At 41.7% G+C, this 115,988-nt stretch overlaps 4 protein-coding genes across 19 annotated transcripts; 2 read left to right on the forward strand and 2 right to left on the reverse strand.

Annotated features, from left to right (window-relative positions):
- The first annotated feature begins 13,138 nt into the window (after positions 1-13,138).
- On the forward strand, positions 13,139-21,018 carry LOC133974594 (alpha-synuclein-like). Of its 2 annotated transcripts, none has more exons than XM_062412223.1 (6): positions 13,139-13,432; positions 13,774-13,896; positions 14,512-14,541; positions 16,132-16,274; positions 20,052-20,123; positions 20,234-21,018. In XM_062412223.1, the coding sequence occupies exons 2-6, from the start codon at positions 13,776-13,778 to the stop codon at positions 20,249-20,251; spliced, it is 384 nt and encodes a 127-aa protein (XP_062268207.1). In that variant the 5' UTR covers positions 13,139-13,432; positions 13,774-13,775; the 3' UTR covers positions 20,252-21,018. The 2 variants fall into 2 exon arrangements, with proteins under 2 accessions (XP_062268207.1, XP_062268206.1); XM_062412222.1 differs by lacking the exon at positions 13,139-13,432 and adding an exon at positions 13,493-13,651.
- Positions 21,019-23,918: 2,900 nt separating this feature from the next.
- On the reverse strand, positions 23,919-32,522 carry nop14 (NOP14 nucleolar protein homolog (yeast)). Its single transcript, XM_062413110.1, has 19 exons — positions 32,355-32,522; positions 31,606-31,788; positions 30,882-31,016; positions 30,499-30,640; positions 29,960-30,105; positions 29,685-29,822; positions 29,461-29,583; positions 29,224-29,355; positions 28,747-29,098; positions 28,394-28,524; positions 28,220-28,305; positions 27,979-28,114; positions 27,532-27,633; positions 27,011-27,164; positions 26,757-26,916; positions 25,031-25,178; positions 24,700-24,818; positions 24,454-24,609; positions 23,919-24,361 (listed from the first exon to the last, which is right to left on the reverse strand). The coding sequence occupies exons 2-19, from the start codon at positions 31,786-31,788 to the stop codon at positions 24,265-24,267; spliced, it is 2,640 nt and encodes an 879-aa protein (XP_062269094.1). The 5' UTR covers positions 32,355-32,522; the 3' UTR covers positions 23,919-24,264.
- Positions 32,523-36,840: 4,318 nt separating this feature from the next.
- add1 (adducin 1 (alpha)) lies at positions 36,841-61,563 on the reverse strand. 12 transcript variants are annotated; one of them, XR_009924687.1, is made up of 19 exons: positions 61,412-61,563; positions 54,409-54,612; positions 53,989-54,151; positions 53,561-53,712; positions 53,108-53,188; positions 52,778-52,927; positions 52,540-52,683; positions 52,296-52,394; positions 51,683-51,856; positions 51,063-51,413; positions 47,596-47,691; positions 47,376-47,468; positions 45,330-45,416; positions 44,333-44,489; positions 43,543-43,911; positions 42,299-42,394; positions 41,386-41,419; positions 39,560-39,613; positions 38,965-39,103 (listed from the first exon to the last, which is right to left on the reverse strand). XR_009924687.1 is itself a non-coding variant. In XM_062412384.1 (18 exons), coding segments are annotated over exons 2-18 (2,442 nt in total). In that variant the 5' UTR covers positions 54,604-54,612; positions 61,412-61,563; the 3' UTR covers positions 38,962-39,102. The 12 variants fall into 12 exon arrangements, 10 of the variants coding, with proteins under 10 accessions (XP_062268364.1, XP_062268366.1, XP_062268365.1 ...); XR_009924688.1 differs by having other exon boundaries at positions 41,382-41,419; XM_062412384.1 differs by lacking the exon at positions 39,560-39,613 and having other exon boundaries at positions 38,962-39,103.
- A 7,300-nt stretch (positions 61,564-68,863) lies between these two features.
- Positions 68,864-110,218, forward strand: sema4d (sema domain, immunoglobulin domain (Ig), transmembrane domain (TM) and short cytoplasmic domain, (semaphorin) 4D). 4 transcript variants are annotated; one of them, XM_062412656.1, is made up of 21 exons: positions 68,869-69,003; positions 77,626-77,739; positions 85,136-85,194; positions 96,005-96,138; positions 97,235-97,380; positions 97,465-97,527; positions 97,610-97,708; positions 97,827-97,920; positions 98,113-98,229; positions 99,928-100,079; positions 100,832-101,007; positions 101,150-101,306; positions 101,479-101,701; positions 102,411-102,523; positions 102,973-103,145; positions 103,398-103,444; positions 104,300-104,665; positions 106,448-106,666; positions 108,060-108,272; positions 108,492-108,583; positions 109,381-110,218. In XM_062412656.1, the coding sequence occupies exons 4-21, from the start codon at positions 96,042-96,044 to the stop codon at positions 109,414-109,416; spliced, it is 2,583 nt and encodes an 860-aa protein (XP_062268640.1). In that variant the 5' UTR covers positions 68,869-69,003; positions 77,626-77,739; positions 85,136-85,194; positions 96,005-96,041; the 3' UTR covers positions 109,417-110,218. The 4 variants fall into 4 exon arrangements, with proteins under 4 accessions (XP_062268642.1, XP_062268640.1, XP_062268643.1 ...); XM_062412657.1 differs by having other exon boundaries at positions 68,872-69,003; positions 109,406-110,218; XM_062412658.1 differs by lacking the exon at positions 106,448-106,666 and having other exon boundaries at positions 68,864-69,003.
- The last annotated feature ends 5,770 nt before the right edge of the window (positions 110,219-115,988 follow it).

Genomic DNA, 115,988 nt, shown 5'->3' on the forward strand with positions numbered 1-115,988 from the left:
ACATATTATATCTTTAATCGATATTTGACAAATAACAGTGATGTGTTTTTCTAATCTGATAAAAGCTTGAATGCAATTCCCCCGTATCAAACACCAAAATACAGATTTTGGAGCGTTCACCAGATCTGCGGTGGTGAGAGACACAAAACACGACACAACACTTAGAACACAGTGGCGCGAGAGCTGTGGCGCAATCACATTCCACAGCGTGAGCGAGCTTTTAAAATACAAGTTCCCTCCCTATCCTTCACAAACACAAACAGGCCTATGGTATCCAGCTCATTCATGAAATCCACGTCTTTGGAGTTCCTGGTCGAAAGTGCAAGTCTACCAGCTCTGACCCAAAGCCAAGGGACGGCCTTTTTTTTCTCTTTCCTCTGCCTCAGCTTTTGAAAACCATTCACACACCCTCCACCCAAACACTATCTCCATGGTGACACACATAATGTATATAGACCAGCGTTTAAGGTGTGCTTCTGTGTGTGTTCGACTCTACCTAGGCGGCCTTTGAACCGTGACAGGGTTCGAACGACACCGTCAGCAGATAAGGGGTTTCCCTTCATGGCCTCTGGTCGCCCAGGCAACATTCTTGAGTACAAACATTAGCCCGCACTGGAGCTTGCATTCCAGAGGAATCTCCCAGGAACTCCGAAAGGCTTTCCTGGCGTGTTGTTGTTGTTGCTATAGTAGTGGCTGCCAGCCAGCAAGTATGCACAGGTGAATGCAGGTCCACCTACTGTACCTACGTCTCACTGACACCTTCCAACAACACTGGGGAAATGGAAATAGAACACCGGCTTTATATATAGACAATGACACACCTGAAAGACGTCACGACTGATATGTGCCTGTTGGCTTTCCCAGGTACCAACATTGCAACCTGACATGTTTTGATTGTAGATATAAACAATGCACCAAAACAGTGACTGACGGTTCTGGCTTGATTAAAAAAATGTTTTGCATCAACATAGCGCAAAGCCTGAGAAGAGATTTCTGACCTGAGCTCTAAAGACATCAGTATGTGTGTGTGCGTGTGTGTGTTTGTTTGTGTGTGTGTATCATTTTTGTTACCTCTTTAGGACCATTTCAGCATAAACACTGACCTTGTCAGGACCAGTAGACCTCATGTGGACCCAAGCTCAGTCCTAATGAGGCAAAACATCCTTTCTGAGCTCCTGGTTACGGTAAGAGGTAAAATATCAATTGTGGTTAGATTAAGGTTCGCTATGAATTGGTCATGGTTAAGGTTAGGGGTACGGTTTTGGTTTGGATGTCAATGCAAATGTGTGCCTGTGTTTCTATGTGTGTGTGTGTGTGTGTGTGTGTGTGTGTGTGTGCGTGCGTGTGTGTGTACGAGCACATGCACATCTATGATTTGTCATGGTCACTAGGGAGGCAAGAGGCTTGCAGTCGTTTTGTGCAAACACAAACCAGGGCCATCTGCATGCCTGGATCCCCTCCAACAGCAACACTAGCACACACACACACACACACACACACACACACACACACACACACACACACACACTTTACATGATATCATGAACCGGGTGTCAGTGGCTGTAGCACCTCATCCTTCGATGTAAATGTAAACGTTCTGGGACCAGAGCAGATGTTCAGCGTGCTGTACTGGCCTAGAGGAGTTTCTGGCCCCAATTAAAAAAACTCTGATGTAACGCTCAACAATTAAAAGTGTAGATAAAATCATCACAGTTGTAATGAAGTAAGAGCTCCTGCAGTGTTTGTGATGATTTGATATCACACAGATTGTGAATATGATATGTTTTACCTCAGGTCCTGGTTTCACTGTTGCTGTGTAATGTTGAGAAAACAAGTGAAACGTGTTGTTATGAAACAGTGACTGATGCTGTGTAGCAGCAGGCCAAAGTGAAAATGCCTCTTTCCCTGCCAGAGATTTGTTTTGGAATCACAAATGCAACGCACAGTGCCACACAGGCCTTCCTTGAGCACTGCACGGAATCCGGTTCCACAGGAAAATGTGTGTATTGTGTTGGATTGAGTGTTTGAGCACGTGTTCTTCTGTGTGTGAAGGTACACCCAACATGCTCACAGGTCTAAAAAGGTTTAATTTGGTTTCAATCATAACTGTGATTGCGTGTCTTGTCAATTTCGCGGCGAGAAACAGAAAGAAAAACAAAGACAAATGACCTGCGACAGGTTTCCGAGGTGCGTAATGGACGTCTGATGAATGCACTGTCATGGTAAAAAATTGTGATCGAGTCTCGTGAAGCTCTTGGCAGTCGACTCGGCATGAGGGTAATTTTGCTGGCAAACACAAGGAAAAGTGGATGGACTCTTCACGTGTGAGCTGCTTTGGAAATTTCAAGAAATTTTCAGAGTTGGACTCGTCCCAAACACTAACTTGACTTTGGAATCTTCCTCCTCCTTTGTCTTTTTCCCGAAATGTTTTAAAGGAGACATCCTTAACTAATTAAGACCTGGAGGTTGAGCTCTCGACCCGAGTTGCCGGGAGACACCAACAACAGCAGTGGATTCCCAGCTGTATATACTGTACAGTGAACCATCCATCAAACCGGTCGCCTTCCCTCTCGAACTGCACGCCGTCTCTTTGAAGCTATGATTGCACACTCGGAAAGAAAAACATATTTGATAGTCGCTGTGTGCGAGTGAATACTCAAGACGGTCTGCCGCGTCCTCTTATCAGCCATCCAGGCACCTCACGGATTATTAGTTACAGAGAGTCCAGATTGCGCTGGAGCCTCTTGAGCATGTGGCAGAGTTGTTTGTTTGCTCTTTTTTTCATTTCACTTGAAGTAAAACCCAGAGGAAAAATGTGTTTCTCACTGAGAGGAAATCCAGAATTGTGCCTCCTTCTTAATGTAACACTGAGGCAAAAGATTTACTCATTTCTAATGGTTTCATCCATGAACTTCCATGAGTGAAACAACAGATCACTTTTTTGGTCACTGACACAGTGGCGACCCAAACATGGCTTGTGTGCACTTTACAGAACTGACGATCACAGAGTTGGACCTCCAATTGTCATCTCCTGAAATATCTATTGGCTGCTAAGTTCTCTCGACTTTAGAATTTACTTTATTGGATGTATTTGTACTGTTTGGATGTGATGCAGAAGTTACGCAGAAGACACAACCTCCTTCCTATGCTCCCGTTTTCATTTCAAGTTTGAAAATACACTGAAGTTCCCTTCCTTTGCACTCTGAAGCCAAGTTGGCGACCATTGAGGGTGAAAAGCGGCTAACGTTTCTAAATGGGCTGCTCCGGTTTGACAGTTTTTCACCATTATGAGTTGACCAGCGGGGCATTTGTTTGTATATTGCATCTGCTACCTCGGATTTTGGTCTCTACCATCTAATAGGGATATATTGCAACTACTTGCAAATTGTTCCTTTTTGTCTACCGTTAGCAGTGTACAGTGGGTTTGATATGCTATCAACACTCTTTTTAAACAAGTTTTGATATTTTTGGGAAACTTGAGGCAAACCGTAACACAATATTAACAAAGGCTATTATCCCCTTACAAGGTCGATATGACTAATACGTGGCTGGTGTTTGCAGACAGTGTCATAGATACACATATCAAACATGAATAAAAATAAATAACATGACCTTTGATTCTTTGTTGTGTATCTGCTCATATCTTCTCAATGTGTCCAATAATCACTTTACTTTTAGTTCTGTATGATTTCATTCAACTCAACTATAAAATACTTGAAATACACACATAGCTCAGCACCATCGAACACATCAGATTACATTAAACAGCCTTGAGACACATTTTTCCAAGTGGGTTTTTCAGATGAGGTTTCCCAGGTTGTCTTAGTTTTGGCCTTGAATTTCAATAAATGCACTAAATTGCTACCAGCATGAGACCCACATATGATATGACCCCTGAAAAGCTTTCACTTAATGTGGTGTGTTATTAAATGACAATTTAGATGATGCCCTCAAACAGTCAGTACATCGTAACTCAGTCCGCCACAGTAACTCTTCATGTTAATTTTTTTACTTTCCTTTTTTTATTTGTCTGTTGTCAACATATTTGTCTCAGTCTGTTAATACTGTTTCATGTATACTTCCAATGGCACCATTTTGAGAAGGATAAAGAAGAAGTCATATATTTGGTTTGTCTGTAAACATCACTTTCTTGTGAGGGTAATGTTACTCACATGGTCGCCTGTCATTCTTTATTCAACTGGTTTTGTGAAGCCAAGGTAAAGTAATGAAAATATTTATGTAATTTTTATCTATACTTTTTTATATTATTAAGTGGCACCATTCTGAAAAGGATAAAGAATAAGTTAGATTTATGGATGTTAGTAAATGTTTCATATTCTACAAAATAACTTTCTAGAAAGAGTAACACTAATTACATCACAAACGTATCATCACCCGCTGACCTGAGTAATCATCCGTCTGTACTAACCGGAGATTTTTGAGATGTTGTGAAAGAGTTTTCTTTACGATAGCTTACTCAGCTTGGGGCCTTCCCCACTTTCTCTCTCTTTTCCATGTTTCATTTGTTTCATCACGTCATGCAATTTTTCATGCCTTTTGGTCCCACCGCCTTAATCTATCTAATCAATCGCCAAATTCTGTCCCCCTGCAGCAAACATGTATACGTATGGAAACCTTGGCGAGGGGACATTACATGTTGAACTGCTGCCAGCTCCAGCGGACTCAATGACCATACCACCTGCCCAGACTGCTTAGAATCTCTGTGCGACTGTGGACAACGATCTGTTGTGTCAGGCCAATCACAGCTGCCCAATTCACTCATCTTTCCCGAGATCTGTTGAAAAGATTTTGCGTGATTATCAACTTATTCCCGCGCCGGTTTCACATAAGCTGAATGTTTCCAGGCTTTACCTGTGCACTTTCCCCCTGCCGTCTTAATTAATGGCTGCTCCGTAGAAAATAGGTTTAGAAGGTAACATTTTTCTTTAGTTGCATTTGTTGCTCTTATTTGTTATGAGTTAACTTGATCGAATTTAATCCCAAATGTGAGCCCAAATAGGCCAGATCGCTGTTGAGCCTGTGCATACAGAGGCACTCTACAGACAAGAAACACTCACCATTAGTCTGGTATCTTATGGTGCCATCTAGTGACAGGTTTTCTCTGCAGACAGGAAGCTTCCATCACAAGGGAGGTAATACATCATAAAATACTCTCTACCTCATACCTGTTTAACTACTTTTCGTTTGACCTCAAAAGGAAAAGTGGTTCAAAGCCATAAAAAACAGAACTCAAATGTGTGAGACCTTAAGAACCTCCAGGTGGGAACAGGTCCGACTTGTCCAGGGCAACTCACAAAATAAAGGCCGGAAAAATATACACTATCTGTAGAGTAGCTGCATGTCGATTTTCACCTGTAAAACCAGAATGTGTGAAACTGTGGTTGAGTGAGAGAGAACAAAGCTTAAGGGATCTTCACAGGTAAGTATAACTCTCGGATCAGCAGGTATCACCCCACTGATGCTATGACGTTAGTCATCGTCACAGGGGTCACTCCCTAAAAACGATCATATAGTGGGTTAAATCCATCAAACCATCCCTTGTATAATGTATGAGTCATTATTATGAAAAGAGATGACTAATGGAGAATATCAAGGCAAGGAAAATGGAGGTAAAAAAGACATAAAATAAACAAATTATATTGTACTAGTTATATTAGATTCGATTTGTGTTAGCAGGTACGATATAGCGTAAAATTGCTGTGTCATTTTGTGGTTTGAATGAGATAAATGAAATACTTACTGGCTCCTACTGGACACAGCAGAAGAAAACATGCAGGACAAGAATATATCAGTTCCATAAATGTGGCTTATTTATTTAATCAAGATCCATTTATTATTTTCCAAGAAAGAGGGCAAATGAATAAAAAAAGAAAATTATGAAAAACACCCTATCTCACAATGTTAAAGAAAGCAATACAATTTAAAATGGGTTTCCCTGACCCAGGCCACGTCCTTTTATTGAGTTTTGTGTAAATCAATCCAGTAGTTATTTTCATAATCTTGGCTACAAACAAATGAACAGGGGTGAAAACATTACCTCCTTGGTAGAGTAATAAGGGAGTAACAACTAGGTACATTACAGGAAAGGACAACAAAGTTCTACTCAAGGCATTTTTTGTTTATACTTACAGAACAGACGTTTGTGGAAAACAGTGTTAAAAACCTTGTTCCTAATATAATTAAAAGAGGAGAAGAGTATGGAGGATGAAATATGCATTTAAAAACATTAATTATTTTTTGACATATTTGTTGTTTAACTGCTTTCAAAAATGGGGGAACAAAGAATGATTGATATTTCCCAGAGTAGAAAGAAGTATCAGCAGTCAAATTTAAATGTTACAATATTAAGTTATTAAGAGCTATTATTTAAAAAAGATAATAAAGTATAATAACTTCAACCTCATTTAAGGCCAGGTGAATTAGGTTTGCTGGGGAATATGATGTTAAACATGTTCTCAGGCACTATATTGTACAATGTTTAATGAGATGCAAAACCACCACGGCCTATATTTCATGACGTTTGTCAAAACCTGAACTGAGCAATCCTCCTCTGCATGGTAACCACAACACAACATTCTGGGGTGCACTTCGACAACTCTGACACTAAACAAATGGCAGATCAACCGCTGAGACAATACAGATGATCCCCTCTTCACCTTTCTCCCAGCTGCACCCACCTTCAATGTTAACATCTACCAACGCCCAAGGAGTGACTAATTCACAGTCATCGCTCCTGCACGCACTGCCAAGTGTCTGATGAGTCAAAGCGTGGACAACGTCCAGGCGAATGCAGGGAGAGTGAGTCTGTGAGCCATTACAGGGGAGGATGCATCACCTAAAGAAAACAGAAAATGTGTTGTTAAGACAGAAAAGAAAGGTGGGGAGAGAAATGTTTCATTAGAGAACAGAAACGTTTTCTATTTGATTTCAACAATTGAAAGTAATTTAAGGAATTAAACAGAGACAGTTTATCCATCTATCTATCTATCTATCTATCTATCTATCTATCTATCTATCTATCTATCTATCTATCTATCTATCTATCTATCTATCTATCTATCTATCTATCTATCTATCTATCTATCGATCTATCTATCTATCTATCTATCTATCTATCTATCTATCTATCTATCGATCTATCTATCTATCTATCTATCTATCTATCTATCTATCTACCTACCTATCTATCTATTTATAGATATATGTATATATATCTGTATATAGATATGTGTATCTATATATATAATTCTCCATCTATCTACCTACCTCCCTATCTACCTTTCTACATGCCTGCTTGCCTTCCTAACTTCCGACCTATCTACCTACCTGCCCATCTTCAGTTTTCGTAGACTAGTCCATATGTATGATGTACGGATGTGTGTTGATAATATTGACACCAAGTCCTCCGGGGAAAAAGAAAAGAAATGGGAGCCTGTTAAATAGTCAAAGTGAGACACGTTTCTTAAGCAATGCTCTGATCTCGTCTGAAACGTGCTCTGACAGCTCCCTTTACTTCTCCAACATACACAGATCAGCTGACAGTGTGACTGTCAAGACAAGTCAAAGACAGTCAGTGTCACAGCTTTGAGAAAGTGAGTGATCGATGGCTTATAATATCTCATGTTCTTCTCTCATAGAGGGGAATGGGTTCAAACAGCTATGGCAAACATCCAACAGTAGATGTCACTATATAACATGAAATAAATGCAGATGAAACGCTTGAACTTGCAATTACAGTTTTTCTCCATTGCTTTGGCTCATTTCACAAAACAGAATTGACATTCTCAGAGCTCTAAGTGCAATTGGCAAAATAGCCTATATGGTTCAGCACAACTACATAGATCACCTTCAAAAGGTCATATCGCACCCAAAACAGTTAACTCAAGCTTCAAAACCTAGTCATTTTCTCATATAAATAGTCAGTGCCCCCAAAATTAAAAGTTCCTTTGGCATTGTGTAAACACTCAAAATGTTTAGATGTTTTGTCAGTATGGCAGTGGCCCAAATATCCCTCATGTGTACATTTCCATCTTGGCTCAGTCCTTTGACACTGAATGGTTACAGTAGAGGTTTTCTTTCCAGAATACTATGTGTATCAAACAGAAAAAAAGATTGATTCAAGGTTTCACATAAAATACTTTATTGCACTCATACTGCCATGGAAATTGTTACAGTAATTGTCATACATCGTGGTTACAGTAACAGAAAATGTGTACAGCACAATATACTGTCAAACAATAAGCACATCAAAACTAGAATTAGGTATAGCCTACACTAACAACACATACAGAAAGTAAAGCAAAGCTGAGGGTCCACTAGTTTTCATCCTCACTCTCCTGCTCATCCTCGCGCTCATGTCTGTCTGGCCACAGATTTTCATCAACATCACATCTGATGTTCTTCCTTGCTATGCAACGGGGGGAGAATCTGCGTGCATGCCGCAAGCATCCCTGACACTGCTCTGCTGTGACATCACCACGAGCAGCATCCATTGCCTGGAGAAGGGACCTCTGCTTTTGAGCCCGATGCTCATAGACCCTCCACCTCCATGCAGAAAAACACTGCACCTGAAAGTTGCACCTGAAAATTAAGCCGATGATCCAAGAGATCCATATTACAGTAGATACCATGATGTTTTTCATGGTATTAAGTGCCTGAAAGATTTTGAAAGTGGAGTGAACTATTGTCCAGGTGATGACCCTAACCCTAACCCTAACCCTGTACACAAGGAAATTATGCCATCATGTTCTGCAGAGAACAACCACTTGACTGAGAAGCAACAGTCAGTTAAGACCAGCAAGATATATTCAATTGGTAATTGGGCTAACTGAAGGCAATTGTTCCGAACCGTTTGCAAAGGTGTGCTAAATCATTTGAAATTTGTGCAAGCTGTAGGCAATTGTACTTGTCATGTGCAAGGATGTGCTAATACAATTGCAATTTGATTAAAGGAATGAGATATTCCAATCTGCTGTGAACAAGTGCCCAATGGTTTGGAGGTTTGCACGTGTTGTTTTCAGAATGTCATTTGTGTTTCATGAAATGAGCCAAACCAATGGAGAAAAACTGTAACAAAGAGTGGAAAAGATCATAGGTTAGAGCTTGCATGACATTGAGTCATAATTGTTCCCGTCATTAGTAGCTGTAGTGTCATTATTCATATTCCAGTTAAATTGGTTTATCATGTCCTGTATTATCAGTATTGTTTTCAGGTTTTATTCCCTCGGTCTCTTTGCAACTTTAGATCTCAGTCAGTCCGTCTTTAATGAGGCCGAAAAACAAAAATCAAAGTTTCACTGAAAAGTTTGATGCTTTTATTTCATCAGCTCTGCTCTGGTTTGGATCTCCATGCCCACTCCCACACACATAAACCCATGCACGCACGTGCACACAAGATTAGCAGACATGCCAATTACTGTGTGGCCACTGGTGATGTGCAGCAGGGCAGAGCTGCACAGCCACAACTGAGGTTTCGATTTGTTTTATCCATATGAGCCTCTGTTTTTATTCCTCGCTGGTAACTGCAGCACCAGACTGTGTCATCCTCTTCTCATGCACACGCATGTGTTCACTTATGAGTGCAGAAACAAAGGATTGCGAATGACAACAGATGTAAGAAAGATGGCAAAGCCGCCTTTTAACTGTTTCTCTGACTCACGTTACATTATCTCCCTCAACAATGACTCATCGAGGGCAACGAGTTAGAAAGAATTCAACAGAGAAGAACGAAAGAATAAATTAAATGGGCCATTTTCTGCTGTTTTTTTTTTTTTTAATAAAACTAAAGTCGACTTTTCAATTAGTAAAAATTGGATTGCTAGTCCTGGTAGGGTCGTCACAACATGTTATGGCTTCTTATGGCTTGATCATAACTGATGATAAAAAAGCATCGAAGCAACAGGCTGTGCAGGGAAAATGACAAGAAGAGTCCGGATCAGCTACTTTCACATGTCTTTGACGGTTGTTCATCGATTCTCAGAGACAAAAAAACAATAATTCTTCATCACCAAAATGATGTATGGTGTTACAACAACTCTGAGAGAATGAGTCTTCCATAACGATCCATAGGAGCGCAGTCGACTGTGAGAGAAATGATATTGCTTTACTGGCACCGCAGCACGCCTGACCTAAAAAACATTGGACTGCAGTGTCAGAGTCTTCCTTAGATTCAATGGAATAAGGTGAGGAAACTCAATAAATATATTAAATGATACTGAGTCATTGTTCTAAGTGACGTGTTCGAGGACACGTCTGACAGTTGTTATGTATGAGTTCAACCAAAGGTTAAGTTCTGATCTGTCTGGTTGAATAATTCAGATGAGTGATTCCTAATGAGGGCTTCTTGTATCTTCACTGCCTGGTGCATAGAAAGACTTTGTATAATCTGTGTATAAGAAGATTAAGATTTAATTTAGCAAAAAATAAATTGTATGCCCATAAACTGTGTCTGTTTTAAAAACCTGTTGCAAGTAAGAGTCCATTCAAAATAGTTGTCATTACCTACTTTGGGAGCAGTCCACCATCCTTGTACAGAAGCCCAGAAGAGACATTAATACTGGATACAAAGCAGGACATAAGTTACTGGAAGACCATCATAGGTTCTCCTACATGTCGGTAATCAACTGGTTGTAATGCAACTCCACCACTAGATAGCACTATATCCTACAGAGTGAACCTTTAAAATGGGCAGCTTTGGCTACTCCAAGTGGTCTAAATTAATGTAAATCATGCCAATGACAACGATGGTTGCTCATCTATATGAATATGGAAGATAAACTGTCCATCAAATAGTATCCAGTTAATATATGGTCACTTGTATCCATTTGCTCTCTTTCAATTAGTTTAATCTGTATATTTGTATCTTTCTTTCTTCTCTGTGTTTTATTTTACGATTAAATTAAAGACAGAAAGACAAGATATCATTCTAAAAGACTCACACAAACAATATAGCACATATTTAAAGGATTTCAGTGTGACGCCACCGCCTCACACTGAGCCTGGATATCACCAGCACAGACGGTAATGAGCCTGCATGTCCATGAAAACTCTGCTGTCCCCCTGAAGATGATGCACTCTAATAAAAAGTCTCTATTAAGGTCATGACTGTGTAATTTGTGCTTGTTGTGTTTGTTAATCGCAGGTTAGGTTTCGGTCTCTGGTGATCCGATGGCCTCCCACAGAAAGCAGCTGAGCCTGCGTTCCTGACCTCACAGAGGAAGAGGTAGCGAGTCTCTGAAGACTGGGGACGAATACCATGACAAGCAACAATGGAGAGAAATCACTGTGAGTGTCTGTGAGGAGGATGGTGTGGATGGTGATTCAGAGGCAGAAAACATAGCAACAGACATCTGCGGGGACTCTGAGTGGGGGGGACAAGCAGAAACGTAGAGAGCAGTGGCGGAGGAGATACTTTGAGGCCATCTGGTTTCCCAAAGAGGAGGTGACAACTCCAGCACTAAGGCTCAATGAGTAACACTCAGAGTGACTTCTCAGTACTTTTCACCAGCATTTATCATCGGGGGGGGGGGGGGGGGCTATTTAACTTCTCACATTTATGAAATAGTATTTCTGGCCTTTTTCAGGTATTTTCAGCATATTTATTAATGAATAATCCATGTGCTGTAGACAATCTGAACCAAAATCCAAAATTATCATTTATAGCAGCAGTTTTTATGTTAAAACGGATGATTCATTGGTGATTAGGACTGGTACCACTTTAGAATAATCTACATTTAAAGTCTTTCAGCTGTTAGTAAAATCATTCAGTAAATCATTCAGTATTGCTTTCATTTGAATCCCGTGAGCACTGGTGGTGAAGCGATGGAGTATCGGCGTCTACAGCTGCATTCATGACGATGAATAATCCAAACAATAATCAAAAAGCTGTCAGTGTGAATAATGAGTGTATAAAATCTGATTCACCATGAGTCACTTCTAACATGGCCTTTTAATTTACTATACAAAAACACAAAAAGGAAAAAAAAAGCCGGCTGTGCATCTGTAGTTAACGTCTCGCTCACATGTGGGAGCTCCGAACAGTCCAGTGGTGTTGTGTTGTGTAATTACTCTGCCACTAATTAGCAGTTCGGCAGCAGATGCATTCAGCCCACGATGATTGTAAAGATCCTGCTGCACCTACACACTGTGGGCGACCCACCATATACACAGAGAGAGAGAGAGCGAGAGAGAGAGAGAGAGAGAGAGAGAGAGAGAGAGACGTGTGTGTACGTGTGTGTATGTTTGTGTGTATAATTTCTGTTACCTCTTCAGGACCTTTTTTTAGCATCAACACTCACCCTGTCAGGACCAGTAGACCTCAAAGAGGACCTGGTCCTAATGAGGCATAACTTCATTTCTGAGCTGCTGGTGAAGGTCATGGACACATGCTGAGAGTCTAAACAGTCACACCGTGGGGACTTGTCTTTCTTATGGGGACTTAAAGCAAGTCCTCTGTGACATAAATCATTACATCTCAGGTGAAGACATGTTATAAGGTTAGGTCTAGATTTAGATTAAGGCTATAGGTTTAGGTAAAGGGTTTAAGATGAAGCACCCCAAATGAGTGCTACGGGTTAAGGTTCAGGTTAAGGTTAAGGTTAGGGTTAGGGTTAGGGTTAGGGTAAGACCAGTAGTAATTTGGTTAAGGTGAGAGTAAGTCTCCAGGAAATTAGGGCAAGTCAATGCAAGGTCTTGTGAAGTCATTGAGACAATGCAGTGTGTGTGTGAGTGTGTGTGTGTGTGTGTGTGTATGTGTGTGTGTGTGTTTGTGTGTGTATGTGAGTGTGCATGTCTTTCTATAGTTACAAGGGCCAATTTTGGTTCACAACTATAATTGTGGGGACATTGTGACGTTGTGAGGGCATTTTAGCCTGTCCTCACAAATTCAATGGGCTGTTTCAGACTTGGTTTCAGGGTTAGGGTTAGAATTAGGTTTACGTTGGGGTTAGGGTTAGGCGTTTAGTTGTGATGGTTAAGGTTAAGGTAAGGGGCTTGGGAATGCATTATGTAACTATAGAGAGACGTGCATGTGTGTGCGTGTGCGTGTGCGTGTGCATGCCCGTGCGTGTGATTGTGTTGCAGACACGCACACACAGAGGCAGCAGAGCATCTCTTCTTCTTCTCGCGCATCATCAGCATCACGGAGTATCATCGCTCCTTCTCCATCGCAGAGGCGTGGGAGGCGTCTGTCAAACCTGTGGAGCGTCTTTCTGTCTGTCTGCCTGTCTCCGTCTCTGTTTGTGTCTCCCTCTGTCTCCCTCTGTGTGTGTTCAGAGGACATCACACACACGCAAGCACTCTCGGTAGTAGTTTGGTGACAATAAACCGGTTGTGCAGCTCCTCAGGGTGAGAATCTCCGCGTCATCCCGGCGCACTCTCAGTCTGCGGACTCAGAGGAAGTTGAAGCAAACAGGTGCGTGGTTCCTTCTTTTTCTTTCCATTTCTCATAATTTCCTCCTTTTTTTACATCTCTTCATTTCACAGGATCAGCGGCGGCGGGGTTTTATTTCCCTGGTCGCGATAGGTGCGCTTCTTTTTATAACCTGGACCTGATAGTAAATCCATTCACTGGCTGCGGGCTGTACGCACAGTTCCTACAGGTGGATGATCCGAGCAGGGTTTTTACAAACATGTCAGGGCGGTGCCATGCTTTATTTCTGCCATTGCTTTTAGCACCGTGAGAGCGTTTTCTATTTCTACTCAGTGCCTCCGTGTGACCGCGTGTGTGTGCGTGTGCGTGTGTGTGTCGAGCAGCCATGGACGCGTTCATGAAGGGTATCTCCAAAGCCAGGGACGGGGTCGTGCTGGCGGCGGAGAAGACCAAGCAGGGAGTGACCGGAGCGGCTGAGATGACGAAAGACGGGGTCATGTTCGTCGGTGGGTGCTGGATGTGTATTTTGGATTTTCATTTTTATTTGATTAGACAGACAGCTTTAAAGATGCTGTAATAATATAATATAATATAATATAATATAATATAATATAATATAAAGTAATGTAATGTAATGTAATGTATCTTTCTATCTATCTATCTGTCTATCTTTCTATGTATCTATCTTCTATCTATCTATCTATCTATCTATCTATCTATCTATCTATCTATCTATCTATCTTTCTGTCTATCTTTCTGTCTGTCTGTCTGTCTGTCTGTCTGTCTGTCTCCCTGTCTGTCTGTCTGTCTATCGATCTGTCGATTAATCCATCGATCTATCCACCTATACATCCATCTGTCCACCCTTTCATCTGTCCATCTATCCACCAATGCATCATACATCCACCCATCATCCATCCACTGTATCCGTCTATCCATCCACTTATACATCCATCTCTCCATCTATCCAACTATCTATCTATCCATCTGTACTCTGATTATTATCATTACATATTGACGTTGAGTCTGAATGTATCTTGGGGTTTTCAGCAGCTACTGTTGTATTTTGGAAGCCTATTCATATTTTTGGACTAATGAGCTTCGTCCATCTTTTCTTTCAGGTACCAAAACAAAGGATGGCGTCACAACAGGTATCAGCATACACACATTAATGCACACCTAAGTAACATTGGTTCACCAGATCCAGATTTTTATTTGGATCAGCGGCACATTGTGGGAAAACGGCTAATTTGCTAAATAAATGTACAAAAAAGTACAACTAAATTTGAATGGAAACTCTCATGCCCCACCTCTTTTTAATGGCGATCGGTCGAGTTGTTTTTGCGTCATCCTGCTAACTATCAAATGTACAAACAAATAAACACAGAGGAAAACATAACCAGCTTGGGGGAGGTAAAAACCAACATGTATTTACACGTACAAGCTCATCTTGTTACCGTCCAAGAAATACTTGGACAGTCATATAGGCAAAAAGAGTATAATCCATGATCCAACCTCACTGGGTCCTCTGGTTTGTAGTAAGAGAGTTGTATATCGTAACACTGCAGGTGAGTAAGAGTCATATTTCACCGTCCAACTCAACACGAGCGGTCTAATCCCCGTGGGCCAGGCAGGGCTCGCCATTCTTCACACATAACAAGCAGAGAAACCAAGGACAGTGCTGTATCGTGGTATCCTATTCATCACTGCAGGTGCATTCAATGTTTTGGAAACTTGAGTTGTATAACACAGGATGTCTTATTAAAACCTCAAAATAATGGAGAAAAGATATCATCTTTTCCCTCAGTGGGACAAATTATCATGTCCCCCAAATCAGAAGTTGTATATATCTACTGCCAGATGACAAATGTTGAAGTATTGTATCAGAGGCTTGAAATTATCGTATTTTGAAATAATTGTGTAATAACACATGAACAATACATAAATTCTTATTCTTTTAAACAAATTATTCTTTTATAAAACAAATGTTAAGAATTGGCTGGGAAGACAACATGTGAGAATAAACTGATTATTACAACTCCTAACACTGAGAATTTTGGTCCCTGACATGGAGGTTAGTAATCCCTGTTGGAGAAAAAACCATCACAAGACATCACAGCACAGCAGCTTTTAGCAGAGGCAGAATGTGATAAAGCACTTGTAAAGGAATCAGAGGAATGCTATGAATCTGAATGCTGATTTGAATTCAAGAATCTAATTACCACAATAGACAAATGTAAAACCTGAAATGCGAGACCACACTGTGCATTGGTCATTAGATAATTAAAGGTGGGGTGAAACTGTAGGAGGGTTCTGAAAGTAAAACACCTCCAGGCTGTTTGGGGCTTTCCAGGCAACTCGATGACATTAGAGCTGATGAGCCTGTTTATCGACTCAAACAGGCAAAACAACAACAAACTGTGTTTTGATATTTCAGATGTATTTTCAAGGGAGGATCTTAAAAAAAGAAGAAATACAGATGATTACAGTGTTGAACCCTGACAATCTCCAATGGGTTTACACTGACCGTCATAATTTAAAACCCTGTATGAATTTGAGTGTAAAAGAAACACAGAGCAGTAAATAGTCATTTCTATAACCTGTTAAAAAATGCATCGCTGACAAGTCACTAAAGGGCAGCACCACTCAAATGACATTGTCTTCCCTGTGGAAACCTGCTCGTCCCCACGGGTATTGAGACTCAGAATTACCATCCCTCTCTTCTTCTGTTCTTCGTTCAGTCGCAGGTAAAACTGTGTCGGGGGTGTCTCAGGTGGGTGGAGCCATGGTTACCGGGGTTACGGCTGTGGCCCACAAAACTGTGGAGGGAGCAGGCAACATCGTCGCTGCCACAGGATTGGTCAAGAAGGACCCGGCCAAACAGGTAAGAAAGATACCCATGATTCAAAGTCAAATATTATTCATTTTTATTAAGAAGTTTAGATACATATTTGATGTTTCGTGTCAATTAGGAAATTGTGACAGTGACCCTTACTGTTCTTCTGTGGACAATAACAGTTTTGATCAGTGCATTATATTGTTACCCTTTGCTAACATCGTGTCGGCCTACTTCATAATGAACGTTATTGCTTTGTGTAATCTAAACCACAAGGTCGTGCTGCATTCAAGCAGCAGTTATACCTCGTGAAATACAAACAAAAAGTTTAAAGTATCAGCCATTCTATCAAAGCGAGATGCTAGCCTGATCCCCGAATTTGCACAATTTGTGAAGAGCACAATGATGGGTGAGCTGACACGGGTGTTAGCTTTTAACCTAAATAAATAACATAAACATCCAGTAGCATCCACTGGGAATCAGTGCTTACATTCCCAAGTAAGGTTTACTCGTTTCTAAGCTATTTGTGTAGCTAGTGAGCATACTTTGCCAACCTCCATTTTTCAAGTGAAATATACAAATTTATCAGCAAATTGTGTCTCCCCCGTTGATGAAGCTAGACAACATGACGGCCCACCAAAATTGGAGCCAGGAGGTTTTGAACTCTGTCTCCTCCATATTAGCAAATTTGACACAGAACAAACTAAAAAGTCAAAGGAGATGTCAGAGAGATTTTAAGTAGTTTTTTTCTATGCTGATGTTTTCATTTTTTGGGTAAATTTGGTTTTGAATAGTTGTTCATGATATGAGACGACGCCAACCCTTAACGGTTGCCATGGTAATGACCACCCAACGGCTCGATGACTTTTACTACAAATATATATGTTCATAAAAATATTTTGTTCAGATTAACAAATATCGATATATGTAGGCGAATACACAAGGGCTGCTGTATCATTATGCTTAATATTAGTTTCTTCCCATAAAGTGTCAAGATTTCAAATTCCCAATTGACTCACAAAATGGACACATTCAGAGGCATCTTTACAAAGGGCAGTTCACAGCACATCAATCCATTTCATGCCGCTGGCTGCCGGCTGTAACTCTTCACTGTATCAAAATGGCCTCCTGACCTTGAGTCATTTGTCATCACTTCTCGTTTCTGATGTGTGTCTTTCTTCTCTGAAATGAAAGCCATTATATATTGTTAGCTTTTCCTGCACTGTTCATCAGTCAGTCTCGCCTTTGTTTGTCCAAAGGTGGAAAGGAACGCATTTCACCATCGCAAACAATTTACTGGTGCAACACACACGCACACATGCGCACACACACACACACATACATACACACACATTCCCATCAGGGTCTGTTCACGGTCAGGATCTTCAGTTTTCACTATTCTGGAAATTTGGGGCTTATGCAGCTAGAATCCCTAATTTAAAGATTACAGATTAGTTACCTGATAAAATGTAGGGAATCATTAGATTTAATATTGTATCTTTAGCATCACATTAGAATAAATGTTTATAGTATTGTACATATTAAATAACATGTTGAGTGGGTTTTCACATTAAAACAGTAGAAACACATGGTTTTTCCACATTTAATTTGAAATAATATTGAACATGTATTTGAACATGAATTCACAAAGGGTACATTTTTTAAAACTACTAGTTCAACTTATCTGTGATTATTCTCGGCCATCCAGGTTATAATATCATTAGGAGTTAAACAATTGGACATAGATAACAGGACTTGCTTTTGTTTCTGGAGGAAGTTTCATCTCTCATCCAAGAGGCTTCAACAAAATTATTATTATTATAAATATATTATATTATAACAAAAGAGTAGAAGTTCTCAGTTGTAGCATTGTGGAGCAATTATTTTACAAGTAGGTCTATTTTGTTTGTATCTCATGAGCCTACTTGGGGGCTCAGATGGTGCGATACACACTGTTCATACTCTTTTGGTGGCAGTAAAGCAAGTTTTTCGATATTCACAATAATCTGCCCAATGCTTTCTGAGTAAGGAAATGCATTCATGCCTACAAGATAAATCCTGGTGGGTCGCCTTTATTCATGACTGGCAGAGAGATCCTCAACCGAAAATGCTACAGTTGCATTTACTGTATGAACTGGGTACGTGAACTATTCATCATACATACAAGACAAAAACGCAGCAATCACTGTTTTTTCTTTTGTCGAAACCACACTGTGATGCATCCGGATTAATAAAGTGTAATTTGATTTCTGGAATAACCGTCGCCTCTCATATGGTCCCTGTGAGTCGCAGGAAATAAGTCAATCAAACGTTTCCTTTCGGCAGCGTGAACCTCGTTGTCTAATGTTTGTTGTGGTGCTCCATCTCCCGTCCCTTAATTAGAGGTGAAACACGGGGGAATCCATAACAGCAAATTTAGACATCAACCAGCCGCAGCAGCAGCAGCAGCAGCAAACACACACGCACACAACACACACACACGCACGCACGCACGCACGCACACACGCACGCACACACAGCTCTGTTTTAATTGGCTGTGATCAGGGGAAAATACCCCGAGACACCAAAGAAATGATATTTCCGCAAACATCGACTCTCGTTGTTGTGATTTTCTCGACTACTGATCGCAGTTCCACTGAGATTTTAAACAGAGAGGGAGCTCCACCTGTGGATGTGATCAGCCTCATCGTGAGGAATCCTGACAGGCCCAACTGGCCAACACAACAAACAGATGGACAAACAGACACACAGCTGACCGACTGATAGGAAGATGATGGGCTTGACTGATTGAGGAATGAAAATCCTGGCGTTCCCAGCGAGAGATTGACGTGCAGACAGCGGCGGATTGACCTCATTTAACCGCCGTCTCCAGGCGGCCCGGTCATTAAACGTCATTAATATTGATTTGATTTGAAAAATTGATGCCAGGTTGAGAGAGAGCCCATCAAAAGATCGTCTGACGCACACACATAAACGGTGGATGGTCGGACGCTGAGCCTTGATTAATCCCCTCATCTGGTTGTTTCACTAATTCATCAGCTGCTGGTGACTCACACTCAACGACACAAAGGCCAGAAAGGTAGAAGAGAAACACAAAGTGGCCTCATAGAAAACACGTCTTATTGCCCAGGTCTTTTCAGAGACAATGAAAGAGGCCTCTGTAACTCACGTCCCCGGGAGGTGATTCCTGCTTAGGAGTTGCTCTAAAACAACACAGTCGAAGAAAGAGGCTCTGATTGATTTTGCTCTGAGATATTGTGGTTTACACAGATCTTAATGTTGGATTTGTCTTTGAAAATGGCCGAACAAATCTCAAACTTCTGGCCAAAGGTGAATCGGCCCGCGGTCAATAGAAATGGCGGCGTTTATTGGCGTCTCTCTGGCTCTGCTGAGAGAACAGATGGAGGCGGCGAATGCGACAGCAGGAGGAGAAGGTGCAACAACTGGTTTCAGGTTGTGTCGGCCGCCGCAGGCACACGTCAGTGCTCTGTGACCGCTCGCCGTTAAGGAAGGGCACTTCAATGGCACGGTGTAATCAAGGCATCCTTTGTGCTAGACCCGGGAGACGTCACCTCTCCACCGCCCTTCATTAGCGCCTCGTTTCTTCCACCGCAGCCCCCTCACTCAAAATGACCAATAATCATAATGAATGAAGAGAGCTGGGTGGATCCTGTGCATTGTTTAGATTACGTCTTCTTCTGTCACTCCGACATGTGTTGTCCTTGTGCACGCCCTTCTGAATGTTTTCTCTCAAGTGGGACAAAAGAAAGCATCCAAACCAGTCCCACGTTACAGATGCTGTGCACACGTTTTGTCTTTTTCCAGAGTGATGAGGCCTCAGCAGCACAGAACGTGGCAGAGTCACCGGTGGACACCGACCCTGCTGACGCCACAGAGGTGAGATGGTGATCTCAAGCTGCAGGAACAGTTGATTGACTGAGCCGATTGTCAAATAGCTAATGCAACAGTGAATTCATAGTCCACCTCTTGTTCCTCTTGTCTCTCAGGAGGACTCTGATGACTAAACTGACTGAGGGCTTCACAATCAAAGATCGATAATCAACACATTCCATGTCGCTCTGCCAAGTCCCGTCGTGCCTCGTTTTGGTCCTTTATGGAGTCTGTGCCCAATGTCTGTGTGTGTGTGTGTGTGTGTGTGTGTGTGTGTGTGTGTGTGTGTTTTGTTACGTATGTCTGTACAGCAGTAAATGTGTAAGTGTTGTTGAGAACGTGAAATGTTGTGTCAGTGTTTGTGCGTGTGTATGTGAGTGTGTAAGTGTGTGTGGGTGTGTGTGTGGGTGTGTGCCTTTTCGCACATCAGTCCTGAGACGGAGCTCGAGTGGGTGTCGCCTGTGACCAGCTGTCATTAACAGTGAATCCCTCCCACTGAGAAGGCCACCTGGTCAGCGTGTGTGTGTCTGTGTGTGTGTGTCTGTGTGTATCTGTTTTCCGTCAACTGTGTGGTCAATAACTCAAACACGGAAATATACCACGACGTACCACTTCAAGCACCTAAGTGTCTCTATATGAATCAATGACTTGCAGTGATGTGGTTGAGATGAAAGCATAATGATATCCTCTATTTTTGCCTGTCACTGTTTTTTGCGGTGGACTTTAAAGTGCTGAGCTATTTGTGCATTCACGTGTTTTAGTTTATTGCTGCTATAACAGATATATCTCATACTGAATGGACTTTCTAAAACCAAGCGCATGTAAACTATTGTTTCCGCTTCATCGCTGTGATATGAATTTATTTGGGTTTTAAATGTGGAATAAAATACGTGGAATAGTGTTTGTTTTTGTCGTGTATCATGTGTGTTAACATGTTTTGAATCCATCGCCATGAAGAGCAATGACGACAAACGTGTATTTATCGACCAAAGGATGTTAATTGAATGAGGTCAAACAAAATGATCATGGATGAGGCTTTATCACATTATAATAGCAACAACAAAAACATTAGCTCGCATGGAAATGGCAAATAGGACTAAAGTCGCCCTGAGGCAATGGAAACTGTTCTCATCCCTCACACCCATGCCACTCAGCCATGTTGTAAACTCTTACACATTGATATATAATGACATGTTTCTGCTGAGTCGAGTGAGGAGAAGAAGTCTGTGAATTATTTCTAGAAGTAAAATCACATGTGGCAAAAAGCCAGAAAAGATAGAGGAGATGATTTATCTCCAAAGAGCCATAATTATTGGTTTAAAGTACGGCGGCCCCTGAGGACAAACCAACGGTTAAGCAAAAGCACAAACACAGAAACATCACTCCTTTTTTTAAATGCTGCAAACTGTGAAACAAATAAGAACAGGATTGGTGCTGTGAACGTGCATCCACTTCCTGTTTTTTCCCTTAACCATCGTCTGTGTTTGATGCATTTCCCCCTAATTATTGTGTTTTGAATACTTCCTGTGTTTTACAGTTTGCAGCACATTTGTGTCTGCAAAGGAAATTATATTTTCACCCCCGGTGGTTTGTTTGTATGATTGATGTGTGTGTCTGCAAAGACATGGAAACAATTACTTTGATAATTGTAACACTGGAGACAATAACTTCCTCATTATTTAGCCTATTAGAAACCCATTGGTTTAATTTGTCATTTTCAGGGTGATGTGTGATTTTGGTTTCCTTAATGTCTGTTAATCGATATCATTACATAACTCACTGCATATAAATATACAAAGCAACATTCACATAATCTTTTCAGAGTAGTTTATAGAAATTAGGATATTTACTGTTAACCCTGTGGCCCCGTCGGCCATTTCAGAGACTGCTGCCATGACAACTTTATATATTTCTAAAAGAATTGATTTCTAAAAAAGTATATGTTAATAATCACCACAAACTAAGCACCAATAATCTGAGAGCGGTAAGAATTTCATCGATATATCAATGTATGTACATTTCTGTGTAACCACACTGGTGTTAGTTCAGACTTCAGAGGGTTAATGCTTCAAGTAACTTTCAAACCTTTTCAACACATTCAATCCTCTTTACACAGGACATTCAAATCTCTTTGGTATTTATAGAGACTCTTCACTATGATTTCATGATAATTAGAAGAGGTTATTGATGTCACGGAAGAAGCATGTGTTAATGTGTTTTCCCTTCATACACTGTGTCAAACACGGCAAGCAACTCCCCCTAGAATCAACATAAGTTAATGAAGTTGATATCAACACAGTGACGCCTGGACTCAGTCATCTGATCATCCTGGTTATCTCATGAGACGGTGGAACAACAGAACCGCCAGTCAATCCCCTGACAACAGCAACAATAACATGTGTAAATGTGTGTGTGTGTAAGCGTGTATGTGTGCGCCAGTGGTGAAACAATCATCTGGGACACAACAGAAGTGTTTGTGGACCAATCACAAGCTGCTGTTTTCAGGATTTCATTATGTTACAATGTTTCATACGAGGAAAGGTTTTTAGTATTTGTTGTAAAGGGGAATAATAATCCTGTCTGTAGCCACTAAACCAACCAGTGTTATATCAGAATAAAGCACGTTGGCCTTGGCTGAGCGCTGCACCCAGCTGCAGGCTCCACCGCGTGGAACAAGGAAGACCGAGGCAGACATGTTGTTACCAAGGTCGGGCCTCGCAGGCGGCTCCGATTCTTTTCCTCCGGGAGACAGTTCTGAACAGCACAGCCACTAAATGTGTCTTCTTGAGAAACGTCTGCCTTTTCTTTTAGTCCCACAGCAGCTCTCTGGTTTGTTGTTTACTGACGTCCCACAGTTGGTTTGTTTTACCTCCAACAAGACGGTTTGTTTTCTGTCCATGTGTTGGTTTGTTGGTTGATTTTTCAGCTACAAAACTACAAAATGGAATCCACAAAACTCAGTCGTACGAAAGGACATGGGTGAAGAAAAAAACAATAAATCGGTTCAGGGGGATTATTCGTTTTTTTGATCTGTTTAGAGGACCGATATCTTTTGTAGATTTACGTTTCATCCCGAGTAAGTCCCATAGATCGTTCACCACTGAAAACCAGACCAACCAAACTTTAACCAGCTCTTCCTGTCAGACAAGTAAGACTATAGGTGTGACTAGTGGGAACCAGTCAACCTTTGAGGGACTGCTTCCTGTTTGAATTCTTTGCATCACATGATCAGCAGGTGTGATCATGTGTTTCTCACTAGCATCATCCGGAAGATGAACAGCTTAAGATCGTTTGAGTCATAAACCACATTTTTTACACAATTTTACACATTCCTGCAATTGTGTGTCTGTGTGTGTTGTTTCTCATTTAAAGTAAGAAAACTCTTCTCTTTAGGAGGACACACTGAACAAAAACACTTCTGTGTAACAGAACTACCAGTCTCACATATTGAACATGTAAGAGGGACAAATGAGTATTTGAACTTAATTGTTCCTTATGTACAGAAGTGATGAGGTTTGCATTATTGATTCCTCCTCTACCACGGTATTCAACAGTTACAGTACATATATTTGTATTCCCTGGGAGAGGGATCCCTCACTTGCGACTCCCAGGTTTTTTCCCCTGTTAGAAAGTGTTTCTTAGTTGAGGGTGAAGGACAGAGGATGTCGCACCTTGTGCAGATTGTTGATTTTGATTTGTGGAATTTGGCTTTACGGATACAATTTAAACTGGCTTAGAGTGCCTAGCCTTACTCAGCTTGAAGATAACCCCTTGTTTACTGATACCAAGCACACAACACCATTAAAGTTACATTTGGGTTTATTTTTCCGGTGTAAGAAATTCTAGCGATGGGTTCTCGTGCAAATAAAGAGAATAGAAACTAAATAACTGCAGCTTTGTTGAGTGATACTTCCAAAAACATCAAACATCACATGAAATGTCTTCTTCACAACTCTGTGAGCAATCCTGATTTCTCAAACAGTATAAAATGTGTGTGACAATCAGGTGAATTTGTCCTTATGATTAAAAAGAAAAATGGATCTAAACTGTTCAGAGTTCCTGAAATTCAAACCTTGCACACAGGTTGTTATTAACAGGAGGCGTCCATGTGAACAGGAACTGACAGTGGAGACTGAAATTCTACACTTCACTTCTTCTTCCTCCTCTTCAGGGCCTTCCACTCTCCCTCCTGAGTGGCCAAGCTGCCAAAGAGTTCCCTCACCTTCCTCTTCCTCTCTGCGTCTCTGGAATAAAACAATGTGGAAAAAGGTTAAGAGGCTTTCACAAGAAACATTTGTGTTTCACTTTCACATGGCGGTTTCAGTTTTATCCGCACCTGGACATGACTTCGTTGAGCTTCTCCTTGGCCAGGAAACGTGAGTCCTTCCTGATCTCCCTCAAAGCTCCTTTGAACTCCTTCTTGTACTTGTGTATCAGTCGCTCCTTCTCTCGCTCCTCTTTGGTGCCGCCACGTTTCTTTCCATAGTCCAGCCTGACAAATTTTTCAAATGCAAGAAAGATATGTAAATCAGATGCTCTACCGAACATTTGTGTGTTTTATCCTTGCTTCATTGCTGCTTACACTTCAACAATCTTGGGCGTGAGCAGCTTCAGAGGAATTGGTTTCTTCTTGTCAAACACTAGTCGACTGTTGGTCACAGGGGCAGTGCTGACGGCCTCCAGGATCAGACTGTGGAGCTCCTGCAACAAATATTATCAAATTAAATTTAAATAAATTTCTTTAAGGCGTTCTTGGGATATCATGTTCACAAAAATGCAATGGGACAGGCGGAACAAACCCAAAATATAATACCTCCGGCCACTGTCGCCGAAGCAGAGGTATCGGACTATCCACATGCAATGAGCGAATCTTAGAAACTGAAAGAGAGTGAGAGAGAAACTTTGACACCAACCTGTAGAGGCTCTGGTAACGTTTGGGTTGAGAGGTGTTTGGCAAGCAGCGTTCGGATTGGCTGGAAGATGTTAGGAAATGACACGAGGTCTTTGTAGAGGAGGCAGCAGCGCTTCACCAAGTCCAGGCAGGTTGACAAACACATCAACCTGTGGAGAGACGCACAAACATGAACTGCTGCTCCCTGTTACTGCATGACTCCAAATACATGTACTCATCTTTACACATTTAGACAGCACAGCACTCTGTCCCCTGCTGCATCACCCGGGCGGTAATTAACCACAGCTTCTACACTCTTCACACACCCCTGCTGTGTCTGTGTGTGTGTGTGTGTGTGTGTGTGTGTGTGTGTGTGTGTGTGTGTGTGTGTGTGTGTGTGTTTGTGTGTGGGTGTGTGGGTGTGTGGGTGTGTGTTGGCGTGCGGCCTGAAGGAACGCACAGAATTAGAAAATGACTGGGCACCAGGTGTGAGGAGCAGGAGTCACATGTAGCGCTGTGTATGAGACAGCACAGGATTATTTACTGAACAATAAATCAGTAACAGTAAATATCTGATATTTAACAGATACAGTAAAACCCAGTCAGAATCATCATGAATTTAAATACTGTGCGATAAGGGCTGATTTCAAATAAAGACATTAGATAATTCAGGGGGCTTTTAGTCGATGATCAAGGACAGACATTTTTTCTAATTTTAAATCTTTTAGCCGATATGAGGTATATAAACAGTTAAATTGGCGATGTTAATATAATCTTTGTGACTCCTAATTTATTCATTTATATTTAGAAAAATATAAAATAAAGAAAAATAAAGAAATTTCCTAGCATATTTTTTCTGTTTTATGTATGCTATGGTAATAATAGTCAGTGAGTAAATTAACAAATAAAATGTACATTTTCCCAAGCTGTGCAGAGCCCTGCTCTCCTGCAGCCCGTTTGGAAGCTGAGTTTTGTGCCCACACACCAGCTGCTGTGTGAAACTGGGCTTGCGACACATCACAACCACACGAGTGATACGTTATCAGCTCCGAGCCACACAATCTGTACAGGTACAGGGTAGGAGGGGCGTGTGTATTCTTGTGCTTAAGGTCTTAGTTGTGTAAATTAATAAATCGGACTTCTTCTCTTCCTACTTGTTTCGCTGTTTCATTCTTCATGGTCACTGAACACGAGAGGATCCGACAAATGATTTTCTCACACCTCATCTCGTCCTACTTTGCCTATAATTGTTGTCAGGCAAGTGTTTACTCATCTTATTCCCTATCATCATTTTTTTTTTACATAGATGGATCTGAGATCTGATGTTTTTGGATGTCAGCTGTATATATAGATACAGACTTCAAACTTAGGAATCACTTAGGATCAGTGAACTGGTAATAATAGTTCTGACAAGTCTGGTTAAAAGATCATAAACCTTTTGTCTCTACTGGAGGAGATGAGGGTCAAAAAATCTGTTGAAGCTAATCTGAAACTAGAGCAGCTTGCAACAGTAGATGTTGCTGAGCTTCAATGCCGGGTAAAACTAGGAAGTGGGAAACGTATTCTACCAAGCATTAGTTAAGATACATGTCATATTTATGGAGGATAAATTAACTGTTTCAATTTTATGGTTACAAAGGGGGGAATGTGTGAGTCTAGGCTTACATTTTTCCTGGATCAAAAAAACAAGATATAATATATCAATTAAAGATTTTATCACTGCAGATGTTTCATGCCCACACTCCGACCTGTGTTGGTCTCTGTCCTGGTCAGTTGTGAGCTCCAGGTGCTGGGCGGCGGACAGCGGCAGGCTCTTCTTGCTCCAGTTCTTGCAGGACTCAGAGTCTGACAACACCAGCAGATCGCTGTTCTTCCCCGATGTTCTAAAAGGTGGCACCATTGTGTAACCTGCAACACAACAGAGTCCGTCAGGGCTGTTTTATGTTGTTTCATGCTGGCATCGAAGCATACATGAAACATACATGTTGAAATGTGCATCTACCTAGAGAGGTCTTGTCCTGCACTGCCAGGTGAAGTGTTCCAGCCAGGAAGTTGATGAGCTCAGGGAGGAAGCGCTTTGAGAAAGAGACGTACTCCACTGCCAGACAGCACAGCACCAAACCTGAGGTCACGTCCTGTAACGTTCTGACTGGACACTGAGGACAGAAACACACAGAGGTGTGATGATGGCAAAGTGAAATACTGAAAACCAAACAGCCAGAGAAGGTTGTGTTATGATTAAATTCACTATCATGAAAACAATGTTGTGTTTCACCTGCGGCTCTGGGAATTAAAAAAATGTATAATTAAAACTAAACATCTGAGGCGTATAAATGAAAACAAAAACTAAATAGAATAAAGGATAGGGTAATAATATTAGGATTAGGGCTGGACTCTAACAGAATTAGACATGGTGAAATCCCACAAGAAATTACAATCACACAAATAGGCCTGAACAATCAAAGAGAACAAAATCCTCGCTAACAACACAGACAATAACATCACACTGAAGGTGCCGTATACCTTGGTGAGAGCCTGGCTAATGTAAAGCAGAGCTGGAGTCGTTACTGGGTGCCTGAAGTCTGAGGTAGGGAACAGCAGGGCCGTCACCTTCAGGTAGATCAGCTTCACACACATAGGAAAGGAATAAGCAACAGTTACCTTTCATGTGATATAAGGAAAGCAAGCAGTGGAATTTCCATTGGGGTGAGGAAACCCTCTTCAACTATGATGCAACTGTACCAACATCTCTCAAAACAAAAAAACTAACCCTAACCCATATACAGTGGATAATCTCAAAAAAGAAAAATCCCAGATACATTTTGTTATCAGGAATTATAGAAAATTCATGAGGATTCTCACATTTGAGAGACAGAAAAAAACAAATACTTACCACTATAATTGATCAAAATCTAATTATAATACTTAATCATTTATACAGTTTATTGGATTCACAGTAACCATCCCTACCATGTCTAGGTCTGGGAAGGCAATATGCCCTTTGACCTCAAGCACCTCCTCCATGCTGTGAGCAGCATCTCCGAGGACTCTCTGCATCGCCTTACAGGCAGCGTCCGGGAACATCTGACACAGGCCGTACAGCTCTCTGCAGAGAAGAAAAGAAAAAAACAAGGAAAGGAGGTGAAGAAACACAGTTGAATTTAACATTTCTTTTCAGGTGTGAGATAGAAAAGACATTTTGTGGACTCACGGTATGAGTTTATCTACGGTGGTGAGTTCAGGTGGACTCAGAGACGCCAGTTCTCCGATGTGCTCCAGCAGAAAGCCGACCAGTTTCTGAGACAAACGCAGATCACAATTTAAAGTCATACGACAGCGAAAGTACCACATCATTTGCATAAATGAAGCTCATTTCAAGGTGTACCTGCAGCTTGAGCTTGTTGCCTACAGCCAAGCTAGGGTGGTTGCACTTCTGAGTCCTGGCCACAATGAGGCGCTGGTTGTCAGGGGTGTGGCCATGGAGCAAATCTTTGAGATCACTGTAGCTCTCTGGAGCTGAAGGAAAACAAACACATACTCATAAAATGCTTTGCTGAGGGAGAATGGTGAGAAAATGAAAACTAATCTCCGCTTCATTGATGATATTTATCTCGCAAACAGTCTTTATTTCAGATTAAAACTCTGAAGTAACTCCATTACAAAAGACGTGTTAAGAAATGTATCTGAAAAAGAAACCATCTTCTTTCTTTTTTTAAATCTACTTATGTGTGTATTTACCGGTAAATGTGTATGGCAGCTCTGCTTTAGCTGCCTCCTGCTGGCCCTTCATCTCCTCCTCGCTCAGACTCTTCTTCGGTTCGGCACCGGTCTCTTCATCATCCTGTTCTCTCCCCTCATCCTCGCTTTCTTGCTCAGAGTCCAGGTCCGAGTGGCCATCTTCTTCTTCGCTGCTGCCGTCCTCCACCTCTCCCTCCTTGTCTTCATCTTCATCGTCACCTTCATCTTCACCTTCATCTCCATCATCCTCTTGCTCCTCTTCCTCTGATTCATCCACCTCAGCACTCACTCCCTCTTCTTCATCTTCCTCTTCATTTTCCCCAGACTGCTCTCCAATGTTCCATTTTCCATCCTAGGAACACGAAAGATCAATGACATGGAACACACTGTATTCAAGTAAAAATAATTAAAAAAATGGGAAAAAGTATTCAAGTGACAAACTAACACAAAACATCCCCACGTTGTGTTGTCTCGTACCTGATAAGCCAGGGTCTTCTTGTCGTCTTTGTCCAGGATGAAGCCGTCGTTGAGGTCATCAGCAGACATGTGGCTCCGACTCTGCACACTGTCCCCAGCTTCTTCTCCCATCATCCTCCTCAGACGGTCAGCCTGAAGGAAGCAGAGCAAAAGAACTCTAGTATCACACACAGAATTAAAAATAACTTATGTTTGATGCGATCATGACAAGAAGATAAAGATTCTCTGACAATGTACCTCTAGTTTCTGCAGCTTGTCCCTCCCCTCCCTGGCGATCTCCTCTGGAGTTTTCAGCTTCTCTGAGGGCATAGCCTTCATCTCGAAGCCGAGCTCTCTGACCATCATGTCATACGGGTCCAGCTGGAACCCACAGCGGAAGCAGGAGGAGAACAAGGACATATCAGGCTCTGCCAGTTATAAAAACACAGCAACATTCCACTAATTGATTGGTGTGTCCCTACCTTGGGCATCTCCTCCGGTTTGTCAGCTTGTTCTGCTTTGGGGGTATTTTTCACCATCAGCGAATGGATGTTCTTCCAGTCCAGATCCAGCTTCTCTGTGAGCTCCTGCGCCTCCTCTCGCTGCACCTGCCGCTCGCGCTGAGAAAGAACCCAAAAGTGAATCACCTGGACCAAACCACCGTTTCCTCCACAAAATCACTACAATCACGGTCAGTGAGGATCCAAATCCAGGAGACAAAAAAGTCTCCATCAACGGGTATACGTTAGCAGCTCACCTTCTCCTGCTTGGACTTTTGGATGAGATCTTCGATGAGTTCCTGCCTGGATTTGGACCTATGGCCTCCCTCCTCTTCATGCTGATCCCCTGATGTTTTCTTTCGAAGGAGACCCCCTCCTCCGAAGTGAGCCGCTGTCAGCTCAGCTAGATGAGGAACAGAAATGCTGTCACTATAATGGACCAGATCTATAATATGTCCTATGAATAATTCTGCTCAATATTTGGAATAATTGTACACCCAAGCAAAAAGCCACCAGGTTTGCGAAATTATGTTTTGATTATATAAAGTTGGTAAATTTGTAAATTCAAGGTTACTGTTCTCTATTTTATTACCCTGCTCCCATAAATGTGAGTGGATTTAGGTAAAGACATCGATATCTTTAAACCATGATAAGCTGATGAATCCCAAAGACAAGAAAGCAGTGTTTTTAAAAATGAAAGAAACAATCTGAAGTGGCCACATCAACACACATCCATCAAATTAAACATCTGCATGCAAAAACATTAATGTGGTATTTAGATTTGAACAATTCTCACCTGACAGAAGTCCTTTCTCTTCTGTTTCATCATCGCTGTTCACCATGTCATTGAATTTCTCCATTTCAGCCAGGGACTGACCATAATGAGTCAACTCTTCTTCCTCGTTCAGGTTGTACATATCCTTCTTGTCATGGACACGCTGAGAGACAATGCAAAACTTATAATACAAGCTGAGAACTGATCAGAGATTTTAGTGACAGACTAAAATGAACAACCTAATGTCTCAGATACAAACATTCCCATTTGTTTACTCTTATTTCATAATTTTTACTGAAGTTTGAGTAATATCAAAGCAGGTTAAATAGAGCATCAGACAGTGATTATGATTTCTGTTTCCATGTCAGGACTTGATGTCGGTTATGCATAATCACAACACTGACCTGTCTTTCCATCGCAAACCTCTGCAGGATTTTGTCTTCTGGTGCAATCTTGTTGTCATACTCTCCAAGTCGTTTGTCAATGAATTTGCTGGACTTGTTCTTCAGTTTGTATTCCTTCAGGAGGGTTTCTTTCCTCTGCAGATCAAACATCAACAACACTGCTTGTGATTCTGGTACAACCACGATGTCACACAAACCCACAGTCACAGAGATCCAACATGATTCAAAAACATTGATTATTTATCAGTTACAGTTATATTTCCTTTGAGTGTAACAAGAGTTACGTTAAGGCTGCTGAACTGATCAATCAAGACCTTTCAACACATCTCATATTTACATACGGTACATAAGTAGTTCTAAAATCACAAGATGAATAATAGAGGAAATATTTAGTCGTGTGTGCAGATTCTTCTGTGTCCTCACTTAAACTTGGTTCATGGTTCTCTCTGTCCTTACAAAGCTGCAAGAAATCTCTCTCCCAGCATGATTCTGTGAGCATGAGGCTTCACAGCACAGATAGTGTTAGGTAAGTGCGGAGCTGAGACCCATGGCTGACAGATATAGTGCAACAGTAGAAGAGCTAATCTCTTATTTTAGTTTCTCTGACTTCATCAGACTTTACAATCTTCTTTATGTTATTCATGGGCCCATTTTTCTTTGCTATGCCTTATTGCCCAGATTTGCCTCAAGGTTGGTAATGACCAAATATGGCATTTTCTCTTACCTTAGTATTGGCTTTGGATCGAGACACACCAGGCAGACCCACATCGTGCTTGGTTTTTCTCCCAAGAACATCAAATTTCTTCCTGTTAATTTTCACTTCAAATGGGTTGTTTTTTATCTCAATGGAGGTCTTGGTCTTTCGAACCTTGTCAGCAAGGCTCCTCTTCTTAGGCACCTTCCCCATCTGTGACAGAACAACGGACTGATGAGCCAACCTCACTATCATAAGAGTGTCACTGTACAATGTATAACTTGTTATTATACGAGGACTCATCTGTGACGGGAGAGGGGACTCCTCTTATATCAGACAGGTTGCTCAATTGGGCTTTCATTCAGTGTCCAACCTTAAATCACTCCTTGTGTATAATGATTGTAGTATATACACCCAGTTGGCAGATTAATGAAAACATATAGATTCAGCTTATACGGTCTAATACAACAGTCCGTGGAAGTAGCATTTATTGAACGGACAAATCCTAAAATTATCAAAAACAAAGAACCAAATGTAATAACACTTGAGCTACTTCACAGCTAACTACCTTCACCGAACAGTGTGTGAACAAGCTAATATTAGCTTAGTTAGCATTGTTTAAAACATGTGACTCGAATGTCATTATCAAAAGGTAAATAACCAAATATATATGAAAAGTAGAGCACAGATGTGAAGAAGGGGAGCTACCCTCCAGCTAACTCCCTTCAGCACACAGACAACAGTGTAAACAAGCTAACATTAGCGCTCAGGCTGTTTACCTTCTAACGACGTTCAGGGGTCCAATTATTCAATCCAGAAATAAAACATGAGACACTGAGACTCTGTTTGAATGTAACTCATTCACTAGATTTTCTATCTTTCACAATCCACGTTGGGTCTCTGAGTAACATTTCCAGCGTGCACAGCCTGAGTTCAAAGTTGAAAACCAAAAAGAGCACTTCCGGTGTCATGTGGCCTGCAGCGCCTCTAGCGGTCATCCTCCATTATAAAGATTGATAAATAGATGAGACCTGGTATTTAACTTGTACCATAAATAGGATAAAAGAAAAAAAAAACTTTTATTAACTACATTGTATAGTGTCTGTGTTTTTGTATTATTTAATCATTGTTATTATTAGTGCTTATCATACACCGACAGAAATATATTGAATTAAATGTGTCCCACACTGTGATGCTTGTAAGGCGTCAGAAGCCAAGGTTGGAAACTACTGGGTTATTCTCTAACAATAGGTTTTTAAAGCATGTTAAATCATCCAGTATCTAAAATCAAAAAATATAAAAGTAACTTTTAAGTAAGGCTGTCAAATATATGTAGTAAAGTAGAAAATACAATGGTTTACAATTTCTGTGAAATGTGTATTAAAAACAAGATAAAATGACACAGACACACAATCATTTGTCCATCTTCTTGATGTGCTTAGTTTCTCATGAGTGGTCGTTCTTCAACAAGTTCGGCGGTTCAATTCCCACTCTTCCCCATCTGCATGCTTACGTGTCCTTGGCAAGATACTGACCACCTTAAATTGGCAGGATTAACCCTCCTAGCAATTTAATTGCACAATATCTTACACTATATAATTAAAAAATAAATAATTAAATTAACAACTTAAATTAAATTAATCCTGCGCAGTCAGTTCAGAAGGGATTTCTGACTTGTACCATAAATAACATAAGTTTTTTTATTAGCTACATTTTTTAATGTCTGTGTGATAGATAGATAGATACATGGATACTTTATTAATCACGTGGGAAATTCAGTGTTGGGGGGGAAATTATGAAACTATTATTATTTAATCATCAATATTATTGCCTATTTTTGTATATGGATAAAAAAAAAAAATTCACATGCTGATGACTGAGCAGCAATCTAATAATGTCTGTACTTTTTTCAATTTCTCCACTTCTTATTCTTATTATTTATAATAACAATGTGTCAGTCAGAGGGACTTAATCTCTACTGAACTCAGTCCATGGAGTTACAATGGAACTCAGATTTTCTCAGCCATAGGATGAAGCTCTGATATAAAACCTTTGAGGACTCCGCATGAGCATAACTCTCACAAAGACTCATACATAATTGTGTAAAACTAAACTGAATGCTATCAAGTATTTCAAATCAAACTTTTTACAACAGCTTTCGATCAAAACTCAGACCAGGACATGATGAGAGGAATCATTTCATTTTATTATTTATACGTGCAGATATTCAAAAAAACATGAATGGAGCCAAAGTGCTTTTCAATCATAATGAGTAGAACAACACCAATAGTAAAAAAACATGATATGTACAATCTTAGAGGTAAACATTATAAAAAAGATAAATTGTTAAACATAAACAGCAAGATTGACTGAGATTCATAGACAGTCACAAGGTAAAATTGCATAAAAGTGGAGTAAAATCTAAAAAAGGAGCAAGAGTCAGTGGAGAGGAGCACAGCTGCAGATGTGCTTTAAGGGGAGGAGGCTCAAACTGCTCCCTATGACTTGTAATGTGAATTTCTCCATGAAGGAGCAAATCGGGAAGGATGGCCACTTCCTGGAGAGACCCCATCAATAGTCTTAGCTGAAGCTCTCCTAGGGCTCCTCTTCCTCTTTTTTCCCTGTAAACAAAAAATAAATACTTTAAACATTCTATCTGACGTCAGCGGATAACACCTCAGTGTTGTATCATGTATAGTAACAACGTGAACATGTATGATTTGTATGAGAGCAGTGAACTTACATAATTGTCCCTTGCTGACCAGTCAGGGTAGAGCTGGCTGTGGATCCGACTCAGCCTCCTATATTCTTCATAATATTTCTCCTGCTGCTTTTTAGAGAGCGCCTTCCACTGTGGACACACAACATGTTAGTTAACAGTGCATACAGCACAGCAACACAAAACCACGCTTAAATGCAGGCTGACAAGTGCACAAACACAATATGAACAGATCCAGAGGTTTAAGAAGTGTTGTCTTAGGCGCTGCTAGGTGAGGTGAAGTTTGTGTTACTCAGAGTCTCAAAGACACTTACCATCTGTCCAATGATGGTGTTGACGGCCGCAGAGTTTTTGAGCTTGGCCATAATTTTCGGCCTCTGCTCCTGCCTATACAGCATGAAGGCGTTGGGCGGCTTCTTGATGTACTGCGTGTCGTCCTCCTCCTCGATCACAAGCTTTCTCTTTCTGTGGGGAAACAGAGCAAAACAGACAGACGGCATGAATTACCACTGTGTAAAACTATGAGGAAAGAAACTAACATGTTAACTGGGACATAGGTCCACAAGTCAATATAAATAAATGAAATATAAGACCACTTGGAACAAGACTTACTGTGTACTGCGGGCGTTCACTGGAGGAGGAACTCTGTCTCCTGGAGCCCCGTAAATCACCTTTTTATCACTACAGAAACACAGTCAGACACATTAGATGACAGATAAAAGTGGGGTTGAAGATAAAAACAGAGCCTTGTAGGTGTGTCCATGTGTGTGTGTGTGTGTGTGTGTGTGTGTGTTTGTGTGTATGTACTTACAATACTCCAATAGGTCTCAGCCTCACCTCCAGGTGTTTAGTGCGAGTCTCTGTTTGCTGATTGTCAAACTGAAGACGTGAAAACACAAAAACAAGAGGTCAGACAAACTTAATCGTCTGTGTCATCAGTCAAAAACACAACTTGCACATATTTAAACCAGACCCTTGTATAATCATTTCATCTTAACATTGTCAATGTGACTCCCCTCAGTTAAAACACGAACACAAGGCATTCCTTTTGGTCACTGGCATTTGTTTGCAGACAAGCATGTCGTGAAAAAAGTGAGTAAAATATATACATAAACACATTACTCAGGTACAACTCGAGCATTGCATAGTAAGTACAAGCTTAACTTCACATATGACACATAGAAAGAATACAGGTTAGTTAACTTAAAGATAATCAGCCTTTAAACAATATTTGAAACATAAATAGGTTTTCACCTTGAAATTGTGTAAAAACCACAAGCACATTACCCAGCTAACGTATTATACCTTTAGCATTTTAGCTCGCGAGCATAATATTCCATTAGCATTTTAGCCTGCTAGCATATTAGACGATTAGCATATTCGAACGTTAGCATATTAGCCCGCTAGCATACTCTCACATTTGCCCGCAGCTAATTAGAGAATTAGCATACCAGCCCGTTAGAATATTAGTCTTATTTTTTTTTCAATTTATATTGAACTAAATGTCATAAATTAACTTAAAAATGTTATAACTGACCCTAATGGAAGCTTCTTACTATAATTTAATTAAAGAACGACGTTTTAGTGCACGTTAGATGATGTTTTTGGGGGGAGTCCCAGTAGATGTCTACAAAAGAAATCATCCCTAATATAAGTTGAGCTTCTCTTCCTAAGAGATTTGGCTGCTGGGAGCTGTCATTTCTGTGTTAAAGTATATTTCTGACCCAGGTATTGATCCACTTCTTGTGAATCTATCTCTAACCCGCAGTTAGGACCTTACCTGTGTCTGGCAGTGCACGGGGTCCGGCTGCAGGAGGCTCTGCTGCTGGTAAATCAGTGGAGCGACCAGGTCATCGCATAGATCCTGCAGCAGCTGCTCCCAGGTGAGGCCTGTCGCCACCAGGGGGGTGTATTCAGCAGGGGTCTCCTCCAGGGGGTAAAACCAGTCATCTACCGGGACGGCCTGAGGTGTCGGGTCGCTCAGGTCGCCACAGATCGCCCTTGCAATCTCCCAGGTCATGTCCAGTTCATCGTTAATCTCCATATTCTCCACAAACCCGTAAACATGAGCGTCAAAATCCATTATTTTCAGCTTCGTCTCTGAGATTTAAGTGAAGAGTTAGATCGTCTATCCATAAGTTTCTCCGTATGTTTCTGCCTGAGCTCCACAGGTGACGTGACCCAACTGATGCTAAATGCCACTTTATAGTCCAGCCAACGTTCTAATTGGCTTTGATCTCTCTTTTCAAAAAACTACACCAAGCTGTTTTTTTTTTCAAACAGCATCACACATATGTATTATAACACCTATAGGTACTTTTACTGAAGTCGTAGTCAAATTGACGATCGAGGTACAATATATAAATAAATATTCCTTATGTGTTTATAAAAAGAACACAATATAAAAACATACTAAACTGCGTTATATAACAAATAACTGTTACACAAACAAGATTACATATTTACCCAAAACTGATGTTTTTTTCCCACAAGATTAATCTCACACAGTCAAGAACATAGACTTAATAGAATCACAACACAGCAACGATAATGAAGTGTTTTTTATTCATGGTTGTAAAACAGACAGAACCAAAAGAGAAGTGGAAGTTTTAAGTCTGTAGATGTTTAATGATGAGACATTTAAATTGGAAGTAATTCCGTCAGAACACAAATCAGCATATCTGAGGGGTAAAATAAAATAAACGTGTGGTTTACTCAGATGAAAACTATGAATACAAGGACTTTACTCTAATCATCAGCACACGAAAGCTCAAATTAAATAGAAATCAGTTAAAAGGGGTCATTAGTCAGGACAGTTCACGCTCTAAAGGCTCTACACATGCAGTCCTTCCGGAGCTCTCAGCTTATATGTAGCTCTGTAGGTATAACACCTGCAGTGACCAAACACTGAGGTCTATAATCACCACAGAGTAGGTGAAGTTTCCTGTCAGTGTTGTCTTTCAATTCACCATGAGTTAGACTGACTCATGACTAACCATTCTCTAACACAGGATGAATACACAGGGTTATGAAGCAATGCACAGAGGTGGCCTCGGTATTAATGCCCTGTAACCTCAAGTACAACTCAACTGCAGTCACACTAATGATTATCTGTGAGAAAATAAAAATGTGAGCTGCTTGTGTGCCAGTGTGCGTTTACTGCAACTGGAAACACACAGGTTATCAGTGACAAAGTGGGTTTGCTCAGAGTCGAGCTGCACACAGGAAAGTCCAGTTTTGAAGTAGGATTAATCATGCAGCTTCGTAAACGGCGACATTGTCATTTCTATGCTCCCCCACATCTGTATCTACGTCTGTGATGGAGTGTGATTATCTGTGCGACAGTGGTTTATGAATGAGCAGGCTCACAGTGCTCTCTCGCAGCAAGTCGTTATGGCTCAATCTACTTTCTGAGAAAAAGGGCGAGAGGATTAAAATAAAGAAAAACAGAAGGATGGACTCGAGAACAAACTAACACGTATTCTCACACAATACAAAGCATATCTGTCTTTTTCTGCCTTTCACAGAAACAGAGTGAAATCAGGGGGTCAATTGAAAACAAAGAACCATTTATAGCAATAAAAAAAACTAAGATTTTCTTTACACATTCCTTCATACTAAAGACTTAAAAGCCAGAAGCAAATACATCAACCCCTGTGAATAATCGACAAGCACAGCGCTCTCTTACACCTACAGGCATCATTCACACTGCAGATATGGGTTTATAATGAAGTTGGTTATTGAAATAATCCACATCATCTACAGACCTATATAAGATGCCTCTTCTGTGCTGAAACGTTTTTGAAAAAAGATTTTTACTTATTCGACAAACATCTGATGTGACTCAGCTGGAATGCAGATCAAATATTGGATTATGAAGACGTTAATATGGATTATGTGTGATTTCATTTTCCATGGCTAAATGATCCACAGAAAATATCTCAACTGAGTTTCCTGCTAACACGTGATTAAAATGAATGCACAGCTTCAGAGGTTAAATTAGCACAATGCAATTTGGAGTTCTCTCCTTCAGCATTAACCTCCAGTTACATGAGAGGGTACAAGCTTCTCTTTCAGTGTATTTTAAAGACACTTAGACATTTTTGATACAATCCCAATACATTCTAGTGGTTACAACAGTTTAGTAATTCTCAGCTTTTCTTAAAAAAAAAAAAAAATAAAAAAAATATGAGGGTGATAAAACCCTGAAACCTCACATCAAGTCTGTGGGCCTGTAGTAAGAGACATGCGTGAAAGGCCAGACTGAAGACTGAATGCATTTCTCACACCTAATAGCTTCTAATAATTAAAAACCTTTATGCAATCATTTTTACACTGTATACAAAATTGGCACGCGCTAACGAGGAAAAATAGGTTAATAAGCCAGCGACAAAAATGATATCGAAACAGCAAAAAGCGTAACTGTGTGTAACTGTGGCTTACTGGAAGGGTGATACCATGGTGGACAAAAAGCAGAAATGAGAAGCGGTCAGCCTTGAGGACTGCGCCAACGCTCCCCAATCTAGGACTCTGTCTTTTTTTTGTTTTTCTTTAGGAAGGAAGGAGTGCGGAACTTCTTTTTCTTTTTGGAGGGTGATTTGCTGGGAGACTCGTCGCCCTCCTGGTCGCCGGCATCCGCGGCTTCCTCGCCCTCGGCTGCGTCCGCGTCTGCGGTGGCAGGGGCGGAGGCGAGGTCTTCGGCAGGAAGCGCTGGGGCGTCGGAGGGGTCGTCGGGCGTCAAATCTGGAAGGGTCTGTCTCAGGGTGGCTGCATCGCTCTCGTCTTTATAGGTTTGGTCAGGCAAGGAGTCTGGTGGAGGGGAAGATGGAGAGATATTGATTTTAGAGAACAAAGAGATGGAACTGTGCTGCTGAGCTTACACAAAGGCGAGGCTAACACACTCTGATCACTGGATCAGCTAGAACCTCCACAGGATTTTCTACCTAACAAGAGTCAACTTGTTTACACAATATGGCTTCTTTAGTTCAGAGCATCTATGAGACTTTTATTCAGAAATCATTTAAAGAGATCGGTTCTGAGCTACACAAAGATATAATTAAGTGCTCTTCAGTTTAAAAGAGTCTTAGACCACGAGGTTTGAACGTTTCCGGACGCAACCATTCTACCTAAAGGACAATTCTAAAAACACACTCGACTATATTCATCAACCTGACACTTCAAGCACCTTCAACTCAAAAGCCCAACCAAGATTCATCATTTCTATAACAAAGCAAACATTATTCTTTCATCGCATTTTGGTTTTACCTTCATTTTACCAGGGAAATCTTAATGAGTGCAGTTGCTTTGCTCATTTGCACCCTGTGTACAAACAAACACAAGTGAACAATATTCAAAAACTGATGTTTTCTGTGATTGTAATTTTTTAAACGCCACAAAAGTGAGTTCACAGTTCAAAGAGGTGATAAAAGGTAAATTAAGTCAAAGCTGGCAAAGCCGAAAGGGAGCAATAACTTAATTTAATTTGGACATGTCTTAATTTTTCTGTCTTTCCACAAACAAATATACAAAAGCAAAAGTTTAAACTTAAGTCGTTTTTATTAACAAAATAGCCCAAACAGTATGGATTTTTGGGGGCCGACGCAGATACCACTATTTAAATATACAGTACATAAATGCACGTCTTTACTTTAACATAAACTGAGATACTTATATGTTTTTAAACAACTAAATTGGTCGGGCTACATTTAACAATATGGATTTTGTATATTTAATGGCACACTTCACAAATCTGGAGGGTTTGTACCAGCTTTGATTTAATGAGGCTTTTCTAGTCATTATCGACATCTAGCTATTAAAGTAATTGTCTCATCCTTTCAAACAAACCTCCAGTGCCAAAGCAGTGAGTTAAAGAAGCAACAGGTGCTAATCCAGCATGTCTGGATAGGTAGATCTCCAGGAATCAGTTGCTCACACAGCATTCAAACCACTGCTGAAGGCTCACACCGTGCTCTCATGTGCAACACAACTACAGCTCAGATCACTTCTGATCTCGCTCACAAGACCTGAGACAACGCCACACACCAGTCTTCATTTGACATCTCTCATGTATGTCGAGCAGAGATGAGGCCAAAAAAACTTACACAGATAAAATGGAGGCTGAACCTCACACAGCCAAGCATCAGGCCTCAACCGCCTACAAAGCTAAAACACCAACAGTGAGTCTGAGCAAAGCCAATGAAAAGCCACACTGACATAAAGCACTGATGTACCTGGTAAAGGACACCTCTGAAAGATAAACATTCAAAAACACACTTTACAAAACGTTACCTGTAATTTTCCACGAGACAGAAATATACATACAGTCATAGAACATTGACAGAATGTGCAAGTGTGCTAAAGAGGTTGGTTAATCTGACAGTGAATCGTTGGCGGGAAGAAAAGAGAGGTTATCTAACATAAAAAGTTTGGTAGGTTGTGAGGTTTACTTCAGAAACATCCTCCATTTATAGTTTAAATCAGCAGGAAGGCATTCCATCCATAAAGTGTATATAAAGATGGACGACGGCAGTTGGCTGTTCAACTGCTCATTGTTCCAGTAAGTTTGGTTTAATCGGTATTTGATGCTATAAAAACGGGATGAAATGTCATGATTGACAGCTGAGACCGACTCGTGATTAGTCAAGATCCTTTATCTCAGGACCACGATACCATAGCTTAACTCCACAATCACTACTACGCAGACTGCAGCGGTGCAAGAGGATAATGAACGTATCCCGGTTCGATATTTTGGCAGGATGTGAAGACGTCATCCATCTTTAGGTAAAAGTTTATGATCAGGCCTCAAAATAACGAATCAGTATCCCTTCTTCTTGCAATTCATTTAAATTAACATTAAAACTGAGTATGAGAAATGGAGGCGCTCTGAAATAACCCCCATCAACAGGTCAGACAATCGAGATAAGACCGACTGAACAGTCACAAACCCTGGCAAAGGGGTTAGTTGAGACCAGAGAACAGATCTGCTACTGAAGCCATGCAAAGAAAAAAAGAGGGGTAAATGTTCAAACACAGGCGCGAGGGGTGACAGGTTGTTAGGAGGGTGGCGAGGAGGTGGAACTGTACGTACTTACTATGGCAATAGGTACTCTTTTGTATTTCCATCTCCTGATTGTAATCGCAGCCACAAAGAAGAAAAAGCACAAGTAGAAACAAATGTCTATGCAGGTCAAAACACAGGCACTGTGTTAAAATTTAAAAAAGGAAAAATGAAATAAAAAAAAGAATGGTTGGGAACCATTCTTAGTAGACCCCAAAAGATGGAGAATGGAGGTGAAGGGGTAAAAGAGATATTGTACACAGAGAGACATGTTATAAAACAACATTTGCATATTCGATTACACCTGTGTTCAAATCCACCCAACCCTTTCCTCCCTCTGACGATAACTTTGCTTTTTGCAGACTGCAGCTCGTATAAGGAATATTGATGTATACTGATACCAATTATTCTTTCAATTAATGTATCTTCCAGGATGTTTTTGAGGCCAGTCTGAGTATCGTCATTGACTATACCGCTGACATAGGTGTAATCCAATAGTAATAAAGACCAAGAGGAAAAAAAAGTAAAAGAACAAAAACAGACAGAAATGTCTGCACTGGGGTCCATTTAAGCAGCAAAATATACTAGTTTTTCATATATATATATATATATATATAATTTATTATTTTCACTTGCAGCTTATATCTTCAATATTTCCTGACATTGAGACTGGAGCTTTGTTATGATTATTTCCCCCTGAAGTGATCCATCTGTTAACGTATAAGTCTGATTAAATTCCCAAAACCTCTTGGCCTGTTATTACAGAACACACAGCACAGCATCTGTAGTAGTATTATTAAAGACCACCACAACAACAACAGACCCTAAGACAGACAGGCAGGTGTATAGGCATTCCCTGCGTCAACCCTAGAAAGAATCAAACCATCCAGCCATGCTGAACCACACAGGACCAGGCCGGGCAAGTTGGATACATCAGGTCAACGTACCTTCATCTGCTCTGACTGGGGTGCTGGGGGGTGTGGAGGTGGTTTTCTGGCCTTTAGGCTCCTCCACAGGTTCAGCTAGTGGCTCTGGGTCTGCTTCTGGAAGGAAATCAGAAGAAATAAAATAGTAAGAATCTATAAGCTCAAATGAATAGGGAATAGGAAATCAACAGGCAACATGATCTGGGTAGTTGCCCTCGACAAGGAGGTCATGTTTTCATCTGTCTTTGTTCGTTTGCCAGTTAGAAGGATTACGCAAAATCGACTGAACCGATTTCCATTAAAGAGGAGGGTTTGGGAATGACACAAAGAAGAATTCATAAATATAACGTGTGGATCTGGATCAGATACATTTTTTCACTTTGAACAAGTGAGATTCATGGATCTTGATTATGATTGTGGGCAATATAATGTGGATCCAAATGTGGTTTCACAAGGGGACTGTTTGGCCTTTGCAGAGGTATGCGCCATACATTTATTTATAGTTTTTCTGGATACAATTGTATATTTCTGATACTGGCTAAATGTATGATACATCTTTGACAAAAGACAAAGAAAAGGGAAGACAGCACACAGGACCGAACCAGTAAGAAGCGATAATCCGGAGAACACTGCAAACTCCAGTAAAACCAAACCCAAGTAAAACCAACCATTAAATATCCCAAAAGCAAAACTATCGTTAATTTCAATGGAAATGAGTGAGAGGCACAATAGGGGGAGTAAACACCAAGAGAGATATTTTCAGGACAGGTTAGCAGGAAAAGCAGGACCACACCATTATTCAAGTCCACACTTGGAATGCTCTGATTGGATGATTGTGCTTAGATACAGCTTTGATAAATGTAAGCAAAACAATTGAGCATCTTGAAAGAGAGGAGGATTTCAAATCTCAAAAATGAGCACCTCCTCTCTCTTCAGCTACTCCTCCAATCAAACTGCAGAAAGGTATCTGATCTGCCAGAGCTCTGATACCTTTGACAAGACATCAAAAAGAGGGATCGGGAGAAAAATAATCAAGCAGAGGCTTTAAGAGATTGAACTGTGGGTAGGGAGGGCGCTTGCAGATGTTAAAAAAAAATAAAAATGGCAACAAACTCCAAACCCCACGAAAAAGGAAAGGACACAGCAGGCGGGGGATGCCCAGACTCCCAGTGCAGCGGCATGTGGTGAGGTGGACCAGGACTGAGCAGGGGAGGAGGGAAGCAGAAGGCCAGAGTTTAGGCAGGACTCCGCTTCGTCTGGTGTACCTGGAGCCTGATCCGCCTTAGCTGCCTCTACCACTGACGGCTCCTTGCTGAGGGCTCGCAGCACAGCGCAGTGGAACTCCTTATGTGGGGAATCTGGAGCCGAAAAAACATCATCTGCTAGCGTCCCTGCGGAAGAAGTGCCATCCCGTGTCACCCCAGCCCCGCTGGAGAGGCCGAGGGAAAAAGAAGTCTGCTCAGAGGCCGGGGTAGCAGCTACAGGTGCCGTAGGCGGGGCTTTCTCTAAGCTGAGCGAGCAAGTTCCCGACTGTAGAGGTTTGGAGACGGAGGCTTGACCTCTCTGGGGTGTCTCAGCTTCAGGACAGGATGCGCCGTAGGCTGATCCCTCCCTACTAGCGTCTTGTCCCTGCACTGTGAATCCATAAGTATTTGTGTGGAGAGATAACATCACAGTTTGGCCAATTTCAAGGTTAATAGATTTTTGCATCATTCTCAAGGATTTACTCCCCTTCATATCAAATAATGGCCCATGAAGATACAGTGAACCAGAAAGTATCACAGCTCAAATGACCCCTGTATCAATGCTTGCAATGTAGATTTAGCAAAGTGATATGGTTTTTCTCTGTGTAATTTACCCTCATCTGCCCCAATATAAATTAGAAACAGACCGATATATAGATACCCAATAGCAACTGATGCAATTTTTTCTTAAACAAATGTGTGACGTCATTTATCTTTGCCTAAAACAACTCAAGAGTCATGTCGTTACAGAGAGGACGTATAACAAGTGCATATGTTCCGTATTGACTTTCTTTCATGCTGTCAGGTTTACCTTCAGGCCCTTTCTGATTCTGTTCCACTTCCCTGCGGTACTCGTCCATCTCACGGTCGGTGAGTTTGGTGAAGGGGTTGGGACCCTGCTTGCTGACGATGACCCTGGGCTGGTACTCCTTTTCGATGATGGCCTTGGACGCCGTCACAAGCTCCCCCTTCAGGTGACACAGAGGAAAGTTGGGAAAAAGATGAGACATCGACTTGGGATGGATTACAGTTACTCTAAGTCACATATGGAAGAATTGTATATTTTTATAAGAAAGTTGCAGTGTAAAACGCTTTCTCTCAAAGTTTTCACAAGTCTGAAACAACGTGATTATCAAGATTAGAGGTCCCCACACACAGCTACTACACAGCATTAGCAGAAGTACCAGCATGATAACTAAATAGAGCAAACAGGCCATTGCAAAATTCAAGAAGCACATGCTATGATTTACTATTACTGGTTAATTCTTGTTTTATTACAGAACAGTAGCTGTTTTCCCTTTTTTCATTCCTCACAATAACACCTTCACAAAAACTCCAGTAAGGACCGATTTGAATAAGGGTTTTTGTACATTAGCAAAATTATTGTAAAGGCATAACTGCATTAAACTAACAAAAAGCAATAATTGTGCTTTTTAAAACAAAATATTTAATTAATCAAATTCTACACAATTTTTTAATTGTGTGTAAAACAAACAGAAAAACTTATTTACAGCATCTAACACCTGCTCAGCTCAACTTTTTTTTATTATCATGAAAATCCAATACAGCTCACAATAGATTCATAGCTGCCACAAAAATGAAAAAAAAAAACTAAATTTAACAATCCAATATATAAACAGTCTAGGTCACAACATTATTGAAACATAGGAGGATTATAAATTGCCTCATCCTAGAACTATCATCCACTTCATCTCAGATATCAAGTGTCTGCTGGCTCAGAGGAATGGATGACTGCAGGATGGTGTGAAGTACGGGTGAGTGGCATTTGTGGCTGGAGCATTAAGTACCTTTCTAATTGATTTAGCAGGACTATAGGACCCCTCGGACACATCAAGGCCATCAATAGTATCAGTACAGTCAGACAGAGGGGCGTCCTGCAATGGTAAACCCAGTAAGGTGGGGGGGAAGGGGAACAACCCAGCTCTTAATCACCAGCACAGTCACATTAGCAGTCTGTCAGGCAGGCTTGTGTCTGCAGACGTTCACGAACATACCACCATTCACACACACTCAGAGAGGTGGAAAGACTTCGCTCAACAAAATCGTACTATACTATAAGTACTATAAGCTTAAGTGTTTCTTAAGATGAAATTAGACAAATATGATCTATGTCACATATAAATAGCAACTGGAGCCTTGATGATATGGATTATTAAAATATCATTGTTATTGCATAATCCTGTTTGGAAAACTGTTGATTTGATTGGTCAACCTGACTCTTCAAAATCTATCATAGAACTTAACTTAATAATGTCCTGAAGAAGACATACTACTTCCCACCTCTGCATACACACATAGCAGCATACAGGTTTATATGTACATAAACACTGGAAGGTACATGCAAAGAGCGATGGTTCTGGAAAAGCGATGGGGCTGTAAAAAGCAAAGCAGCATTGGGATAAACAGCCACGAGCATGCGTTGTAAAGAATCTATTCACAAGAGGGGAGAGGGTTTTGCAGCATGTGGTTCATATAGTCTGATCCTTAACCAAACATCAGATCGTCCAGGATTCCTTGGGTCTTGGCTCTGACAAACCAGTATGGTGTAAAACTAAATTAAAACACTTTATAGAAACTAGTGCAATGTCCTTACGAAGCCTGGATGTCTGCTATTGCTAATTATTCCTTCTCATTAATGAGTCCTCCTCAAACAGTTCTACAATATACGGTCACCTTTCATTGTTTGTGTGCAGAGCTTTTTTTAACAGTCTATGATGCGGAGTGGAGTTAGAAAACTCCGTGTTCATCTGACCTAGTTTATCTGCAATGAAGATATTATAGTCAATGCTTTTGATAAAATTAAACTGAATAAGCTTTGTATCTTTTCACGTGTGCTGTTTATAAGTAGGTTTGATTAAATTATTCAGTGTTATTTTGTTTATTAAGCAATAGACAACCTTTCGATGTATAAGGTCTATAATTCCACTCGGTATACAAAATTACAGCATCGAAACTAACATTGTGCTTTTACTTTGAAGACAAATTGCCAAACAGGAAGTGATGCAATGAATGTTACCATGACACACATGTGCTGTCTGTCTGTGTCTCTGTCCAGTACGGTGAAATAAATAAAATCTAATTATCAAAATAATCTGGCAGCGGTTTTGACTCGTGACTGTACCGGCACACTTAATTTGCCCTTGTTCTGCTTTTCATGGCGTTTGTGCCAATTGGAAAACACTTACCTCCGCAACCAAGGTAGAGTAACTCATGCAAAGCAAACTGAAACTCAAACTGACTAAGCAGTCTTTCTGTGTTTTGCAATTGAACCTCTCAAAAAAGAAAAAGGATCCATGCACAGGAAACCAAACAGTAATGGGAGTTTTCTTGAACATTTCAAGATACCAAAATGCCTGCAAGTGCTGAGTATAAGTAACAGCCTAAACCCTGAATGATGCAACCCTGATGTATGAAAATGGAGACAACCTGAAACCTCTCCCACATGTTACTCACCTGCCACATTGACAATCTCTGTGGTTAGAAAATAATATCAGAGTTACAAAGTCACTCCATGCTCCACAACATGGAGGAAGAGTTCTTTTAGTAGTCATAAAGAAGATTCTCCTCGACAAAACTGATGTCGGATCAGATTCAATAATATTTTGAACAGCTTACTGTAGAGGGCATCTTAACATAAATTCACAGATTGCAGCGTTTTGGTTTCAGGTGTGACACCAGACCTGGAGAGACTGATTTGGAGTTTTAGGTGTTTTTGTAGCTCAACACAGGAGACAAAAATCTCAATCATTTCATTAGAATCAGACATAAATTTCTCTCCAGGTCAGGATAGTTGTGGCAGTGCTGGTTTTATTGTGGTGCCTTCACAGACTGACCTGGGTGAAGGTGCGATCCCCGACGCTGCTGGCACAGAGAACCTGAGACTGGGGTCCTGCGGTCTTAATGTCCTGCAGGTTCTGCTCCCGGATCTAAACAAGGCAACAACATTTCAAGTTATAAAGGAACAAGAGGAACGGGTGCAGCATCATTCTAATGCAATGCTAATAACTGTAAAAGCATCAATGAGTAAATAAAAATGTAAAAAGGCTGTGATACCTTATTCCGCATTTCCAGGACGTCCTTTGGGTTGGTGTTCAACGGGATAAACTGATTGGCTGCGGCACCCTGGCGGAGGCCGTCTTCCTTTGACCACTGTGAACACCAAATAACGTGTTTTAAAAAAACAACTAAAACCAAATCTAGTGACTGACATGAAAACCCAAGCCAGAAAATAGATTCAGACAAAATATTATGCAGGCTTCACAATACAAGAATCATGCTGAACTGAAATGGACAAAGTTGGATAACTTTAAAAAAAAACCCACTGAAGGTAAAAAGTGAACCAATGATGATGAAGGAACACGAAAGACAATAAGTTTCATTTGTACCTTAGTTTACTTAGCGGTGGGCAGGTCTACATAATTTCCCACAAATCATATCCTCTCTAATGCTTATTCATCAACCTATGATATTAGATTATTGGACTGGCGGGATGATACAATCTAATTGAGTATAGTTTGATCGATTTGTGAACAAAGATCAAATGAAATGGAGCCTAAATGATATTAAATAGGAGTTTTTACTGTAGAGCTGAAACGTAAAAAAAGTAAAATAAAAGTAATTTATCAAGAAAACGATCAATCAAGGTTCACAGAGTTTTGAAAAGATGAAATTGCATATAGTGAGACGTGTAATCAAAGTTCAGACTGAGAACGTTAACAAGAGAAACAGTGACAGTGACTTACATGCATGTCATAAAATGTATGAATTATGAGTATAATTATGATACAGAAATTGTCGCTGCTATTGCAGGACTATTACTATTTTCTGATCATTTGTTTTTTCCAGGTTTCATAGCACCATACTGATGCTGCTAAACTCTTAATCTTTGTCAGTGTGTTTCTCCCAGCAGGACCTCAAGGTCCTCAGTATGGAAGTGTTCATTTTACTATTTTGGGACAATTTCACAAACTCACAAACTGAGTAGGACAGGCAGCTTTACAAAGGTAACATTTACGGGGGGAAACTATTAATAATTTAGGGTAAGAAAGAAAATTTTCTTCCATAGGGGTCATTATGTGTTAAGCATCCTACCGATGGTTCTACACTCCTTAGGTTATACTGCTTTTGGGATGGTCAGTGTCGGTAAAATGATGAAAGCATTTTTGCACGACAACCTTTTGTCATCATCATTGATGTAATGTTAGAGTTTAAAATATAAACAAAGAAGGAGCACACAGAAAGAGACAACTGAAAACATCACACAAATGACAAAATGGTGAAAGGGTTGGCGGGGGGGGGGGGGGCAGGTGGTAAGAGGTGAGGGAGGGTGAGGGGCGGCTGGGTGACTTAGACGATGAGGCTGGCTTACGAAGCGAGAGTGGCAGTGAGGGGTGAGCTGGCATCACCAAAGTCATTTCCCAGGCTGATATACGACAACAAGGATGACAGAGAGAGAGACACACCCGAGCACACTCGCCCATGTTGGGTCAGAAATAATAACAGCTACTGTCACAGAGCTACAATGTAAGACAAGAGTGCATCTGTCCGGGAGAGGTTTAAACCTTTTGTTGTCATGTTAAATATGCTCTTGTAAAATACCCCATTGGCTTCTTTTAAACCTGGTAATGCTCAGCATGACCGAGGGAAATAAGAAAGAAATCTGCCCCCATTTCTTGCATTAAACTGAATGAGCAGCAGCGCATGAGTATATGAACAAAATCTCCATGCAAAACGTTTTACTTGACCTTTATAAGCTAAGCATGTAATTTGCAGTGGAATGCGTAAGCTCATGACTTCATTCCTGTGTTTACTATAAGCTTGGCTGGTTAGCTGCTGAAACCAGGGGGCTGGATGAGGAAGGGATTCCTTGATGGAAGTAGCTGGGTTGGGTTGGTTGGGAATGGGATGAACATGTAAACATGATATACTCACTGAGCAAGAGTCTCACAACACAACATTTCCTACTTTCCCAACAGGAGATAATTGATTCAAAAGTCAGGTCAAATTTCATGGCTTATTGTTCGTCATTGTTTTTCTCTATTCAGACAAAATCCACTCATGCAGGCTTTGAAGTTGAACTTTTTTCAAAATCAATAATGAAATCAGAAATAAGAGGAAGCAAACATAATAGAGCAAACAGAAACAACTGGAAGCAGTTGCAGAAGTTTAGCTGGGCTCAGACTACAGGAGTTGTAAAAATCCGGTTGTGACACAAACGTCTTTGAAGATATTGTTCTCTAGAGTCTTTTACAAACCCACACAGCAACATTAGAAAATAATGGAACATCAACCGCTATTAAGATTATTGCTTACTGCATCGACGCACCACCTCACATCTCATGTGAACTCATATAAACAAATGGAGGGAGGCATGGAGCCTCAACTTGCTCCAATGTTAATAAACAAGAGGAGAAGGCGAAAAATTCTAAATGAAAAGTAGTTGGAAAGACGCAGACAATCGGGTTATCTATTCTTCTGGTTAGAGTTTTACTGTCAACAATGTCACGCTAGCTGGCATTATCATCTGAATGTTTCCCATCACTTGGCAGCACCGGTCTTTCTCTTTAGCTGTTTTGGTCCTAATTTTAAATCCGAAATATCAAACATATTAACCATGTAACCCATCACCTTACAGGATAATCTTGACCTGACAAGGTACCGACTAAGGTTTTAGGCATATTAGAGATAACCCGAGTGTCCTGTAGTCTGAGCTCAATTTAAGACCAATTTTAAATCACAAAAGCAGGATGCATTAATCTTTTGCAAGGGAAGTTTTTGCTTGGTTTTGTGGCCACAATAATTATTTTCTTATCCAAAAATGCAATTTTCTGGATGTGAAACACATGCCTCCTCCCTCCTTAATACATATAATATTAATCTTCTGAGATGTTTAATAAATCTCACTGACCTTACTTTTGTTAATCTGTTCTCCTGACCAATTTTGAGCAACAATACTTTGCCATCATCAAGATGCAGAGACAAGAAAGTAAAAGTGTTTTACAGAACGAGCAACAATGTGGTTTGCGGCAACACATCACAGCTTCTTTCCACATTCAACCGCCCACTCGAGGACTCATGCCACACCCCTGCTGCTCGCTCCTTTGGGGAAAAACATCAACACCAACAATGAACATCACTACAACACATGCAGTGGGGCATGCTGTGGGGAGCTGGCCTTGCATCATGAGGCATTAGGAAACCAGGAGGGAGAAAAGAGTAAAGAAAGTCAGTAGATAATCAAAGCTGTTCTACACAGCAACTATAAGAGCAGAGGTAACTGTATTAGAAAGGTGGGTTAATAGGATGTGAAATCACAGGTTAAAAGAGCCTAAAAGAAGTGAAAGTTAAATTTTGTGAGCACATAAAAAAGGCTCAAGAGAAGATGTTAAAAAAAAATACAGCTTTGTACTGTAATTTAAGTCCTCCCTGTCCCCAGGACCTCAGGATGCCAACCAACTACCCGTATCCATCAACAAGGTAGCTCTAATATCTATACTAGGAACAATAAGGTAGGCACAGACCAAGCAGTTGGTTATACAGCTTGGCACGCAGACACCGGACGAGAGAGACTGCAGCAAGGGTTTGACGTGATCGTGTGTTATGTTCGTCCACACCTTAGGCTTCGACTTGGGGCTGCTGGCGTCCGGCCCATCCTCGCAGGGCTCATCGGGCCGGCCACCGGCATTGAGCCAGCGGGTCTTGTCACGCTGGCCGCGCTGGAAGCTGTGTTTCAGCGGGGAGCGAGCGCCTGAGTCGCTGTCCTCCCCGTATGAGTAACCACCATGGACAGAGGAAGTGTTCTCCACGTCACTGTACTTTTTACCTCTGTCCCGCAGTGCCGGGCAGCGGTAAGGATAGCCCGTCCTGTAGCCCTGGACAACAGGAAGACAGAACCGAACAGCAGAGGTTTAGAATTGGGTCAATACATAATAGACTGGAATCATTTCAAAGCCTGCAAATATCTGTGTTATTAATGTAAGTCCCAACCACGTGAAGGAGGGGAAGTGGGTGCGAGTTAATCGAGAGGCCAGGGCTCCCGGAAGTTTAAGGATTAGATACTTTCCCTCCAAATGTCCTGGAGTGGCCTAATATGCATCAGTTTTTGTTATAGTACGCCCCTTTTCCTTTTTTTTGTACTAACCAAATTGTCGAGCATTCTCATAAACGCCTCAAACTCCTGCTCCCCGACTTGCCACTTGGGGTTTGAAGGGGACCCGTCGCCGACCGGCTCAGGGACCTTTGAACGTGACTTATATTTCCCCGGGTCCAGCATCACCAGATTGTCTGGCCCTCCAGCGCTGGCCAGTGTTCGCACCTGGAAAAATGTATTGAGGAATACAGACAGACAAAGAAACCACAGACAGTTCCAGAAAACAGAAGGGAAAAATGTTTTGACATACATAGACACACCAACATAACGCACACACATACAGACATTGATGAAGAAAGTGAAACATATATAAAGATGTGGAGAGACAAGAGACAAAGACAGTTGTGGTGATAAATGCAAACAAACAACAGTACCATGACACCACATGAAAATACATGGTGGTCTTTGTGATACTATAATAGAAAGAAGCACAGTAGAAACCCGTCTTTTCAAAACGTAAATAAGGAAATATAGAAACAGCATTTTGTGATTTTAAAATATGATAACGGACTTTTATGGTGAGAGTTTCAGAATGAACAGCACCAAATCAGTCCCAATAGCTTTTTGATTAAATTAGATTTATAGAGCTCAGTGTGTGTCGTACCTGGATTTCACAGGCAGCGACCAAGTTGTGCATGTAAAAGAAAGCTTCCTCTACTGTTTCACCCACGGTCACCAATCCGTGGTTCCTCAGGACGAGCACCTGGGACACAGGAAAGATCCAAACTATTACTACTGGTCTAAAATAGGAAGTTACTTTATGAGACTTAAATGCATGGAAGCAATATTTTTCAGCAATGGAAGCAACATTTTTCTTATTTTCATTCACATATAAACAGAGCTGTTACCTTGCTCGTAGGGCCTAGGTTTCTCTGTATAAGCTCACTCTCTTCCTTATCCACCAGTATACCGTGGTAGTCATGGTAGGCCACCTCGCCCAAAGACAGCGCCTCAGGTGAGAGGGGCAACAGGCCGCATTTCATGGCTGACACCTGCAACCAAAGAAATAAACAACGCCACACAACATAAGATTACAATGTACCTATGTCTGTTTAAACAGCATATTATTACGGTGTAGTCCCTTACCGCAGCACCTGCAGCTGTGTGTATATGAACGATACATTTCACATCGGGCCGTGAGGTATAGATGGAAGAGTGGAGAGTGAAGCCGGCCTGGTTGACTCCAAGGTTAGTGCTTCCCCGATCGACTACCTCCCCTTGAATGTTTATCTTCACCTGGAAGGCAGGGGGGTGTCAGACAATAAAGCATAAATAATAGCTTTGAGTTTAGCTTTAAATCACACAACATAGTTTATTAATTCACCACATATTTTATGTTAATGTGTAATTTAAGGAGAAATAGGTTTTCATTTTCTGAAGAAAGACAGAGTTCTATTAGATTAGACAGATCCTCACCAGACTGGAGGCAGTGACTTCACTGAACAGGAGCCCAAAAGGGACAATAAGGAAACGCTCCTCATCTGAATTCACCCTGACCTACAAGACAGGAAGAAAGTCGAGTTAGATTAGTGCTTCACACGGAAACTGGCTCAAATTAAGAGGAATCAAATCAATGAATTAATTATTGATGTTTACGAAATAAAGTACAAAGTATACCTATACTAGTGCTTGGCTGAATACTTGGTTAAAGAGTCTAGAAAATGTTTGTCTTGTCATATGAACAAAGTTTATAAAGTTTTATTAAATGCATTTAAATTTGAAAAACAGATGTTGCTGTCAGCAAGCTTTTTTCTTTTGTGCGTGTGTATATGAATGCAGTTTCACACGGGATAATCAGAGTTGATTAAACCATGTGGCCCTCTGGCATGTATCAGTTGTCACGGTAAGTTGTGTTATCAAGAATCTCACTGTGAGGTGGTTGTAGATGAGCTCGGACCAGCTAAACAGGTCAGCAAGCCGATAAAAGGCGGCCAGCTTGCAGCGAAGTAGCTTCTCTCCTTTCTCATAGGAGATAGAGTCTGAGCCTCGCAGATCGTTCACGGGAGTCACCATACCCAAACCTGAGAGGAGGAGATGAAACAGACAGAAAGACTGTGTTAGACACTGAAAAACAAAAATAACGCTGAGACAAGACATTAACTTAGCAAAAATTGATAAAATATAGCTTGCTGTATAAGTTCAAGTTAGAGAGAATACTGATTACTGGACAGCAGGAAAGAAAGGACTCTTTGTCCAGTCACCAACTCTGTCACATGCTGCATCACTCACTATGAGTATAGACATATTGTGGCTGATGTCAAAAAGACACACACACACTCATTCTCTTCTGTGCTTACTCATGTTGAGCGCTGCCATGCCTCCTTGAGGTGCAGCGGGATACATGGAAGGCATGCTGGTGGTCATGAAGTCTGCGATCTGCTGCAGAGCCAAAAGGCTAGTTGGCGTCTTCCCCTTTTTCAGCTGGTCCTGGATCATTGTCTCCAGCTCCTCGCAGAATGCCTGTCGGTCATAAACACAGACACGGATACAGAAAAAGAAAAATGTGTAAGGGTAAAACAACAAACAGAGGGCACAGTGACCCAAAAAAGAACAGAAACAGAGAGGAAATAATTTAACAGTGTTTTAGTTTATGTCTTGCAAGTACACCCAATCTAGGACTGTGTTGTGTGTTAAACGGCCTGATACATGATACGGACTACTGCTACTCAATCTGAATATGTATAAACACATTAATTTCATATTTCTGTTCCACTGACTGGGCTCTGCAGTATCATGGAGACCCTCTTCCTCTGCTCCATCATGTTAAAGTCCTGCCGGAGGTCGGGCGCCATGTTCCTCTCCCTCTGGTACTCCGGGCTGCTCTCGTCCACCCGGTCAAAGTACCGCTCCTTGTGGGGGGCAGTGGTGGGAGGGGGGGCCGTCACCACTCCAGCACCTGAATCGCCGTTCATCCTGGCCTCCTGCAGAGGGAAAAGGAATTTGTTATACCTATGATCACTTTCTAACAAATATATATATACCCAAACATCTATTTCCCTAAAGCTACACGAATACGAATGTTTATTGCATTAAATGCAATGAAATAAAATGTCTATCCAAGCCATCCGTCCATGTTGATGTCTTTAAACGTCTAGATTTGCGGAACCATCTGCTCAAAACCTGAAGATATTTGCTTTAGAAAAATATAAGTAAATTCAAGCATCCTATGTTCAAATAGTAGAAGCTAAACAGTATATATTTATGTATGTGAAATTATAACTTTGGATTTCAATGAGCAACTTTGACCTGGGGTATTCTTCAGACTTTCAAATGATAAATTCTCATCTGTAGCCTTTGCTCATACAATACCACACTTTCGGTTCAACTGTTGCCCTACACAAGCTAACTGACAACTACAGGAGGAGATTATGAGCCATAAAGCAAAGTGAGTGACAGATTTCTTAAAGATCTGTGTCCATCCGATTGGCTGGCTGGGTGCATGTGAGGATAAATAGCTTCCACCTGTCAGTCACAGCACAGACGACACAAGAAGCTTTGACTCTGGAGGAAATGGGCAGGCTTCTGAGCACAGGGAAATGTTGGTGTGTGCAAGCATGCATGGGTAATGGAGGGGGGCTCTTGCTGAAACCGATGCAGCCCATTAGTCCGCATCAATACAAATGTTCAGCCAAAACTGCCATGACAACAGCAGACCAAACCCAAAGCATCCAGTATCACACTGAGACCTCACAAACCCTCCCTCTGTTCCTGCCAACTTTCACTGGTGTTCTGAGACTTTCCACAAAAATCAAATCTATCTGTGCTGATTCATTAAGAGTAGACATGGATAGTTTTTTTGCTAGATTGGCACCTTGGAGAGAACTCACACATAAAAGACATAACAATAATATGGAGAACTAGACAAACACTATCACATTTAAAGTGTAAAGGATGACTGGTTAAACGCAGATTGAAAGGATGTATGCTATTCATCTCATGTCATTATGGGCTGTTTTGCTATAAAAAAAAAAAATCACGTGGCACATAAATAGGACCTACAAATGGCTCTCTACATAAGTAATTTAAAAAACAAACTATAGATTTTGTTTGTTGATATGGTATTTTCCTCCTTGTATTACAGTTGCATTCTCCTAGCTCTAATTGCGGAAGGAAAGCTCTGTTTTTTTGTTTCTCTTGTGTGATTAGGACATCAGTTATTGCTAGATCAATGAGAACATTACCGATTAGGTCTGTTGCCAAATTCACTCCTTAAAAAGCACGACAAAGTCAAATTTTCCTGTTTATACAACTGTGCCTAAAAAAATCAGGAGCTTTGTCATCTCAAAACAATGAGATATACATTGAAATATAAAAATAAAAACACACTGAAAGGATGTTTCCTTTAAGTTCGGTTCGTCTGGCAAAGTACGTGACAACACTGCTGTTTGCAGTTTTAGAGTGGCTGGCCTTTGTCATCCTGGTTTACAAGAGAAAAGTCCTAATGCCTCAAGACTGACCGTCAGTTCTCATTCCCGTAGGTTTGACTCACTTATGCCTTGTTTGCTGCCTGTTGTAGGTGTTGGTTTTTAATGGTAACAGCACGAGAGGAAACAAACATGACTGCAGAAAAGAAGCGATGCAAAGACAAACGACAAAACCGTGAGGGATTAAACAATTGTAGTTCAATTCTGATGCCCGTAATGGTTACTGATTAAAGAATACTGGCTGTATGACCAAAATGATCAGGTAAAAGAAACCAATCTAGCACTGGCAATAGCAATGGCCGCAGATGGACAAAGTTTTCTCCGTCAGTGCAGAACACTTCCGACTTAGCAGTACCCCCCTCCTGCTCTCCTCAGAAATGTAGGTGCGGGGGGGGCTCGGCTAGCTTCCACTCCTGTTACAGATTGTGATCGCTATGGAAACCAAAACAGATTGCCATGGCAACTCTGGGAAAGCCTTTAAAAGATTAGTGTTATGTAAGAACAACTGTGAGCTAGAATCATACTGCGAGCCAGTCAGTGTAACAAGGCGAACATCTTCAGAATGGTGACGTAATTATTAAAATAAAATACTGCTGAGTTCCCAGGGTTATAAACAATCTCATTCAAATTACATGACCTGGTTATAATCATAACACATGGACTGTCACTGGCATGCAGGAAAACCAAGACGCCCTGCTGTTTTAAAAATGCACGTGAGCTGATTCAGAGTCTGTAGACCTGTAAATTGGGAAAATAATTTAATCTTCTCCAAACCTGGAAACAAGTGAAAAAGGATTTTAAATAGATGTTTTTGTTTAAATCACATCTTTAATTAAAGCCAGTTGTCAGAGCAGCAGACGTAAGTAACAAATTCACCTCATCTGAGATTCTTTATATAGCAGCAGTGTAATGCTTTAAAGACCTATTGCAGAGTTACCACAGTGAGGAAGGTCTTTGTACTTGAGGTGACATAATATGTAACAGCATGTGCACATTTAAAGCTGCTATTTCTGCCACCGTTTTCACTATGAATGTGGGAAACTCTACATAAGAAGCCTTTCCCCCTCTATCTCTAAGCAGCATGAAACCATTGTGATGATGGATCAAGGATCACATCCATGAAGTATGAACCAACTGCTATTGTGTGAGAAATCAGAGATGATACTTTGTTTTGTCATTATAAGATTTAAGTGTTTTTACATTTCATGTTTAAAAAGTATCAAAAGGGAAACTGGAGCCAATAATAAAAACGTTTGAGTCTGATACACCATTTCCCACAGGACCCTTAATGTTCTCATTGTTCTGCCTGCTATAAACTTAGTGGCAGACGACAGCCATTAAAATTGCTTTACTTCGACTAAAGGTTATACTCACAGGAAACGAATGGCTTCACTGAAAGGGCCCGGGCCGAACCCAAGAGGATGTCTCAACATGGAGAACATCATATATCTCACTGTCAGGAAACTGATTGTGCAACTCCTGTTTCCTATGTTGCCATTATTCCTAAGTCGAGCTCGTTTGTACTACTATCTGCACCATCACTATGTGTGTCTGTGCTGCTTTAATTCTAAAGTGTAAAAATTATTTTCATTCCCGCCAACATTCATACTCCAGAGCAAGAGCTAGAGACATGGATATATAACAACATTGTGCCATGTCAATAATCGAGAGGAGGTAAACAAATTAGACAATAACTATTTATACATTCATTAAGTGTATTATAAACAACAGCCAGTGTAAATACGATATACATATCTAGTGGAACTACTGACACAACACTTACTTCCATCTGTGAATTAAACACAATTTAGATGTTCATACCTGACATTAGCATGTGTCTTCAGTCATCACAAGTTTAGAGCACTGAGTATTTCAGTTCACACCAGGTGTGAGAATGTGTCTCCACATGCGTCTAGAAAGACTATGTGTAAACAGATATATCTTCCCCGAATATGCAAACAAGCACATAGATCATTTCCATTTGTAAGGACCAACTGTGTTCGAAAGTAACAATACACTCCCAGTGTCTAGTGTGATAATTAAAAGAAGAAATCCAAACAATACAGAATGAGTCTATTTGTTGTTGTGTTTCAGGCAAATTAAATCACACAATATATTATAACATCCCCATAATATAGCTCCACAGCCATTTAACATTTTTAGACATCATTGACAAAGCCAGCTTCCGTGATTTGAGAACCAGCTGATTATTAATGTGTATAAAATTCCGATGTAGCCTAGAACACTTTTTGGATACTCACTCCTATGTGTCCTTTTGGAATGTGGTCAGACCGATAGGTCTTCAATGCACTTTGGAAGAGCTCACATTTTTTATTATAACTGTATAATCTGATCACCCAAGACCACGGCTTACAAGGATGATATACAACTATACATCCAAACAGGAAAATGAACTGGACACTGTTGCATTAACAAGGACAGGACTTCCTCCACGTGACTGACTCAGACTCATGTGTTGACCTTTAAATGACACCACTCAATACAGATGTTTCCATTCTCCGTGGAGGCAGCAATGAGGTAATGCGAAAGAGAGAATAAAAACACGAGATGCACTGTAGATAGGAGCGCCAGACTCCCTGCTCTTCTGTGTTGGATGGCTTTTAGTCAACTTTACACTACTCTGCATACATGTGAATGTTCCAATTTTAGCATAATTCTCTTTTGAAAGACGGAAGCTTGCATTAAACAATCTTTTCAGCATGACTAAGCTCTATAAACAAGATCCATTTAGTCCTTTCCAATAATATGCCAATCAAACAATCGCTAATGAAAAGATCCTTGTGTGTGAAAAGTCTGCATTGGTCCCTCTGTAAGTGTGTAAGTGTAAGTGCGTGTGTGCGTGTGAACAGCTGGTGTTTGAAGCAGTTAGCAGACATTAAGGAGAAGCACTCAAACCGGGCTCTTTATATCTCTGAGCTGGATGCCTGTCATTACTGGGGATCCACAAGCAACTGCTCTTTAGTTTGTGTGTGTGTGTGCGTGACAAACCACCGACTACCATGACTGCTTGGAATGGTTTAGATGTCATTTTAGCACTGCCCCATGTATGGCCCTGCACACCAGACAGTAATTTGTGCTGTTATTTACAACATGACCAATCGATTCCATACCGCTTTGAGAATACAGGGACATTAGGTCCTGTAGCAACATTACTTATGTTGCTACATTACTCCTATATCAGTTTGTAAAGGAAAATGACAAAGTCCAGGTTGATTTCAAACCAAAAGTAAATGCTGTTTGATTTGTGAAACAAGAAAAACACAGTAGTAAAAAAACGTACAGTAAGTCAGCTTCACTGCTGATGACGGTCAGAATGGAAAATGCATTATCTGACGCTGCCTGCCAGGGCCAGGCGAGACGCTGTGTTGTGTTAGGGTGCAAGTGCAGTGGCCTGAGGTTTATCTGGCTGTCGCATGTCATGTGGGACATAGCGGAGGGAGATGGCTCTCTGAAACAACACACTCCTGCCTGTACAGTTTCCCTTCTCTCACTGTCCGGCCTGCAGTATCATTTGCACATCTGTGAAGCCTTCTGCTGGATAGATATCTGACCCAAACATAGCAGCATATACCGACTATCTTTACCGACCTCTGTAGTGTGAATGCAAGCTCGAGAATGAATGTTTTAAACATTTTGAGGAAAATGAACCTTCCTGAAACGCTGCTAAGTGATCACATATGGAGAGGAAGGAGGGTTAGAGTGAAATAGTGAGAGGACTTAAAATGAGAAACACATTTTCAGCTGCACTGCAGTCAAGGGTGTGGGCGTGGGGAGTGGGAGTAAAACAAACATAGAGCTGTATGTGTGTGTCGAGGGTGGTAACATGGAGCCAGACTGACAGAGCTAGGCTGTCTCCTTTGGGAGTTTCACTCATTCTAAGAGAATTACCAAAAGCAGGGAGTTAACATCCATCTGCACACACACTTTATCTTGAAGGTCTGGCTTCGAATCCTTATACTAGTATGAATGTTAGGGGACTTCACTGTGAAGCTAGATACGGGAAGAGCTTAGAGGTTATCTTCTTCAGTTTGGGCCTGATAACAAACAACAAGACACATTAATCAATTAACAACAGCTTAAACATCAGCCAGGTTGAATAACAGTTTTCATTTTTAAATCTAAGTGCAGGGGTTCTCAAAGTGGGAGGCGAGGACGAGTGGATCCCTCGGGAAAAAAGGGGAATCATTTATTTTCACTATAATTTTCTCCATACGTAAAATACCGATGGAATGTATGAACAAGTGTGTATATTTTGGTGCTGGATGACACACATCCTATAAAAAAAACACATTAAAAACAAAGATCTTGTCAAATGGGGTTTCTGTGGTCTCGTTTTAATATGTATGAGAACAATCACAAGTTCCCAGAGCCCAAGGTGATGATATCAAATCGCACGATTCATCCAAATCATGAAGATAGTAAATGTACTATTGCAAAAGCATTGAAGAAGCTTGATTCAGCAGTTTGTTTTAATATAGCTAAACAAAGTTCTGGTACAACTGATAGAATTGTTACTGACAAGTCTACCAATGAACTATCATTGTATATGCACAACGTGGCCAATGTTGTATCTTGTTTTAACATAGATAACGAACCCAAAGTGGTTTTTGTTTCGTTTTCAGCATTGCATTATGTTACAGACGGTTTGGCAATTCCCCAAGGGGGTTACTAATGCACCATACTCTATCTAATGCAGTGTTGCATGATTCCATTTCCTTTGAGCTGACTTGCAAACCCTTCTTACACTTTAAAACCGTTTGTCCACGCGTGTCACTCTGCAGGACATGGTGTCTGTTGTCTGACCTCACACAGGAAACTGCTCCATCACCCCCACTTGGCCGAGCACAGACCCGATCCCCCTGCTCCAGCAACAACAACAACACGCCCAGTTCAGAAACACGGTGTGTAACTGTAACGGCCTGAGCAGCACAACAGTTACATGACTCCGATGTAAAACAATGCAAACACGGGCCCTGCTCGGGCAGCGGGCTAACGACACCCGGGGCGAGTGAAGACACACCCGTGTGCACGACCGACTGTGCCAGCGCCCCTCGGCCGTTTTGCTCCTACACAAGAAACCGTCTACAACTCTTTAAAACACGGAAATAGTCGTGTTTACGGTTTAAAGGCAGCCAGAGCAGATCTCCACGGAGCGAATACAACGCGTTAGCATCACAGTGAGCGGCTCGTCACTTTGAAACAACACGGCACTAATATTGAACCGCACAGATGGGCCATGTTGTTTCCGACAGCAAGCGTCTGTTCCTGGGCTTACCCTCTCTGTGAAAACGCGGTGAAATAGAAGCAAGGCTCGGTGAAAGCAGGACGGTGGTCTTCTCCGTCTCGGTGTTTTTTTCTATCCGCTGCCCGGTGGGTTCAGAGAGGGTTTATCTCTCTGCGCTGGTCTGCTCTGCTTCGTCGCTCCGCCCATCCGCCATCATCCCGCTTGGGTGCGGCCAAACAGGATGATCCGCCGCTGGCCATTGGCCACTACGGAGGCACGTGACAACGCCCTTGCCGAGAGTTGAGAGAGATGATTGGTGGATGAGTTGGGAGCCCGCCCACCTCCCGCAGCAGAAAGGGGGGCTTTAGGTTTAATGCTAAAAGCTAATTAGCTTAGCAAAGGAGCTGAAGCATGGTTGAGATGCACAGTAGGCTAGATAGTAATAGTTTCTATTATATTACACATCATATTTATATTCTACTGTCATATACCTGTCTTATGTGTTGCTGTTTTAGATTGTATAATTTTATTTATTGAACATTTTCAAATATGAATGGCACAAATATATAAAGTATAATATAAATAAAATGATAAGCAATAGACAAAATAAACAAGAAAAAAACACTGTGTTTATCAATATAAATAGCGAATAAACAAGTATGTTAAAATTTATAGTGGTGGGGTTTGTCCTCCGAATCATATTCCTCTATATTGTAATTCATTTCGCTTAAAGGGCTTAGAAGTAAGAGGGATATTCACTATGAAACACAGAAATTGCCCAGCAACCACCCACTATTTTCTTTTATTTTTAATCAAATATAACACCTGAAATGATAAAAAAAACCTGCATTATTTTTCTTTTCTTTTTATTGGTAGCCTTAGATATGAAAACACGTTGAAGTTTGGACAATGGCAGCATTTCGTCCTGTGTTTTCTTGTACAAAAGACCTTAATCTCATAGTGCTGACAAAATGTCAATGTCTTCTATTCATAGCCGATACAACATAGCTCTCAAAAGCATAGAGGTGGAATAATTGTATTTTGTCGCTGGATTACCCAAAAGAAAAGTGAAGTTTATGTTTCTACAGCTCCATACCAGTACAGCAGACGGCCTCATGTGTCTATGGTGCATGTCAGGTAGGTTATTTTTAAAACAATCCTGATTGCACTCAAGGTCAAAGTCATCATCCAGTTACTGCTGGACACAAACACTGAACAATAGATCTTCATTGTGCCCATTGCCCAACCTTAACAATCTTATCTCAACCACTTACTAGTTGGCGCATTTAGATTGTCTTTTGGGAAGTGAAAGGATCTTTTCAGAACAAATCTCTTCCCACTCCCCACTCACTCAGTCTTACAAGTGTAATATCTTCATGGTATCATATGTCGCAGCACATATGTGTTCTTTACCACTGAAACACAAACTGCGCAGATGGGCACAATTGTAGGATTTCAATAAACATTCAAGTGACATGTTTGATATTCGCCACTAGATGGGGATGCATTTACACAGAACTCGCACAATACTGACGTTACTTAATGAAGTCAATTGACTTAATAGAAGAACCAAACTGACCTGAGGTTATACACTGAGTGACCAAATTATTAGGTACACCTATAGCTGTAAAAGCATTATACATGATTGTGTATTATATTATAACTCATTCAGTCAGTCTTATGCTCAGTATGTGTTGAAACTGCTTTAGAGAGGTAATCATTTGTTGTAATTCTGGAGGTATGCAGTTTTTAATATATTGCATTGGATCATAAATTTGTTCACCCGATTTATATCAATGCGGATTGACTAAATAAGTAAATAAAAAGATAGACAGATAACCAATTCCTTGACGTTAAAAATAAAACTCCTGAAACTGTCGCATTTTAATTAAATGAAGAATAATTTGACACCTACTGAACTGTTGATTCTTCTTGACACTCACTCACCACTGATCACATTCACATTCATCAGTGATGGGGTCAGAGGTGTAACAACGTTTTCAGGAGAGGTTGGTGTTTCTCAGCTTTCTCGGAAAATACTCTGTTAATAGTTTGGGTTTGAAATAACTGCTACAACTTTCTGCTCTGAAGGAAGTGTTGACGTGTGGTAGGACTAATATAAGTTATGTAATTATTTGGTGATATTTAAAGGCCCAAACACTTTAAACCCCTCATCATATCTGTTATGTTTCCTCCGAAAACCTGCTGCGAGTGCTGAGGACGTTTCTCTAGAAGGACCAGTCCTGTTTTCCATGCAACAGGACGGTTCGACAAGATTCAAACACACACTCATTCACAAAATGAGTGTGTCTTTTGGGACAGGGTTGTTCATCAGTTTGTCATACATTTCAGCCATCATATGGAACCACTCATCAAATCCCTCTTCTTCTTCGACAGAGTGGATCTCCTGTTTGTCATACTCTGCAGCTGCCATGTCCATCCAATCATCCAATCCCTCTTCTCCTGCGACAGAGTGGATCTCCTGTTTGTCATACATTTCAGCCATCATGTCCATCCAATCATCTAATCCCTCTTCTCTTTGGACATAGCTGAAGGCATCATTGGAGACTTCATCCATACTCTTCTTCCTTGGCTTCTTATCTACTAAGGAAAACAAAAGGTGGATATCAGCAAAGTGCCATTTCATTTACAATATAAGAACCTGAGGACATTGTTGCTGAATTGTTTGCGTTTTACTTGGTAATTTTTCTGCAGTTTTTCTGTGAGAAGAGAAATAAAACAACAGGGCTCAAAATGAGCAATGGCTGGACTAGTACCTGGTGAGGAGGCCTGGAGGTTGTTTAGAGGTGGATAAACACCTGGCAGGACAGAATGGGCTTCATTCACCCCCCATTTAGCAAACTCCTCAGGATCGAATGCTTCAAACTATTCATCCAAACAAAGTTTCCTCTTCCTTATTTTCTGTCCTTTTGAGACAGAGGTGTCAGAAGGACGTGTGCCATCTTCGTTATTGTCTCAAGTGAAGAAGTCTGCACTGGACCCATCCTTTATCTCTTTGGCTCTGTGAAAAGGAAAAGGAAGGGTTGATATCAGCAAAGTGTAATTTAACCATTTCATCCAAAATATCAATAAATAAAAACAGCTTTTCTTTATTCCACCCAGACACCTGCCAAGTTCATTTTTTCTTTGTTAACCAGTATTTGACTGCTAAGTTTTTCACGCTGCTCTCTCTGTGTGTTTTATGTCACATGAATAATGTGTCGAAATATGACATATGTTATTTTGGAAAGTGACCTGCACCCTGACCTGTGGAAGACCACATTTTGCTCCCATGTTTTCTGTAACGTGTGTTTTGGATGAGACAAATAAAGAATAAATAAATAATCTATATCTGTTAAAAATGTCAAAAACTCATAGATATCAGTCCTTTAAAAATGAAACCTGATTTGTTTTCATCAAGATCCAGTAATTATTGTTGGGGAAATCAATAAACATGTCGGAAAAACCTCCTGTAATCTCACAATGAAAGTCCTGAATCAGCACCAAACTTGAGAGGTTTACTAACTACGGTTTGTAAACGCTCAACATGCTAAACGAAAATGCAAAACTCTTAAGTAAATTGCAGCTTTAACAATCACTTAAAACAATATAAATTAAAGATAAAACACATTGTCGGTGGATCAGGCTCACCTTTCTTACAGGAGATGATTAGTCTTCAGCCAGTGTTGCAAATATTTGTATTTCAGTATCTGCTGATTTTGATTACTTATTTGCTATATTAGTTTATAGCTACTCTTCCTTCTTCAATGTCATCGAAGGAGCCTTATCTTGTGTGTGTCTAATCGAGCTCTCCTAAATGAAGAAGGCTGCTTTGATGACATTAAAGAAGGATGTTGTGCACAACTTAAAACAAAAAAAAAACGGGTCCTTTGATGACATTAAAGAAGGATACTGTGCACAACCTTAAAAATCCAAACCTTAGAAATCATATTTCAACCACCCACTAGTGGGCGCAGTTCATTTTGAGAAGTAAAAGGATCCTTTCAGAACAAATCTCTGCCCACTACTGTCAGACTCACTCTGTCTTGCAAGTGTAATACCTTCATGGTCTCATATGTTGCAGCACAGATGTGTTATTTACGTCACAACAACACAAACTGTGCAGATGGGCACAATTATAGGATTTCAAAACACACTACAGGGATGTTTAATATTCGCCACTAGATGGTGCTGCATTGAAACAAAACTCGCACAATACTCACTTAACTGTTTGAAGTCAATGAAAGAAATATAAGAACCGAATTGACCAGAGTTTATACACTGACTTACCAAATTATTAGGCACATCTATAGTTGACATAGCATTATGCATGATTGTGTATTATAGTATATCTCATTCAGTTATAGTGTCACAAGAAATTGTAGTGTGTAGATATGTCATGTATTTTTAATCAACAATAAAAGTAGGAAAGTCAGCTTTAAATGGCACAGGCCATGGGTTATCGTTTAAATGAGAAGCACACAAAACTGTTTTTGTCCACTTTTGTCCAAATGTGTGCAGATGTCTGGTATGAAACAGGCAGGATGGCCTGCTTCCTCCGAAACTATTTCTATCCAATGGATTTCAAACCACCTGCTCAAAAACAATCTTAAGTGTGTGGAAAAGAAGAAGTCATATGAAAGCGCTGTTGCAGTTAATTAAGATATCTTATGTGCTGTGTGTTGCTTTTTCAATTTCTTTAATACTGCTCAACATGGTGGAACTCATGGTGTAAATCCTGTCCTGTACCAGTTGACACACACATGCACTCTCCCCTTTGACTGATCTCAGACCAGTGCTGGCCTTACCAGTGTTGTGAATAATTGTGGCCTGCCTTGTAGCATGGATACACCCGCTAGGACTCTAAATATATCACACTGGTGTGTCTGAAGAGCTCGGGCACGAAGATCATCTACTTACACTTGTAATCTACACCTTGCTCGTCCATTGTGCTTGTGTGTCTGTGTGTGTGTGTGGATGACTTTGTCCATGTTACATTTACATTTTGGGCGTCTATCTGATGACTTTATCGGGAGTGGCATTAAAATAGGGTTCACTGTGAAGTGGATTTTTGTCTCTGTGTTTGTATTGGCCTCTGTATGCAACATCTACACTTTGAGCATTAACAATTCATTCAAACGCAGAGCTACCGTAAAGCAAGCGCCAACAAGTAACTTTAAAAAAAAACACACTGACCAGACAAGAAGGGCCCACAAAGACAGACATTTCTAGAAAACAGACACGTGAATAAGATAGGTCTTCGGGAATACATATCGTCCTAAGTGGCAACAAATCATTTTAGCTCCAGTATTATGCTTGGGTTTCAGCACACATTCCTCCGTCACCTGTTTTCTCTTAGCAGCACATGTCAGAGAGCGAGTGAAGATAAACCCAGCTGCTTTTCGTATTCATTTCAGGCAGCACTTACTGTCCCCTTTTAACTGCAGCCAGCCTTCACCTCTAAGCTCTCAAATCACCAGGGGCTGATATGAATATAAACAATTTGTAGTTTAGCCGATGATGCCTGGGAGGGATATCATATTTAAGGATGTGGCTTCATTCGACTTAAAAAAAAGAGGACATATTAGACTTATTCAGGCTCAATTGGGCAGGTAAATTTCCCTACATTTGTTTTTCAGTGAGCCCACAAAGCAGCCACAGAGGTACGCAGTGACGCTGTTCTGTCTTACGCCAGCAGCAATCTGTCTTTCACTCAAAGATGGTATTGTAGTTGGCCCGCAGTGCCATGGAAAGCCCCACTCCCTTCTCCTCCGCCCCCTGCACAATAAGACAAGGGTCAGCCTGTCTTCCCTTCCACTGTGTTTTTGATTCACTTCTCCTCTAGGAAAATGTTGTGTAACCTTTGACCTCCCGCCGTGACTTTTTAAACCCACTGGCTCCACCCACAGAGTCTCCTTCAGCCGGCGTTTCAAGGCAGCTGATTCCTTACCACGACTGAGGACTCAATGTCCTTGGATGTCTGGTAAATCTGGGAACTTCAATGACATGCTGATCCGGTTTGGGTTGATATTGATAGAACTCAGCTACTCAGACATATCAACCCTGTTTTCATTGTGATTACCACACAAATCTACCCAAGGAATTGAAACAGCAGTTAAATAATAGTGTAAAACAAAAATACAGATGAAATTTGTGAATACCAGTATGCCTAATATGACTTAAATACCAAGAAAAAAAGACTTTCAACCATTGGTCAGATATTTGGAGTTCTGCAAGACGGAATGTGGACCTTGATGTTCATAAAACAGTGGCTACGACCTTGTTCTTTGTGTGAAATACAAAGAAAGGTCACTGAAATAATATAGCCTACGTGCACCATATTACTAAACGGTCAGTGTGAATTGCCATCACCCTTTTGCAGCTGTCTATGATGGTTGCAGTGGTGTTGGAGGAAAGATCCAAGTCACGTACTTAAGAAAGAGTCGCAACTCAACAATGTAAAGCCAGCCTACTACAAGTTCAAGTTCTGCATTTGGAATGTAAGAGAATAAAAAGTACAGAGGTTTTAAGAGCCTCTTTTCCATCATGTCCAAACAATCAAACTCAAAGGAAGTGCAGAATGGCCGTTTATGATGTTATATAGTCAATACTGAATTATCATTACAAATGCATTGAAATATAGACAGAATTTCAGTGTTGTAGGTGCAATTATTTCCACAAAGCACTCATAGCCCCGCCAGCTAGCAGGTGGGAGAGACAGCTAGCCGGCTGCTTGTCAGAAGGCCGACTGGGAGATGACACTGGCCTCGGCAGTTCCTCCGTATCTTCCCTGGAAGAAGTGCATGTGTGAACGCAAATATCCGAGGGAGACGCCTCGCAGCTCCTACGGACCTTCTCTGCCTGGACTCCTATAAAGTCTAAGAAATCCAGGAGAAGTCAATGTGAGAACACAGCAGGGGAATTCAACCAAGACATACAAATAACCCTCCGGTTGAAAACGATGTTGCTCTGCGCAGGGAACCTCCCGCTGCATTGTGCATGTGTGAAAGGTCAACTCTGTAGCCAGGTCACCGGATTTTACCCTGGGGTCATGTCTAAAGACGTCAATAGACTAAAAGTGAAGCCCAAAGCATCTTGATCGCCCCCTGGTGACTGGCAGCAGTATAGGTAATTAATCCCACCTGTACTTACAACATACTAAATACCCCTCCTTTTTGTAGCTTTTTAACTGTTTCCTATTGGTTCCATACAATTTGGGATTTGTAACTTGTGAAGCACCTTTTAATTGTGTTTTGAAAAGTGCTGTATAAATATTGTTATTATTAGTAGTAGTAAGTAGTAGAAGTATGAATTCTATGGTTACAGTTTGTACTAATAATCTAACCTGCAAAATTCTGCAAAGGAACTAAATCTGCCGTGTAGATGTAATGCAGGAGAAGAAATTTGGGCCGGGTTGAATGTGTTGAACTTTGCGGAGGCTACTCTCCACGGTGCACCACCGCCTCCACCCTGAGCCCTCCCCCCTGTCTGTTGATATCCCAGCCCGGAGAGGTTTGAATCCACTCTCTGGCCCCAGTCGCCGCCATGCTGAGCTGAGGGGAGAGCGAACTCACCAGACCTCTGTCACGCAGCAACACTCCACCTCCACAAACACCGGGACACCGAGAGGAGCCAACCCCGCGGTGAGTACCACACCGGCGGCTTCGGTATCCGCAGTTTGATTTGCGCTTCGAGGAAAAGTAACGACGACGCGTTTGTGCGTGGAGTTATTTCATCGTGCGCCCCGCTCCTCCTGCCGCTGCAGCTCGTACTCGTGCGTGCTGTCGCGGACTCCAGCTGCACTTGTTACACCGTGCCCCCCCCCCCCCACCCACCGACACTCGCACGGCACAGAAACACGCATATTCATCACTTTCTTTCTGAGCGTCTTCACTTTTCCGCGTTTGAATACTTTCCAAAAAACCTCCCTGGCGAAGTCTCCAAAGCGCAGTTGTGTAAAAAGAAGAAAAAAAAGACCAAACACAGAAACTTCCCCGTTGCGCCGAGGAGTCCGCGCCGTCGCTGTCCTTGAGGCGTAAAATAACTCTTGACTATAACATTACGTTGCCACGCAAAATCTTTTTAAAGATCAAAGTCGCTCTCGCTCTCTCTCCCTCCCCCCCCCCCCCCCCCCCACACTGGTACCCTGTTTCTTTCTGGCACCCGAGGGGTCACTCAGGGGTTTCCACCCTTGGCATGCATAAATCAAGGGGTGCTCCTTTTTGAGTGCAACAACAGAAGAGCTGCACTGACAGCGCCGCGGCGACAGGACCGAGGGTTATACGAGCACTGCATCCGAGCATCGAGGGGAAGAACTACCTGCACCGTGCACGGTTGTGTCTCCGGTGCAGCTGGGGCCTATCGCTGCCTGCTCACGAACCTCTCACCTGCACGCATGGCCAGTCTGAAGATGTCGTGGCGCTGTGCGGACCTGCAGGCAGCAATACGAGGCTGTGTGTGTGTGTGCATGTGACCTCTCTTGGCTCTGTGCAGTGTAATTTAACGGAACACCATCATCAACCCTGGGTTTGAACCCTTCTGAGACACAAACAGAGGCCGATGTCTTCACAGGGTCAAGGTCTACTGTCTAGCACGGCTGAATAGATCATAAGAGTAGCTGAGGGCTGTCATCTTGTGAAGTTGTTATCGCTCATGTGCTGATCTTTCCTGGGCTTCTGAAAAGTGCACGTAGAAGCTTCCCTGACTGAAGGTGATTTGAGATACCCTCTCTCCTTCCCGATATCGATTCCAATACCCGGACTGCATATCGGTGATACTGATCCGATACCGGCCCGTTTAAAAAATATATCAGCTTTTATAACATATTTTAACAGTTTTATGTGAAATGTTGCTAAATTCAGTTCTTCCTCGCTTCTCAGGCGGTACAGTGCAGATGAGACTAAAGCTGTGGTATCGGTTCTGTACATAGACATGCGTATTTGCCATTTTGCCATTTTTCTGAGGTTATCAGAGGCATTTCCCATGCTGGTATCGGAACATCTCTAGCTGTCAAACTGGTTATTTTGTCCAAAGAATGGTCTCAGTATAATGAGGAAGAGGAAGTATTCATATATAGATGTTGGTACAGACGAACAGATGTTTAACTTCATTAACTTTTTTTAAAGATCCACTTCGAGGACACATTCAAATAGTGTTTTTAAGATCTAAAGATAAATTCTCTGTGACTTGTTTAGTCTTTGAAATAGGCCTGGATATTTTCTTATTCTAAAGGTCGATTGATTTATTGATTGAAAATACTTAGTTTTAGTATACTAGTTTCAGCCTTACTCCTTAAACTTGTGAAACGCCACCATTTGCCTTTCCTCACGCCCTTAAGCATTTTAGGAGTTGTATAAATGAGAGAGCTTTCTTCACTTAGGAGCAAAGGAACGCCCCTCACATGATATTAAGGCTTAGTTTACATTGCATAAGCACTGAGGAATTCTTGAGCATGCAAGCTATTTAGTATGTCACTAAATACAGCTCTTGTGTTTCCCACAGCTTCGTTAGTGACATTAACCGACCCCTCCTATCCGCTCAGCGTTTTCAGCGACGTGCATGGCATATGACATCTCGTCCCTCGTGGCCTCAATAACTCATTCTTCTGCCTCATCGAGTTTGATTCCACAGGTCCTTCCCTGGGTTGCTGGGGCCATGGGGGCAGCCACCCGGATCTTGTCAATATCAAGGGGTTGGCTGGCTGGCGCTCTGGTGGCACCGGGGAGAGCCAGAATCATGTCAGTCAGACCCTCGAGGGGAGGCCCGGCAGAGAACTAGCCAGAACAGGATATTGCTGTGTGATCATTCACCAGCAGTGGACAAATCATTAAACCGCTGCGTGCTGCTGAGCCGCTCGGGCATTTCTGTCTGACTTTCCCTCAGGTTAGAGGTTAAGTTTGTGTTGCAAGGTTGTTGACGCTGCAGGTTTTTTGGAATTGCCGTCGGAAAGAAGGATCAATCTGTTGGCTTAAGGAGTTTTTCGTGAAAATAGACATTAGGAGCCCAACATAATAATTTGCTCAGCGGTTTTTTGCTTCCAGCTAAAGCTTTGATTTGTTTTGCAGATTTCTGTCATGTTTGTGCAGCTTTACTTCCTCTTACCTGTGCTTTATGCGAGGAAATCTGTGCACACGCAAAGCTTTCCTGGGACTTTCCATTTTAGGAACACGAATTAGCCTATTTATAACACGTGAGACTGTAGGTTTCGTTGGAATTCTATTTATAGAGAAACCGATACTGTCTGTTAGTAGTTCTTTGTCTTATTTCCCCCCCTCTCCGTCATTGGAAGCACAGGATTCACATGTGCTAAATAAAATTACACAGAATGCTCCCGCTTGTTCATGATAACTACGCCTTAGCACGCAAACTCTTCTTTAGAGTCCTCTTTTTTAAAATCAATCAATTTAAAATGGGTGGGAAAACAGGGAATCCAGTCAGGAAGTGCAGGGCTGAAAGGGAGCTTTGTTTTGAACATGAACTTTGTGCAGAAATGGCACGTCAGGCGTTATTTACTTGGATGGCATTTTTGCATCTCAGCCCAAGCTCTGGCTGTTTTTCAGATTTCTCTCTGGTTAAAAAAAACAAAAAAACTGGGAGCACTGAAATTGGTTCTCACTGGAGCATGTCCAGTGTTGCATATAGGGCGATTGCAATAAGCACAAATACCGCATCTGTGTGCTTTCCCCCTCTGATCCAAATGCACTTATTTGACCCCCTCCAAAGGAAACCCCCTATTTAAGAAACGTCACATTTCTTCACATGCCCACAGCGAACGACTGTCAGGTAATTGAATAAACTCTTAATGGATCTAAGGGTGACCATTCATGAGCCGTCCAGAGCTTTCCTCTCGTCTCTTCTGCCGAGCTCGGTCGTCAGCCAGCTCCTCGCGTACAATGGGCTGGAATACCTGCTAACGCCGTGGATAAGCAGCACTCTGCGTCCTGCTGTGAAGGTCACTGTAAAAGGTGTCATGTCTGTGATGCGGACACACACAACCCCTCGCTGTTCCCTGCTGCTCATTAGCAATCTAATTATTGGGATTCTCCTGGTAGACGGGCAGGCAAACTGGCTCTTTCTTTAATTAAGAATCATGCACTCCATAAGAAGATGCGACATGGCACAGCGCAATGCTGACCTTTCATAAGTGCCTATTGGATGTCCTGCGTTTGGTAAACAAGGTGAGAGAGTTTGATGCATGGCTCGCAGCGAGCGGCCTCATTGTTGTGGTCCTGCAGGAGTTAAAAGGGGTCAGGGGCCAATCTGTGCGGCTCTGATGCTGAGGTGTGCGGCACTGGTTTTATAAAGCAGACATCTGGGTGCAACCCCCCACCTCCTTTTGAAATGCCAAACCCCCCAGCCGCCACACCCTAGGACCCCCCGACACCCCCGGGCTGGAATAATTTCCTATCGGCGAAAAGAGAGCAGCATCTGGCTCTGTGCTGGCCGCAGACAGCGGCATGTGTAGGCACTCTGTGTGTCTGGCCGTGCGTTACTGGCCATGCATAATGCATCGCTGCATTCCATAGACGTCTCAGCAAAATTGTCTCATGATCGAATGCTGGTTTCAGATCAGCTGATGTAAGGATAAACACGGGATGTTTTGGTCTGATTCCTGTTTTTCTTCTTTCTGTGAAAAGGTGAAGACCTGTCTACAACCTGGAAGGCTCAGTCGCCTGAACAGGTTTCAGTGATTTAAGTGTTCCGACAACAACATAAACGAAAAAGCTCTCATACTGCAGAAAATGTGGGCATTTGCGAGTACGTGAATCTATTTACCATTCCGATACCATGTCTTTAACAACTATAAGTTCATCCCAGATAAATGAACAGTCATCTTTTCCTAGAAATCCCCTCTTCCTCTTCGCTGCTCCAAACAAGCAGCTACAGTACCGCTGTTAAGTATAGTAGAGCGGCAGTGATTAGGGGATTTCCGATAGTGTAGCATTAGCCACAGCTTGCTAAAATGTCAGTAATATTTCTCACTGGAAAGATACAGACAAGGTATTTTTTTCTAAACATTGGCTGGACTTTTCCCCCAGATATAATTGGTTTTGAAGTGGCTGTTGCACCTATTCCATTCTGTTACTGTCCTGTTTAAAACGTCTTTTACACTTTTAAACCGTGGTTGCACTTTAAAAGCTATTTAGGGGAAGTAACTGTTGCCTGTTCCTGGATGATAAAAGAGGCTCTATGTCATCAATTCCATGCAGAGTTCGTAACATTACAGGTGATTAACTGCATTTTTAAAGTTGTAAAATTGTTAAACACACTGGTGTTAGATTGAAACCCGGTATCAGCTGATACGCAAAGACCAGTTCATTGTTTCAGGAAAGGAAATGGGAACATCTCTTATTAAAAGCAGTTGCATCATTATCCATGACACAGCAGAGCCTACACTGTGCATGAACTCTGAAGATCCCCAAGATGCTGTTCCCACAACTTTAAGTCAGTGTGGGAAGGCTTACTGATGCGGCGCTGCAGCGCTATTGACAGCTCGCTTGATATTTTGAAAAGGTTCCCAGCGTTGTGTCTCTGAGAGCAGGGAGCTGGAAGTGAATGGGAGTGTGGAGTGCTGGGCTACATACAGTACATTCTGTGACTGAGGAGGATATCACTGTCCAACACAGCTGAGTGGAGAAGGTGTCCTCTGACCTTGTGCGACTATCATCTGTTTATGAAGTGGTTTGGCAGTTGCAAACCCAGCAAAGTTTTGTTTATAGGCGATGGAAGCTGTTGCATGACAGAGGCTCTATTTGCAGTCATTAGATCTTTATCAGTTCTGCCTTTTGTCAGGTTGTTGTCGCTCACTGTTGGATTTGTTTGAGGTTTGCATAGGGAGACAGTCGTTTCTGCATCAACGATCCATTGCCCGAGGACTCAAACTGCCTTTACAGCTAACATCTATTTGTGTGTGTCTTTCTGCTTGAGTGTGTGTGTGTGTGTGTGTTTGGAGTTTTCATCGCTCTGGGCTCAAAACAGTGCTGAGAGAGGGAGCAGCAGCTGGACCTGCACTCCCCAATCATTCCTTAAAGGAGGGAGAGCGGAGAAAAAAAATGTCCCCACAACAATAGACACACTCCCACAGATGCACATACGCACTACCCTAACCTCTGCCCCCCAACCCCCTACTCACCGACCACCCCCAAAAGTCCCCCCTCCCCCCTCCGAGGCAATTGTGTGCATTGACGCTTTCCAGAGGAGCAATCCGGTTCGGCGTCGCTCTACACTGGCGAACACCGCTCGGCTGCTGTGACAGGCAGGGGGAGAGAGATTGATAGAGAAAGAGAGGTGTTTTTTTGTTACACGTTCAGATTCAGATGGACACTGTGGCTGACATGCTTTACAGTGAAACAGCCCTTTAATGCAAGGGCTGTCTCTCCACCCTTGGCAGCCTCTTGGAGCATTTGCTTTTCCACTGTATACATCGTGCGAGAGAGAGAGAAGCAGAGCGAAAGAGAGAGCAGCAGGCAGAGGGAGGGGAGGAGGTGAGACACTGCTGGATGATCCTATTCTATTTTTCTTTTTTGTGTGTGTGTCATCTGTCATGTAAACCACTGGTGACTTTCCCAGTAATGACAGAGTGACTGTGCCGGCTTGGAGGAACCTCTCCGACAGCGTTCCTCTTCTCTCTCTCACCCTCTGCAGGATCTTCCCACACAGATTATGGTAAGATTCACGTCGCAAACGGCTCGTGTGGACGCGCGCGAGTGTGTTGACTGCTGGAATCTCAGTGTCAACACCTTCTCCTTATTGTTCCTCCCATAGCAATCAGATTTAGTTTTTTCAAAGCTCACTCTGTGCATCGCAGAGAGCTAATTTAACCCAGATCTCATCTGGGAGGTAAATAATTCAGTGTGCTGGATGGCAGGTTGTCATTGTGCAGTGAGTGGGGCTCTGCCTTGCCTCATTTTGAGGAAATACCCACACAGGTCACTTGGATTAGCTCTTTTTTGCTTCTGCTCGGCTGCATGAAATGTTTACCGAGGAGAAAAGGGAAGGATTTTTTATTATTTCCACTATAGTCTAGTGTATTTGTTTACAGCAAGATGGAGGAAAGAGGGTATATATATCCCAGCAGGCTGATGTCTGGAGTTCATAAATCTCCCGTGAAAGGGGAAGGAGTGGCACTACCCTCCCAGCGTGGACATTTCCGATTTCCCTTCACTGCACCACAAGTTGCTCTTCTTAACTGGGCATTGAAGAACTCAGAGACAGATGTTGGGTGTGATGAGTTTACGAGTGCTCGGTGCAGGTACATGAAAGCTATCTCATCACTTCAAATGACACTGGTCTTCTGGCTCTGAGTAGTTTCATATCTCTGCTGTGCACAAATAGAAACCCGGCTATCAGTCACTGGTGACCTTTTCTTTAAAACTTCAGCGGCAGCACAGTTTGAGTGCTCTTTTATGTGGGTCACTTTGTGTTGGATGTCAAACCTGGATCTAGACACTGGATTAATGCTGCTTTCAGACGTGCACTTAAGTGCAGACATTTTCTTGACCTTTTGCGAAGGGACTGTATGTGAGAACGCAGATGTCAGAGTCGGTTGCTGCGGACAGTTTCCAAAACTTCTCCTGCCAGCGCCCTGGTAGAATGTCCGGAAAAATGTCAGAATGAGTCAATATGAAAATACAGCTGGAAAATTCTGGAAGAGCCGCAGACGAAGATGTCAATGAGATTCAATAGCTTTTGACTATAAAGGCAGATGCTGGTGTCGATGTGCTGTAAACAAAACCATATGATTTCTGCTGTGGAATTAATACGTCATGCCTTACCTCATGCATGTTCTAACCAGGCATCATCCCTCGTCTGAAGGTTCCAGACATCTTTGTGTTTTTGTGAACGCGACGGACGTCTTTTTGGACCTAATTTTCGAAACATTTTCCAGAGTTCATGTCTGAAAAGGGCTTTAGGTATGAAATGCACCTTCACCCCATTAATTCAATTCTCAACTCAAATTAGCAATCATGCCCACTCCATCACCTTATTTCAGATCCTCTTTTTAATATATCTCCCAGACACTTACGCTGAGCAACCAGAGGAATGGAGCTAAATTGATTATCGGAGATTAATTGGATGTATGCAACTGCTGCCTTTACCTACACAGTAATGGAAAAGAAACCGATGCACTGGTGAGGAAATGCACTCTAAAAATCAGCAATGAGAATGAATTTAGGAGAACTGGGCTGAGGAAAAAGGTGAAAGGAAAGAAGGAACATGTACCCATTTAGCCATGGTCCCCACACAGACAGTCTGCCGCTGGCTGGCCGACTGTCTCCGAGCCTGGTGGCTGTCTGTCTGGGTTTGGGGCTGACAGGATTGGGTGGGGTTGAGACCTTACCCCCACTCCTCTGTCCCCCCTCCTCTTGCAGCCCTAGCAACTGAAGCGATAAAACCATTAAGTCTTATTTGGTTGGATTATTAACTGAAATAGACTGACATATAATATTAAAAGCTTTGATGTTCTGCCTCAACTCTATTGTATACATCCGCCTGTCTGTGAATTTGTTTCTAACCTTTATCTGCTTAGTGAACCTAATTCTGTCTCTGGCTGATCACAATCTGTGTTATGCCGGCGTGCTGACACATCACAGGGTATAATCTGTGAATCTAATGTGCTGCTGCCGTCGTAATCTTCGATTTGGTTGATAAGCTGTTGAGCTAATGCCATGCTGGGTTTTGGAGATTTCCCATCAGCCTGCAGGACACAGGATGTCTCTCGTCTCCATCGGCTCATTAAAATTTCAGAATGCTGTCAGTATGCATCTGCTGATTTACAGTACGTGCAATCGCAAATGCATTGGCAGATGTGTGTTTTATGGACTATTAGTTTGATAATTTAAATTGTTTTAAGGATGTTCTAATTAGTCTTGATTGATGTATTATTCATAGTTTAATGCTGGATGTTAATGAGCTCCACCGAATCCATAATTGCGCCTTAATAACACAATGCATTTCTTCATCTGTGTTTGGGTTCATATTGTCTGCTAGCTAGCTGGCTGGTTGGCTGCCTTGGGTAACCATAGTAACTGTATCCCTCAGAAAGTTAAAGAGACCAGTGCTCGCCAGATGAGTTGTGAGCGAGTGAAGCGTGTCTGCAAAGTTAGACGTTGTCCTAGGCACAAAAATCAACAGAATCAATCACTCCCTATGGCTACAGAGGCTGCTGTTCCTTGGCAAAAGTGTGCATAGTTTTGCTGTATTATTTATTGTAATATTGCTTTATTATAATTCTAAACTTACATTGATTTCTCTCTCCGTCATAGATCACCGTGTTGACTTCAGTCCCAGGGCCTCCTCGACCGTTTCCATCTGCGTGAAGAAAAGTGAAAAGAAGTTTTAATGTATCAGTATTCGCTCGCCGATGCCATGACGGACAAGTAAGTGGTTCATCTTCCTTGGGGGTGTGTTTGTGTGAAGAGCCCACTCGGGACACTGGCCTTTTGTTTCAATGTGAAGTAAGAACATGACGTTGTCTCTTGTGATTACACTTCTCTCGCTCTGCACAAGATTGTCTGCTGGAAGTGCTTTGGAGTTACTACAGAAGCGGAGGAGAAAGGGGAGGGGTCGATGGTACAGAGGGAAGTGTGTTGCGGTGGGGGGTTGGTATAAAGACAGTCTGTTTGCCCCTGAAGACCTATTACATTTGCATCGGGGCTAATTTGCATTCTTGTTCACTGTGCTGGTATGTCGCTGCTGTTGTTCGTGGGTCATTATTTCCCTGACAAAATAGTCATTTATAGGGTTTTTGCACCTTTGCCATACAAGCTCTTCTTTGCTCCTTTTCTCTATTCTCCCACTTTTTCTTTTCTGAGATTACGTCTTCATCTTCCCCCTTCCCCCTTTTCGTATTGGACCAGTCCTCTGCCTATGCTCCCTATCTCTTTTCAAATTTTTTTTTTTGTCTCCATTGTCAACTTCGTCTTTGTCTCTTAGTCCAGTGTTTATTGGATTCGATCTATAGACGATGGAGAATTTGGATGCAGTAAGCAAAATAATCCGCTGTCAGCGTTCATAATAAGCGGAATAAGTGGCGCAGGGCACTCAGCTGGAAGGGATGGGAGCGAAAAACACGGTGGAAGGCCAAACAAGGGCTGGGACTAGTATGTGCTTGAATTACAGAAAATGAAAGAGGAAGTTTTGAAGAAGAAAAAAAAAAATCTGGCCCACGACAACCATAGAAGCAGGGTGTTTTCAGGACACTTTGATGTTAAGGCTCAATTTGAGTAATGTAATGAATGCTTGTGCAGTGAAGAAGTAGAGTAGATTCATGTGCAGAGGGACGTTTCCATCATAATGGTTGTCGATGGAATGAGGTTGATGGGATTTGCTGTTTGCGCGTGCTCTCCACTTATTACTTATGCACCTGTTGGTCCTTTCAGAGCGAGAGAAAGAGAAGGGGAGAGCTCCAGTGAGTCAGACTTTCTACGAAACAGGCCTCAGGGTAGTTTCCCTGGCTAACACCAGAACACTGAATAATGTCGGCAAAGGACATTATGTTGGTTAGTAGAGCCGGATAATGCTATATTTGCCCCGAGGGGGAATTTCTCTTGCAAATTAGAAGGTTCTCCCACTTAAGGATGCATTTCACTTTCTGCAGTGCCAGACGTTTGGTACTCGGGAGTTTTTTAACTGTTTTGGATGCAAAATAAAAGACTGAACATGAAAAAGATGTTCGTGGAAACTTAACTGGCTCTTCTGGACCAAAAATCAAAGTGGAGGGAAGGATGGGAGTTTTTCTAAGTAAGCGATGATGTTGTTGACAAGCTGTCCCATTGGATGAAAGGTATCCAGGCAACCAGAGTGGGGCGAAAAAAGGGGGACGGGAGTGGGGCGTAATTGTGGGCTCGATGCTGGTCCATGTTGCAGGATGATTGTTTGTCTGGGAAGAATGATAAATGTTACGCCAAAAGGAAGTGAGGGGAAAAGTTGGAGGACGTGCCCCCCGACAGGGATGGTGAACAAAGCCCCCCTCAACATGGGACTACTTAAGATTCATACAAAGGCAGAAGAAGAAGGCTACTTATTCTCTCTCACTCTCTCTCGCTCTCTCTCCCTCCACCCAAATCCCTCTTGTTTTTCTCTTGCACACTCATGAGCAAACATTTACACATAGCAGGATATCAGTGGACATTCCTCCATGTGCATTCCTCTAATGGCATTCCCAGATACAAGCTGGCCTGCAGCAAGTCGAGCATTTGGCATTCACAAGTTTCTGGTATTTTCCAGCAAAGTACATGACGACCCTGGAGTGCACACCATCCCCATTTGTTTGGTGACAGAGTATAGACCCTAGGTTTACCCATTCAGATCATCCTCAAAACGTCCAATGGCAGGATTTGAAGTTCAGCCCTCGACTGTAGCAGGACGATCGGGGATGAGGAGAGTTTCTAAAACCAGATATGCTCTGTAGTGTTTGTAGATGGGGATTCTTTCTGTTAGAATTCAAGCCTGCATAATCCTCTTCATCACACAATGTGTATGTGCATCCATATTTGTGAGTAGAGCCCCTTTACAAATGGTCAGAACACCCACTAACATCAGGCTTTCGTTTGCATTTGGAATGGAAACAATGAGCATTCACTTCCGGGTCAATAACTGCAGTACAAACAGTTTTTTATCGAACCCGGCTCTGATTGATAGCGATAGAAAAATGGAAACATTATGACGAGCATTGGACTTCCAGGTGCTTGTTGCAGCCAGACACGTTTGGAAATCAATTTCAAACACAGTTATCTTATTTTTGTATTCTTATGTCTTGTGCAAAATGTCTTGCTGCTTGTGATGCATTGGTTTCTTGCGCGTTCGTGACATTGAACTGAATTGATCAATCACAGACCCAACCCAACAAAAGAAACAAACTGGCAATTGGACAAGATACTGCCTCCCATTTTTCACCCTGACGTGGTGTAAAGTGGTGTAACAGGGGCCAAGTCAACTAGTTGTTCTGTTCTTATTCTTTCAATAACATTTTCACAAGTGTGCACTGTATTGCATCATATGTGAGAGTAGGTCAGACAGACAATGCCCCAAATCCAGAAAGAGAAGGTAGTTTCAAATTTATCAAAAACACACAAACTGTAAAACACTCTGATTTGTGAATTTCCCTTCAAATTGGTTTCTTCCATTCTTTAGGGAAATGCAGAAACACAACCAAGATGGAAAAATATGGTGTTCCTTTTGGCCTCAAAGCATACTATCATATTTCTTTTATGCACTGGTTTCATTCCTGTTTTCCATAAGGAGAATCCTCCGCCTACTCTCTTCTCCTTCTCTTTGTTCTCACTCTTCCCTCTCTACAACCTCTGCATGAATATGCTGGCTTGAATGTCCTCCCTCATCCTAAAGCCTGTTTTCTCTCTCTCTCTTTCTCCCTTGGTCCCTCTCATTTTCATTTCCTCCCCCCACCTGTGGTGGTGCACGCTGACGGCCCCGTCAGAGACTTGGGTTGTTTACAGACGGACAGTAAGGATGGCTGCACAGATGAGAATGGGTGGGTTGGGGAGGGGTGTTTGGCTGTTACTGGAATGACCACACTGTCATAGAGACGAGTGGCCTTTCCCAGTCTACTGTGTATCTGGATCAGTCAAGGTCTCGCATGTGTGCGTATTCATGTCGGTCTCATGGGAGCGAGTATCTAAAACCGCCAACAGAAGCTGGTTAAGTGCTTCTGTCACTTGCTGCTGAACACTCAGATGTTCAGACCCTTTTAGATTAATAATTGCATTTATGAACCATCAATGACTGCCTTGCTTTAACAGTATCACCAAAAACATAACTTGACTATTGTTGAAATACAGGGGTGCACATGGTGGATTTCCTGGAAGAGGACCTGCTCCAAATGTAAAGGGATCACAACAACACCACAATTTTTAGTTTCAGGTGATAATGTGAAATCTGCCAATACATCCTCATAAATCCAACTCACAGCATTTTGACTCAATCAGGGCCACTGCACATCATAGTCTGCATCATAACGTGTCCTCCATGAGGGTATCCCACAAGGCTACTCTTTTAGGGAAAGAAAAACCAAGCGCTGACAAAATAATTGACTGGAACAGTTTGTGCGGAAAGAGAATAGCCCTGTTGGTTTGTCAACTTAAGCTTTGACCGTGGACTTTTTTTCTGTTACGTAACAAGAGGGGGGGGAAATACAGATATACTCTCAAGGTTTGTGATGCATGTCGAATTTATGGGACCATTTTAAGGAATTAGTTGCAACACTTTAATTAAATGCTGCACTGTGGTGTTGCAGAGCGGTGTAGCTGAGGTCATGGGATACTGACCAAAGCTCAAGCTGGGTCCTTTCTATCAGTTTGGGGGGGAAATCAGGTGTCACAGTGGACTGAGCTCAATAGTCCATCCTGTCAGCATGTTTACCATAGGCTGCGTTTCTGAAGTAGGGCCATTAATAAATTGGTTCTGGCCTGAAAGCTTTTCCCTCTCCTCATTCAAGTCCACTCATCAATTTAAAAAACACCCAGAGCCGTGACATCTGCACTTCCTCCCTGTGCCCTCTCCAGACCGCTGTGTCACCAAGGGTGTGGTTTGGACAACACTGGGCTCGAACCTAGGCCCCGACACCCACTCGCGACATAATGAATTGAGACATGTGAAGGCGTGGTGTCCCTGGTGTCATTGGGAATCGGGGTAGCATAGTGAAATCTCTGTATCAGCTGTCACAGGGTTTTGTGGGAGCCGAGGGAAGCCAAGTCAAAGTGCTTCCTAAAGGATGTCGAGGGGGATGCACCCTTTGGCCCCAAGCTCATCAATCTTACGCAACTGTCATCTTCTCCCAGTGCTCTATTGATGCTGTCGGACGAGGACGAGAGGCAGGGACTCGTTGCCTCTTGTGGTCGTGCTTGTTTGCATACGTGTTTTCTACTTTTGTTTGCCTGAGAGAAGACGTGACTGGAGGATGGGGAAGGTATAGAGGAAGATGTAGGAATGGAGGGTGATATGTTGGACATGCATGGCTAAACATCAAGTTTGACTGTTGACCTTGATGACTTGATGACTTACTTATTGTAAGTCGCTTTGGTAAAAGCGTCAGCTAAATGAAACGTAATGTATGATCTATGAGAGAATGAAATTAGTTTGTGGCCTCATGAAACTGATCTGAATATTAACGCTCAGCTAAAATCTGTACCGGATGACAGAAAAGTGACGAGCAATCCTGATATGGATAAATATTCCCCACCCCAACCAATTCATTACAGGAGACTGTGGTCACCAGTACGATCAATGGGAAACCTTAGACAGTTGTATAAGTCATGCATTGATCCCATTTTTGAAAAACTGCAGCCCCAAAGCTCCGTACTGGCCCTGTTATCCGCCATTATCCCCAAGTGAAATCCAGACCCACTCTGTCCCATTATCAAATGACACACGCCCCAGACTTCATGTATAGTTCATAGCTGTCAACAATTACCCGTCAGGTATCTGTGATCCGGTTTATTTACCGTTAATATTCATACAAATCCAATTTTTTTTTTAAAAATGTGATCAGTTATAAGTGAGCTGCCAATGTGTGCAGTCTGGTGTGCATCATCTCTACTTAACATAATCTGATTACTCTTTTATACAGTTGAGCAGGGGGGGGGGGGGGGGGGGCGGGGGGCATGCATGATGGTGGCTTTCCCCACGCCAAGCCAATGCTAATGAATCTGCATATTTGGGTTGATTTGGGTGACCTGAATTCACTTGTCTGGAAGATTTGTCTCCTCAATTGTTCTGGCACTTTATGTGTTGCACGGGCAGCCGCGTCATTTAGTCTGTTATTTTACGGATGTAATGACTCATTTAATTGTTTACAGATGAATTAGGTAATTTTAGGAACTTTTTGGAAATGAGGCCCTGATTCTACTAGTCCCTGAGTCCTCGTCAAGGCAAAGCAAATATGTGAGTCCATGGTTTTCACTGAGAGTTTGATTCTAGCGCACTGTGGGAATGAAGCTTGTGCACCTCTGCAGGGAGAATGTGTTCAGCTTTGTTGTAAGGGTTTTCATTTTGCTCAGGGAAGCGGTCTGAGGGAACGGACTGGAAAGTGTAGTGAATAGAAGCCCAGCCATCTGTCACAATGGCAATAAGAAAATTTCTACTTTCCCTCCCTTTGACTTATAAAATCTGGTTTTCATGCACTTAGAAGAAAAGCAAAATATTTTCTTCTGCTGACTCTTCTGTTCTGATGTGGATTATTCCCTAATGTTTTGGTTCTCTTATTCTTTGTTTCACCACTGACCCACAATTTTAATGGCCTTGAAAACAAATTCTTTCGATCAGCTTCATTTTATGATCAATGTGGTTCTACTTGAAACCAACCAAATCATTTTTTCAAGTAAGCCAGCTCTGTGTGTGCTGTTTGTGATTTTCTCTTTGGTGGGTGTTACATTCTTTTAATTAGGACTAATAAGGATTTAGCAAAGTTTGAATGAAAATAATCTGGTGACAGGGTGTTGGTTTTTTTGTCAAGTTACAGGCAATAGCTTGAGTCATCTTTTCCAAACTATAACTGACTGTTGCATATTAACTTTTCAACAGTCAAGTTCACAAAGCAAGTTTCCAGGGGGGTTAAAAGTAGAATGGTATTGAAAACAAATGGGTTTGACCCGCACCTACAATTAGTAAAAAAATATTAAAACTAATACCATAAAACATGTCTTAGCATTCCACTTTCAAATTGACGATGACTATTTCAAATATACAACCTGTTCAAAATAGAGGTCACCCGTTTAAACTGGGCCACGAGGCTCATCTCACCCAGAGAGAAGATGCAACTCAACATTATTTAGTTAAGTCTGGGCCCGCTCCCATTAGGAATCTTGGAACTGGTTTGGCCAATCATGTGAAATCGTTTAACTTCTAACTAAGATGGCTGCTGCTGATGTAGAGACGTCTGTTAAAGTCACTATCCAGGCAGGAGTAAACAGACTGGGTGGTATATTTTCCCTCAAAGAAGGAATAACTACTTCATGCTGTGGTCTGTTTACATTTTTCCATCACTCTGTGTTCTTTCTCCTTAATGGTCTGCTCTACGACTGTTGATAATGTCTCCTTTAAATTGAAAGTGAACAGAGAGATTGAGTCTGGTGACACGAGGCTTCAATGTTTGTGCTGACGGACAGAAAAATGACATGAGGCCACAGCAAACAGCCAATGATCACTTGTACAGCTGAAGATAACCGACCTGAGCCTGCCAGGAGTCGTTGGGCAAACATTTGGAAACAATATTCAATATTGGGTCTGTTTTTTTGATCCGTCATCGGGTTACATCAGTTTCTTACAGCAAATAGAAAAATGCCTGTCTGGTTGGGGTTGTCTCAGTTAATTTCCTCTCGGGCTCGGACAGGCTTTGACAGAAAGCTGTGGCCTGACACTCTTTGAACTCTATTGTACACACAGACCTAGAGGAAATCCATATTCCTCACCATAGCTTCCTCTGAGGTTAATGCTCATCATTTGTTTGTCTCATGTCTCTGTAATAAATGTCAGGACAAGATGCTGACAGACATATGATATATGGCTATAATCATTTTCTCCTTCCTAATGCTTATCCATCATGTTTGTGTGTATTAGATGTTTAATATCAGTTTTATTGTGCAATATGTGTTTGCTTCATCATTATATGTATATAGTCTAGACAACTAACCACACATGCACACTCAGCACACACACGGACACTGCTTCCTGCCAGTTGTACATGCAAACACACATGCACACAAACCACATAACTGTCTTGTCTGATCTGTCTGTCTGTCTTCTTCCCCCCCTCCCTAGCTTGAGGATTTTATAATTCTCTCCGGAGGAAGAGCGTCGCATCTTGTAAGGAGCCACAGGTCAGAAACTCTACTCCTCTCCCTCTCTCCCTCCCCTTTGTCTTACGGTGTGGACCCTCGCAGGTCTGCATGCTTCAGCACGAATGCTGCATGCTTCTCCAACACTCCCTTATCCCCCCCTCAGGGCTTTTCTCCCTTTTTTTTCATTTCCCCTCTTTGCATGACCACACCTGGGCAACGCAGCTGATTTGGTCCCGCTTGGTTTGTCGAATGTTTGGCAGTGAAACCTTCCTCTTTCACCAATCGTGTTTTTTTGCGCGCTTGATTTGAGTTTCCTTCCCTCTTTAAATTGTGATCTGCTTGTTTTTATCAGTGTGGAAGCAAAATGCTCTGTTTTTTCTCAATGATGTTTTAGGGACAGACTGTGTATGCACATGCTTGTCGTCTCTTTAACCCCTTTTTGACCGAGGTCAACCAGGTGCAAAGGGTTGGTTCAGATTTAATGTGAACCTTTTTTAGAACCAGTTTGTTTCTGCACTTAAGATGACGAGTACAGAACAAGTAGACACCTTGTCTCATCCACAGACCTTAAGGTATAACTAATAATAATTAAGGTTATTATTACCATTTATTTTTTTATATAAATCTATAATCCAGAACCAGGGTTAGCTAGTTCTACACCACCAAACAGGAGCAATGTGCTGTTTTATTTCTTGGCCTGAGACATTCAGTTTTTGTACAATCAAAATTATATTTTCAACCTTTAGTTATTTGACCAATCAGTTGATTGGCAAAACGTTTTGCAGACATTTTTTTTGAACACAAATGCACAAACAAGTGCCCTTTTCCATCTTCTCAAATGTCAAGGGTTTGATGCTTCTAGTCACATGATAGTTATCTGAATATTTTCTCATAATAAGCACGTTACACCATTTTCCTGAACTTTTAAGGAACAAAAAATTAGGAATGGAGAGAATAACCATGAGATTAATCGATAGGTGAGTTGGTTGCAGCCTTGAATTAAACAGCAGTCATCTGCTAGAAATAAGAAGCCTGCTGTTGTTTGTGAAATTAGGGACATATTGTCTCAAAAATGTGTTTTTAGTATTAAATCTGGCTCTGTTAGTACAAACTACATATACAATGCTAGAAATGAGAACTTTACACGCATGCCGGTTTTAAAGGAGGGAGGCAGCTCTTAGCAAAGGGTCAGTTCATGTAAACACCTTTGATTAGTTCTTTTTTAAGTCCTGCACATACGTTTTTCTTCCTTTTTTCATATTCAGCTGCTTGAATTCTAAGTGACCTACTTCTACTGAATGCCTATAATTATCTTCATTAACGCGAGGATTTAAGTGGGTCCAGAATCTGCCGACCAGATCACGGAAAAATCGTGTTTAGAAGTTTCAGTCTCGGCCTTGTGTTGTTTCTCTGAGGGGAACGGTGAAATTGTTGCTTTTATCTGCTGGCAGACCAAGTTCAGGAGGACACACTGCTAGTGTTGTGGCAGCCTGTGGGTGATGGGGTGAGTTTTCACACAACACTCCAAAGGAGGTTTTTGTCTCCGCCGGGCTAAAATTACCAGCATGAAATCAGTGCCTGAGAGAAAGGAGTTCTCCTTAAAGAAAGAAAGGAGAGGGGGAAAGTACAGCAGGGTTTTAGGGAAGTTTAAAGCCCCTCCGAATGTCCCCTGACTGGTGGGAACGCTCTACTTTGAAAGATGACTGCCCCACCAACGAGGTTATGTTTTCATCTGGGTTTGTTTGTGTAGGCCATTTTCTATGTTTTCCTCGATTTCTCAGAGAATTATTCATCACCTTGATGTGGGGGAAAAAATCTGGCATGTTTAAGGGGCTGATATTTATGAAGCAAGACAGTTTTATTTATAAAGCACATTTCCTAAACAGAAGATGATTCTGGGCTGTACAGGGACTTTAAAAACAAGTAGGGTTTAAAACAACTTTCAAGCAAAAGCAAATGGATTTAAAAAGTAGGTAGAAAAAATACAGTTGGTAGAAATGTAAATAACAATCAAATAAAAGTAGAATAATGTAATAAAGAACAAAATACAATGATTGAGTGCCCTGTAAAATTGTTGAGTTAAAGGCACTTGTGAATAAAAAAGTTTTCAATCTTGGTTCAGACGGATTGGATGGAGCATTCCTAAGACGATCAGGTGGTTAGTGTGTGAAATTTGGTGCCGATCTGATTAAAACCCAATTTATAGACTTAAAAATAAAATAATCCTTTACAACGGAGTAATTTGCAATGTAACAGCAGCAAGAGGGCAGTCAAAATAAGACATCAGAATTTGGTGTGAGAAGGGGACTCTGGGGCCTTGATGGAGGTATGCCCTCTTCTGAGCTCCTTTCCAGTTTGTTTTTTTCTTTCTTCCTTCTTCATCCACTTCCTGGAAAAAAGTTCCACACACTAAAACTCGACATAAGGGAAATGCCTTTTTAGACATTTTTATTCAACATCAGTCCAGTCGAGACCTTGGGATTTTATTAACAACGGAGACATTTATTCCAGTCCAGCAGCTAAAGTCACCTGCTCTCATAACTGCTGCTGTTTAAACAACCACTACCAATTTGACTAGACCACTCAGCAGCTTGGGACCGCGAGACCTTCAGCTGGGGCTCCTGTAGCTTTCCAAAATAGTCCCACGTTATACGCCCGAGGCCTGGCTGGCATCACAGCCGCCTCAAGGAATCAAGTGAAAGGTTTATGACTTTACTGTCAGCGGTGGTTTCCACGTGACCCAAGACGATTTACATTTCTGTAGTCACCCCAGGATGAATAACAAATTATGTTTTCACTGGGTTTTCCTGTTAAAGTGCCATATTTGAACTAAATTACATATCTGTGCATTATTGTTGATATTGACTTTTTGAAAGTAAGAAGCCATTCATATAGAAACAGGGAAATGGCTGTTATGTCATAACTGGCTCCAGGAACCAGTTTATTTAGCATCTGTATGATGACTTAAAAATGTATTTACAGACGTGTAATTGCGGAAGGAACACCTCCCGTTTCTTGTCTAGGTGATCCTTGAATTTGAATCCCTTCTTATTGTAATTTTGTGCCGCTGCAGATGTCAATAGTAAAACTCCTCTGCATTTTGTTCCTCCTCTAATTAAAAGAAACCACGCATGGTGATTATGTTTTCATGTTGGACTACAGAGGCACATTCGGCCCTCGCATGGGGAACACCACACAGCCGTGCTTGTTCCTGTAGTTATCCTTCCACTTCACTTTGCCCGTATGTTTATAGGGACGTTTTTCAAATCTTCCACGACCATGTGACTCAGGGAAAGGGTGTGTTGTTTTTAAAAAGCTCGCCATCAACAGACTAAATATACCCTTTACTGGACCTGACCCCTCAATTGCCTTTGCTGTGGCCACTTTAGGACGACATGCTAGCTCAGCAGGGGCCCTACAACTGGTAATTACATAGGAGAGTTCCCGTTTTACCTCCCCCGTACAGTGTTGCCTTCACACTAGCTCTTTTACTCAATTTAGCTGGTTATTGATGGGCTACCTACAATTAATCCTGCTTCCTTCTGCTCAATATAACCAGAAAAACTGCAGTTTTTGTTTGCAGCCTGTAATGCATCAGAAATGTGGTCATACAACATTGAATGTAGATGTAAAATTAACGTCATGACTGAAGTGGAATAAGACCTTACTCCTCGATCTGGCCTTTTAAAAGTTGAACTCTTCCTCCCATCTGTCATCGGCGAGCCCACCACGGATATCGTGTTGACGGCGGCTCCATCTGCTGCAGTATATAGATGATTTTCTAGGTATGACCAGCAGTCAGCTGTGCAGTGGAGGTCACACAGCTGTTTCACTGGGCTTCAGATGACTATGTGGCTTCGACACGGTGGCTTTGCACTTAACAACTGAAGGCTTGTGTCTATCTCCAGTGAATTCTAGATGGTATAGACCAGAGCTGTGGATTTTGTTCATGATGAATTATCCAGATAACAAGAAAATCTAAGAAAGTAAAAGAGAACAAACATATTTTACACATCAAAGTCAATTTACAAGTTATTTTGTGGCTTCATGGGGAATATACATTGCCTGTAGTGATGTCAACGGAGTCTTAAGTGTGTGTTTATGTTCAGGCTGAAGACTAAGGGCAGTTTCACACTTACCTTGCTTGGACCAGAAGTTCAGACTTTTCCATTGTCCGAACCAAAATAACAGGTGTGAAAGGTGCCTCAGACCACAGCCTGGACAAACGGAATTTAGTCTGACCAAAACCTGGTGTTGGTCCAGATCAAACAAACCTTGGTTCAGAGTTTTTGCAGTGAAAAAATCTTTTTGGGGAATTTTTGGACAAATTGCAGGAAGTTGAGAAAGCATTAAATAACAAGAAAAATGAGCATGAAGCATTTGGAGGGCCGTTTTTCACCTCCGGTGATATAATGTTTTAAACTATGTCTGGGTGTGTGTAGTTAGGGAGACGAACGGGAGAACCTCAGATCAAACACATGTGATCTAGAATGAAAATGTCAATGTAGCAGGGGTCCATCAACAAAATTGAGAGAATGAGTGAGACACAAGAACTGAAGATGGACTGTAGCTTTAATCATCAGATCAGATGGAAGTGCAACAGTCAGCTGGGGATGTCCTGCCAGTAGCTGAGTCAATACTGAGTGAATATAAAGACTTGGCTGCCTACACTCCAAATGTCAAAAACGGTTCATCAGCGTGTGGCGAAACACAACCCAGAACTGGGATGCAGCTGGTAGTATTTTGAGATGGGCTCCTGGTCCCTCCCTAGGCTCATAAGAGGGATTTGATGCCCACAGTTTGCATTACCGGGTAAACACGTGAGCATGCAAGATTCTCAGCCACATCTATGGCCAAACTCCATTAATCTGTAAAATGACATTGGAGCAGACATCTATCCCCATCAGTGTGGTCTCTGTATTTTGTTTCAAGTGAACAATCTCTCGCGCGCTCACATTCTCAAACAGGCCAAGCTCCTACTAACTCGTAATACCCTTTGGATATTATAAGAGCGACAACTTCAAGCAGTCAAGAATACTGTAAACACAGAAGCCCTCCTTTTTTCATGTAGACCAAACATATTGATGTGTCGTCATTATGTGGCATATCCAGACAAAAACCATATTCTAATGCCCAATTTCTACACGTACAAATATGCATTATATTTTAATATGCTGTATGAGATCCTGGAGGCTGATTCCAGGGCTACAGCGATTACTACAATTTTTGATTTTCTGAATTGTTTGCTCAGTAGGACAAGGGAGAAAGAAGAAACTTAAATAAACATATTTATATTTATGTTCAATTTATACCACATAAGACTAAGAAAACCAGCACAAAGTGACATTTAAGAGGCAGGATTCAAATGGGGCCAAAGTGTCCCATTAGTTGGACGCAGAAAACATTGACATTTTTCCCTCTGGTTTCCCTTGTCATCAACAGGCTGTTTTGTTTTTCCATCCAGCCCCTTGATTAAATTATGACAGGACTATTAGAGAAGCGTCAGTGAAGCAGGCTGATTAATATAAGCTACTGTTGCTCTTGGATAATCACTCATCCCACAGCTGGGTGGGTACCGTACAGATGGTCCCAATGATAAAGCAGCAGCAGCAGCAGCCATACCAACAGCCAGAGATGGTGACTTGGCAACAACACAAGTTGGTTTCCCCCTTCAGAAGTAACGACTTCGAGCAAAGTATGGAAATAAAATACTGAACTGCCAAAAGAGACATTCTTTCCACAAAATAAACGAATCACATTTCCCATTGCACAGTTTGTTTGTGCGTGGTGAGGCCCATTGGTATTGTAGCAACAGACGGATACGAGGAAAAATCTGCCTCTTGGCGTGCCGCGGCAAAAGGAAGAAGAGCATCGCTGTGCATTGATGCCGATGATGAGTGAGGACATGGAAAAGAGAGCCAGCGAGGCCAGAGAAGTGTTTGGGTGGGGACGTTGGCAGGCGGGGACGTTGGCAGGCGGTGACTGTCCCTAACATCACCCTGCACCACACTCCGTATCCTCACTGTGCTGTGATGTGGAGCTTCTTGTCTAAACGCTCTACAAAGGACTTTGTTAAGGACCTTCAATAAGAATTGGGAACCAACTTTATTCTTTTCGATAAAGCTATAGATATAAGTCCATTATTTATGGCAGATTTTTTATATCAAGGTTCCATGAATTATTACCTGGGAAATTGCTGAAAATTTAAAAAAATGTTGTATCGTGCAATGGTAAAGAAAGTAGGGGAGAAAAATGTATCTGCCCAAAAATTGAATGGGTTGTTTCTTGGCCCATTCCCCATCCTTCCAAGTTTCATGGAAATGTGATTTAGTAGTTTTTGGTCAATTCTTCTGATAAACAAACAAACAAATGCACAGGGACAAAAAGGATACAAATCAAACTCCTTGGTAGAGATACTGTATACCCACTGTCCACCCAATGGACAAATGTGCTTATTCAGTGAACAATTCTGATCAGTTCAATCAAAATTAAATGATTAGAACTCTGCCAATTACCCGTCTGTCTTCCACAAACACTTTAAATTACTTCCCAGATAATGGTGATATATATTTTTCTGTCTTTCACATGTTCAAACTTCTTGTGCAAAGATAGGCTGAGCTCCAGTTTCCCCTCCCCTCTGTCTGTCCTCAGTGGGCAGCCTGCCAGTAGCTCTGCCCAGTTAGCAGCGCGGTGCTGGGAACCCCAAGGCCCCAAGCAGGTGTCAACCTCCCTGCCCAGTCAAAGGAGCTGAGAGGGGAACACAAAGGGCTCAAAGAGTCCTGCCAGCATGGTTACCGTCTTAAATATCCCCAGCCCAGTATGGCTACTCCTCTAAATCTCTCAGTAGCATAGGGTAGATGCCAGTATACCCTTTCTGCTACTGTAACTCTGACTCTCTAAGGGGTTTGAACCTTTTTTTTAAAAGCCCTAAATGGGGAACAGAGTGGTGAGATTGACAGAAGGCGTCGGGAGTGCACAGACAGAGGGCAGAAGTCTCATTCAAAGCTTTTATTTATGCAGCGTGCCACCAGAGGGTTTTTTTCAGAGGACACAAACAGAGAAATGTGGTCCGTCTGGGGGTTTTGTCATGGATTTACTTTTGTTATCTCATCCACTCATGCTACGACTGCTTCACGCCTGTCCTTTCTCTCTGCTTCCGTTAAACAATCAAAGCTAATGCCACTGTCGTTAGACACCTCATGGATCATCTTTATGGGACGCGTCCAGTCGTCCACATCCCAAGCTCATGGGCCTGTGTGATCTTTGAAAACCCCTGCTCGGCTCGGTGGCTTTCCTCGAGGCTAAGCTGTCCTGGCATTTAGATTGGCAACAGCGTAAAAGAACTGGATGTGAGGGAGACGTGATGTTGTTCTCCCTCTGTCCCCTCTTTCTCTCTCTGTTCATTGTTGAGCAGTCTGCAGTGATGATGTGGATGTGATGGGGGGGGAGGAGTGGAGTGGTGGCTACCCTCCTCTTCCGTAAACAATAGGTCCTTGTGTACTTGACCCCCTCTATAGCCGAGCAGAGTCCATGACTAAGGCAGAAGCCGGGATGGAATTCCATCTTAGCCTGATTTAGCCAGAGAAAACCATCGCCAAAAAAAAATCTAAAATCGTAGTATGTGGGGGGTCAAAGATCTGGGGTCATTTGTTCCATTTACAACCAAATCAATAATCAATTATCTTTCTGCCCCCTTTTCACTAACTGAAGTCGCCCATAGCTAGGGTAACTGATTATTAACCTATATTTGAGTGGAATTGGCCACAATGGTGCTACTGGGTCATTAATACGTGGTTGACAATGATTTATCTGTTTTTTGTGATTCTATCGTTTGCTGGTTATTTCTGGTTGAAAAAATCTAAACAGAGAACAAACGACCTGGTAAAGGAATTTGAGAATTTCAGTTTTGGTTGTAATATATTATAATATATATATATTGTCCATTTGTTTGCCTGCATTATGCAAAAACTCAAAAGGGTAACATTGGCGTGGGCGGAGGAATATTTTTTTTACCACTTTCTTTAGCATGGCAAGATAGCATGTGTTAGGTCAATATTTTTATGTTTATTGTAAACTATAATTTCATAAATGTGATTGATTGGAGAGCCGACGTATATTTTTCTAACTGATTATCGTTCTGGTTTGATTATGTGATCTATTTATTGTGATTAGTCAGATGAGCTGCGATGGAGCAAACATGTAGGAAACTGTCTCTGAGTTTGTTGAATTAATAAAACTGAAGGCAACAGAGTCAGTGATCGGTGTATTTTGATTTGGAAGTTTGAACGTGTGAGTCAAGAAGCAGAGACCGGTTAGTGTGGCACAGTTAAAAAGAAAGGAATAGGCGACAAAGGGGTTTTGTTTTGACAGATGTCCAGTGCCATTCTAGTGATTCACTAGAATTCCCCTTAAGCCACCTGATTGTGAACATCATTCTTGAATGCTTATTAAGCTCATGTTTCTTCAGACGTAGTGATACAGGTTTTCGTTTCCTGCCAGTTTATCTCGGTCCTCGTCTTACCAGACATCCGATAACCCCTTATCCCCGCCTTGGCCCACCCTTTGTGCGGAGGTGTGTGGCTACTGGTACTTTAGTTCCTCCTGAAAACCAGAATAACCTGTTTTGTGGCATATCATTTTACATCCTGAGAAAAGTGAAGCGAGCCCACTGAGCGGTCAGACCCACCTTCCTCCTGCTTGTTTGGTTTTCTATAGACTCCAGTCAGGGCTAATAATCGTAAAAGCCAAAGTTATTGATGTTAAACATGAGTAAAGACGGGTGACCAGGCCGGAGACGCTTCCTCTCATTGGATGAAGAGAAAGGAAGAACATCAGCCTAACGATTGAATTATGTGAGCTAATCACTTTGAGTTGATGCCACATCAGTGTTAATGATATTTACACAGCTCTCCGTCCATGTCAGAGCAAATTTAGCCGACAGTCATGACAATTGACCTCAAGGTTATTGTGCATGTGGCCTTCACTGCATTAAATTTACCAAACATGGCTGTATTACAAGCAGGATTGAGAACAGATTTAGAGATTTATTTTAATATTTTACTTTAAGCTTTAAATCTCGTGCTTTCCCCCCAGCTTTTCTGTTGACCCAGAATTGTCGACTTTAAACATGGTGTGTTCAACTATTAAGTTATTAACTAGTTCACATAAAAAAACAAGTCTTCCTAAAAGGACAGAGTGCACCAAAATGTCATTAGTGATAGTGACCAACTCCGTCATTGAGATACCAAAATCAGCATGTGTCCTAAATTTCTACATCAGTATTTTGTTTTGCTTTCTGTTATATAACGTCATGATTGTTTGAGGCTATTGATTATATCACTTCCCAGTGTATGGGTGTATTAAAAGCCATTTTCAGATATGAGCTGTAAATGTCAGCTGTGAAATGTAAGGAAAATCAGATCTGGACATTTTCTTCAGTTTTCCTTTCACACACGAAGAACACAAGGAGATAGTTGGCATTTACAACAACAGACACATGTCAGGAACATTGAGGCAGCAGCAGGAGGGTGGGCATGACACTTAGATTCAAGTGCGGAAAGCATTAGGTATTTGTTTACAGCTCATTGAGGCATCGCTTATCTCCAAAAGCTCTCAAATCTCTTTGTCTTTCAAAGTTGACTTCTTGTGCGGCAGCTCTTTATCGTCCGGAGGTATTTCTCTCCTGTCATATGTTAGAAAGCTCAACCCACTCACTTGCTGTGGATTTTTTCTGCAGTATTCTCACATGGGCTCACTCTCAGGAGGCAACTCACTTGGAAATTTGGGTTCTCACATACAGCCCCTTTGGAAAAGCTCAGGAAAATGTCAGGAGTTCAGTGCATGTCTGAAAGCAGATATGTTTGAAAATGCGAAAAAACCTGCAGTGACTTTCACTTTAAAGCTTAGGGAACAGATAAGCTTAAGGTTTCATTGAATTAGACTGAAGATTGAATTGTTTCGTGGGGTGGGTCTGGATAATTTAACCCACACATACGCCCTCGGCACGCGGCACCCTAATGGAGTCCTTATCATCCACATCCTGCGGCGTACGCAGCGGGAACGACGAGCCGCTAAAAGGCTGAAAGATCACGAAGCTCCACAAATTGACAAATGGAAAACAACACCTGCACCTGATAAGAGCTGATAGTGTAGCTGCCAGGAATGCTGTCATCATCATCACCATCATTGATACTGTCTCGTCATGAGGCGAGGCCAACGTATACACCCATTACTGTGTGGGAACAATGCTGCCGTGCAGAGTAACAAGTAAAAGGGGATTTTCTTAAGCCCAAGGAGGTTGTTGCATAACAGCAAACGGATTTTAAACACAGATATGTCAGAGAATCACGTCAGCTGCATGTGGGTCTCTACAAACTAGTGATGGGTCATGTAAGTTCAGGGTGCCGTCATGCTGCTGCCTCTTCTGGCCTCTGGAGTATCCGGACGCAAGTGATTAAGAGGCGACTATTAGATGTTCTTCCTTTAGATTAGAGTATGAAAATGGCAAATGGCTTAGTTGTTTCCCTTCACTGGTGAGAGCTTGTTTTCTGACATGGCAACATTTTTATTATTTTACGAAAAGTGGTTTTATGCTGTCTCAGTCCAAAAGATCATCTCTCATGCATGTGACTGACGCGCTCCACTGACCCTCTGAGCGTCACTAAGGAGGATGAATCAGTTCTGCCGGCTCACAGTGTGAGGGAAGTGGATTTGATGCCAGTCCCCCTTTTATTTAGATAAGTTCAGGCTGTGAGGAACTCGCTCGTCTCCTCCTCTTCGGAAAATGTTTTTTTCCAGTGCATCAGCTGTGTTGCCTCACTTTTGTCCGTCCACGTGTGGGTCTTTGCAGAGGAAACTTCACCATTCCGAAGTCATCAGAGTCTAATATGGGATTTGGCGTGCTGGGAGTGTTTCTGGGTCTGCTCCTGGAGGTCTCCACCCACGGGCCCCACGCTGTGCCACGAACGTCCTGGAGACACCAAGGTGAGGCGGACTTTACACAACCGTGTCTAAATTAAATATGATACAGAAAATGAAGCTGTAATTTGAGAGACAAATACATTTTGTCATTTTGATAACTACAAGTTAAGTAGGATAAGATTATAAGTATAAATGCCAACGTGTTCATAACTAAGTGAAAATCTATGCTTAGACATTTAAAGACATCAAGTTGGGTTCCAGTCACTTTTATTAGGGGTTTAGTTGTATTTCTACATGATTCATATGTGTTAATCAATCAAATACTGTACTAATTATTTGCAACATCCATTTTAATTAAAGTGAGTTATAAATCGAATATCTTTTGACTTGCTTGGTTACATCAGTTTCCTTAATTTACCTCCTCAGGCTCTTTAGTTGTTGCGCCTTTACTGTCAGGCGGACGTTGTGTTTGCTTACCGCTGTTCACATAAATAGCTGCAGTAACTCAGTGGCTGTGTTGTACTCACCCTTCAACAAAGTCTCTCCAGTCACTGTTGCAGTCAGTCAGTCACTGAGAGTATTTGCTTTCATCATTGCGGTGTTTATGTCCAGGCACCTGCAACCCGAACCCACTTGCACCTGGCACAACCAAAAGCCATGCGAACACAAACTCTCCTCTAGGTTTGCAACTCCCAGCACAACGAGACATGCGCTCGTTGGAGAGTTGAGGTTCTGCAGTAATCAAAGCCGTGTGTAAGGTGGCCTTGTCGTCCATGTGACATCTAGAGCCTTGTGTTGACATTGTAAGAGTTCATCAGGGGTACGGCAGTAAATACTAAGTGCAACTTAACCCTGCTGCAACTGGAAACGACCGTGACGAGGACAGTGAAAGTGAAGCCAAACCCATACAACTAGTCCAGCACCATAAAACAAAAACAATGAGCTGAAAGACATTAGAGAGAGTTAAATCTCTCTAATTTAATGTAAGTGTAAGGTAATAATTATCTGTTGATTTATCACAACAGGGGACTTCTTTCGTATTTTAATGTAAAAACATTGATCACATCAGCTTGAAATTGAATGCTCAATGCAGATTTAAAAATGTAAAATGTGCATTTTATGGTTGCTAAACTAATGTGATCGGATCCTGGCGGCACAGATTTAGATCTGTTGGAGTTTTCGGAGCCCGGGATCTACAACTACTCTACGTTGCTGCTGAGCGATAAAAAGGATGCGCTGTATGTCGGAGCCAGGGAGGCCATCTTCCAGCTCAGCAAGAAGAACGTGACAGTCCGGAACAACAAGGTATCAACGAGCAAATACGATTTCTGACAAATGGAGATTTAAAGAAACATTCATATGCATTGAAAAACTCTTTTACCCATCAAGGTTGATTGGACAGTTGCAGAAAACCCCTTGTTGATGTGCACGCTTAAAGGAAAATCCAAAGAGGTTTGTTTAACTTAACTGTTTCAGAATACTAAATGAATGATAAAAACCCAAGAGTAATATAATTTGTTTATGACTCTTCCAGAAGGATTGTCTTAACTACATTCGAGTTCTCCAAGCGGTAGATGACGAGCGGTTGTACGTCTGCGGCACGCACGCCTTTCAACCTCGGTGTGATTACTTGGTAGGTAACCGCTCACTCCCTCCGTCTCAGTCCTGCAATAATAAACTCGTCCGGACTCGCAGATCAATGCAGCAACCCGTGAACCCTTTAACTGAAACTGAATCCCCTCCGCTCTCAGAACCTCGCCGACTTCTCATTGGACGGTCGGGCTGAAGATGGCCGGGGACAATGTTCCTTTGACCCGTCGCAGAGCTTCACCACCGTCATGGTCGGTGAGTAGCAGCGTCCGGTTTTATCTTCTTTCACTAAGAGTTAATTTGGTCGTCCGCCTGCAGTAAAAAGCATAATAATCTTCAATAATCTCCTCTTCTCTCTGGATTGGGGAGGGCATCATGGATTCACTGGACAATAAATTGCTCTTTTGTTGCTTTATTTTCTGCTTCTCTTTTCTGCTTCTCTATTAGACGGAGTGCTGTACTCTGGCACGGCTTTTAACTTCTTAGGAAGCGAACCGATTATTTCCAGATACTCTCCAGACCAGTCCCTGCTCCGAACGGAGTACTCCACGTCGTGGCTCAATGGTGAGTTGGAACAGAACGTGACAAGTTAACATCTTGAATACATTTTAGGAGTGTTTGGTTTGGAGGAGATGATTTTTCCGAAGCGTCAAAGATTTTGTTTCTGGGAAAGATGTAGCGCCAGTCCTGTGTGGAAGCATTTTAAATGGATCTGTACTGGCAAACTCAAAGGCTCCAACGCCACTGCTGTCCTTTGAAAGACTAAAATATAAAAAATATTAAGTTTCAACGTGCAAGTGAGTATGCAAAAAGCTGAGCCAGCTGTTGCTCAGGGGTTGACCACTAAGCAGAAGGTCGGTGGTTTGATCTACGGCTGCTCTAGTCCACATGCCAAAGTGTCCTTGGGCAAAATACCGCACCCCAAATTGCTGCTCTGTTGGGAGAGGGTGATAGAAGAATTGCGCTGCATGAATGGGTGAATGTGACTTGCACTGTAAAGCACCTGGAGTGGTCGATAAGCACAATATAAATGGTGATTTTATTTAACTTATTTGGCAAGTGTTCTGACACTGAAATTTGCAAAATTGTCAGATAATCAGTTTCAGTGTGCAAAACTTCCATTGACTTGCTTTCAATGGTTAAAATAACAAAATCTGCCCCTTGCCAGGCCACCGATAGTGTTCACTCTCTGTGTTACATTTTTATTGTGGCAATTCTGTAACATGTCAGTTTCAGAAGCAGCATTCTCCCTGTTAAATTACTGATATGATATGAATGAATGTTTAAGAATTAAATAAATAGACATAAATGTCATACGTTGAATACAGATGTTCTGAACGCTGCATTCATGAAACTAGAACTGCTGAATGATTCATTATTCAATCAGTTAATTGCTTTTATTCAGACTTAGCAACCATTCACTGGTCATTGCTTGCAAATATGACAGTCAAAACACAAACATTACATATAAATGCTTTGTAGACTAAATTTACGTGATAGTTTCGAATCAGGGAACTGTTTGGAGAACCTTGTGAAAGATAAGTTGTCTGTTTCATACCTGGTATTAACATCGGTCCTGAGTGATCCGGTCGCCAGTGTTCAGATTGAAGTTCGGGACTGAACACATCCGAATGTGTCCTAAAGCTGAGCTCTGATCACCTCAGACCACATGCGCAGGTGGTCTCAGCTTGTGTCCCATGATCTGCTACAGTTTAACAAAGAATCAAATGTATTAACATCTCTCTCTCCCCCTTATAACACAGCAAATCTCTGGACATATCTGTTAACTGAGAATTGCATTATTTGGTCTTAGCAAACAGAAATGACCTTTTTCATTATTTGCATATAGAGCGTGAAAGTCGGATCCGATCACAAGTGCTCACAGGAAACGCATTCAGGAAACATTTTAACACCAGGTGTGAACAGGAATATCGAGCTGTCGACTTGTGAGTGGATCTCTCTGGGCGGATGTTATTACCAGGTCTGAAGAGGGCCTAGGTATTGGATTTGGATTTGGTATCAGCAAAGACCGACTATTAGAACACTTGGATTAGGTTCATGGTCAAAGAAATACTTGAGTGGAACATCCCTAGTGTCTAGTTCTTAGGGTTGAAAAGGGGTTTCTGCTAAATTATAGGTAATAGCACCCTTAGGAACAGGAACACAAGGAGTCTTTCACAATAACAGATCAATTATCCTGGTCTTCCTCCATTTTCCCCATCAACTTTCTCTTTCTATCTCCCCTCTCTGCTTTCCTCGCAGAGCCCAGTTTTGTTCACGCCGACGTGATCAGAGAAGGGAGGAACCAAGCATATGGCGAGGACGACAAAATCTACTACTTTTTCACCGAGGTGTCGGTGGAGTACGAATTCTTTGGCAAGCTGCTCATCCCCAGGGTGGCCCGCGTCTGTAAGGTCAGTGCACGTCACGCACCATCTGTACATACCAGCAGCACCTGCCTTTATAGCCCTGACACTCCTGCTGACTGTGAGCGCAGTCATCCTCGCCTTCTTTTGTCTTTATCTATTACCTGAGCTCATATCATAAATTTGTTTTTTCATTGCGTCATGTAAATTCAGGAGCAAAGTCCACATCTATAAAGATCTCTGCTGCAGAGAAGCATGAGTCGGAAAAGAAAAGAAAACCTTCTACGTTTGATATTTCTTAATTTCCACCTGGATCAATAAAGTTGTAAAATTAGAAGCAAATAACTTGGCGTCCTCGTCCAAGATCACAAAATGGTCCCTTTCTAAAATATAACAGGTACCTCTCATAAGACTCTAGAATATATTGTGATTGTTTTTCAGGAGGCAATATGACCACATTTCCTCATACTGTAAAATCAGCTTGTGTTTAGCATCATAGTTACGACACTCAATAATTTATGGAGAATATCTGGAGTTCAGTGTTTGACTGTGACTGATGACAAAAACAGGAGTGACATTTTGAACCCAAAACCTGTAATGAACTATGATACCATTTGTATACATCCCAAAAAGCCAGAAACTGACACATCAGCTCATGTCAGCATTTAATGAGACTGCAAATGCTGTATTAATATTTAGACTCATACACCGGCCATTCCCTCTTTTCATCATCTGTTTTCTTCGGCCTCTTTCTTCTGCCTCTCCCCACACTGCCTAATGTCTTCAATATCCCACCACAGGGCGACCTCGGGGGTCAGCGCACTCTGCAGAAGAAGTGGACGTCCTTTCTCAAAGCTAAGCTGGTGTGCTCCATGCCCGAGCTCAACTTCGTCTTCAACGTAGTGCACGACGTCTTCATCCTGAAGGAGTCCGACTGGAGGGACACGGTCATCTACGCCGTCTTCACCTCCCAGTGGTCAGTGATTTGACGATCTTGTGCTGGGGATGAGGAAAGGGAAAACAAAGTGGGGTATTATACAATATAATGCAGGTTTCTAAAATCACCTCTCTTCCCTCGTTTCTCTCTCGACGCCATCATCATCCTCCTCGTACCTCAGGGGTAACGTGGGCCTGTCAGCAGTGTGCGCTTATAACATGACGGCTGTGGAGGACGTCTTCTCCAAGGGCAAGTACATGCAGAAGGCCACAGTGGAGCAGAGTCACACCAAGTGGGTGCGCTACAATGGCATCACTCCTTCTCCACGTCCTGGAGCAGTAAGTACTCTGAACACAACTTTGAACTATGAAGACTGAGCTCAGATTCAATGAAACATCGGTGTGAACTTTGTGTAGCTCAGAGTAGCTCATCAGATTTGAATCCACTCATCCACCAATTCAGTACCTAGTAGTTTTGAGTTTACAATACAATCTCTATTTTCTCCACCAGTGCATCAACAACTTAATGCGACAGCAGAACATCAGCAGCTCCCTCCACCTGCCGGACAAGACCCTTCAGTTTGTGAAGGACCACCCCCTGCTGGAGGACCCTGTCCTGCCCATCGGCAACGGCCCTTGTCTCATCACCAAAGACGTCAACTACACCCAGATCGTTGTGGAGAGGGTCCGGGCGCTCGACGGGAACGTTTACGACGTCATCTTTACCGCAACAGGTCACAAGAGTTTATCAGTTTACATCTATTAAAATGTCAACGATTTGACAGAGTAGGACGTATTTATAACGGCCACTCGTCCTTTTGAGTATTCATGTGCTGTTACTGTGTCTCAAAACTAATGTTTATTTCTTTTTGTTGCATTCACTTAAGTGTATTTAACGAAATTCAGTTTACACAGGGAAATATGCTTGACAATGTATCACTGTATCACAACTTTCCGTTTTGTTTTTTTTACTAGACAACAAAGTGAACAAATTGTTATAAGCAGAACAGTGACCGTATTCCAATATAGGTTGTGTTTAGCTTGTCATATTGTCTGGTGACAACTGTTCCTTTTATACTTAGAAGTAATTGCAGACATTTCAACCATTATACATTTTTACAAGCCGTTTCAATGTTAAATCATGTGGATAATGTCAGTTTACAACACACATGACAATTACAATAGATGAAGATTAATATGCTAAAATGTACAAAGTAAAGACTTTAGTAGGTTTCCCTTTGTTACGTTATCCTTTCCTCCCCCATAGTGAAATACATGCACACACACACATATACACACACACATGAATTCTACACAACAAAAGCCCTCTCTCACGATCACATATAATACCTTCTCATTTTCCTCATATCTTTTTTGATTTCCCTGTTGCTGCCGGCTTCTACCATGTCCGACTGACTGACATTTGACCATGTTCCTTTTTAGATAAGGGCATCCTGCACAAGTCGGTGGTGTACGAAGGAGACGTTCACATGGTGGAGGAGATCCAGCTTCTAAAGAACCCGGAGCCCATCAAGAACTTACTGCTGTCATCTGAGGTCAGTGACTTTCACACGAAGACACAACCCGCACCTTGAGAAATAGACAACAATGTCTAGGGGTTTTCCGAGCTAAAACGACATGTTATGTTTGGTGGTTTATACTATACCTGTGTGTGTGTGTGTGTGTGTGTGTGTGTTTTTTTTTTGAGATGTGGTTATTCTGCTGTGAACATAGGAAGTTACCAAGAAAATGTCTGCAGCAAAATCAACAGTTCCTCTAAATCGAAGCCTGCACGTTATGTTTAAGATAGCGTGTGTTTGTGGTTGTCTCGAGTTTGTGTTGCAATCTTTACAGACCGTTATGAGAATTTCCCTTTTCAAAGTAGATGCAGAATTGTCTTCTCTGTCTTTAACCCAAGTGAAGTTCCTGACTTCTTAGTATATTGTACCTTTTTTGTGTGAAGTTTCTTTGGCACATTATAGTGAACCACCTTCTGTTTCCACAGACACGATCCCTGTACGCCGGTTCGGACTCCGGCGTGGTCCAGTCACCCACAGCGTTCTGTGGCAGGTATCCGTCCTGTGATGGCTGCGTCCTGGCACGGGACCCGTACTGCGCCTGGGACCGCCGCACCGCCACCTGCGTCAACATCTTAGATGCTCCCAGCCCACAGCATGGGTAACTCACCATTGAGCTTCAAGATTTGTTCTAACGCCTGATCTATCACACCGTCTACTCTGTACATGCCAGTACTCCACTCATGCATTATTACACTGGTTAACTGAAGCCCAACCAGAATCGAGTGGCGTCTCTGTTTAATCTCCATCCAGTCTGACCTGCTTTACATCTTTGCATGAGTTGTTTTTCCGTTTCAGGGTGGGTGCATAGATTAAGACTCGTGAAAATGATAAAGATGTTTTGTTTTTTCAGGAAGCTGATCCAGAGCCTGAATGGTGACGCAGACAAGTGTCCTTCAGGTAGGCTGCAACATGCTCACATACTACAAGACAAAGACATTTTATTACATGGCATATATTATTGCTAAAAACAATTTTTTTAAAGTGAAGGATGTTTTAATTGATAAGGCTGCATTGGTGGCGTTAAGTGAAAGAATGAATTTCTCCACTTCCTTGACCATTTTTATACATAAGGTGGAGGCCACAGTAGTCCAGCATACTTTCATCTATCTATCTGCTAATTCTGTCTGTCTGCATGTGGCTTGTATATCTTGAGAACCGTTCATGTTATCGGTTTCACACTTGGCATGTGCCACCATGGCACCAAATTCAACACTTACCCAGTGAAGTTCAGTGTTGAATTTGGTGCATTTTGGACATGTGACCAGCGTTTGTTAGCACCAGCGGCCCAGACTCTTCAATGTAAGTGACATAGTTGATAACTGCAACAGTGTGTTCACGACAGCTGATTCTCCCGTTCGGGGTTCTGCGTACTGAGTGAGGCTTCACTGAACTGAACAGCTCTTTGTGCAGCAGTGATGGATCAGCTTCAGGGCTCTGTGGACTGAGTCCTGCAGCAGGTCTTTACTTGCAGCGACTCAATAACCTCAGGTCACTTTAAAGTTAGAGGAAATTGCTCCCAGCTTAATCACAGGCTGAGTAACCAGCCAATTCCAAATGGGCAGGTTAAGCATCACCCTAGTGAAATCTAAATCTGATAAAGAAATAAAGCAGGGGTTTTTATTTTTTTTATCAAATGTAAAAAGCATGTCTTGTCTGATTGTTCTCACATCATCTGTTTTAAACAGGACCTATTGCTAGACAAGACTTTAATTATGCAAAACTCATTATTCTCTCTCTTGTTTTGCTTTGCAGTGTCAGGTCTGTTGCTGAAGGACTACCAGCAAGTGAAGGTGAAACCGGGGAGCTCTGTCGAGCTGCCCTGCCTGGTCCACTCCAACCTGGCCCATGTGATGTGGAAATCCAACAGCTCGGTTCTCACCGAGGCCTCTCGCTTTCACCTCATAGGTGAAAATGGTCTCCTCATTTACAGCGTGGCACCAGAGGATCAAGGTCACTACGAGTGCTGGTCCGTGGAATGGGCCGCCGCTGCCGGTAAGAACTTCAGTCGCCTCCTGGCTGGATACGTCCTCACTCTGGATCTCCCGACCAGAGCCCCACACCAGGCGGGCCACCGCACCACCACCCCTGGCAGCCACGAGACACCCAGCTCCGCTGAAGGTAATGATGAGACAGACAAAGCCCCACTAACTTCAGCCCTCGCTCCCCCCACCTTCCCAGCCTCGGCCCTCTTCACCTCCCCACCCCAAACTGACTCGTCACTAACCCCGCCCCCTAGCAGCACAATCAAGCTCCAGCCAAAGTTGGAAGCTCTCCCATCAAGCTCCAACAGCGCCCGCCCTGACAACCGGGACCCAGCGGCCGAGTATCTGCAGCAAAACAACAGCATTGCCCTCCTCCTACTCTTCCTCCTGTTTTTCCTCCTCTTCCTGGCTGCGCTGGCCTACAACTGCTACATGCAGTACCTTCCAGCTCCCTGCCTGCGTATGCGAGCTGCTCTGCTGGGCAGCCACAAGAGCGCTAGTCAGCCCGAGTATCGTGCCTGTGAAGCAGGTCTGATGGAAGCGTCCACGACGGACAAAATTCAAATGACGGAGCAGCCGACGCAGAACGGCAGCCAAACCACACACCTGCGGGCGCTCCGCGACACAGGGTACGAGACCGAGCCAGAGTCCGGCAACGGTCGGATCCCCTCCCACAACTTCGGAGAGGACAGCCCGTCGCAGGAGAAACCCTTTGACGTGGACTGTGAATCTCAGCCCATCCAGTTTGCAGACGCAGATGAACCTTACTGCTAAGCAGGCGCCTGCTCTAGTTTCTCTCGGCCTCAAGAGGAGTTACAGGGGATCACGTTCTTTCTGCATCTTTCCACTGCTCACAAGTCTTCAGTGTTGTCCTCTATATGGAAGTATGTTCAGTCAGTGTACAGCATTGGATGACGGTTTATCATTACAAGGCTTAAGGCGGGCGCCCCAATTGTGCAGATTTACCTCCTGCTGTCTGACTTAGAGCTTTTTCTGATAAAGTACAACTGTGCACCTTGAAGCTGTACCATCTCAGCTTAGTCCAGCAAGTGAAGCTATTTCTTAAATTCCAAACTGGAAACATTGTTTACCAAATTGGTAAGTTACTGTGATGTTTTCCAAATTGGAATCGTTTTTTATTTAGTAAAGCCCGGGTGAAAAAAAAATCTCTGAAAGCTTTTGCATTTTTTATTTTTTTTCCTTCAAAGCAAAGCGTTGGCTGTTGAACTTGGGTAAATGCTTCACCGTTAGTGTTTTCTCAGGGAAGATTTTCTCGGTACTCTGCAGCCTCGCTTGGTTGTTCTGTGTTGCCGTCTGCAGAGCGCCTTATCTCACCTGTCGAGGCGGCGAAGTCGAGTTCGAAACGTCAGAAAAAGAGAAAAACATGGATTGAAATCAAACCACTGTCTTGTTTGGACTCATCCTGCGCAACAATCTGGAGTCTTTGTATTAAATTTCTTTTCCCTCCCTGTGAAGTAGACATTCCTACGTGGATACAACTCCTGACAGTCCTGTGTATTAACCTCTACTAGTCATCTGCCCTCATGTGGTTTGTTAATAACATTAATATTGTTTATGGTGATATCAACAGGCAATTGTTCTTTCCTGGAAAACAAAAAAGCCCTGGAAATAATCTGAAGTTTTTTTTTTATACTTATTTTTAATTAAAACCTTTATTTCAGTTTTAGAACATTTTCAGATAATTATTATTTAAGACGTCAAATCTGTGGTAAAGTCATTTTGTCCCTTTTGTGCAAGTTATGATTTTTTTTCCTTTTTTATTTATTGCAGCAGATTTGTTTAAGTCCTATTCCTCATTCATTAGTCGCTCCCTTCTGTCTTTCTTGCATGTTCTCCCTTTTTGAGATTTCCTGTTTTCCTCAACACTCTTTTTTTTCCATCACTCCCTCCCTCACAGCCTCCTCTCCTGTCGACACTTCATTCTCCCTGTCTGGAAGTAGAACTCCCTCTGTCCTCCCTTCTTCCTCCTCCTCTTCCTCCTCCACCTCCTCCTCTACCAAGCCCCACAGTGTGGAGGCTCGGGAGGCAGAGGTGAGACTCTTGCCTCCCTTGCTAAAGGACCAGGCCTGGGGGGTTCACGCCCACGAGGCCTTCCTGCTTTTCTGCCTCGCCCTGGGTGAGTGGTGCCTCTGGCGGTGTCTCGGCTTACCCCCACCCCAAAAAACCATCCCTGTTTGGAAATCCTCTTGTTTTTAACCCTCCATTTTCTCTACACCATTTCCCCCCTACTCATTCTTTCGCATGCCACCATTTCACAACCCATTAACTAACTGGGAATGTGTGTGTGTGTGTGTGTGTGTGTGTGTTTCTGGATTCTGCATAAAACATGCCTGCCCTTTTTTTTTTAGAAGTAGCAGACGATACCTGTATCATAAGTGAATGTAAAAAAAAAAAAGAATACAAATCTGGGTTCAAAATTAAACTGTCCTTCCGCTGTGATCTGGTTTTCCTCACAGTTCTCAATTGTATGTCAATGAAAGGTTAGATTTGGTGTACATTACTGTGCAACAGTGGTCGGACGTGAAACATGATAAACAGAGGAGCGAATCCTTCTCATCTCTCCTTGGAGCAAACAAATTTAGGATAAGTTCATCTCAAACTTGAAAAAATTGTGCCTGTAAACAAGTGTAAATACAGTTCATTTGTATATATGGAAAAACACTTTGAAGATGTACATAAATCTAGGGGACATTTTTGGGGCTGTGGCTCTTGGTAGGTTAAATAAATCTTGTCAAACTGTTTTCAACTCTGGCTTGTTCTTGACCTCAGTCATTTTTCTTTTTTCTTTTTGTGTGAATTCGTGCAACAGAACACTGCTGCATGTGGCTGAAAAGCCGTGATCCTTGTGCATTACCTGAAAAAATTATGACAAGAGTTTTGGGAAATAAGTTGATTAACCTGAAAATGAATTAACGTCAATATAAACTTCCGAATGTGCAGCTCATCAAGTCCGGCTTCATCAGTAACTCTGATCAGAAAAAAAAGTAAACAATTTGCAACAATGCAAATAAAGGATGAAATTTAGAAAGAATATGACAAAAAAGAAAATCTGAATCCGACTAGGATGGCACTCAGTCTAATCCTCTGCCAAGGTCGTGCCCCTTAAATTCTAATGTCGTTTTCAGAAATGAACGCAGGAAAATGTCCGTAAAATTAGGTCAGAACATTTTCCGGAGTTTCACATATCAATAATGCAGCAGGAGATTGTCACTCACTCAGATCCATCAATTATTTTTCTCAGAAATCAGTGAAAATGCCCGAACACGAACAAGAAAGCAAAAGAAAATTCTTAAATCCGCCCCCTTGTCCGGATCTGTGCCCAAATTTTTGTTTGCCCATGTAAAGTTTCATGTAAATCCGTTCAGTAGTCGGGGTTTAACCATTACTTCCTTGGCAGAGGTAAAAAATATGGTGCCAAGTTTACTCACCACCACAAAAGGACCCGTCTACGTGGAGTATCCGTGTCTCCACCGTCATGGGTCAACAACAAGTGCGATTCTGTCCCCCAGGTCCCAGTGATGTCCACATTCACTGGCTAATAAACGGACACAGTCTGAACACCCCCATAATGGAGTACCGCCAGCCGCTGGGTCAGAGAGAGGTGCTCGTGAGCAGCTGGCTCCGAGAGGGGCCGCTGATCAAGGACGCCCGTTACCAATGTGTCGCTGAGGCCAGCACAGGGAATGACATGTCTGAGGTGGACCTCCGCCTCACTATTGGAGGTATCTGGTGTTGAGTGGCTCTAATGATGTCCGGTGTGCAGAGTATGATGGTTTTTGAGTATTAAAAACCAAATCATTAAATAAAATGTGATCACTTAAGGCATGTCGAGTGATAATGGAACAGGGTGCCAAGACTCGGCCCTTGGATTGGATGTATAGTTGTCCTCAGATGGATTTGTTCAATGGTTTACATCCATAAAAGATGTGGTTGTTCGACAGATGAGGAGAGCGTTCCATCCAGGGATTTGAACCAGTGGAGAGGAGCACTCACAGAGCATGAGCAGCTGCTAAAACGATGGGAAGAGGCCTGGGTACGTCTATGTTCTCGCATGTTGAGTGAGTGTGTTTTCTCCCAGTCGCTGAAACGGTATTTTGCGGTTGGCCGGGTCAACTTGCATCACACGCGCTGGTTTTAACCCGCTATGCATGTTTGGCTCCAGCTAAGTGGTTTGAACTCTTGTCTTTGAACTCTCACTAGAGAAGTGCAAAGTCCAGATTTACTGGGCCGTTGGAGAATACCTTGGAGCACCAAGCTACAGGCAGCCAGTGCATTCATTCATCACAAAATTAAGAGTTTTATTGTATAGTTTTTTTTTTTTTTATTGTGCAGCGTGCTTTCCACTGTGTGAATAAAGGTGTTTGCCCTCATTGAGCTAATTCAATTACCATCTGTCTCAACCATTTAACCTTGATGCATTTAACTGACAACATTCTGTCCCACATGATCTATTAATATAATAATTCAACACTCATGCTCCACAGGGATCACAAGTTAGATTCATTTACAAAAATCCATGCACAGGTCATGTGACATGAAGTTTTTTTTGTGAACAAATCTTTATCGCTTCCAGTGCAAAAATGACACATACACATTATCTTATCATATTTCATATTGGTAGTACATTATTCCTCCTATTATTACAGATAGATATTTCCCTCCTTTTGGTTGAGTTTTTACGTTGATTGCATTTGTGCATGTTTTAAGGCAGTTGGACCAGTAAAAATAATTTAACATTTTGGTTTGGAGAATTAGTTTAGCTCTAGCCTGACAATAAGGCTGAATCAGTCTATATTTCTTTAATATTTTCTTCCTGATCTACTTCTACAGTATAGCTCTGCTCGTCCCTCCACAGGACAGCTGTGACGGCCACTGAGCTCCGTGAAGACGCAGTGAGCTTCACTCATGTGGGCTGAACCTAGGCGTGAACATGGTCCTCAGCCCAGGTGGAGCATGCTTTTGCCACTGACACCATCATAAACTGCTACAATACACAAAGATCGTCCCAGTGTCACTTCCTGTGTAGGAGTTTGATGGACAATGAAGCAAGGAATTTACACCTGCAGGGGCTCACCTGCTCGTGATGATGGACGGGTGATGGGACTCCTAACCCAAACCCGGCGAGGAGATGGAGCTCATTGGTGGACTCGATCTGGGGATGTGTGGGCTGCCCTCCCACCAAAGATGCATTTATTTTTATTTTCATTAATGTAATGAACGTCCTGAAAGTGGCACTTGTATGGAACAGATGGTATATAAGGGAAGCTGATAAATATATGTACATGATGTAGCATCTGGAGCAGCTCAGGCCTGTTCATAGTGTGAGTTATTTATGATGTTTGTACCTGCCAACGCCTGTTTGGTCCTTCACAGCTGCAGTGTGAATGTGTCCCTTGAGATGATAGTGTCTTTAACCTTTATCGGACATATTGGATAGTCGAGGCCCAGGCTTATTCAAAGGATTCAATCCCAGGAATAGACGGGCTAACTGAAAAGTATTTTCAAGCAGTTAGAATAGCTCTTTATTTGACATTTAGATAGAGGATGTCACCATATATGGAATTCAGATAAAACCACAGCATCCAAAAGGAATTTATCCACACTCTTTGTCTGTAGTCAGTGTTTCTTCAATTAAAACTGTGACTGAGTTTTTGAAACAGAATTAAATGGGGAGAGTTTTATTGATGCTTATATTGATATAAACGTCATTACAGATCATTTTTGTTGGAGCATGTTTCACTTTGGATATCTGTTGGTTCAACAATTTAAATTTAAGACTTTTAAAGACAATTTGAGGTCCAAGACGGATCACTTGAAACACATGCATGCCGGCAAAACATTTCTCTTACAAAAACAACATTTTAGAGCATGATGGAAGTCCCATTACATTGATATGAAAATGACCTGGTTAAATGTATTCAAGCCCTACTTTGAAATATTTTAATGTATTCTAAGGTCTGAGATGCAGATAGTGAAAAATTATTTTAGACATTTTAAGACCCAGCGCAAACCCTGTATTAATCCTGCAGGATCGAACTAGAGTGGTAGAGTGATACCACAGCCTTTTTTCACAGGAACACTCTACCATCTGAATTATTAACCAAAACCTTCTATTTTAAAGCCAGTTGTGCCATTTTCAGAGGTTACAACTGATTCTTTGACTGTAGAGATACAGCTTTGACCAAATGGACGAAAAACGTGTGATGAGTTAATGGAGAATGATTAAATGAAACAGCTACACTTTAAATATATGAAATATATGCAAACTGTGAAACTTAAAAAAAACATGGTTCTGTAAATCTCAGCAATAGTGTGCCATCTATCACAAGTGTATCGACAGCCCCCTCTTGTGGCCAAAAAAAAGGATCACAACAGAAAAAGAGAAAAACATGGTGTGGATGGGTCATTGTTTATCAAATAGGCCGTGATTGAAGTGTTACAGCAGCAACGATATCTAAATATTTTAATGTAAATCAAGTTTTTTTCAGTAACCATGGTCTGACAGCGCTTTGACAATCTCCAGGCAGTAACAATAATACAAGAAAAAACAGCATTATGTGAGAGTATTTGCCATTTGCATCATTCACACATGTCCTGGTGCTGACACAAATTCTAGCTTCAAAGTGGTTAATATATACACATCATTGACTTTTATTTTTCTATCCTGAGGACAAATCTTTACTCAGAATTCATTTTTTAAATTTCGTGCATTTGCATTTCAAACGGGAGACAACATGAAGCATGAGGGAGTAATAACATAATGTACCTGGTTTATGAACCATGTAGTGGACCCATCCTTTGGACTGCTGCACTCCCAGTTGGCTCCACTCGTCATCGAACATCAGGTGCGATCTTAGAACATATTCAACCATTTTCCGAGGCAGGACAACATGTCAATGTGCCGCAATATTTGACACACAATCAATACAATGCAGCCATATCTATATCATATGCATACCTCTTGTTGGATGATTGTAGTCCTCGAAATATGCATATATGCACTTTGCACATATAAATGTCCTTGCACCATATCTTAAAAATCACAGTGAAACCAAATTTGTAAAAGTTACAAACATCACTGACATAGTCTTTAAAAAACACTTTTTGTAATATACCCAAAGTGTGGTCCCTGTAATGAATTGCATTATTTACAAAGTTTTAGATTGAAATACAACATTCAATATCTAGATTAAAGATTTACAATGAACATTCAGATTAAACACCTGACATTAAGATGTAAAATGTACTGCCCCCTGAGGCCGGAATGTAGACAACACTCGGAGAACAGCAGTTTCCGTGCTCTGTGGTTGTTTTTCCCCAAATGGCCACAAGGGGCAACAACACCCCAGTTCCACAGTCCTGCAGTAACTTCATCAAGCGACACACGTAAAGGTGAAGTTTATACTTTTTACGCAAATATTTTAATCCTAGTTTCCTTGTTGACAAACGGTAAGAAGGAAAGACGAAGACTAACTCATTCTTATGGCAAATCACGTCCAGTTCAACCATAGACTGGATATAAAAAGAAGTTAAACAGGCTGACAGGGAGCTAGCTTGTAGCTTAGCAGTACTAAGACATGTTCGTGTTAATCACATGTACTCACAAAGTTCGTCACTGTACCTGTCCGAAAAACATATTTTGTTGTGAGACATATTTTCCGTTGGAGTCTAATTAGTCAGAAAACAGTTATACGCAAACAAAACTGACAGCATGACCCACATGGAGCGTGTTTGCGTGCAAATTGCACCAAAGCGTTGATTGGACGATTTAAGTCATGTGACCTCGAAACTTGCTTCAGGTCATTATATTTCCAAAAAGAAGCATGTGCATTATCATACAAAAATATATGAACATGTTTGATATCAATAATTTATCACAACAAATGTCACGTTAATATTTCTTTATTTACCTCATTAAAGGTTGTGGATTTTAACTTCTCTTTATGAATGACAAACAAAACATTTTACTAATCTGAGGTAGATGGGTTATACTTCCTTACGCTGCTTGCACATAAATAAACAATAGGTCCATGTTTTGACTATTTTTTGCTATTCATCAAACTTTCATTGTCCTATTTATGGATATTGTTTAATTTCCCAGCCCAGGTTTATCCAGATATGAGAAAGAGATTGTGAAAGGGAATCGCATCATAATAATCAGTTGTCCGTATTCAATATATTCAACAGAGGAAGTTCTTTTAATAATAAAAAGAAATAACCTTTTATCTTACATCCGAGCCTGCCAGTGCTGCTATAATATTAATTATGATTTGTTGAATTACTTTTCTAGAGCTGCTCTTTGTTAAGCTGCTTTTCTGAAGTGGCTTGAATAGCATAGGTTAGAGGGTCTACAGACACAAACACACTCATGCATATTGATCCTCTTGTGCCTCGGCCGCTTCTTCAATGAACCATTCACAAAAAGCTCAGATGACGCCCACCTTCGACAAGATTTTGAAAATGAGCTTTCGAGGCTTTAGATGTTATTGTCCCCATAAAAAAGCGTTCGTTGTAGGTCATAAATAAATTAGAATTTTTTGTTTTGTGAATGAAAACCAAAGAGAAAGATTTAAAATTGTATTATTAGCACTGTGTCTACATTTTCAGAGTATTGGGACCAGGAATAAGAAGACAGTAGTTGAAGACTCCCCCCCCCCCCATTTTTCATGAATAGAAGTGAAGAAAATATGACTATTGACTAAACCATTTTTTCTTACACCCTATTGAATCTGGTCAAAGACGTGTGTTCCATCCTTCCAAGCTTGTGTGATTCCTATGAACTTATATTTTCCAAAGCAACTTCCTCAAATAACTAATACTGACTACCACACAGAGTTTATGTGTTAAAACAGAAATAATTTACAATAGTAACAATAAGTACAATTTCATCAATATCATCTATAAAGAGGTTTTTGTAGAGAAAGCAAGATCTGCTAACATTAACACAATTATGTTGAAATTAAATGTATTCTTGAAAATCAAGATTAAAAGAACTCTCTGATTTAGTTCAGCTTTATTCTAGAGACCATTTGACAAATGTCTTCACATTTCAACTTTATTATACAGATGGACCAAAAATATTCCCCCTTTCATTGTTTTCTTATGCCTGGTCCTTCTACTCATACGTCTACTACTCCGCATCTCCCTCTAATAACACTAGGACATTGTATTTTCCATTTAAAATTAGAATCTTGTTACTAAACTGTTGCTCTCGTTATGCTCCTGGCGGTTTAGGAGCCAAAATACAATTTATTGAGGAGTTGTAAGACCAATACTCACGTTCAGTGAAATCTAAACAAATTTCAGACTCCAGAGAAAACATTTCAAATAGCCTCAAAGAAAAACAGCCTTTTCAAAATATATTTGGTATGAAATTGGGAAAATTATACAACTTCCCCAAGTGCATGAAGCGATTCTACATCATGTCCATGTTTTATTGTGAATAATGAATTCTCACTGATTATTAAAAACCTAAATTATGAACCAAATCTCTGGAGCTGCTTGTGTGTAATCTTTAAAAAAGATAACACAAATATTCACATATATCCCATCGTTGGTGTCAGCCCTTTCTGTAACTTTGGTTTATTTGCTTCTTGCTCGTCTTAAAATAACTCTTTACTTTTTGGAATGTTTTTTGGTAACCTGGCAACTGTAGTCAAGTGGAGATGTGTCTGCTGCTCTTTTCCTCTGTCACCTTCTCATTTGCACTTAATGTATGTCTACCCTCGTGCAATGATCTTCCAATAAGCAGCCATCATAATCTTCCATTTTCGATATTCCAGATATAACCACCCTTTTCCATTCAGCTCGGCCTCCTTGTGTTTCTTTCAACAGTGGCCGGGAAATGGCGGGTGGGCCTCCTGGGTCTCGGGATCACGGCCTCATTCTGGACACCTGCTTACAGAGGAGGACGTGGACGTGTGAGCAGAGCCTTTTTCTCCTCCGTCCCAATGGCCACATGGTATGAAGATAGGTAACACAGCCTAATTCATCCATATCTCTAAGGCCTCGGTTCCCAAACTGGGGAACATGTACCCCCAGGGGTACGCGAAGTGGTTCAGGGGGTACATGGGGAGAACATTTTATTTGTGTTTTCAAAGTGAAAAAGCCCATTACATTTTCAAACTGAGCTATAAATAATCATGCATTATTAAATAGTCTAAATAGCCAAGTCGCATTGCCAAAAATACTCATGTATACCCATATTCAGCAAAATAATTACACTGCCAATAAAAGTTACAGGTAGGTTAGTGACCGTTAGTAAAAACGAGGGATGGGTATAATTAATCGACAATCGATTAATTGATCCTTAAGAATTTCCTAGATGACATTTTGTCATAGACGTAATTCTGTTGCGTTCACTGCCAACACTGCAAAGCTATACGTCTCCATGAGCGCCTGAGGAGTCCACTGCTCTCTTCAAGTAGGAGGTCTAGCTCCAAAGCTAGCCCCTTCGGACCCAGACAGAGCCGGCTCTGGGTGAGGGGTGACAACCACCGGACTGAGAGGTCGAGAACCGTCAAATCCAGCTAGCTCACAGCGGCTAGCTGCACTCTCATCGGGGCTTAAGAGAACAGCGGCGCATATTTTCAAGTGTAACCAGTGAGCGGTTCCCGTTTAACTGCCACAAGAGTTGTTCACCTTGTAATAAAGATCTATATTTTCACTGCATTTTGACAGAGCCTATAAATAGTGCATTTTAATATAAAATATTACAGTTAATCAAAAAACGATCGTTAATTCTCCCGACAATCGATTAGGAACTGACAATCATGATTAACAACTGATTGATAACTGACAATCGATAGATAAACTCAGTTTGATCTAAACTTCCATCCGAGTCCTGAAATCCCTGACAATTTCAAAGTTTCAAGTGTTATATGCTTTATATGTGCGTCGGGGGGGGGGGGGTACGTAGCTGGAGATTGAATGTCTGAAGGGGTACGAGACTGTAAAAAGTTTGGGAACCACTGCTCTAAGGTATTCTGGGGACCTGTCTCACTTCCACATTTACATGGCAGAGCGAAGGCATAGGTGAAAGTATACCTTTCGCTTTGTATTTCACATATTATACCCTCTGAAAACAGTATGTTATATATAAAATGAGGAAAAGGAAGATTCGTCTACAACAGGAGAAAGAATAAGAAAGAAAAAATATAAAGAAAGAAATATGAAAAGCTGATGTTAGGACCATTTAAAAAAAGCTTTATAGAAAATATCAAGCGTCAACAAATACATATGAAAGATAATTTTTTCCTTATTGAAGTGATATTTATTTTCTCTGGTGATATATCATGATATAATGAAGACGGAAAATTCTTGCTTTCCCATTATTGTTTGCTGATAATTGAACCTGTGTATTAGGTGGAGAATGATCACTATCTATCTACATGTGAGTCTTGGAGACTTATATGTTTTAAATAGACAATAATTACAAC

This window comes from Platichthys flesus, chromosome 19 (genome assembly GCF_949316205.1).
Source record: "Platichthys flesus chromosome 19, fPlaFle2.1, whole genome shotgun sequence".
NCBI classification, from domain to species: Eukaryota; Metazoa; Chordata; class Actinopteri; order Pleuronectiformes; family Pleuronectidae; genus Platichthys; species Platichthys flesus.

Excerpts from the sequence above, each read along its gene's own strand:
- LOC133974594 (XM_062412222.1), top strand. The coding sequence starts at position 13,624 with ATGATCCGAGCAGGGTTTTTACAAACAT. Across the intron at positions 13,652-13,773 it reads AGCAGGGTTTTTACAAACAT|CCATGGACGCGTTCATGAAG; the intron begins GTCAGGGCGGTG and ends TGTGTCGAGCAG. Across the intron at positions 16,275-20,051 it reads AGAAGGACCCGGCCAAACAG|AGTGATGAGGCCTCAGCAGC; the intron begins GTAAGAAAGATA and ends GTCTTTTTCCAG.
- add1 (XM_062412380.1), bottom strand. The coding sequence starts at position 54,603 with ATGAACGGCGATTCAGGTGCTGGAGTGGTGACGGCCCCCCCTCCCACC. Across the intron at positions 52,395-52,539 it reads ACCTAGGCCCTACGAGCAAG|GTGCTCGTCCTGAGGAACCA; the intron begins GTAACAGCTCTG and ends CCTGTGTCCCAG. Across the intron at positions 43,912-44,332 it reads GAATCAGAAAGGGCCTGAAG|TGCAGGGACAAGACGCTAGT; the intron begins GTAAACCTGACA and ends ATGGATTCACAG.
- sema4d (XM_062412656.1), top strand. The coding sequence starts at position 96,042 with ATGGGATTTGGCGTGCTGGGAGTGTTTCTGGGTCTGCTCCTGGAGGTC. Across the intron at positions 96,139-97,234 it reads AACGTCCTGGAGACACCAAG|ATTTAGATCTGTTGGAGTTT; the intron begins GTGAGGCGGACT and ends CTGGCGGCACAG. Across the intron at positions 101,008-101,149 it reads GCCGTCTTCACCTCCCAGTG|GGGTAACGTGGGCCTGTCAG; the intron begins GTCAGTGATTTG and ends CTCGTACCTCAG.
- nop14 (XM_062413110.1), bottom strand. The coding sequence starts at position 31,788 with ATGGGGAAGGTGCCTAAGAAGAGGAGCCTTGCTGACAAGGTTCGAAAG. Across the intron at positions 29,584-29,684 it reads AACCGGAGGAGATGCCCAAG|CTGGACCCGTATGACATGAT; the intron begins GTAGGGACACAC and ends TGTGGGTTCCAG. Across the intron at positions 24,362-24,453 it reads CTCAACGAAGTCATGTCCAG|AGACGCAGAGAGGAAGAGGA; the intron begins GTGCGGATAAAA and ends GTTTTATTCCAG.